The sequence below is a fragment of the Hypanus sabinus genome, chromosome 5 (genome assembly GCF_030144855.1).
Source record: "Hypanus sabinus isolate sHypSab1 chromosome 5, sHypSab1.hap1, whole genome shotgun sequence".
NCBI classification, from domain to species: Eukaryota; Metazoa; Chordata; class Chondrichthyes; order Myliobatiformes; family Dasyatidae; genus Hypanus; species Hypanus sabinus.
This window is the reverse complement of record NC_082710.1, coordinates 141,560,750-141,704,928: the sequence shown is the minus strand read 5'-3', so window position 1 is coordinate 141,704,928 and position 144,179 is coordinate 141,560,750. Positions and strand designations below refer to the sequence as shown.

The 144,179-nt window shown below is 41.6% G+C and overlaps 4 long non-coding RNA genes across 4 annotated transcripts; all 4 read left to right on the top strand.

Moving 5' to 3' along the window:
* The first annotated feature begins 368 nt into the window (after window positions 1-368).
* Window positions 369-45,821, top strand: LOC132394388 (uncharacterized). The gene is made up of 4 exons (XR_009512305.1): window positions 369-491; window positions 27,222-27,350; window positions 39,261-39,352; window positions 44,189-45,821. It is a non-coding gene; the product is annotated as an uncharacterized LOC132394388 (long non-coding RNA).
* Window positions 30,193-35,222, top strand: LOC132394390 (uncharacterized). The gene is made up of 3 exons (XR_009512307.1): window positions 30,193-30,537; window positions 30,624-30,683; window positions 33,783-35,222. It is a non-coding gene; the product is annotated as an uncharacterized LOC132394390 (long non-coding RNA).
* A 15,002-nt stretch (window positions 45,822-60,823) lies between the features above and the next one.
* On the top strand, window positions 60,824-76,204 carry LOC132394391 (uncharacterized). Its single transcript, XR_009512308.1, has 3 exons — window positions 60,824-61,288; window positions 75,516-75,706; window positions 75,948-76,204. It is a non-coding gene; the product is annotated as an uncharacterized LOC132394391 (long non-coding RNA).
* A 23,987-nt stretch (window positions 76,205-100,191) lies between these two features.
* LOC132394389 (uncharacterized) lies at window positions 100,192-119,752 on the top strand. The gene is made up of 3 exons (XR_009512306.1): window positions 100,192-100,790; window positions 102,115-102,261; window positions 116,691-119,752. It is a non-coding gene; the product is annotated as an uncharacterized LOC132394389 (long non-coding RNA).
* The last annotated feature ends 24,427 nt before the right edge of the window (window positions 119,753-144,179 follow it).

Sequence of the window (144,179 nt, the reverse complement as noted above, 5' to 3'; positions counted from 1 at the left end):
ACAATAACCATGTGGATGCAGAAAATCTGAAATTAGAAAAAACAAGAGATACGGAAAATGCTGAGCAGGTCAGGTAGCGTCTGATGAGAGAGAATGAGTTGAATATTCAGGTCAATGAGCATTCATCAGAGTTTATCATTGAAATTTGTCAGATATATGGTCAGCCGTACACTAGATTCCAAAGCATAAGTAAGTTGTGAGCTCTTCAATATGACAAAGAAGCTTTTCTCCAGGATATTTTTATCTAAGACTTTCACCCAGCTGACCTAAAAACCTTTTGGGTAGTGAGTATTAGATCTAAGCTGTAAGTTAACTGAGCTATAAGAGCTGCCTGTCAGATCAGATGTTAAACTGAGGCTCTATTCTAGCCTGTCAGTTGGATACAATCTTCTCTACGTCACCATATAAATTCCCAGCAACTCTGAAATCAAAGCTGAAAATGTTGGAAACACTCAGTGGGTCAGGCAACATCTGTTGAGAAAGAAACAGAGGTAATGTTTCAGATCAAAAGCCATTACTTAGAACGAGTATTCCAGCTTATGGTATTTGGCTTATTTCTCCTTCTCAGTAACTTTTCTTTAGCTTTTGTATCAGTCTAACCCTATTTATTCTGAGAGACTGCATCGAGCGTCTAATAATTACTTCTTTTATATTCCTGTGCAATTAAGCATTCAGAGAGATTAATGTGCTTTGACAAATGAAGGGCTTGCTTGCTCCTGCGAATCTAAGCTTTCTGCTGATCTTAATTATATTTGCCATTTTCCAATCAGCTTTTCAATTGACGCTGCCATGTAGTGGCTGTAAGAGGTTAAGGTCGTCATTTATGACATCTTCTGCTAGGTTGCTGTGACAAATGCTAAGATCTTATGACTGGTTGCCCTAATTCCAAACCATCAGCAAATTAAAAAGTAATGTATTACAAAACTGTATCTAATTGACTCCATGGCAATCTAGCGTAGTAAACAGTTTGTAGCTGACCATTGTTTCTCAATAACTGAAGGTCCAAGAATAGAATTTCATGGTATTTAACACTGAACTCTCCATGCATGCTAAAAATAGAAAACACTTTCTTCTGAAAATTAGATCAACTAAATGAAAACAGACAATGCTGGAAACATTCAGAATCTTTTACAGCCATGTAAGGGTTTGGTTTTAGCAGTTTCTTGGTCCAATCACAAAAGATCCATTTGTCACTGATTTTAAGAACATAGTACATACGAGGGGTGATTGATAAGTTTGTGGCCTAAGGTAGAAGGAATCAATTCTAGAAAACCTAGCACATTTATTTTTCAACGTCATCCCCTCCTACATTTACACACTTAGTCCAGCAGTTGAGGAGCATATGGATCTTGGACATCCAGAAAGTGCCCACAGCAGGGGTGATTGATAAGTTCGTGGCCTAAGGTAGAAGGAGATGAGTTATACAGATCTCATTGTATGCACATGCAGTTCAACTCTTTGAGTGATTATGCAGAAAGTTTGAAGTTAAAAGCTCATCAGTTAATAACTCATCGGGGTGATTGATAAGTTTGTGGTCTAAGGTAGAAGGAGATGAGTTATTAACTTCAAACTTTCTGCATAACCACTCAAAGAGTTGACCTGTATGTGCATGTAACGAGAGCTGTATAACTCATCTCCTTCTACCTTAGGCCACAAACTCATGAACTTATCAATCACTCCTGCTGTGGACAATTTCTGGATGTCCAAGATCCGTATGCTCCATGACCGCTGGACTAACTGTGTAAATGTAGGAGGGGACTATTGTTGAAAAATAAATGTGTTAAGTTTTCTAAAATTGACTTCTTCTACCTTAGGCCAAGAACCTATCAATCACCCCTCATAGAACAGTACAGGACCTTTGGCCCATAATGTTGTGCTGACATTTTAACTTACTGCAAGATTAATCTAACCCCTTGCCCCAAATACCTCTAAGTATGGTCCAACCAGAGTTTTACAGAGCTGCAGCATTACCTCATGGCTCTTGAACTCAATACCCCAACTAATGAATGGTGGCATACGATATGACATCGTAACAACCCTATGAACTTGCAGCGCATCTCTGAGGATGTGAACCCCAGGATCCCTCTGTTCCTCTACACTGTTAAGAATCTTGCCATTGACTCTGCACTCTGCTTTTAAGTTCAACTTTCCCATTTGAACTCTACCTGCCACTTCACAGCCCAGCTCGACATCCATTTCACTTTGACATCCTTCAAAGCCAAACTAGTTTGGCGAAATTTGAGCTGAGGTGGCAGGATCAGAAGATAGTGACTTTGGGATTTGCACTCTTTCTGGAACAGAGTTGCTACTCATCCAGTGTTGGGCAACGTTGGTATTAATATTGGTAGTGGTAGAGGCAGGTTCGGTATTGTCATTTAAAGTAACAGTGGATAGGTATATAGACTGGAAAGGAGTGGAGGGTTATGGGCTGAGTGCGGGTAAGTGGGACTGGGTGAGAGTAAGCATTCAGCATGGACTAGAGGGGCTGAGATGGCCTGTTTCCATGCTTTAATTGTTATATGGTTATATAATATTGGTGTATTATTGCCATATGCACCGATACAGTGAAAAGCTTCTCTTGCATACTGTTCATACAGATCAAATCATTCCACAGTGTATTGAGAAAAACAATAATATTGTTTTTCAAAGAAAATCAATACTGTATTGCAAAATAAAATGTAAAAGCTACAGAGAAAGTGCAGTGTAGGAAAACAATAGGATGCAAGATCATAATGAGATAGATTATGAGGTCAAAAGACCAAATTGATGCAAGTGCTACATTGTTATGTGGTATGGAAACTGCACTGCTGTGGATGGTCCTGGATTTGAAAAATATTCTGATTCAAATACAGATGCAGGCCTCTGTGTCATAGCTGAAGAAGTGAAATCTAAGATGTTCAAGAAGATCCACTGGTCTGCCAAATACCCAAGCTTCCATAGTCAATGGAGGCTTAGGTTAAGGAAGGATGTGCTGTATATTGTAGCTTGCATGGTTGAGTTTTAAGATTTCCTGTACTGCCTCACTCATCAATCACAGACCAGTGAAACAGTCAAGGTTGCGATAATTTTGCTACCGGCTTATCAATCCTTATCGATCATTTGATATCAAAGAAATATCTTAAGTTTTAGATGCTTTGCATGGTTGAATACCACAAGACTACATGCCACACAGGTTGAGTGGTCAGTGGTGCCAAATGGTTAGCTGAAAGCATCCACTGGTCTTGGAAATGGAACACCAAGAATGCGGCATCATGGGAAGGAAATGGAATGTTGGCCCTTTTGGAGAGAGTGGAAAAGTGCAGAAGTATGGTCTCTTCATTAATGGAGGGCCTCCCTTGCATTGCAAGCAACTTCATTGCAAGCAACTGGTCGATTTCTGGGAATGGAGGAGTACTGTTGTTTCATTGTTGGGAAGATGGAGCAGATTGGAGTGGGGTTCAGAAGGAAGAAGCAATATTATTGAAAGATATATGTGATAGGATAGATGTTGTGAGGACATCTCCCCTCATAGGTTAATATAGAAACATAGGGGATGTATTTGAACATTGAGTCAGAGAGTCATAGAAAAGTACAGCACAGAAACAAGCCCTTTGGCCCATCTAGTCCATGCCTAATCATATAAACGGACTTCTCCCGTTGACCTGCACTGGGACCATAGCCTCCACATCCCTACTATTCATGTACCTATCCAAACTTCTTTAAATGTTGAAATCAAGCTCGCATGCACCACTTGTGCGGGCAGTTCGTTCCAAACTCTTACTGCCCTCTGAGTGTAGAGGTTTCCCCTTATGCTTCCCTTAAACTTTCTCTTTCACCCTTAACCCATAACCTCTGGTTGTGGTTCCACTGTAGTCCCATCCAACCTCGATGGAAAACCTGGGTTTACCTAGTTAAAATAGACATGATGAGGAAACGAGAGAAAGTCAGCAGATGCTGGAAATCCAATAAACACATGTAAAATGCTGAAGGTCTCGGCCCAAAGCATCAACTTCCTCTTTTCCGTAGATGCTGCCTGGCATGCTGAGTTCCCCTAACGTTTTGTGTGTGTTGCTTGGACACGAGGATGGATTTCTTTTCTTGGAGAGTTGTGGTGCTTTGGAATTTCCTAACCAAGATGCTGCAGAGGAAGTGGAGTTACAGAACATTTTTGAAGGAGGGATAGATGGACTTTCGTACTATGAAGAAGCCAAGGGTATGGAGATTTGAGAATTGGAAGTAAAGTCATGATCAGATTCATCCAAGGGATCTTATTGAAAGGGTTAGCAGGCTCAAGGGGCTTAATGACCAACTCTTATTTCCAACTCTTACATGGTCATGTTATAGTAATGTAAGCCTGTATTAATCTGACAACTTTATTCTGCCATTTTACCAATTTGGTTCTTTCTAATGAAAGTTCATTGACTTGAAATGTTTACATGACCTGCTGAATAATTCCAGCATTTTCTGTAAATAACTTCAGTGAGGCAGCAAGAGACACATGCTGTTCATCAGTGTACAGACATATTTATTATTTTCTTGCATTTGATTCTCCCCGCTGCGTAACCTTGGTAGTCAGCGGTACAGCAACCTAAGGAAGATAATCAGACAAGTAAGCACTTCTCAGGCTTCCATCCGGGTACAGGTATCGATTTTAACTGACATTTTGATGACAAGCTCTGCCCTCTTCATCAGAGATGATGTCTGGGCAAATCTAGTCTGGTGGTATTTATACCCCCATCATGTGTCCTTCCCGATTGGTTAGGCCTCGTCCAATCAGGTTTCTGCAGTCCCACCTTGTTTACAATTGAATTCCAGTTCTTACTTAGAGCAAGGCCTTCATTTTAGTTTAAATTCTTTTCCTCTAGTTTTGTCTCAATGGCTTCCTTTACCAGGCGGTCCCAAAAGCCACTGGCGTGGAACAATAGTTTTGTGCCATTGAAGTCAATCCTATGGCCGTTGTGAATGCAGTGCTCTGCTACCACCAATTTCTCCAGGTAACCCAAACAGATATACATCTTGTGCCCCTTAATGCAGAATTTCACCAGTCTGATATACGGTGCACCGCATTCACAAGGAATCCTGTAAACGCCAGCTGTCCTGAGTTCCAGGTCATCTTTGACCCACGTAAACTGTGTTTTGAGTTTCTTTATGGGTTTGTGGGTGGTAGTAATCTGATATTTCTTCTGAATCTGGTGATCCTTCCAGAATCCATGGTAATATAGGGAAGACAAGCGGTAGTGAGAGGTTACTCCTCATTGTTATGTTTCCTGGTTTTTCCATTGACCCTTTTAAGGGCCCAATTGATTTCCTTCACCTTGTATCCATTCTGTAGGAAGAATGTTCGTAGTTATCTTCTTTCCATGGTAAATCAAAACAGAAAAAAAAACGCTATCTGTGAGGTCTGATGGTGGCTGTTTCATTGAGGTATAAGTCAGTGTGAGTGGATATCCAAGAACTGGAAGGCAACCATTCTTCTCCATCGCTATCATAAATTGAATGTTCATATGGTTGTGGAACTGTTGGGGTGCTTGGATACCATGACGCCACACATCAACGTATCTGAAGAAGCATTTGGGGTGTAAGGGTGATGAACTCAGATTGGCTTACCTGGAGAAATCGGCAGTAGCAGAACACTGCATTCACAATTGCCATAGCTTTGACTTTGATGGTAAAAAAACCACTGTGCCACACCAATGGCTTTTAATGAAAGAAGCCATTGAAATAAAGCTAGAGGAAAATTAATTTTAACAAAGATGAAGATCTTGCTCTAAGTAAGAACTGGAATTCGATTGTAAGCAAGGAGGGACAGTGGAATCCTGATTAAAACGTCAATTAAAATCGATACCTGTAACCCTCTAAAAGCCTGAGAATAGTTTATTCGTCATACACGCCGGGAAAGCATTACCTCTTTTTTTAGATAATCAGAGTTACACAACTCAGTGAAGGATAAACCTCTCACTCAGATTACCCAGAACACACCAGCTATCGCTCTCCTCAACCGAGAAAATGACAATGGACTGGTCAACCCCAGAACAAGCTCAGGGGATCAGTTGAAACACTCGCTGCCAAATGACGAAACATCATCAGATATGTCCAGTTTAAAGGGTCAAGTCTTTGAGACACATTGCATTGCTTCAAGGGTGTCTTTGTTCAGGAATACTGGAACTGATGGCCATAAATATGTGGAACAGATCCTGCTAGTGTCCTGTCCTGACCTTGCAGAACATCTACCAATAGTGTTGGCTATGAGAAGTGCAAAAAGAGAATGAATAATACTGAGGACATGAGTTGTAGAGTTCTTGAAACTGAGTCTGTAGGATATGGTATCACTTCAGAGTTGATGCAAGTGAAGTTATCCACTCTGGTTCATTGTTGTAAGATAACAATTGTTCTTGAACCTGATGGTGTAAGGCCTAAGGCGTCTATACTGCATTTCCTGCCTGATGATAGTAGCAAGAAAAGTGTGTGTGCTGGATGGTGGGGATCTTTGTGAATGGATGCTGCTGCTTGTGAATGTACTCAGTGATATGGAGGTCTTTGCCTTTTGATGGACTCGACTGTATCCATCACTTTATGTAGCCTTTTCTGCTCCTGGATATTGGTGTTTCCATACAAGGATGTGACCCACCCAGTTAGGATACTCTCCAATGTGCATAGAAGATAGAAGATGTGAATAGAAGATTTTGATGACAAAATATCTTTGCAAACTTTTAAGAAATTGGAAGCAGTGTTGTACCTTCTTTGTGTTGGCACTTAACATATCCTCTGATATGTTAACACCAAAGATCTCTACCTTGATCCCATGAAGAGGACTTCCCGATTCATTCCATTTCTATTTTTATTTTCAATTCTCCAAGTCAGAAGTCGCTACACAATAGGTTGGGATCTGATTCTGCACTTGTTCCTGGGCGGATGCAGTTTGTCCAATGGAATGATGAGTGATTCCAGCATACCTGGGCTTCACCATAGGGAGTCCAGCATGGGAGCAGAGTAACACCTATGGAAAGTCTGTAAGAATTTTTTTAATGTCAAGTTAGAAACTGTGTTTAAGATTGGTCGATATTGTTTGATTATTGAGCTTGAAGATTTAGTTGAATACCTTGGTTGGCAACTGGCTTGAGCTGACTTATTCAATTTTTGGATCTGATGTTGGGGTTAGACTTCCCTGATAGATTTTCTGTCTCCTCCAATCTTCCTATACTACAAGCCTTTTAATTTTCCTTGCTCCTCCACCTATTTTTTCTCTCCTTTACTTTGGATGCTCTACACTAGTGGTCATTGCTCTCCCTGGCAATGGCTTAAGCTTTGATATCCCCTCCTTTGTACCTTTCAAACTCTTTCTACTTTAAGAAGCTCCTTCATAACTCTGCTTTCAACAACCTATTTTAATATTTTCCTCAGTAGCTCATCTCCAAGAAAAGCTGAAACTTAACTCAAAACATCAGACCTGGAGCAATGCCTCTATGTAGCAGTCAGTTTACATCTCAACAAGATACCGTGGGGCACCATAGTAGCGTAGAGGTCAGCACGACACTGTTACAGTTCGGGGAGTTTAATTCTGGCACCATTCTGTAAGGAGTCTCTTTACATCCCCCACCATGGAATACATGGATCTTCTTTGTGCCCTCTGGTTTCCTCCCACAGTCCAAAGACATATCAGCTAGTTTAATTGGTCATTGTAAATTGCCCTGTGATTAGGTTAGGTTTTATCAGCGGTTGCTGGGGCAGCATGGCATGCAAGGCTGGAAGAGCCTAATCTGTGTTGTGTTGCTAAATAAATAAATATACCACACATATAGGGAAGCAACGTGGCACAGCTAGTGAAACTCTGACCTCATCGCTCCAGTGACATGGGTTCAATCCCGACACTGGCTGCCTTCTGTATGGAGTCTGTACACTCCCCAGTGACCATTCAGGTTTCCCTTGGACATGTTGGTTTCCTCCCACATCCCAAAGACACGCTTGTTGGTGAATTCATTAACTGTTATAAATTGCAGTAACTTATTCTTTTTTGTCGTTGAGTGGACAGAATATAATGCAGACTGAAATGAGATTAGTGTAGAATTACTTGTTGCATGAGCAAACCTAAAGGGCACATGGAGTCAGTGTTCAAAATACCAGTTGGTATAGTTAAACTGGTGGGCACTAGGAGACTAGTCAAAGATGATGTATTTGATACAGCTTTTACATTCTCAGTTGATGAAATTACACAGAAGCTGAGCACTTACCCTTGCAAGTGTGACAAGTGTTATGCCTGTCCCTCCTTCCTCACATCCATTCTTGGCCCCAAATAGTCCTTCCAGGTAAGGCGCTACTTCAGCTGTGAGTCTGTCAGGGTTAAATATTGTATCCAGTGATCCTTCCTCCACATCAGTAATCAGTAAGCTCTGACACAGATTGGTGGGGAGGTACCACTTCATCAAACATCTTTGCTCTGTTTGCCACAGAAGGTAGTATCTACTGGTGGCTATCAATTTCAATTCAACTTCCCATTCACATTCTGACGTATCTGTTCACGGCCTCCTCTCCAGCCATGGTGTGGCCAAAGTTAGGTTGGAAGAGTAACACCTCATATTTTATCTGGGTAAACTCTAACCTAATGGCAAGAACATCGATTTCTCTATTTTCCAGTAATAACTCCCACTTCCCCCTTCTCTCCTTTTCCAGTCCCCATCATGGTTATCCTCCCATCCCTTCTCTTCTCTTCACTTGCCCATCACCTCCCTTTGGTTCCACTTGACCTTTCTTTTCTTTCAAGGTTCTCTGTCCCTTCCTATTAGATTCCTTCTTCTTCACCTCTTCCACCAATCACTTTGCTGCTTCTTTAATCTCTCCTCCCTCCATCTTTTATTTATGAATGGAAAGCCCTCCTCCTTTCCATTCCTGATGAAGTTTCTCAGTCCAAAATGCTAAACATGAGAAATTCTGCAGATGCTGGAAATCCAACACACAAAATGCTGGAGGACCTCAGCAGGTCAAGCAGCATCAACAAACAAACAAACAGTCAATGATTCAGGCCAAGGCCCTTCTTAAGGACTGGAAAGGATGGGGTAAAATGTCAAAATAAAATTATGGGAAGGAGGATAGCTAGAAAGTGATAGCCAAAAATGTTGACTATTTATTTCATCACTTAGATGCTGCCTAACTTGCTGAGTTTGTCCAGTATTTTGTCTGTGCTGAGCAAGATTTCCAGCTGCTGCAAAATCTCTTGTATTTATTAACAGTAAAACTAGGTTTTCATAACAGAGTGGTGATTACAGAAAAGCTTAATTAAGTAACTGGCTAAATCTTCATTACAGATTAAAATAACTATCCACAAGTATAAACTGACTCAACGTTGTGGGCCAAATTGCCTGTCCAGTGCCATACTGTTCCATGTTACAAGTCTACTGTAGTTAACAGTAAATCTGATTTTCTATTACAATGATGGGAACACACTATAATATAATTAATGAAGCTTCTGATACTTGGGCATTGTCATTGCTGCATTCCATATGGCTATTTCTAGATTTGTCTGAGGTTCCCTGTTACTTCATTAGCACAACCCACATCCGTATTTTATAATTGTAGGCCCTTATTATTCTTTCTTCTCCAACAGTGTAGGGTATTGAATATTTCAGTAATTGAGCAATATTTTAAATATATTGCTTGATTAAGCATTCTTTGTTTATGTAATTCATTATGGGCTATATGTAAAAAGTATGTGAATGGCATACACCATTACAGCATCACATCATATGTATGCATCTCATAAAAAAGGAAAGAAAAGCTAAGTAGACGAGCATCCTGATTCAAGTGTTTTTCATTGGATTAGCTTCTGGTGTTACAATGCATAACAATTGGATACTTGAAATTCCATAGGGGCTGAATGGCTTCTTTCCATGCTTTATCTCCATCAGTGCTTGGAGTCCAGATAACAAAAAACTTAATTTGCAAAGCAGCTTTTGATTAAAAAAGTACTTTTTAATGAAGAATCTTCTGAAGCAATGTCATTGTTGCAATGTTGAAACATGGAAGTTAATTTACACAAGGCAATCTCCCACAAACGGTTACGTGACAGTGATCCATTTTGATGATGGTCTGATTTCATGATGCGAATTAAACACAGAATGCTGGAGGAGCTCAACAGGTCAGGCAGCATCTTTGGAAGGAAAGGAGCAGCTGATGTTTTGGGCCAAATCCCTTGACCAGGATCTTGCAATTCATGATGATAATTGGGGAGTAGGTATTAGCCACAACACAGGAGAGAACTCCTCAGCACACCTTTGAAAATGTACAATGGGAAGTTTAGTTTTAAATTAATATACGAAGATAGAAGGGGCCTCAGTTCAACATCTCATCTGAAAGGGCTGTGCTCCTTCCGCATCACATCTCTGAGACAGGCAGCTACTGTCATTCTGCGGGAAATTGAAGTCACAGCTTTCCGAGTCTTTCCCCATAGCCCTGGGAACGTTTCTTCTTTCTGTCCACCCAGTTCCCGTTTGAAGGCACTGATTAATTTCATTCCCACTGAGCTTTGTGCATTGTGCTGTTTTTATTATGGGATATGCATTTTTAAACACAGTTAATGTTGTGTCACTGGCCTGCTGTAAGATCAGATTTCCTCCCTTGCTGACTGGCCCAGTCAAGGAAATATCACGGTTATTTTGTAAACATAGAATATGGAACAGTACAGCACAGGTACAGGCCCTTTGGTCCATGATGTTATGCTGAATCAATAAAGCTAATGATGCCTAATTACACTTATTCCTTCAGCCTACACATGGTTCATAATGGTCTATATCCATGTGCCTATCTAAGAGCATCTGAAAACCTTTGTTGTATGTACTTGTATCCAACAGCACCCCTGGCAGCCTGTTCCAGGTACCTGACATTCTCTATCTAAAAATCTTCACATACATCTTCTTTAAAGTTAGATTAAATGCATGTCCTCTAGTATTAGACATTTTGACGCTGGGGAAAGGACACCAACTGTCTACTTCTTCTATCCCTCTCATGATTGTATAGACTTCTGTTTGGCCTCCCCTCAGAGCAAAGCATCCCAAGCTTGTTCAACATCTCCTTATAGCTGATGTCCTCATCTGCACCATTGCCATAGCCTCCACGTCCTTTCTTTAAGGGGATGACCAGGAGTGAATGCGGTTCTCTAGATACTGCTCTTTTATAAAGCTGCAACATCACCTCCTGACTCTTGAGCTCAATGAATAAAGGCAAATGGTGCTGTATGTCTTCCTCGCCACCCTCGCATCTTGCACATCCACTTTCAGGAAGTTATGGACTTGGGCCCATAATCCCTCTGTACCTCAAACATGATGAGAGCCCAAGTTTTCTCATCTCCTTCCTAATTCTTCCGCCTATTACTTTAACTCCATGCTCCTTGACTTTGGAAATAATTAAAAATCTTAAAATAATGTGAAATAAATACAACCACAAATGAATAAGCAAAAAGAAAGATCTGAAGTAAATATAAAATGTGTTAAAGCATTCAGCTGATCATGCAACACTTAATCAGAAAGAGAAACAAAATTCATGGTTTAATTCCTGACCATAATTTTATATTCCCCTCTTTGATCTGTTCTCTGTTTCTTCTTCTCAAATGGGAACAAAATGCCATTTCATAAATCTTTCCTCATAGGTTACATTCTCATGAATTCTCCTCTGTCCCTTTTCAAGAAGCTGCCACATCCACGTACCTGTAAATTTCAGGGATGATAGCTATGCCTACAGTGTCTTGATAGTATCAGAACTGTTAGAATGTGCACAGGGTAACAATTATTATGTTAGTGAAGGTTAATTAAATTCGGTGCTAAGCACCTGAAATCAAGACAGAAGATGAAGCAAGTGTTCCTTCCCATTAAGTAATAAGAAGCCATGCAGTTACAGTTTTTATACAGTTGGCAAAAGTGCAATTGTTTCACACTTTAATCCTTCAGGAGCTCTTAATAAAAGCAGGGAACAATGTTTGCATTAGCAATGAATAGGTACAGACATACTCCAGAGCAATGAAATGCTGTCAAAACTCTTTTGTTTGCACACAAGGCCAGAAGATTTTTTTCATTCATGCGGTTGACAGCAATCTGTCATGAAATGCCATTAGCTACTTACCACAGAGCACGACAAAAGAACATCTCCCACCTTTCTGTAGTTTCTGCATATTTTTTGTTCTTGGTTGACCTTTAGGTAAGCCCTAATAATGAGTGAGCTAGCTTTTACATGAGGGTTAATGCTCAGTGCTAGTGAGTGAAACTTAATCTGTTTGCTTAATTACAGCTAATGTCTGGGGGAAAGAATGGGCCAGTTTGTGCAGTAGTGGGGCATCTTGCAGTCAGTCCTGTTTGTAAGGCTTTTCCCTCAAACTCTACTGCTTGGGATCTTTTGGTTCTACTATAACTTGTTGAGACAACATCAGTGGCGTGGAGAAGGGAGACTCGCTGCATGGGCAACTGCCGATCTTCCATACAACCTTGCCCAGGCCTACGTCCTGGAGAGGGCGCAGACCTGCGGTCTCATGAGACTAACGGATGCCACACACATGTTGGAGGACAGTAGGTTGGTAATAGTGCAGCAGAGGGATTGGGGCAAGAAGGTGGCACTCATCATTAAGGACCCACACTATCTGGGACACGCCCTCTTCTCACCACTACCATCAGGGAGGAGTTCCAGGAGCATGACGACCCACAGTCACTGGTTCAAATTCCCCATAAACCCACGAATACTACCTCACTATTCCTACTTTTTGCTCTCTAAGTTTTGTAACAGTGAAATGTAATGGTTTTGCACTGCACTACAGCTGCAAAACAGCAAATCCTCACATCATGTAAGTCAGTGATTATAAATATGATTCTGATTCTGTTACTAGCCTTTGTTCCTTCATCTCTCCATTTAATCATCTTCTTGCCCTTTACAAGTCACCCTTTTGCCATTTAATTCCTCCTGAAAGATGCACTGTCCCCATTTTTTTTGCTCTGTTCTGGAATGGGATGTATCTTGTAGTACGCACGGAACGTTGATAAGCTCTGAACACAGTGACATCTATGGGATACCAGCAGATGGATATAGAGTTGCATGCATATAGAAACATTACCTTTCCCAAGATGGTAGTTTGTTGTTGTTTCGTGTTGCGTGGCCTGGGAGGGGAAGACGTGAGTCTATCCGTTCGGGAGCTTGGGTTGGATCGATCTTCATTTGGCATCTCGTACACAGCCACTCCAACATGGGTGGCCCTGTGTTGGCACTGCCCAATAGAGTCCTCGAAGCATGCAAGCCTCCACACGACATCAACGTGTTGATCCGTGTATGGAGGAAGATGGTGGTAAATTGCAGAGAGTTTGAAAGCAGTGCAGTACATTAAAAACCAGCATCCCCTCCGCAGACACTGTCTACATTTCTTGCAGCCTCAGGAAAGTAGCTAACACAATCAAAGACCCCCTCCCACCCTGGTCATTCTCTATTCTTCCCCTCTCATTAGTCCCCTTTTACAACAAAGACAAAGTCTTGACCTACTTTGACATGGCCCTTGCATCTTAATTGTCTGTATGCACCACATGTTACCTGTGACCTGTATTCGGTGACTGCTTTTCCTTTCGTGCTAGCACGATACAGTTTGTATGGAGTCATCTGTTTGTATGGCATATGGACAAGGTTTTCACTGTATCTGTATATGTGTCAATAGCTTTCCAATTAAACTACCTTTCAGACCAATATGACCTATTTACGTATTATATTGAAATATACCACACCTCATTGGAAACGACTGCCTACACTCTTCAGACAAATATGTAGTCAAATACAAATGATTGATTTCCTCATTTAGTCTTCCTCAACTGTGTGTTTGTCGCTGATGTTATATTGCTTCCTCAAACTCAAGAATGTAGAAACTCTTATATATAACCTGGGCTTATCTATGACACATCTTCACTATGACTCCTCAATAGTAGTTGCTTTGGTGTCAGCTTTGGGAATAGATGGGGTTTAACTCATCACTTGGACATCTTCAGGGAGCCCAGTGCATTGCAAAAACCAGCAGCCCCTCCATTGACCGTCTACACTTCCTCTTCATCTTCTCATCTCTTGTGGTGATCATCTGATCAACATGGACTCTTCTCACCATGTTTTCAATGTGTACCCAACAATATATTGGATTGCTCTAATCTGGACTACTTACCCAGTCTCACATACGTTCATCAGTCTTGTGATTGACTTTTTCATTTAATTGAAATTATTTACTTTGAGTCACTGGTTGTTTGCTCCAATTGCACCCTCTTTAAGAGTCATCATTTGGCCAGTTAACCAGGCTGGCCCACGCTCTCAGGGTTTGTCACTTGGCTTGTTTAAGGAACACATCACATGTGCAAGATGAACCCAACACTCATGACTGGAAATCTTCTGGGGACTGATGTGTCTACCATTGGTATCAGATGATTCATGTGGTAACCTAGACAGTGTGTCAGTAATAACATTTTACTTTGAATAAATAGTACTCAGCTGTGACATTAAACCTACCAACCTCTACATTCTGGAGACTCTTATTGCTGGGAATGGCTGCTTTATGATCCAGAGTCAATCATAAAAAATATTTGATCTGTACCAAGAACAAAGGTCTCTCCAGTTGGAAGTGATGGAAATTACATCACCCCAGGACATAAATGTGAGCACTTTCTTCTCAACTCTTGCATGATTAAGTTTACTTTTATTAAAAACAAAATGCATAAACAGATTCTGTAGGCAAATCTCGCTCTTTGCCCAACATCCAGATCTCTTCACAATGTAGAAGGAGGACATTTTAGTCCATCATGTATATGCTGGCTCACAGAACAATCTCATTCTACACTAATTATCCTGATAGCCTATCCCACTGCTCATCCACATAATAGAGCAGCTTGCAGTGAGAAATATACTTAGCAACCCTCAAATCTTTTGCCAGACAGGTGAAACTGGGCAGGAAGACCATGCTGTCTCCACATGGACATTGTCAAAGGTCAGGATAGAACCTGGATCTCTGGAATCGAGACGCTGCAAGCTGTGCCACTTGCAAGGCATGGCAGATGAGTGCACCTATGGTGTAACTTGATGTGACTTTTAGGATTCTCTCCAGGCCAAGTTTCACTACTCAAACCAGGTTTTCAGTGACAAATTCTTTCTGTTGAATGCCAGTCCAGTTCCATCTCTCATTCTTCTTAGGAAGTTAGTATCAGAGTATTAGATCCATTGCTGGACTCAGCACTCAGCAAGAGACTGGAGACACAAGCGACTATAGATGCTGAAACTGGAGCAACAACCTGCTGGAGGAACACAATGGGCAGGGGAAGAACTGTTGACACTTCAAGTCAAGATCCACATCAGTCTTGTGCAGGGTTTCTTTTCTCCTCATGGATGCTGCTCAACCCACTGATTTCCTCTTTTTGCTGAAAAATATTAAATTGATCTCAGAAAGGAGCCTGTCTCTGCGAGATTTGCAGAAAGCCTGGTTTTGTTGATATCAGCCTTGTACAAACAAATTCAGCTGTTAACATCAGCCAACAGAGACAGTATCACACCTCTGACTCTATGAAGGCACCCCTGGGTGTTTCACTTCTGTGTGGTTGTGAAATCACCTTAGTAATTCGATAAGAATTACTGATTACCCTCTGCTACAGTGGTGCGCATTGCCTGCAAAGGCAGCAGCTCGGCAGAATATTCTTCATGGTGAACTGTAGAGTTAGAGAGAGTTATAGAGCATGGATACAGGCTATTTGGCCCAAACAAACCATGCTGTCCACACAGCTAACCCCAATTTCTTACATTCAGCTCATAACCCTCCAAGCTCCACCTCTCCATGTACCTATTTACATGCTTCTTAAATGATACTGTTACATCTGCCTCAACCACTTCCTTTGGCATCTGGTTCCATATACTCACCATCTTCTGATTGAAAAAGTTGTCCCTTAAGGTCCCATTCAAATCTTTCCCCTTCCACCCAAAACCTATGTCACCTAGCTCTGGACTTCCTTACCCTGGGGAGAAAGCTGCTACTGTAGCGGTGTGCTACACGCAGCGCTAAAATAACGACACGGGAGTCAGTAAACTGCAGTCAGAGATAACTTTATTCGAACTAAACAGCCTTGCTTTAAAGCCTCCCTCAACCCGCCCCCCCCCCCCCCGTGGGCGTGGACGCTCCAAACGACTCGTACTCACAAACCCCCGTAGGTTATCTCCCTTATCCGGGACGCTGGCTAATTGTGCGCCAGTTCGGGTGTGCCAGGAAATGGGTCGCCACACAACCATCAACTTTATACATGCTCCTATTTCTGATAAGAATGCAACTCTGTGTGACAACTAATTAACTGGAATCCAATTGCAAATAAAGCGTGATAGCAGAAAGCTGATTGAAGGAGGACTGATGATGAGGATATAAATACCATTGGGCTAGACATGCCCAGACATCATCCCCATTGAAGATGGCAGAGCTTGTCAAAGAAACATTGGTTAAAATTGATACCTGTATGCGACTGGAAGACTGAGAAGAGTTTATTCATTATATCTGGTGGGAAAGCACTAGGTCCTTTTTCAAGTTTCATTGATATATCACAGTAAGCATCTTATATGGCTAGGTCACAGTTTGGCATGGCAACTACTCTGCCCATGACCTCAAGAAACTGAAGAGTCATACATCTAGCACAGTACACCACAGTAAGACTATTAAATAATTCCCTAGTATAATAAAATGGAGTCTTGACCTCACAATATACCTTGTTATGATATTGTACTTTAAGGCATACCTGCACTGCACTTTCTCTGTAGTTGTTGAGCTTTATTCTGCACTCTGCTACCTTGTACTACCCCAATGCGGAAAAGGGAGGTGCAGGAGCACATACAGAACTGCTTTGAGTCAGTGGCCTGGACAGCACTCGGGGATTATTCTCCAAGTCTGAATTAATACACCACAGTTGTCACTGACTGAATTAAAACACCTGAGGATGAGTGTTTGCCTGTGAGAATGTACCATACACACCTGAATCAAAAGCCTTGGATGAACCAGACTTGGAGTCTGCTTAGGGCGAGATCTGCGGCATTCAAGTCTGGTGATCCAGGACTATACACGAAGGCCAGGTATGACTTGCAGAGAGCTATCTCCAAACCACAATTCTTATCAAGGTTAGAGGTGGAATTGGATGCACATCTACTCTGGTAGGATTTGCAGGCTACCTACAAAGTAAAACCTCACATTATGAATGCAAGTGATGCTTCATTCCCAGATGAGCTTAATACTTCTTATGCACGCTTTGAAAGGGAGATGTTGTGAGGATCTTTACAGCAATCCGTGACCTTGTAAGCTCTGTCTGAGAGGCTGGCATCAGAACCTCTCTTAAGAGGGTTAACCCCTGCAAGGTGACAGGTTCCAATGATGTAGCTGGCAGGTCTCTGAAAACCTGTGCCAATCAACAGGTAGGTGTGCTCAAAGACATTTCAGTCTCTCATTGCCACAGTCAGAAGTTCCCACCTGCTTCAAAAAGGCAATAATTATACCAGTGCCCAAGAAGAGCAAGGTGAGCTGCCTTAATGACTATCGTCCAGTAGCACTCAGCTGTGATGATTAGGTGCTTTGAGAGATTGGTTATGGCTAGGACAAACTCCTGCTTAAGCAAGGACCTGGATCCACTGAAATTCGCCTATTGCCACATTGCGGATGCAATCTCATTGGCTGTTCACATGGCTTTGGATTACCTGGACAATACTCATGTCAGGATGCTGTTTATTGACAATGGCTCATTGTTTAAAGCAATCATTCCCACAGATCATCAAAAAGCTCCAAAACCTGGGAGTCTGTACCTCCCTTTACAACTGGAACCTTGGCTTTCTCACCTGAAGACCATAATCTGTGTGGATCAGAAATAACATTTCCACCTTGCTGATAATCAACACTGGAGCACCCCAAGAATGTGCGCTCAGCCCACTGTTCTACTCTCTCTGCACCCATGACTGTGTGGCTAGGCGTATCCCAAATGCCATCTAGAAATGTTCTGATGACACAATTACTGTTGAAGAAGTTCAGATTGTGATGGGTAGATGTCAGGAGTGAGATTGATCAGCTGATTAAGTGGTATTGCAGCAACAAACATGCACTCGAAGAATTGACCATAGACTTCAGAAAGGGAACACACACAAGTCCTCGTTGAGGGATCAGAAGTGGAAAAGTTGAGCAATTTCAAATTCCTGGTTGTCAACATATTGGAGCATCTGTCCTGTGCTCAACATATTGATGCAGTTACAGAGAAGACATGACAAGGGCTATATTTCATTAGGAGTTTGAGGAGATTTGGTATGTACCCAAGGACACTCTACAGATGTACCATGGACAGCATTCTAACTGACTGCATTACTGTCTAGTATGGTGGGGAGTAGGGCACTGTACAGGATTGAAATAAGCTGCAGGAAGTTGTAACCTCAGTCAGGTCCATCACAGGCAGCAGCCCCATAGTATCCAGGACAACTTCCAGGAGCAATGCTTGAAAAGGCGGCATCTATCATTAAGGAACCCCATTATCCAGGACGTGCCTTCTTCACATTGCTACCATCAGGGAGGAGATACAGGAGCCTGAAGACACACACTCAACAATTCATAAACAGCTTCATCCCCTCTGCCACCAGATTTCTTAATGTACATGATGGACGTTTGGACAATCAACCCATGGACACTACCTGACTACTTTTGTTTCTCTCTTTTTGCATTAATCATTTAATTTAACACACGCACACACACCCACACACCCACACACACACACACACATATATTTACTTCTTGTTGTAATTTACAGCTTTTGTTTTATTTATTGCAATGTACTGTTGCTGCGTGACAACAAATTTCACCTCGTATGTTATGTTAAACCTGATATTGATTCTGAACAATGCTCTGATCAGTTGCCCTGTATTTAGATTTGTAAGCTGTTGCCACATGTTATTTTTCTCTGATCAGTGTAGCACTTGGCGTCTTCCAAAGAACCATTGCATTGGGAACGAGGATGGATCCACTACAATGGAGAATTGTGCCGCTTGCTGCCACGTGAAATTTTTGGGTAATGTTTGGGAAAATGTCCTTTGATTACAGGCTATTCTCATACAGTGGCTGGTTAAACATAAAACTCCCTGGCATTTTGTGGCTGCTATTTCCACGAATGGCACAGCCAACAAGCATTGAGGATTCTTGTTTGTGTATTCCAGGTCCTTTTCTGTCATTGTGCCTGTTGCTCAATGCACAGTCCAAACATTTCCACTGTTGTATTTGAACAGGTATTTTGAAACGATAATGTAGTGCCTCAGTGTATCTTCAATTAAAAGGCATAGTTCAAGCGGATAGCCGAAGTCTTTTTTCCCAGGGCAGAAATGGTGAATAGAGGACTAATAGAGGACATGTGAACAGAGGACTAGTTTCAACGCTACAGTATTTCAAATGTAACTTTAAATCAAAGCAAAATACTCTTACAATTGTTGAAGAGCTCAAGTGGTCCCATGTTTACCTTTCATTGAACAACCAAATTAGAAAGCTTGATCATAGATTCACTGCTGTTTGTAGGATCTTATTATGATTATACTTGAATTTTTTTTACGCACTGTCAAGTGCTTTGGGATATCTTGCAATCATGAAAATTGCTTCAAAAATACATGGTATTTTTCCACTTTCTCACATTCCTAAATCTCAATAAACTCAGGCTTCACAATAATCTTCCTAAATAACTATATCACTAAGAAAATCAACACAGCAACATAAAGAAGATGGTTAGGATACGTTTTGCACGTACTCAGAGGAAGAAACAAAGAGCTCGCTTAAAGCCCCGTAAGACTTGGTTAAATCTCACAGCATTTGCATCTGTGGTGGTACGATCCCGATGTAATTCTTTCAAAGCTTCGTTGGAATTTCATTCAGTGTTTGTAATGAAAATGACAAGACTTCTTTTTTTAAACTTTAGCAAGTTTGCATAGATTTTTGAACTTAGAAGCAACTTTGGTTTAATGGCTTGTGTTATAAAGATGAAGGGTCATGGTTTGTGTTCTGCTCATTCCTGCAACTTAAACAGAATTTTGCTTCTCACTTTCCATGCAGATCGCTGTCACACGGCAATGAGAGGAAGTCTCCAGTGTATCTTCCATTAATGTTAATTTGCATGCACATATTTAAGTCATATCCTCATGTCTGAAGTTATCTTTGAAGATGCTACTATCATTTTTACCTCAAATGAAAGTATATTGTGACAAGGGCACAAGGTACCGCATCCAGAAGTTTCTGTGAGTTGGGTTGAAGTGGGGTTTTTTTACAACACAGTATGCCCAGCGGGGCATTTGAGGAAGCAGAATTGACCTCACTGATTGTTCTTAATTTGAGGGAGGGATGAACCTGATTTTGGGGTTGTGCTGGCACCCAAAGATGTGGTGAAAAACCCTCAACCCAAATTAATTCAGTCTATTTCCTTTTCATACTGAGTGGATTAGATTCAGAATCAGAATCAGGTTTGTTATCACGAAAATACACTCACTGGCCACTTCATTAGGTACACCTGCTCTCTGATGCAAATATCTGATCAGCCAATCAGGTGGCAGCAACTCAATGCATACAAACATAGGAGGTTTAGTTGTTGGTCAGACTGAACATCAGATTGGGGGAAGAAATGTGATCTCAGTGACTGACTAAGGAATAATTGCTGGTGCCATTTTGAGGTAGTTTGAGTATCTCAGAAACTGCTGACTTCCTGGAATTTTCACACACAACAGTCTCTAGAGTGTACAGAGGATGGTGCAAAAAAAAAACCCCAAAAAATCATCCAGTGAGCAGCAATTCTGTGGGCGAAAACACGTTAATGAGAGAGGTTGGAGGAGAATGGCCAGACTGTTTCAAACTGACAAAAAGGTGATAGTAGCTCAAATAACCACACTGGACAATAGTGGTGTGCTGAAGAGCATCTCAGAATGTAAAATGTATCGAACCTTGAAAAAGGTTAGGCTACAGCAGCAGAAGATCACGAACAGTCAATCAGTGGCCACTCTATTTGCATACAGGATGTACCGAATAAAGAAGCTGGAGAGTGTAAACATGGCGGGTATTGAATTCTGGTTTGTGTTCTGCTCGTTCCTCCAGTTATAACAAAAGTTTGCTTTTCACTTTCCACACTGATTGCTGTCACATGGCTATGAGAGGAAGCCCTGAGTACATCTTCCATTAATCTTAATCTGCATGAACACATCCTCATGTCTGAAGCCATCGCTGAAGATGCTGCTATAATTTTTACCTCAACATGTTGTTGACCTCAACATGACGTGTTGTGGCAAATGCATGACTTAATGCATTCGGAAGGTTTTGTGAATTTGGCAGAAGTGGTTTTGCACAACACAGTACGGCCAGCGGACATTTGAGGAAGCTGAGCTGACCCCATTGATTTCTCATTATTTTTAAGAAGAATGAGCCTGATTTTGGGGCTGTGCTGGTGCCCAAAGATACGCTGGAAGTCCCTCATCCCAAATTAGTCAAACTGGAAACACCGGAGGCCGTGGTAGAACAAAGGACCCTACGGAAAATCCTAGTAATTCTGGACAATGTTTCTCAGCCTCTGCATCCTCCCTTGTCTGAACAGAGGAGCACTTTTAGAAATAGACTAAGACAACTATGTTGCTCCAAAGAGCACTATATGAGGTCATTCTTGCTCTCAGCCGTTAGGCTCCATAATGAGTCAACCTATAGCCAGAGAAGTGATGACCCCCTCCTGTCAGACTGTTTGAGCTAACTTAATTTTGCTTTCTTGCTTCTGTTGTAATATTTGTACATTTGTATGTTTGTGCACGTGTAATGCTACAATGACACTGTAATTTCCTTTGGGATCAATTAAGCATGTACCTATCTATTAGGGCAGACCATTTCCATTTCATACTGAGTCTGAATCAGAATAAAATGAGGAAATTAAAATCTTGCACAAGAGGAATAGCAAGGTGCGTGCATGAGTTCATGGACCATTCGGAATGTGATGGCGGAGGGGAAGAAGGTGTTCCAAAATGTTGAGAGGGCATTTTCAGGCTCCTGTACCTCCACCGTAATGTTAGTAATGAGAAGAGGGCTTCTCCTGGGTGGTGAGGATCCTCCACAATGGATACTACCTTCTTGAGGCACTGATTTCTGAAGATGTCCTTAGTAGTGGGGAGAGTTGTGTCCACACTGCAGCTGGCTGTATCTAAAACCCACTGCAGCCGTAACTGATCTGAAGCAAATCTCCTCAAATTTTAATGTAGTACAGACACTGGCTTTCCGGAATCTGTAACAGTACCTATGATAGACATTTACAGGCATGGCATTAACAAGATTAGTGTTCATCAGTGATTACAATGATCATGTAGGCTCACCAGTAAATGCCAACATACTCTTAAAGACTTGACACAAGGTCAAGTTTACTTCCGCAGCAACAATTGAAGTACTATTGATTCTTGACTGCTCTTCACTTGGTCTGCTTGGGGAACTAACCACCATGATGCTTATATTCTTACAGTGTCTGGAAATGGTTCCTGCAAACTATGGATAAATGCTTCCATTTATGGAAGCAGAACCTCATCCAAGAGGCTAGGTCTTTTCTCCCTGGAGTGAAGGGGGTTACTCCTTCGTTATTGAGATATATAAACTGAAATGGGCTAGACTGTAGGAGACATTTCCTCAAATCAGACATACGTAGATAAAACTAAAGCACATAGATTCCAAAACATGAGAATGTATCCACCATGAGTGGAACTTCCAGATAGCCAAGCATTATAATTCTCATTCCCATTCTGACATGTCAGTCCATGGCCTCCTGTTGTTCCAAGATGAAGCCACCCTCAGGTGGAGGAGCAACACCTTATATTCAATCTGGGTAGCCTCCAAGCTGATGGCATGTGAATATTGATTTCTCGTTCCAATAAAAAAATTCTTCCCTCCCTCCTCCCCTCTTTCTCTGTTCCCCACTCTCAGCTTGACCTTTCTCACCTGCCTATCCTTTGTTCCCTCCTCCTTCCCTTTCTTCTATGGTCCACTCTCCTCACCTAGAAGATTCCTTCTTCTTCAACCCTTGACCTTTCTCACTCACTTGTCTTCACCTATCATCTTCTAGTTATCCTCCTTACCCTCCCCCCACCTTTTTATTCTGACGCCTTCCTCCTTCCTTTCCAGTCCTGAAGAAGTGTCTCGGCCCAAAATGCCGACTGTTTACTCTCTTCCATAGTTGCTGCCTGACTTGCTGAGTTCCTTCAGCATTCTGTGCATGTTGCATAGAATTATGTTAAAAGGGAAGAGATTTAGAAAGGATCTGGATGGGAATTTAACAGGAGATCTCTCAAAGTAACTTGCCATGACCCTGGCAATTATTTTACCTTGATTTATTTTAATTTAGAGACACAGCAGTGTAAGAGGTCCCTCCATTACAATGTGCCATGCTGCACAATTGCACCCATGTAACTGATTAACCTACTAACTGGTACATTTTCAGAATGTAGGAGGAAACCGGAGCATGTGGTCACAAGGAGAACATAAGAGACCCTTCACAGAGAGCAGCCATATACCTGCACTGCACTCTTTCTGTAGCTGCTATGTTATATTCTGCATTTTGTTTTAATTCTATTACCTTGATGTACAGATTAATGGTATGATCTGCCTGGATAGTATGTTAACAAAGATTTTTCACTGTATCTTGGTACATATGGCATTAATAAACTAATACCAATAACCCAATCAGGATCAGCAAACATCCTAGGAGGTGAGAAGCCTGGGCTGGTTCCCTGTCTCTATTGGACAATGGGCAGTGCATCCTGAGGAAGAATTGATCTTCCCTTCTGCTCTGGAATTGACCAGCTGAGCCAGAAGTTTGTAAAATTGGTAAGATATATAGGATAGATAGCGTTCTTCAGGGAGGAAAGGTCAGATATTCAAGGGCATGCATTTATGGTTATGTTTACAGGAGATGTGTGGGGAAAGATGTGCCTAGAACAGGCAGCCAGGTGTGTTTGTGGAAGCAGATATGATTTATTATTTTATTTATTTAGACACAGCACTGAATAGGCCCTTCCGGCCCTTTGAACCGCGTTGCCCAGCAACACCCCCCACCCCCCCACCCGATTTAATCCTGGCCTAATCGCAGGACAATTTAAAATGACCAATTAATCTACCAACTGGTACATCTTTGGACTGTGGGAGGGAACCGGAGCATCTGGAGGAAACCTATACAGTCACGGGGAGAATGTACAAACTCCTTACAGGCTGCAGCGAGAATATGATATTAGCATTTAAGAGGTTTTTTAGTAGATACACAAATAAGCAGGGAATGGACAAATATGGATCATGCACAGGCAGAAGAAATTAAGTTTAATTTTGCAATGTGTTTGTCATAGACATTGTGGGCCAAAAGGCCTGTTTCTATGCTGTACTGTTCCGTGCTTTTAGTTTGTCATCATATAGACAGTTTGCCATTTGTTGGAGCTTGTCTAACTTTATAATATTTCAAGGTGCCCTGAGGTCATGTAAGGTGGTATATTGTTTTTGTAAAATCCTTTCCTTTCACCTGAACCACTTTGTGTCAGATTTCTGCTGTTCGATGGTTGAATGGCTCCTCCTGTATTTCTTTTGATCCCCCAAGTGTTCTCAGCTCCGAGATTTGGGATCTCTGCCAAATATCCCTATGTCCCATCTGTCCCAGAAAGGTAACTGGGAACCAACTCAGATTATTCTTCCATTGTCCATTTTAGATATCCCATTTTACACTCACTGAACTTCACCCACATGGCCATTGCACCGATGAACATTATCGTTGTGGTTGTAAACAGTCCAATAAGATTCCTTCCTCATAGCAAAGGTCAGTGGGTAGGAATTAGATCTGGGAATGTTGTGCACTTTTCCGTGAAGGGAATTCTAAGATGAATGGAGTAATGTGTTCTATTCTGGTTGCCTCATTTTTGAAAGTGACGGAAGCTTTAGAGAGGGTGCGGAGGAGATTTTCCTGGATTAGACAACAGGTCCTATGAGGAAAGTTTGAGCAAGCCTGGGGTTTTCTTCTTTAGAGTGAAGGAGCATGAGAGGTGACTTGATTGAGGGATATAATATTTTGAGTGCATAAATAGAGTGGACAGCCAGCATCTTTTTCCCAGGTCAGCAATGGCAAATACCAGGGTACATTCTTTTATGGTGAGTGGAAGAACGTAGGGAAGAATAGAATAGAACTTCATTGTCATTGCTCGAGACAAGAGATTGTAATGCTACTCCAGTCTGTGCAAAACAGATATTTACATGCATGCAGTATGTGACTTAATTAAAAAAAGAGTCAACCTTATTTATGTGCAACAAGTGACTTCAGTCAATAACACTTAAAGGCCATTAGCAATCCAGGGTACAGCATTATTTGGCTGCACAACAGCCCCGGGGAAGAGGCTAAGATTAAGATGAGGGGAGGAGTCAGAGTTAGATTTTTTTTACACAGAGAGTGTAAAGTGCCTGGAATGCATTGCTGGGGGAGATGGTAGAGTCTGATACATTAGTGGCATCTAAGAGACTGATGGATGAAAGGAAAGTGAAGGATTTTGGCCTGGTGTTAGTTAGGTTGATCATGGAATAGGTTTAAAGGTCAGCATAGCATCGTGGGCTAAAGGGCCCTTTGTTTGCCGTCCTGTTCTACGAATTGCTCCAAGCCTTAGCACTCCCTTCATCACATCACCCTGCTCATGAAACAGCCCTTATTCAGACCACTTAACTCAGTGCAGGCTGAATCCTGAAAGACACTAAAACCTTCATTACTATTGATTCATACAAGGTTAAAGCAACTTTTGCCTTTCAGAATCTTACCCTACTACTTCATTCCAGATAATAATTACAGTCCTGGGATAACAATTTAATAAATAGCTTAATTTGAGGGCTTTATTGCAGAAGTCTTTGAGTAGTGAATTAATTGGCTATAAAAATATAGGACGAGTTACAGATTTTACCCAAGGTATTAATTTTCTGTCACAGAGTAAAGCAGGATTTTTATATTAGTTTTAGCTTCTTTCTCTTGGGCATGGGTCTGCCAATTGATTAGCAAGGACTTGTCGGCTATCAGATGCTACAGGATGATTAGCCTGGATACCATCAGCTAATTCTCTGTTACAAGGTGAAACTTAGAACAGATGCCTGTGTTCAATCAATGAGTATAATCTGCTCAGCAAAGTTATTTCTACAGGCGAGAGATAACAAGGGGAAAAGAATGTCTGGTCCGGACTTCCTCCAATAATAAAAATGAGGAGGGCAGTGATGTGAACAGCATAAAGCCACAAGCAGTAATTAAATAAATGCAGGGATGGAATATGGATGCTGCCTATTGATTTCACTGCCACATGGCCTGTTTTAATAAGCTTGTGCTTGTGAAGGCCAATATCATTCAATTAAATGATCAGCATACAGATGAATTAAATTCTGATGACTGCACATTGAAAGCCTTCCTGCAATATAAGATTGTTTTTCCAAATATTTGCTTCACAGTGCAGGAGCACCAGTGCTAAAGAAAAGTTCTACGGATTCCATAAGACCATAATATATCGGAGCAGAATTAGGAGAATTGAGTCCGCTCAACCATTTCATCATGACTGATCCATTTTTCCTCTCAGCCCCAATCTCCTGCCTTCTACCTGTATCCCTTCATGCCTTAATTATTCAAGAATCTATCAACCTCTGCCATAAATATACCCACTGATTTGGACTTCACAACCAGTTGTGGCAATAAATTCCACAGATTCACCACTCTCTGGCTAAATAAATTGCTCCCCGTCTCTGTGCCCTGTTAGACTCCCCTACCTTAGGAATATCCTCTCCACATCCACTCTATTGATTCACCAACCTTTGCAAACAAACAGTAAATCCTTTTACACAATTATTGCACAAGGCAGTCTTTGAGCTAAGCTTATATCACCTTGCAGGAGGAGCAGCCAGATAACGATTGGAGCTTGCGTTTATCTCTTCATAAACCTGACAGTAATTTTGGGATTTTCATGCTCGTGTCCTTGAGTGTCAGAATTCAAATGTTGCTATTGTCCATTCAGCTAATTGGAGACTCAAGTGATTATAGATGCTGGAATTGAAGCAAAGCATTAAAATAAAAGCTGAGGAACTCAATGGGTTAAGCTATATCTGTTGAGAGAAATGGGCAATTGACAAGTTGGGTCCTGATGACTGGCTATTTCCCTTCATAGAAGTTTTCTGAATCATTTGAATTCCTCCAGCACTTTTTGTGTTTCCCCAGTTCAGCTCTACATTTTGTGCATTGACATCTATTGCAAGATGGAGTTCAAGCAGCAACAGAGAACTTCATTTAATTGCCTGGTGCTTACAGAGTGAACTCATTGGAAGATCTTGCACCAGATATGATGAGGTAGGCTGACAGTTTTCTTTTTTTTTTGTAGAAGGAGAAACTTTATTTTGTTAATAAGTATTTCTCTTGCATCTGCATTCTGCAATAGTTCGTCAATTTAAAATCTTTTCTGCAACTATTTTAAAAAATCTCTTTCAAGGCATAAGAACTTCGATATTTTTTCCAAGTATTAAAAGTGTTCCAAAAACAAAATGTTTTTATTGTTAAAACTCTGAAATAAAGCCTGAAAATGCTAGAATTACTCAGCAGATTGGGCAAAATTTGTGGATTTTTGATTCTCCTCTGCCTTCTTAGAATTTTAAAGATGTTGAAAGCTACTCTAAAATTTTCTTGAAAGTGTTCAACATGAATAAATAGTTTTGAGTAGTTTTGAACCCTAGAGTACTTGTAAGAACTTAAATCCCAAGTAAATCAGCATTATGACTTGGATTTCTATCAGAATGTTTTCTGAAAGTATATGAAGAAACTGAAAGTTTCACAGTGCCAATGCATTGAACAGTTCTTGTTCCATAGAAAACTTTGCATTTCATTCCTGAACTATTTTCCAACATTCCAAGTTACCTTATGTTAAAAAGCAACATATGGTGATGGATAAGTCAGTGGTTTGGGAGGATTAGACTAGCATTTGTTGGAAGAGTAAGGTGTCCTGAATGAAACATAACATCTTGAGAGGAGTAGACTGGGTGGGAGTGGAGAGAATGTTTCCTCTTTGAGGGGGGAGACTAGAGCCAGGAATGACTGCTGTTGTGGACTCAGTTCAGCCCATTACAGTCTGTGGATATTTTTACAGGTCTGTCATGCGGAATGATTCTGAATCACAAGGTTCAACCACTACCATGGTCAGATACTTGCATCATTGTGGTTGATGTGCAAGTGTGAAGAACATTGATAAACTTGATAAAACAGCAACACACTTCCATAAAAGTGTGACTGGATGTTCTACTTATTATCGAGTGATGTGTGATGCATCTTTGAATAGGATTAATGCAATATGTGGCTTAGTAAATTGAAATTTTGCTCAATCTGGCTTTTTTTAAACTTTTAAATTTCTCTTCTTAGTTTTTACATTCTCCTGTATCTACACTCTCTTAAAATTCCACCAAGCTCCCAGATCTCTGTTCCTTTCATTCTCCTGATTTCCATGGGCTCAATACTGCTGTCTGTATCTTCACCTCCAGATACCCTGATCTCTAAGATTCCCTTGGTCATGTTCTACCTCTTTCCATCTGGGTTGACGTTTATAATACATTTTAAAACTTACTTCTTTAACAAAACTTTTAGTTTTCTCTGAAAGTCAACCAGTACAGAAACAGGTCCTTCAGCCCACCATCTTGGCTGATCTTCAAACACCTACTTACACTAATCTACACTGATCACATATTAGTCTCTCCACATTACTATCAACTCCATCCAGATTCAACCACTCACTTACACATCAAGGACAATGTACAGAGGCCATTTAAGCTACCAACCAGCACACCTTTTCGGATGGGGGAGGGAACGAGACCAGCAGGGGGAAACCCAGGTGATGACAGGGAAAATGTGCAAACTCCATGCAAACTGACAGCACCGAAGGTTGGGATCAAATCCAGGGAACTGGACCTGCAGGACAGCAGCTCTTCCATGTCATCCCAAGCTGGATTAATGCTCCTGTAAAATGGCTCTGGGCAGCAAAATACAAGCTTCTCATTCTTTACTCAACTTCCAAGTTAGTCAACAATGCAACAAGTTAGTCAACAAGTTAGTCAACATGTCTAATACAAAATAATTTCATTGAATCAGAGAGAGCCATGCAGCACAGAAAAGATCCCTTCTGTCCGCCATGTTCCTGCTGACTATTAGAACCCATCTGTGCTAATTCCATTCATGAATCACCAGTTTTTAGCCAGTAAGCTTCTATGGAGGCTTATTTCGTTGACAATTCCCATTGTTCCAGGTGGCCAGAGAAGAAATTTCTTCACTGTCTGTTTTCCACTACTGGCTGTGGGTATTGTTGATCCAGGTGTAGGGTAAACCTCAAAGTTGAGTTTATTGTCTTATACACAGATGCAATAAAAATTTACTTGCAGCAGTATCACAGGCATGTACTATCAGATACACCATTCACAAGGAAAAAGCATAAATGAAGCAATCTTATACTCAATTTTTACAAGGAAGAACACAGTTAGAGCATAACTAAATCCACTGTCGTGCAAAGTGGTGACAGTGTTGCTGTATTGAGGTTGAGATTAGGGTCACGCAGGTTGGTTCAAGAAACAGATACTGTAGCTGGAGGGGAGTAGCTAGTCTTGAACCTTGTGGTTTGGGCTTCTGCTTTCTGTACCTGATGTCAGCTGTGAGAAGACGATATAACCTAGATGGTGGAAATCTTTGATAATGGATGTTGCCTTCTTGATGTAGCACCTCCTGTCGATACTGGGGAGGGATGTACCTGTGAGGTACTGGGTAGAGTTCTCTACTCTCTGCAGCTTCTTATATTTCTGCAATTTTAAATTGCCACACCAGGCCGTATGACAACTAGTTAAGGCTATTTCCAACAGTTAATCTGTAGAGATTTGTTGGAGTGTTTAATGACAAGTCAAACCTCAACTTTTTATGAAAGTAATGATGTTGGAGTACCTTCTGTGTAATTGCATCTACGTACTGCATCCAGGATGGTTCATCCAGTATGTTAACACTCAGAAATTTAAAGGTGCTTAGTGCTGAGGTAGTAGTTGTTGTTGAAGGACACTCGTTCCTGGGGATTGTAGTTGAGAGGTTGGTTGGTATGTCCCAGCCCAGCCAGTTCTGTACACCAGGCTTTCAATGGAAACTGATTTGCAAGCAAAAGCCCTGGCCCATTACAGATGGATTTCTATTTAAAAACAAAATAATTTCCATAAATGACACAAAGAAGGTAAACAGAAGAGTTTTCACAAGAATTCATGCAATGTGACTATTGTTCCCAAGACAGCAATGAATATGCATAGCTGAATTTTTTTTCCCTTTGAAACAACTGACAAGATCAAACTATCAGTGAGAACAGGTTGCTCTTTGTACAAACATACCTGACGGATCACTGCACAAATCAGTGGCATCATTTTGTCTTACATAAAGAGCAGGCACAGAGTGGCTGCACGTTCCAACCAGCACATTTAGGTTTGAAACTAATCAAAGTATGTGGGTTGAGGACAGAAAATACTCTTGAGTAAGTAGTTATTTTTTTACTGGAGTTAACTCACCAAGGACAAAGTTGCAAAAATAATTAATATGGACTTTTTAATCTTTCTCAAGAACATGAAAAATAGAAGCAGGAGTAGGCCATTCGTCCCTTCTTGTCTGCTTCTTCATCCGGTATGTTCAAGGCAGATTTTAACAGAATCAGAGTAAAGTGCATTATCATTGTCTTGTTTTGTGGCAGCACTGCAGTGCAAATATGTAATTCTAAAATACAAAATAAATAAATATTGTGAAAATAAATGAATGATGGGTGGTGTTTATGGGTTAATGAACCATTCAGAAATCGGAGAGTAAAGGGGAACAAACTGTTTCTGAAATGTTGAGTCTGGGTCTTCAGATTCCTGCACCTCCCCCCTAACAGTGGCAATGAGAGGAGGGTACGTTCTGGATGTTGTGGATGGATACCATCTTCTTGAGGTGCCACCTCTTGAAGATGTCCTCAGTGGTGTGATGGGTGTGCCTGTGATGGAGTTAGCTGCGTCTACAACCTTCTGCAGCCTCTTGTGACCCTAAGCGTTGGAGCCTCTGTGCCAGGCTGTGATGCAGCCAGTCAGAATGCTCTCTACCATACTGTTGCCCTCTATCTTGAATAATCTCAGTTACTGAACCTCCGTGTCTTGGGGAATGAATTTCAAAGACTTGCCACTATTGAATGAAGAAATTCCTTCTCAGCTCAGACACTGATATTGAGATGATGACTGCTGGCTCTGGATAGCCATTAACTCTGCATTCACTGGGCCAAACCCCATGAGAAATATAAATTTTTTCAATGGCATCTCCTTTCATTTTTCTAAACTCTAGAGACTACAGACCCTTGATCATCCTCTTGCCTCTTGCACATGTGGCAGTTTATTCAAACCACCTCTGGGTCTGTTAGAACCTGGAATTCCCCCCCTGAACTTCCCCAGCTTTCTCTCTCTCTGTAGCATCCCCAGTGTGGCAGTGGACATATATGGTAAGAACAAATCAGCCAAACTTGGTTAAAGCATGGAGACACCAAGGTAGTCAGCATCCTAATGGCATGGACACTGAATTCTCCAGTTTCAAGCAACCTGCCCCTCCTCTATCCCTTTCTTGTTTCTCTCCTCCTCCCCCATGTAGCTTAATGCTCTTCATCACACACTCCTCCCACTGAGTCCCCTCCACCAACTGTCCTCCCCTTCTCCTGTTCCATGCTCCATCTTCCATCATCTGCAGCCTTCTGTTGCATCCACCTGTCACCTCCTCCCCTCTAGCACTACCTTCATCTTTCCTTCCCCCACTTGTCTCAATCTGCCAATCAACCTTCCTCACCTGGATCTATCTATCACCTGCTCTACCATTTCCCCTCACTCCTCTGAAATGGCCAGCAAACACCCTAGTATATTTTTAGTTGCAAAACCTAACCATATAGCAATTACAGCACGGAAACAGGTCATCTCGGCCCTTCTAGTCTGTGATTGTCAACTTCTTTCTATTCCACTCCCTTTCCCCAGCTGCTGCCTGACCTGTTCCCCTAGCAACTCACCTTTTCCTCTGGAATAAGCATTGACTGCACTGACAAAACTCAAACTCAGTCCAAAGCCTGGCTTGCAATAATAGCTGATCCCTCCCCACCATTGGTAATATCTACTGAAGGTGCTGCCTCAAGAATGCATCATTTATCATCAGAGATCTCTCACCAACTGGGCCATGTCATCTTCTTGCAGCAACCATTAAGCTAGGGGTGCAGAAACTTGAAGTCTCTCACCACCAGGTTCCAGAATAGCTACTACCCTTTAATCTATCATTTATTGAACCAAATCCTAGAGTTTAACAGCACTATGACCACTGATCACTTTGCAGTAAAATAGATTTCTTTATAATTCTAATAGTGCTCCTTCTTGTAAAAATTGTACATAATTTACATATATTTAATTATTCACAATTCATAACTTTCTTGTGAGTGCTTCTTATATGATGTACCTGTAATGTTGTTGCAAGTAAGTTTTTCATTGCACCTGTGCATAGATGTTTTGTGCATATAATTAACTCAACCTGATTGTCAACAGCCAGGCTCACCTGACGGTTTCTGCCTCCAACACATGTTCAGGCAGTGAATTCCAGACCTGTCTGCATGTTTACTGGAATAAAGCTGTTTGCAATTCCACCTCTAATTTTCCATCGTATCATTCAATACTCGGACTCCTGGTTGCTCATGTTTCTGCTAAGGGGAAAGATCCTTCCCAACAGCCTCTCAGAATTTAAACATATTCATAAATTGCCTCTTCAATCACTTCACTCTAAGGAAGATAATGACACATGTGTAAAACTTTGATGCATTTTACTGTATCAGAGTACAGGCATATCATGTAAGTCTAAAGAAATACACTGTAGAAGAGCATGGAGACATTAGAGACTTCGAATGCTGGAAGTCTGGAGCAACACAGAAGAATCTGAAGGATCTCAATGGGTCAAGTAGCATTTATGGAAGGAAATGGACAGTCAATGGTTTGGGTTGAGACCATTCAACTGGACACCCAATCTCAAACCAAAACATGAACCGTCCATTTCCCTCCATAGATGCCCCCTGATCTGCAGACTTCCTCCAGCATTGTTTTGATGGAAGATTGTAAGTTGCACAGTGCCTTACAACTTCAGCTCTCCAGAGACATGGGTATGGTGTTGGCCTTGATAACTCTCTTCATGGAGTTTGTATGTTCTCCCTTTGACTGTATAGGTTTCATCCAGCTACTCTGCTTTCAATCAGATGCTGATTGCTGGTAGGTCTGGCATCTTTGCCTTTCCTTCTCAGTCTTGAAGAAGCGTTTTGTCCCAAATTGCTGACTGTTTATTCATTTCCATAGCTGTTGACTGACCTGCTGAGTTCCTCCAGCACTTGTGTGTGTTTCTTTGGATGTCCAGGTCTGTAGACTTCATCGTGTTTCTGTTTGGTAGGATGACTGGCTGTTGTAAATTTTCCCCGGCTAGGTGGGTGTCAGAACAATCAATGGAAGGGAGGGGTTAATGGTTAATGAGCTTGCAAGGAGAAATCAGGGATTAATGCGGATGGGAACTTAACAGTTTGAGACAGACATTGATGGGCCAGAGGGCCTGGATTCATGTTGCATGACTGAACATTTCAGCTTTCAATACTCCTCTGAATGGGTATGATTGGGTATGCAGTTTGTCAATGGAACAAAATACACAAAAAAAGCTTTCCTTGTACTTATTCAACAATTTCTTCCTTCACAGATTGACAACTTTGCTCTCAGCTGCCACTATACAAAGTAATAAAGCTATTCCTCTGACCCTATGCTAATGCTGAGACCATTGATTCTGGGTAAAGCAGACACTGCATTAAGCCCCTGAACTGGTGTGGATATCTTCAATAACCACTGCACTGAAATGGTTCTACCATCGACAGACTCACTTTCAAGGAATCTTTACAACTTGTTCTCAGTATTTTTTTTAAACTTTGCAATTTGTTTTCATTTGCGCATCTCTGTACTTAGATAATAAATTTAGTTTGAACTTTGAACACTGAATGTGGAACAGTAAACAAAAGATTAGCCAGAATATTTAGTTCCTTGATGATATTGTATTACTTCTCATTATTACATTTTTACTCTAAATATTTATGTAATTTATGGTAAACTTTATGCCTTTGCACAGTACAGTACACAAAACAAAAAAAAAATCAGTGATAATAAATCTGATTTAGGACAGTGGGAGGTTAGGCAGCAATCAAGTCATTGATCCATGGATTGGAAGGAATGCCCAGAAGATGGCAGCAGTAGTATGAGCAAAAATGCCTGTGCAAACAGATTATCCTTTCAGCACATCCTTCAAGGATATCGGAAAACGTTGTGGAATAGATTTGTACGTAAACCATCAGAAAAAGGACTGAGATTGATCCACTCAGTCTCTCAAATGTTCAGCCAGACATTGAACTACCTTGAGTGACAAGGGATAGACATGAAACGGATCATTTGGCCCATTCACCTTCATCTTTCAGTATGGCTGTCTACTTTGCTTGTCTAACTACCCTTGAAATATATCTATACATTCTTTTATTATTATTATGGGAGTAGGCTCTATATTCCCCACTATTGGGGAATATGGTCATCCATACTCATCACTGATTTCTTTGTGTTTGCACTTCTAGGTATTTCTTCCTCAATGAGAAGCATCCTCTTTCCCATACTTTCTGAAAACCTTTCAGAGTTTCAAGGCCTGTTATTTCAACCCCCAGCTTTTTATTCTCAGGAAACCAATGAGTGATCTTTCACTTCATCCACTCTAACCGTGCATAGCAGAGGTCTGTTTCAATAAAGCAAGATATTTGACTGGAGTAAAATGAGGCAGATAGCTTGTGTGCTGATGGTCAGAATTTAAAGAAGGACATTTGGCTGGACACAGGGAGCCTCGTTGAAACAAGAAGCCTTATGTGGAGACCTAAAATGAGGAAAGTTCTTTGTCTCCTCAGAAAATATATTTTATGGCTGCGTATAACAAACTTTTGTGTTAGTCTCTGAATACAATGATATTTCAGATTAAATTGAATATAAGAGTATATTAAAGAATGTACTATTACTGGATGTAATAGTTTGCCTTTGTGTTATGTTAATTAATTCCTTTTGCAATGTAGTGCTCAGTGATTATGTGAATAAAGATGGATTTGAGTTTTTCTTAGATGTGACATTAATTTCAACACTGCAGAATGGGCTCCAAAGACAAATGATTGAGTACTGCACATTGCAAGAAGCCAACATAACCAAGGAGCCTCACCATCCTGGTCATATTCTGTTCACCCCTTTCCCATCAGGTAGAAGATTCGGTGCCGTGGTGCCGTGGTAGCACAGGGGTTAGCGCAACACTGTTACAGCTTGGAGGATCAGAGGAGGGTGTGTGTGTGTGTGTGTGTGTGTCCGTCCTCCAGGTGCTAAGGTCTCCAGCCACAGTCCAAAGACATACCAGTAAGTAGGTCGATTGGTCATTGTAAATTGTCTGTGATTGGGCTAGCGTTAAATAGATGAGCTGCTTGGTGACACAGCTCATTGGGCCAGAACGCCTTCATTCCGCACTGTATCTCCAAATAAAATAAAGATTCCAAAGTTTGAGAGCATGAACCACCAGGCTCAAAGACAGCTTCCACCCCACGGTCATAAGCCTCTTGAACTGAGTCTCAGACACTACAAGATGAACTCTTGATCTCCCAGTCTACCTCGTCATCACCCCAGCATTTCATTTGTCAACCTGCACTCTTCTTTCTCTGTAACTGCAACACTCTCTTCTGCATTCTGTTTCTCTTGTCACTATCATGATATGATTAGGCATGGCATGATCTACCTGGAAAACATCTGTGAGAGCAAAGTGTGAACTCACATACAGTTGTGAATCTTACATTCCATTAATATTTGCACTTTAACAGGGATAAAATATCCTGAGGGATTGAAATACGCTGCAGAGATTCATGTCTTTAATTTTCTCTTTACTTACCAGGAGTCTTTCAAAGCATATGTACATGCAACACTCTGATTTCCAATAGAGCATAGACTGGTGAACTTCCCTCCTGCAGCGCTGATGTATCACATGCCACCTATAAGAAAAACTCAAATCTATCTTTATTTACATAACCATACAGCATTTCATTGCAAGAGGCATCCAGTTCACTTAACATGAAAGCAAATTGTCGCAACCCCCGGTAAATTCCTTGAATTTCTTTTCCTTCGGCAAGCTTCAGAAGTTTTTGGATAATTTTTTGTTACTGCCTGGCAGTTTGATATTATAACCCACTGGTGTATAACGGATTTCAGTGTGACACTGTGGCTCAGTGATAATTTATGTTTGAGGCAGGGTAACTTCCATGGAATTCATTAAATTAAGGACCTGGGTGAAATTGTGATGGTTGTTCTGTACAGCAATAAGATAAATGTTTTTTAGGAGGTTTATCCCTGTCCATTCTTTGAAACAAAGCCTTTTACTTGATCAGTTCTCATGCTTTGGACTTGGTGCCTGCTCCTTGATATCCTGATCCAATAATATAACACAACACCATATACTGTACCATAATGGTGTATAAAGCATCAATAGATCTTGCTGCCCAATAGCCTCAACTACAAAGAGAGACAAGCATTGATTAGATTGGATTGATTGATTTATTTATCATACATATATTGAAACTTACAGTGAAATGTGTCATTTGCATTAACAACCAACACAATCTGATATGTGGGGGCAGCCCACAAGTGTTGTCACACATTCTGTCACCAATGTAGCATACCCACAGTGTTCAACAGAAAATGTGGAGCCGGCATGCAACAAACAACAACTGTAAAACAAACCCCTACACAGTCAGGTATCCAATTTCAGGTCAAGCCACTTCTGCCCTCCGACCACCGGCTCATCAACCTATAACCTTCAGCCTTTGGGCTTCGACCTCTATCTAGATTCATCCCAGCGCTCACCAAGTATAAGCAGGACCCACCAACTGACCTCAGGCCAACAATCTTGGGATCTGCTGTCCTCGGATGTCTGATACCAGGATTTTACAACCTTGGGGACAAAACGTCAGAAACATTAACAACCCCCGGTCTGTCTTGAAGGACTTCTGAACTTGGGTGTTCCTTTATCATAGGAACCTAGAAAGAATGAAAGGCAATGTGAAGTTTAACTTTCTGAATCTGCTTCGTTGCTCCATAGAGCCTTAACAGAAAAGTTACATGATTCCCGTGTCTCTGTTCTTGAAAACTCTATCAGTCTTAACTGGTCTAACTGTGAATTTGTAGAATGATGTAGCAACCAGGGAAATCTAAAGACTTTCTGAATCTGAATCTGGAAAGAGAGAGTAATTTCTCAATATCTCCGAGGACCTAACCTGGATGCAGCTATAAACAAGGCAAGATAGTGGCTATATTTCATTGGGAGTTTGAGAAGATTTGATGTGCCCCCTAAAGCACTCAGAAAATTTCTACAGATGTATCATGGAGAGCAATCTGACTGGCTGCACCACCGTCCGGAATTGGGGAAGGGCCATTGCACGGGACTGAAATAAGCTGCAGAAATAAGTTGTAAAATTAGTCAGCCCCATCATGGGCACTAGCCTCCATAGTATCCAGGACACCTTCAAGGAGCAAAGTTCAAAAAAGTGGCATTCATCATTAAGGACCCACATCACCTAGTTCATTCCTTGTTCTCACTGCTCCAACAGAAAGGAGGTACAGAAGCATGAAGGCACACTCTCAATGATTCAGGAGCTGCAGTTTTCCCTCTGCCATAATCATCACAAGCCTGGGTGGAAGGTATGGAAATCCTGAGATGCTCAGATATCAAGATCCCCCTCTCGGCCTTACCGGTGTAGTCCAAAAGAAAGCTTATAATGCAATACATTTAGCACCAGCTTGGCTCCAGGAAGGATGTTCAATGACCTTAGAGGCTCCACTCCAGATTTGCTATATGGGTTTCCTTCTGTAGGCTCCCTCGAGGCTGCCCACAAAGGGGTGGGGCTGTTTACCCATAGCTGGGGATCTGGTTCACAAGCACAGGATATGTCCATCGCTGGTGGGCCTGCGTCCTACGTATGCAGGGGTCAGACCCCCTCCCTGTCTTCTGTAGTTCAGCCTGAGTTCTGTGTGTTATCACCAAGGAGGCACTACATGAAGCTTCACGTACAAACACGCTGGAGGAACTCAGCAGGTCGGGTAGCATCCGTGGAAACAAGCAGTCAACGTTTTGGGTCGAGATCCTTCATCAGGACTGAAGAGAGAGGGGGCAGGGGCCCTATAAAGAAGGTGGGAAGAGGGAAGGAAAAGGCTGGTAGGTGCCAGGTGAAAAACCAGTAAGGGGAAAGATCAAGGAGTGGGGGAAGGGAAGCAGGGAGGGGATAGGTGGGAAAGATGAAGAAGGAATGTAAGGGGAAAGCACTATGGGTAGTAGAGAAGGTGGAATCATGACAGAGGCAATTGGAGGAGGATGCAGTGTGGAACTGGGCTGGGGGAAGGGAGGGGGAGGGAATTACCGGAAGTTGGGGAATTCAATGTTCATGCCAAGGGGCTGGAGACTGCCCAGACCGTATATGAGGTGTTGCTCCTCCAACTTGAGTTTGGCCTCATCATGGCAGTAAAGGAAGCCATCTATGGACATATCCGAATGGGAATGTGAAGCAGAGTTGAAGTGGGTGGCAACCGGGAGATACTGTCTGTTGTGGCGGACGGATCGGAAGTGCTCGACGATGCTTGCTGTTGGAGATACCATGTATCAGCAGGAAGAGACTTAACACACTCAGCTCTCCTTTTCGCAAGACTACTAGCCAGCGGTGGAAGCTTAAAATGAGAGCTACAAGCTCTACCCTCTACACTAACTCACTAGACTCATCACAATACCCATTTTGACAGCTGTAATTCACTGTTTTTTTCTTTATCATTACATATTACACTGTACTGCTGCAACAAAGTTAACAAGTTTCATGACATATGCTGGTGATATTAAACCTGATTGGGGTTCTGGTTCTGAGACTTCTTTCTCTTTATTGGACAATGAGATTATCAGCGAGAGTTCTTCATCAAGTTCAAGTTCATTGCCACAGACCTAAATCACAGGGTGTAAATGCTCTGAAACTTTGCAGGAGCTGCACAGTACAGTAGAAGCTAGATAAACATGAACTAACAACAAACATGACAAATGAACTCTATTAACTTTTGAATTGTTTCCTTTTTCCCCCTCTCTCTGCAGCTTCTGCCTGACATGCTGACTATTTGCTCTTTGGGACCTGTACAGATTGCAAGGGTTGCACCTGAACTCGAGGGGGAGCAAAATCCTTGCTGGTAGGTTTGCTAGCTTGGTTCGGGAGGGTTTAAACTAATTTGCAAGGGGGATGGGACCTGGAGTGAGAGCAGTGGAAGAAGTGCATGGAGTAAAGCCAGATCTAACATACAGAGAGACTTTGATGAAAGAGAAGCAGAATAAAGTGGGTAAAGGTAGTAAGGTAGAAGGGCTAAAGTATGTGTACTTCAATGCAAGAAGCATCAGGAACAAAGGTGATGAACTGAGAGCTTGGATACATACATGGAATTAAGATGTAATGGCCATTACGGAGACTTGGCTGGCACCTGGACAGGAATGGATTCTCAATGTTCCTGGATTTCAGTGTTTTAAAAGGGTTGGGGGGGGGGGAAGGGGAGGAGGGGTGGCATTAATGGTCAGGGATACAGTTACAGCTACAGAAAGGGTGGGTAATGTAGCAGGATACTCTTTTGAGTCAGTATGGGTGGGAGTCAGGAACAAGAAGGGAGCAGTTACTCTATTGGGAGTATTCTATAGGCCCCCTGGTAGGAGCAGGGATACCGAGGAGCAGATTGGGAGACAGATTTTCGAAAGGTACAAAAATAACAGGGTCGTCATCATGGGTGACTTTAAATTCCCTAATATTGATTGGCACTTGATTAGTTCCAATGGTTTAGACTGAGCAGAGTTCGTTAAGTGTGTCCAGGACAGATTCCTGTCACAGTATGTTGAGAGGCTGACTGGGGGAATGCCATATTTGGTCTAGTATTAGGCAACAAACTGGGTCAGGTCACAGATCTCTCAGTGGGTGAGAATCTGGGGGACAGTGACCACCGCTCCCTGGCCTTTAGCATTATCATGGAAAAGGATAGAATCAGGGAGGACAGGAAAATTTTTAATTGGGGAAGGGCAAATTATGAGGCTATAAGGCTAGAACTTGTGGGTGTGAATTGGGATGATGTTTTTGCAGGGAAATGTACTATGGACATGTGGTTGATGTTTAAGGAACTCTTGCAGCATGTTAGGGATAAATTTGTCCCGGTGAGGAAGATAAAGAATGGTACAGTGAAGGAACCATGGGTGACAAGTGAAGTGGAAGATCTAGTCAGGTGGAAGAAAATAGCATATGTGAGGTTTAGGAAGCAAGGATCAGATCAGTCTCTTGAGGAATATAGGGTAGCAAGAAGGGATCTTAAGAAGGGGCTGAGGAGAGCACAAAGGGGGCATGAGAAGGCCTTGGCGAGTAGGGTAAAGGAAGACCCCAAGGCATTCTTCAATTATGTGAAGAACAAAAGGATGACAGGAGTGAAGGTAGAACCGATTAGAGATAAAGGTGAGAAGATGTGCCTGGTGGCTGTGGAAGTGAGCGAGGTCCTCAATGAATACTTCTCTTCGGTATTCACCAATATGAGGGAACTTGATGACGGTGAAGACAATATGAGTGAGGTTGATGTTCTGGAGCATGTTGATATTAAGGGAGAGGGGGTGTTGCAGTTGTTAAAATACATTATGACAGATAAGTCCCTGGAGCCTGACATAATATTCCTCAGGCTGCTCCGCAAGGCCAGGGAAGAGATTGCTGAACCTCTGGCTAGGATCTTTATGTCCTCATTGTCCACAGGAATGGTACCGAAGGATTGGAGGGAGGCAAATGTTAATCCCTTGTTCAAAAAAGGTAGAAGGGATAGTCTGGGTAATTATAGACCAGTGAGCCTTACGTCTGTGGTGGGAACGCTGTTGGAAAAGATTCTTAGAGATAGGATCTATTGGCATTTAGAGAATCATGGTCTGTTCAGGGACAGTCAGCATGGCTTTGTGAAGGGCAGATCATGCTTAACAAGCCTGATAGAGTTCTTTGAGGAGGTGACCAGGCATATAGATGAGGGTAGTCCAGTGGATGTGATCTACAAGGATTTTAGTAAGGCATTTGACAAGGTTCCACATAGTATGCTTATTCAGAAAGTCAGAATGCAAGGGAAGTTTAGCCAGGTGGATTCCGAATTGGCTTGCCTGCAGAAAGCGGAGCATCATGGTGGAGGGAGTACATTCAGATTGGAGGGTTGTGACTAGTGGTGTCCCACAAGGATCTGTTCTGGGACCTCTACTTTTCATGATTTTTATTAACGACCTGGATGTGGGGGTAGAAGGGTGGGTTGGCAAGTTTGCAGATGACTCAAAGGTTGGTGGTAATGTGGATAGTGTACAGGATTATCGAAGATTGCAGAGAGACATTGCTTGGATACAGAAGTGGGCTGAGAAGAGGCAGTTGGAATTCAACCCAGAGAAGTATGAGGTGGTACACTTCGGAAGAACAAATTCCAAGGCAGAGTACAAAGTAAGTGGCAGGAAATTTGATAGTGTGGAGCAGAGGGATCTGGGGGTACATGTCCACAACTCCCTGAAAGTTGCCTCACAGGTACAGACAGACAGACAGAATTACTTTATTGACCCCGAGGGAAATTGGGTTTTGTTACAGCCGCACCAACCAAGAATAGTGTAGAAATATAGCAATATAAAACCATAAATAATTAAATAATAATAAGCTAATCATGCCAAGTGGAAATAAGTCCAGGACCAGCCTATTGGCTCAGGGTATCTGACAGTCTGAGGGAGGAGTTGTAAAGATTGATGGCCACAGGCAGGAATGACTTCCTATGACGCTCAGTGTTACATCTCCGTGGAATGAGCCTCTGGCTGAATGTACTCCTGTGCCTAACCAGTACATTATGGAGTAGATGGAGACAGGCTGGTTAAGAAAGCTTATGGGGTGTTAGCTTTCGTAAGTCAAGGGACAGAGTTTAAGAGTTGTGAGGTAATGCTGCAGCTCTATAAAACTCTGGTTAGGCCACACTTGGAGTACTGTGTCCAGTTCTGGTCCCCTCACTATAGGAAGGATGTGGAAGCATTGGAAAGGGTACAGAGGAGATTTACCAATGCAGCCTGGTTTAGAGAGTATGCATTATGATCAGAGATTAAGGGAGCTAGGGCTTTACTCTTTGGAGAGAAGGAGGATGAGAGGACACATGATAGAGGTATACAAGGTATTAAGATAGAGTGGACAGCCAGTGCCTCTTTCCCAGGGCATCACTGCTCAATACAAGAGGAAGTGGCTTTAAGGTAAGGGGAGGGAAGTTCAAGGGGGATATTAGAGAAAGATTTTTTACTCAGAGAGTGGTTGGTGCGTGGAATGCACGCTGAGTCAGTGGTGGAGGCAGATACACTAGTGAAATTTAAGAGACTACTAGACAGGTATATGGAGGAGCTTAAGGTGGGGGGTTATATGGGAGGCAGGGTTTAAGTGTCCGCACAACATTATGGGCCGAAAGGACTGTATTGTGCTGTTTTATTCTATGTTCTATGGTGTTAGATTTGAGCCAGGGTTGCAGAAAGGCTTTTTTTTACATTTAATAGAAGAGAATCTAATGATCTGTTTTTGATGTGATTCCATGCTCATAATGATACATACCTTCTCACTTAATTCAAGAGCAGTTAGAGATGAGCAATAACTTCTCGTCTTCTTAAGAATGAAAAAGCCTACAAAGCTTTTTTTTTAATTTAGTTCCTTGAGCTCACTGTCAAAAGGTAATGCTGAAATATAGATAGCTTTTGAAATCTGAAATCCATGCCTCAATGTTCCGAGGCTTTAGCCACCACCAAAATTCTTCTGCAGAAAACAATTAACCACTATTTTCTTCAAGGAATGCCATAGTTTGCAAACACCCTCCCCTCTGCACAACCCTCGAACACTTAAAATAGTCAGACTCAGCTCTATCTCTCTCTCTCTCTCTCTCTCTCTCTCTCTCTCTTCCTCTCTTTCTCCCTCTGTCCTCCGGGGCTCAAAAGCTTTATGAAAAGTCAACAAAGCTTGCTGTGGAGTGACTTGGAGCAGTTGAACAAGTTCCATTTTAAGAGTCAAATATTCTGAAAGCATTCATTAATAAAATATTTCCCATTTTCTTTCACTGAGGCGGCTTCCTTTGTGAGTATCTTGAGGTACACTTAGTCATTGCAGAACTCAAACAAGGAAGCTCCTTTAGAAGTAGTAAAGGTCAGAAGAAAAGCCAGCTTCTCTGGAGAAAACTTCCCCCAGAAAAGAGCTTTGGAAATAAAGAGTATTGACCATTAAAAATGACTGAGTACAGAAGCAAGACCTCTTTTTTTTTTCTTTCAAGATTATTAAGCTAATGTCATCTTAAGGCTAATGGAACCTTTCTATCTAACATCTGATTAAGTATTGACAGCTTCATTTAATTTGTGAATTTGACCTTCCGAGCACTTAACTGTCTCTTTCCCTTGAGGTGTTAGCTGAGCGTTTTATATAGTGCCAATCTCTAAATCCAGCTCGTTTTGAAGGTTATGTTTTTTTCATTATTGTGCCTGATACAAGTTGAATTTGAGGATTCTGCACCAAATAAATAGATAATGGGTAAGAAAAGAATAAAACAGCTGGAGTATTTATGTTAAAGGGTATCTAACTAAGTGGGGCCTGAGAAATCAAAGAATATATTAGCAGTGTGAAAAGAATTAAGGTTGAGGAATAGATCTTGTGGGATGCCAGCTTTGTGTTATTGTAATTCCCCACAATCAGGTTTATAATCAGTGTTTTATGATGTGAAATATTTTGTTTTGCTGCAGCAATACATCATAAAGGCATGAAATTACTAAAAATTATGTACTAAATAACTAGCATATAAAAGGAATGAGGTGATGAAAAATAAGTGTTCATGGAATCATGGTCTGTTCAGAAATTTGATAGTGGGGGAAAAGAAGCTGTTTCTCAATTGTTCAGTGTGGATCTTTGGGCTTTTTAAAACATTTTTCTCCAGTTCGGTTATTATCGATACAGTTTTCCTTTTTTGTGTTGTTTGGTATTATAGCGCTGGTAACCCGCTCAAGCAAGAGAAAATCTGCAGATGCTGGAAGTCCAGGCAGAATAGTTCCCTCACCCCACACCTTCTGTTTCTACCCCCTACCCAAGATCCACAAAACTGCCTGTCCTGATAGACTCATTGTTTCCACTTGTTCCAGCCTCACGGAGCTTATATCCCTGTACATCAACTCAGTCTTATTGCCCCCTGGCTCAGTCCCTTCCTAACTACATCCGTGGTACTTCACACATTCTTGAACTTTTCAATTTTTCAAGTTCCCTGGCCCCAATCATCTTATTGTCACTAGGAATATCCATTTTTACACACCTCCAACTCCATCGGGAAGGCCTCAAAGCTCTCTGTTCCTTTCTGGACACCAGTTCCCTTCCACCACAACTCTCCTCTGTCTGGCGGAACTGGTCCTCACTCTCAATAATTCCTCCTTCAGCTGCTGCCTCCTCCTTCAAACTTAAGCTGTAGTCAGAGGCACTCGCATGGGTACAGGCTATGCCTGCCTTTTCGTCAGCTACGTGGAACTGTCCACATTCCAAGCCTACACTGGTATCACTCCTCAGATCTTCCTACACTATTTCAACGACTTCAGTGGCGCTGCTTCCTGTGCTTATCAACTTCATCAACTTTTCTTTCAACTTCTACCCTGCCCTCAAATTTACCTGGTCCATTTCCAACACCTCCCTCCCCTTTCTTGATGTCTCTGTCTCTATTTCTGGAGACAGCTTATCTACTGATAACTTTTATCAGTCTACTGATTCTCACAAGAGGAATACACCTCTTCCCATCCTGTTACTTGTGAAAATACCATCCTCTTCTCTCAATTCCTCTGTCACCACCGCATTTGCTCTCAGGATGAAGTTTCTCATTCTAGAATTAAAGAGAGGTGTTTCCTTCCTCTACCATCACCACTGCCCTCAACCGCATCTCTTCCATTTTGTGCACGTCTGCCATCACCCCATCCTCCTGCCACTCCTTGAGGGTTGGGTTCCTTTTGTCCTCACCTACCACCCCACCAGCCTCCACATCCAGCACTTAACTCTAACTTCTGCCATCTCCAACAGGATACCACCACCAAACACATCTTTCCCTCCGTCCCACCTTCTGCTTTCCTCAGGGGTCATTCCCTACTGGGCTCCCTTGTCCATTCATTCCTCCCCACTGATTTCCCTTCTGGCACATATCCTTGCAAGCAGAACAAGTGCCACACCTGCCCCTTCACCTCTTCCCTCACTACAATTCAGGGCCCCAAACAGTTCTTCCAAGTGAGATGATACTTCACCTGTGAGTCCGTTGCAGTCATTTACCGTATCCGGTGCTCCCGGTGTGGCTTCCTATATCAGTGCGACCCAACGTAGACTGCAAGACGGCTTCACCGATCACATGTGCTCTGTCTGCTTGAAAATGCGGGATCTCCTAGTGGCCACCCATTTTAATTCTATGCCGCATTCCCATTCCAACATGTCAGTCCTTGGCCTTCTCTATCGATGTCCCTGTGCTGTGTTTCTAGTCTCTTGTTTTCCTTGTTTCAATGCTGTCTGTGGGAAGACAAATCCTGCAAGAAAGTCTGTGATGTGGGAAGGTTGTATACTGCATACATACTTTGATAATAAATGTACTTTGAATCTTTGACCACACAGCATTGCATCAGTGTTCTTATTTCATTCCTCATCCAAAAAGGTGCTTAAGTTGGTAGGTTAATTGGCCATTGTAAATGGCTCCCTGCAATGAGGAGCAGGATCTGGGGTTGCAGAATGAAGGGAGAACAAGTGTTAACGGGATTAGGCTAGGTTTAATATAAACAGGTGGCTGGTGGTCAGCCGGCACTGAACGACATTCATGCTTTCTCTCTTTATGCCTCAAAGACTCCAATATCTATCCATTAATCAATATCATCTAAAGCAAACCTTCTGATCATTCATTTCATAAGTGCTAATGAGGATTTGCTATATGCAAATTAGCTGCTCAGTTTTGTAAATGAACACAGTGACTGCACTTTGAAATTATTTCCCTGCTGTAAAGTATGGCATGTCCTCAGGTTGTAAAAGGAATTTAAGAAATCTAAGTATACCTTCAGTCTGTTCTCCCTCCCTTTCCTCCTCTCCTGTTCTTCCTTTCTCTCTTCCTTTCTTTCTCTCTTTTGTACTTAGTCTTTTCTTTCTCTTTCTCACTTTCTCTCTTCCTTTCTCCCTTTTCTAATGCTCTTTCTTTCTCTTCCATTTGGTCCCTTTCACTTTCTCTTCCCCCCTTCTCTCTTTCCTCCTTTCTTTCTCTTTTTCTCATTCCACCCACCACCTCCTCACCCTACCCTATCTGTTTCTCCCTTCCATTCCCTCTGAATATTAGATGTGAAGATTCAAGGTTTACGATTTAAGATTGTTTAACATACTTTTCAGTACACAAGTGTAGAGGAGAATGAAATAGTTGTTACTCTGAATCCAAAGCAGCACCAAAAAAAAGACTCCACAAATAAATATAAGTACATAGGATATCTCATATCCATAGCTGGATTGTATGTACATGCAGTGATGCTGGGCACAGGAATATCTGTACAAAATTTGATTCTGACAGGAAATGATAAAGTAGTGCTGATGGCGGGTGTGGAGAGGTGGGTTTGTGGATGAGAGTATTGATCAGCCTTACTGCTTGGGGAAAGTAACTGTATTTGAAACTGATGGTCCTAGTGCAGATGTGATGAAGCCTCCTCCCTGATGGCAGTGGGACAAACAGTCCATGAGCAGGGTGGGAGGGATCCTTCTTGATGTTACTGGCCCCTTCCCAGCACCATTATGTAGTTATGTCCTTAGTGACAGGTAGGCTGGTGCTGATGAATCGTTGAGCAGTTTTGACTGCCCCTTGTAGCATGCTCACATCTGCCGCAGTTCAGTTTCCGTACGAAGCAGTGATACAACTTGCTAGGATGCTCTCTACTGCACATCTGTAGGACATAAGCGGAGACGTGCAGAGTCCAGATCTCTTCAGAATGTGGAGGCATTGGAGAGCTTGTTTCCTGCTTGTTGGAATGTGTCCTGGGATCATGAGAGATTGTGAGATGTGCACTCTCAGGAATTTGAAACTGCTCACAGTTTCCACTGCAGGGTCACCGATCTGAAGAGGGATGTGAATGCTGCGAGTTCTCCTGAAGTTGATAATTGTCTCCTTTGTCTCGTTGACACTGAGAAAGAGGTTATTTGCCTTACACCAGGCCTCAAATTCTTCTGCATCCTCTGTAGGTTGCTTCATCGTTGTTGATGATGCTCCCCACCACTGCTGTGTCATTGGCAAACTTGACAATGCTGTAACTTGGGTATTTAACCATGCAGTAATGAGTGAACAGAGTGTAGAGAAATGGGCTCAGTGCACAGTCCTGTGGGTACCCATGCTGAGGATGATGGGGGAGAGAAACATTCTGTCTATCTGGTGTCTGTTGGATAGGAACTCCAACACCCAATGGCACAATGGTATATTTAGTCCAAGGGGGAGTTTGTTCACCAGGGTCTGCAGGACAATAGCATTGAATGCTGAAATAAAATCCAAAAGCAGTATTCTACAGACCAGCAAGGACACACAAGTGTCCTTGTTTTCTAGGTGTGTCAGGGCCAGGTGCATGACAGACGCTGTGGCATCTGTTGTAGAGCAGTTCGATCCATAAGCATATTGGTGAGTGTCCAGTGTGGCAGGAATGTAGGATTTGATAAGTGCCACTACCAGCCATTCAAAGCACCTCATAATGATTGGTGTCAGCGCCACCAGATGGTAGTTGTTTAGTTTTGAAGGTGTAGCGTTCTTTCATGCAGGGATGATGATGGCTGATTTGAAGCACAGAGTCAGCAGCTGGATGAGTGAAATGTTGAAGACGTACATGAAGACATCAGTGAGCTGGTGTGCACAGTCCCTGAGTACTTGGCCTGGGATGTTGTCTGGCCCGGCTGCCATATGGGGGTAACTCTCTGCAAGTCCTTCTCACATCTGCTGCTGTTACAGACAGTGGCTGCTCACCTGGAGGAGGTAGCTTTCATGGCTGATGCTGTATGGCATACATTGATGGGTGCATAAAAGTTGTTTAGAGCATCAGTGAAAGAGGCACCATTGATACAGTTGAACCAAAACTGTATCCCTCACTGGTGAAGCACAATGCTGGGATAAAGTGCTACAAACACAAAGAAAGGAAAGACTTGCATCTCCAATGTCCCTGTCCTGATGTCAGAACATCTCAGCCTATTCAATGAGAAAGTAAGTATCCGTATTCAGTTTCAAAGCCAAAAGTCTAATTTACTGTCATCTGCACAAGTACAGGTATGCACAGGTGCAATTAAAAGCTTACCTTCTGCAGTATCACTGGTATAGTACATCAGATAAGCAGCAAGTGCAGGTGAAACAGAAATTAGACACAGTTTCTATAAGGAAGAATGCAACTAAAGCAACAAAAAAGTTCTAGTGCAAGTGATCAACAGGTCGCTAGTCTGTAGTAATCAGAGTGGTAGCAGCTGGTTCAAGAACTGACTGGTTGAAGGGAAGTAGCATTTCTTGAACCTGGTGGTAACATAAGAACCTTGTGGATATTTAGACATTTGGTGTTAACCTCAATTGCAAGATTGTGCTAGATATATATATCTCTCTACGTCCTTGACCTTTATTTTGTGGCCAGCAATGAAGTCAGGGGAAAAAAAGCATCCATACTAAAACAATTACAGGTGGCACTTATTGCAGATTGTGCCTGCTTTGATGCTGCACTTTTGAAAGTCATACATTCAGTACAATTCACCCTGAATTGACTGATGATTATGAGTCACAGAACTAATCAGCGAAAGCTGATAAACACTTCTCTGACCTGCAGCACCAGATTATTTCTGCAAAGTAAATGGCCTCGTCAGGCAGAAGTGAGGAAACACAAGAAGGTGGTAAAATGGGGCGAAAAATCTCCACTAGGGATAAAGTTGAAGACTGTCATGTGTTCCTGGATTCCCAAAATAAAGCTAGTGGTTGGAAATTATTCAGAATATTCCCATAACAATCTCTACAAATAATCTGGATTATTCTGCATATTTTGTGATTTTAAACAGAATCACATAAAATGCTTGTATAATTATTTCAATACTCCTCAATTACTCCTTTGTATGCTCACAAATCAAGATTCAATAGCTAGCTCATAAACTGCTATGCCCTGAAAGATAAACACATCACTTCAATAGACGGATTGGGGAGAATTCTGACATTACCAGTTGACACTCTCTTCTCTGCAAAAATTACTGACTAGTCGCGAAATAGGCACAGAAGAATTTCAATTATAAACTTTAGAATTTAGCTTACAATGGCTTTTCTTGATGTGCTCAAATAAACATGAAAGTTCAACTTTCTTTGTATAAACTTGTTTACAAGTTGGGGAAAAAGTAAAGAGCCTACAATGTTGAGTCCCAATTCTATATAGAGTCATACCGCACAGCAATAGGCCTTTCAGCCCAACTCCTCTGTGTTGACAAGGGTGTCCAATTCCTGCAGAAAATAAACACAAGGGAGACTGCAGATGATGGAAATCTTAAGGAACCCAGCAGGTCATACAGCATTTATGAAGGGAAATGGAGAGTCAGTGCTTTGGTCCAAGACCCTTCCCAGTACCGGGAAGGAAGGAGAAGAGGCCAAAATAAGGTAGTGGGGGGAGTTGAGGAGTACAGGTTGGTAGGAGTTACGTGAGATCAGGTGAGGGGGGAGTGAAGGTGGGGGGGGGGTGTTAGAAAGGGGTTGTGTGTATTTAATATTTCAATAACATTTGGATAATCTTATATGTATATATACGAAGGGTGATTGATAAGTTCATGGTCTAAGGTAGAAGGAGTCAATTTTAGAAAAGCTTGCGTATTTATTTTTCCTACATTTACACACTTAGTTCAGAGGTCATGGAGCATCTGGATCCCTTCTTTATAGAAGTCAGCACCTTGGACCTCCAGAAGTGATCCGCAGCAGGGGTGATTGATAAGTTTGTGGCCTAAGGTAGAAGGAGATGAGTTATTAACTTCAAACTTTTTGCATAATCACTCAAAGAGTTGAACTGCATGTGCATGTAACGAGAGTTGTATAACTCATCTCCTTCTACCTTAGGCCATGAGCTTAACAATCACCCCTGCCGTGGACCACTTCTGGAGGTGCAAGACGCCGTCTTCCACAATGAAGGACCCACATGCTCCACGACCGCTGGACTAAGTGTGTAAATGTAGGAGGGGATGATGTTGAAAAGTACATGTGCTAGGTTTTCTAAAATTGACTCCTTCTACCTTAGGCCACAAACTTATCAATCAGTCCTTGTATATTTGATAAAGCTTTCTTGTTCATTCAAATAATTAATTCCTGTTAATATGTATGAATACATTAATTCCATACGTTGTCACACTGCCACATGATATGTGTACAGCTCACTTGAAGTAAACTTGAAGATTAGACCTGCATTTCGGACTTCTGTGTCTCCCTTTCAATTAGCTTAACGTTCTGAAGATACAAAGGTAACAGGGGTAAAGTAAGGATCTAGAAGGTGATGGTAGAAGAAAGAGAAGGGTTGAAGAAGAAGGAATCTAATAAGATAGGGCAATGGACCAAGGAGCCGCCCCAACCCTTGTGACCTACTCATCACTTCCTTCTGGTTCTCCTCCTTCTCTTTCTTCCATGGTCCATCATCACTCCTATTCCTTCTTCTTAGGCCCTTTACTTCTTCCATCTATCACTTCCCAACTTCTTACTTCATCCCACCTCCCCCACTCACCAGATCTTACCTATCACCTGTCAGCTTGTTCTCCTTCCCCCTTCCACCACCTTCTTATTCTGGATTTCCTTCCTTCCTTTCCAGTTCTCATGCAGGGTCTTGACCTGCAGGAAATGTAGCTATCTATATTAATGGCTAAAGTCCGAGTCAGAGCTTGTGATACTTGTGATAAGAAATGACAATAAAAAGTAGATCTCCTTCCCAGTGTGCGGGAGAGAGTCGTGCATTGTGAGAAATAGTGGTAAGGTCAAAAAGCTGGGCTGCTTTGGGTCTTGTGTATCCAGAGGACTTCCCTCGATAAGGAAGGCTTGGAGGTCTGGTCCCAGGAACTTTTGGAATATTGAAGCGAACTAGATTTTTCCAACAAAGGTAAAATTCCAAAGTTGTAATTGAGTCATAGAGAGAATCAGCCTGAAAACAGGCCTTTCAGTCCATCACAACCACTCACCATTCATTTACCTTAGTTCTACATTAATCTAATTTTTATTATCCTCAAATTTTCATCAACTTCCCCAAGTTGGCTCATTGGCACACTAGAGCTGATTTACAGTGGTCAATCAGCCCATCAGCTTGCATGACTTTGGTTTGTGGGAAAAAGAATGGAGCATGCAAACCACTGAGACATCTAAAGGTCTGAGTAAGGCACAAGACTGCAAAACGGTATCCTAAGCATGCACTCACTCTCGATCCATGATGAGATGAGGGTAATTTAATTCTCATGCACTGTAGATGCATTGTGAGATCTGACCAGTTGTGCTGAAAATGGGTTCACACTAATAGAATGCTTTTATGCTCTGTTCAATATTCTCACTCAGATTTTTCTAAATTGTCAACTTTACCCAAAAATCACACTTTCTTTGAGGCAGATGTTTAAGTATGCTTTGTCTTCTGTTTATTGAGTGTAAAATCTATCTGCCATTCATTATTATGATTGGCTAAATGAATTGTAAATATTATTTCTCTTCCTTTCATTGACATGGTCCCTCCCCACAGTCAGTAACATCTACAAAATGTAATGCTTCAAATTGGCAACATCCAGTAGCAAAGATCCTCATCATCCGGGCCAAGTCATCTTCTTATAACTATCATTGGGCAAGAGACACAGGAGCCCACACCACCAGGCTCAAGAACAGCTATCTCTCTTCAACCGTTATGTTCTTGAACCAACTAGCAAGCCCTAATCACTGCATTTTAGTAACACTAGGCTATTTTGATCGTGTTGCAGAGAAGCAAACAGGGCAGACATTTTCATCAAGGAGAGGGCCACATCAGTCATATCAAAGAGACCTAAATCCAATCTGCTGCAAACTGCCAAATCATGGGAGATGAGAGTCAATGTGTGGAGGAAGCTGCAATTCCCAGAGTTGATGCAACCCACACTTTGACCAGTCATCGGACAGCAGTCCACCGAAGACAAGAAAATCATCCTGGAGCTCACGGTACCATGAGAGGAAGAATGCGAGGGGGCTTACGAGAGGAAGGCCCTGAAGTACCTGTCCTTAGTCCAGGAATACAGGGACAAAGAATGGCAGATGTGTCTATTCCACATGGAGATTGGCTATAGAGGGTTCCTGTCAAAGTCAGCATGGAGGTTGTTGTCTGTGCTGGGCCTTGATGAAAAAAGCAAAACCGAAGCAGCTCACAGGATGGGAGAGGAGGTAGTAAAAGCCACTTGCTGGATATGGAGCAGGTGAGAGAAATTGAGTGGGAAGTCAGGAGCATATGGGCAGTGACTTGGTCAACATTGCTGACGCACCAACTGGAGATTGTAGTGGTTAAGGGTTGAGCCACTCGGTGAAGATTGGGCATCACCTGATGGCATCCACTCCTGGCCAAAGGTTATGGTCACTTCATCAGGTAACTGAGATAGCATCCCAGCGTATGGTGCAAGAGTACTGCAGTACCACCACAATAAATGGTGTCCATATCTGTGATGCCCACACCCAGAGAAATAAATAATGATCCTACTGGTATCTGAAACGTCAAGGGGTTAATGGACCATTGTAGAACTACAGTAGTTCACAGCAGTGGAGAGGGGTAAGGTGTGCTTCGATTTAAAAATATGGATGTGTATTTTAAAGCTGGGGCTTTGTGCAATTATGAGCTTATGCAACTCAAAGGAATGATGTGCATTGTTCTGTTGGTTGGGGACAGTAGAGCTTTCACTGAGTTAGAGCAAGTGAGGAATGTGTAGGAATAGCGACTTCCAGGGTAACAAGGAGTAGCTGAAGCAGATATGGAGTTAGAAGTCAGGTGATGGTAGAAGGGGTCTCATTTGGATCTCTTTCGGAGTTATTAGACACTCAGATCTCCCAGTGCTCATATTCCAGCTACAGAGTGCTGCACTATTCAAGTCTTTGGGAAGTGCTATAACCCTCAGTGCCCATACACATTAAGCGACAAATCCTCGAATGCCAAAGACACCATTCAAGGTACAAGTTGGTTAGGTTGCCCTTGAAGAAGTGATGAGAGGCTCCTTTTTAACATCAGACTGCACAAAGAATCACCCAGCAAGCACTTTAAACATTAGTCCAATAACATTATCAGTGTAAAGGCTTGCTTGTTTTGCTAATGTAGGTCTGAGTGAATGCACATTACCCAAATTCATTTAGTCAGCTTTCAATCTCTTTGTCAAAACCTCACTTCACACAAAGGCTTGAACTCTTCAGCAATTACTGCATTTGTTCCAGGAATAAAGTGGATTATTCTCACATCCCAAATCATGTCAGTAGCTTCAGCAACTTCTTGCCAATGCTGCTGACTCAGAGGCTGTAGTCCTTCAATTTCAATAGCACGTGTGGGCTGGCTTTCTCCACTACATGTCATGAACCCTGTGCTTTGCAAAGGAAGTGAAAGATTAGAGTTAGTTGAATAATTCTTCATTGCAAACAGATCCATGAATAATGCTTAAGATTACAATAATGATCGATAAATGTAATTGATGCATCTGGTCAATAATTTAACCATTGAAGCAACCGTGCACACAAGGAATTAAACTCAACAGGAACATGTTTCTGTTCAGAATCAGGTTTATTATCGATGACTATGTCATGATATTTGAAATTTTGTGGCTTGCAGTACAGTGCAAAAATATTATAATACATTACTGTGTCTAATAATAAATAGAGCAAAAGAGAAACAGCAAAATCGTGCTCATGGGGATATAGTTTGTTTAGGCATCTGATGGCAGAGGGAAGAAGCCGATCCTAAAACACTGAGTTTGTCTGCAGCCTTGTGGATTTAACAAAATAGAACCTGAAGAAAGAAAAATAAAATAACAAATTCATCCCCCTATGCCATAACATTCTATTCCTTTCCCCATTACACCATAGGAAGGATGTGGAAGCATTGGAAAGGGTACAGAGGAGATTTACCAGGATGCTGCCTGGTTTAGAGAGTATACATTATGATCAGAGATTAAGGGAGCTAGGGCTTTGCTCTTTGGAGAGGAGGATGAGAGGAGACATGATAGAGGTGTACAAGATATTAAGATAGTGAACAGCCACTCTATCCCCAGGGCACCACTGCTCAATACAAGAGGACGTGGCTTTAAGGTAAGGGGAGTGAAGTTCAAAGGGGATATTAGAGGAGGGTTTTACTCAGTGTGGTTGGTGCATGGAATGCACTGCCTGAGTCAGAGATAGAGGCAGATACACTAGTGAAATTTAAGAGGCTACTAGACAGGTATATGGAGGAATTTAAGGTGGGGGATTATGTGAGGCAGGTTTTAAGGGTCAGCACAACATTGTGGGCTGAAGGGCCTGTACTGTACTATGTTCTACATTAATTTCTTCCCTTTGCCTCACCATCAGCAAGAACATTCTGCATTCCCCTGTCTGAGCATATACGATTCTCCAGAAATCTCTCTGGAATTATTATGGGTTACCTTGCCCTGTCTAAGATTATAAAAGAAAGAGGAGTCAGTCCCTCACCCTTGATTAACAATTCATTAAGGTCACCGTAGCATTACACCAATTCGTTACGATCACTACACCTCAGTGCCAATTTCTTGCACTAGTCTCAACTCTTTTAAGACCCTCAGCATTTAGAAATGTAGCTATGTGAAGCTCAGCTGAGTTTATTTTCCTATGCACAAGTACTTGTATGAACAGATGCAATGAAAAGCTTACTTGCTAACAGAGTCACAAGCACACAACATCAGAAACACAATGTTCACAAGATAAAATAACAAACTTAAATTACACCAGAAAGAATACAAACAGACCAAAAAAAAATCAAAGTCCATTGTAATGCAAAGCAGCAGAAGTGATCAGTATTGCGATACTGAGGTAGCGATTATCTTCCCCATTTATTTTTCAAGTTTGTGTTGAATATGGTCAGAGACAGTGCTACTACAGACGTACTTGTGAAGGAACAAATGCACTGCTCACCTTGTGGTTGAAGAAACTTGTCAGTTTTTGTCCTGAATGCCTGGGGGCTGGGATGGACAGTCAATGTCTCCCTTGACACCCTTCATCCAGATTGTTTGATGGTGAGGTTGGGAATGAGGTCATCTGAGTGGAGAGATGTACATTCAGAGGGTGTGAGGTTGGAGTGGGAGAGGGGGCGTGGCAAAGTCAAGACAGTTAATGTCATGGTGAAAATTGGAAAAGAAAGGGCTGAGAGAGTGTAAAAGGAAGAAAGGGGTGTCCAAGAGGAAAGGGAGTGAAAACATAAGAAGGGGGTCATCACTGGAAAATAAGACCTCTCTACCAAAGAAAGAGGCAGAGGTTTTGCAGAGCTACTCAGCAACAGATGAAGGGAATCACCATATCAACTGTCTGTTTCCTGTTCAGATGATGCCTGACCCACTGAGTTTCTCCAGCATTTTGTTTCTTGCTGTTTGATTCTTGTCAATTCCAAGCAAATAAGTATGAAAATATTTCCATCGCTATGGAAATCTCTTCTCCACGACTATCTAATCAGAGGCCACAGTAACATTCCAGTTTTCCCTTTCCACATATAGCAATACACCATTTTGAAACACTCATGATAGTTTAGGATGGCAGTAAATATTGGTAGCTTGGATTGAGGCATTTGATGTTGAAAAGGGTACACACATGGACCGGGTATTGAACTACCATTACAACCACCCCAACTGCCACAAGAAAAGCTGGATTTGCACCTTACTTAAGGAGATCAAACACTCTGCAGCACCACTAAACTTCAGGCCAGGGAAGAGAAGCATTTATTCAAGGTGCTCCAGAACAATGGTTACCTAAGGAATCTCATCAGTAGGTGCTTAAAGATACAGTTGCATAGACGTTACTCAATGTGCACTGAAACACATGACTTTGTCATACATCAAGAATATAACAGAAATGACAGATCGAGTGCTCGAACCTCAATCGCTCACAAACCAACAGCAACTTTGAAGAAGCTTGTCCCAAGAACCAAGGTAGCATTAAAGACAACAAGCAAATGCAATGTGGTGTACAGGATCATCTGCGGACTGCAGCAAGCACTATGTTGGCCAGACTAGACATAAACTCTCAACTCATTTTCAAGAGCACAAACTGGCAGTATAACGATCCATTGTCACTGATCTCACCACATGAAGACCAAGAAGGACATCATTTTAACTGGGACTCTGTAAAGGTTCTGGAGCAGGGAAACATAGAGCTGGCACAGGGACTTTTCTCTTCTGATAACTGTATGAACAAACATATTAAGGTAGATAGCATCTTGAGCCTGTTGTGGGGACATGGAAGTGGACCAAACCCAAGCGCTGAACACAGATGCAGAGGCCAAGTCAGGAGGCATTACAGTCATAGCAAGCATGGAATTGGTGCGAAGGGAGTCTTTACCCAGAGTCTTGGTTTTAGTAGAGAATTCAGGAACAATGCTAGACTTAGAACCGATAATCCCAAGAGCCATGGAACAAGATTACTCAAACAACAAACAGGTCAACCAACAAACTGGCAACTCCTTGTTGTGGTCGCAGGATTTTTATACTGCTTTGCTGATGGCAAGCAGGTTTTTGTAGTTAGTGGAACCTGGGAATGATTGGGACTTAAATGAGGTGATTGAGGCCCAATTCCTGAGGAAAATAGCCAGGTGGGCAATTGCCAGAAGGGACTGTGACAAAGCCCATAAGAGCCAAAGAAAAGCAAGCCAATAAAATACAAAGGTCAACTGAAGGGGTAGACAATCAGGTATGAGGCAAGCGAAGGGAGGGACAATATAAACATGAGCTCCCACAGAGAAGCAGCACAACTGCTTACTGAAGATGTCACCTCAGTGATGGTGATGAAACATTTGCAAGCTAATTCCCAAGCTCAGTGAACACCACAACATCAAATTCACAATAGTTTCTTATTTTGACACATTTTCTTGTCATTTCATGCACTTCTGATTTCTAATATAAAGCAGTATTAAAATTTGGCATGGGATTGTTATAATGGAGCATCATGATTTCAAGACAATAAGATGATGAATGGGCACAAGAATAAGTCAATTTTCCAAGTACTTTCTCTAGGTCATATTCAGTTATAACCTTAAATAATTGGCCTTCAATAACTCAGCTGTTTATTATAATGTGACCCATGTTGTTAGAATTAATATCTCAGTTTTTAGCTTTGAGCAATGCATTGCTAGTTTTAATTTATTCTGGGTTTGCAGACTGATTTATAGACCAGGATATTCAAGGGTATTTTGAGTCCTAAATGTCTTTGTTGTTAAAGTTACATTCTACAATCAGAAAGAAAGACAAAACTGCATTTCTGTAGCAACCTACAGGATGTCCCAAAACACGTTATAGCTAATGAAGTACTTGGTGATATAATTAGTGTTACGGTGAGGGAGCTGTAGCAGTCAAGTTATTATTTATTTACTTGGAGGTACACTGTGGACCAAGCACTTCTGGCCCATCGAGATGTACCTTTGATTTATCCTTAGCCTACTCATAGGAATATTTACAATGAACAATTAACCTACTAACCGGTATGTCTTTGGACCGTGGGAGGAAACGAGAATACATAAGGGGAACCCACACAGTTCACGGGGAGAACATACAAGCTCATTACAGCCGGATCTGAAATTGAACTCCACAACACACTTAGCTGTAATGGTGTCACACTATCCACCACATTACTGTGGTGCCCCAAACAGCAAGTTCACACAAACTCAAAAGGCAATAAGGAACATGATTTTCTTGGAGTCAGATTCAACACAATTTTTCTATGTCATGTAAAAGAACAGATGGGACTTTGCCTTAAATTCTGGAAGTGCAGCATCACCTATAAGCTGGGAGCTGTCCAGAATCTACATCTTTGTACTTTGGGAGGAAACTAGAACACCTGGACGATACCCACGCAGTGGTAGGGAGAGTGTACAAACTGTTTACTGACAGCAGCAGGAGTTGTGCCCCGATCCCTGATCAGGGGCCCTGTAATATTGTTACGCTAACCATCATAGACAAGAGCCTGAAATTCTATCATTTTCACATTACAGAATATCACAAAGAACGATACAGAGCTGTTACTAGTCTAAATGTGACAACATGTGATACATTCAAACAGAAGAAGCTTAACTGAGGAGGTCCAATCACAACAAGAGAAAATTCGCAGATGCTGGAAATCCGAGTAACACACACAAAATGCCTGGAAGAACTCAGCAGGCCAGGCAGCATCGAGGAAAAGAGTACAGTCAATGTTCTGGGCCGAGACCCTTCGGTACGACTGGAGGACAAATGCTGAGGAGTAGATTTAAAAGGTGGGGGGAGGAGAGAGAGGTGATTGGTGAAACCTGAAGGGGAGGGATGAAGTAATGAGCTGGGAAGCAAATTGATAAAAGGCTATGGAAGAAGGAAAAGCTGGGAGGAGCACCAGAGGGAGGCCATGGGTGGGCAAGGAGATAAGGTGAGAGAGGGAAAAGTGGATGGGAAATGGTGAAGGAGAGGGAACATTATTAGAAGTTTGAGAACTCGATGTTTAAGCCATCAGGTTGGAGGCTACTCAAAAGGAATATATGGTGTTGTTACTCCAATCTAAGTGTGGCTTCATCACAACAGTGGAGGAGGCCATGGATGGACATAGCTGAATGGGAATGGGAAGTGGAATTAAAATGGGTGGCCACTAGACGATCCCACTTGTTCTGGCAGACAGAACGTAGGTGCTCAGTGAAGTGGTCCCCCAATCTACATTGGGTTTCACTGATATACCAGAGGCCACACCAGGAGCACCAGACACAGTATATGACCCCAACAGACACAGGTGAAGTGTCGCCTCACCTGGAGGGACTGTTTAGGGTAGTGAGGGAGGAGTTATAGGAGCAGGTGTGGCCCTTGTTCTGCTTGCAAGGGCAAGTGCTAGGAGGGAGATCAGTGGGGAGGGATGAATGCAGTGGGGTGGTAGGTGAGGACAAGAGGAACCCTATCCCTGGCAGGAAGATGGAGTAAACATTTTTACAAGTGACAGTGTGGGAAGCTGTATGGTCCAAGTAGCTGTGAGATTCCGTGGGTTTATAAAATAGGCATCAGTGGATAAGCAGTCTCCGGAGATAGAGACAGTGAGATTAAAAACCTCCCCTTTCTTGATCTCACTGTCTATCTCCAGAGACAGCTTATCCACTGATGTCAATTATAAACACACTGACTCTCACACCTACCTGGACTGTACCTCTTCCCACTCTATTTGTAAAAACACTATCCCCTACTTTCAATTCCTCCACCTCCACTGCATCTGCTCTCAGGATGAGGGTTTTCATTCCATCATGAGGGAGATGTCCTCCTTTTTCAAAGAAAGGGGATTCCCTTCCTCCTCCATCAATGCTGTCCTCTACTGCATCTCTTCCATTTCACGCTTGTCTGCTTTCACTCCATCCTCCTGCCACCTTACCAGGGATAGGGTTCCTCTCGTTCTCACCTACCACCCCACCAGCCACCGCATCCAGCGCATAATTCTCCGAAACTTCTGCATCTCCAATTGGACCCCACAACCAAGCACATCTTTCCCTCCCTCCCGCTTTCTGCTTACCACAGGGATCGCTTCCTATGCGACTTCCTTGTCTATTTGTCCCTCCCCACTGATCACCCTACTGGCACTCAGATTCAGATTCAGATTGGGTTTATTGTCATTTAGAAACCACAAATGCAATGCAGTTAAAAAATGAGACAACGTTCCTCCAGAATGATATCACAAAAGCACATGACAAAACAGACTACACCAGAAAATCCACATAACGTTTGGCAATCCCCAATCCAGAGTCCGGAGAGGCTGCTGCGTATTAATATCGCGCGACCATCTTAGCGCGTTCCTGGAAAGGAGCTCCAAAGCCACCAGACAAAACAAGACCAAAAACTAAAGCTACAAGACCTGCAGAAAACCACATAGTTACAACATTTAGTTACAACAGTGCAAACAATAGCATAATTGATAAAAAAAAACAGACCATGGGCACAGTAAAAATAGTCCAAAGATGTTAAAAGACTATAAGTTTGAAAGAAACCACCACACATTTTCCACAAGTCCTCAGGGTCCTGATAGATTCGTCATCCCACACAGGCGGCAGAAGGGAATACCCCCGCTATGGACTTCCATGGCACTGGACTCAGCCTCGCAGACTCAGCACACAGTAAAAGCTCCGTCAGACCCAGCTTCGCAGACACAATGAAAGCGCCCCGACCGCAGCAGACTCTGAGTCCATCGAACCTCCGAGCCTCCGACCAGCTTCTCCGAGCACCATCCTCTGCCGAGTGTATTAAGTCCTTCCAAGTGAGGTGACACTTCACCTATGAGTCCATTGGGATCATATACTGTGTCCGATGCTTCCGGTGTATAACAGTGAGACCTGACGTAGATGGGCAATCGCTTTGCCGAGCATCTATGCTCCATCCACCTGAAAAAGTGGGATCACCCCGTAACCACCCATTTTAATTCCACTTCCCATTCCCATTCAGATGTGTCATGATATCCCACTGTTGTGATGAGGACCAACACCTGATATTCCATTTGGCTAGCCTCGAATTTGATGGCATGAGCATCGATTTCTCAAACGGCCCCCTCCCCTTCACCAGTTCCCACCCCTTTTCCCTCTCTCACCTTATCTCCTGGCCTGTCCTTGACCTCTCTCTGCTGCTGCTCCCCCCTTTTGTTTCTTCCACGGCCTTCCGTCTTTTTTGCCAATTTACTTCCCAGCTCTTTATTTCATCCCCTCCCCCTTCAGATTTCACCTATCGCCTGGGTGTTTCTCTCTCCTCCCCTCTACCTTTCAAATCTTCTCCTCAGCTTTTTCTCTCCAGTCCTGCCGAACGGTTGCTGTCCGAAAAAACATAAATTGTGCTCTTTTCCATAGGTGCTGCCTGGCCTGCTGAGTTCCTCCAGCATTTTGTGCATGTGACTGAGGAGGTATGGGCTTTATGATAGTTTGTGAAAAAGGACAGGGAACTGGGAAGGATTTTGGGAAAGGTTTGAGAGGTTTAGTCCCTTGGCGTCTGAAGACAGTACCATTACTGGTGCAGCAATTACAGTCAGACTTACTAATGATGGGGTGTTTCAAAGAACTTTTTAGAAATAAATCTTATGAACTGGGCTTCATTAGTAAGGCCAGCATTTATGGCCCTTCCCTCAATACCCTTGCAAAGGTGGTGGTGAGTCACCTTCTTGAACTATGACAATAATTCTGATGAATGCTCTCTCACAGTGCTATTAGGCAGGGAGTACCTGAATTTAGACCCAATGACAGTGAAGGACTATCAACAAGATAGGAAGGTGTGTAACTTAGAGTCATAAAGTAATGCAGCAGAGAAATAGGTCCTTCTCCCAAACATTCCAGGCTGACCAAGATGCCCATCTAAGTTGAATCAAAGTGCATGCACAGGTGCAACAAAAACATCAGAGGCAGAGAGAATCAGACACATTACATTCACAACAAAAACATAAATATAAATTATACACAATCTTAACAAAAAGAACAATCAAAAAACAAGGCATAGCTTCACTGAGGTAGTGATCAGGGTTGGGTAGGTTTGCTCAAGAACCAGTGAAAGGGAAATAGCTGTTCCTGAACCTGGTGGTCTGGGACTAGTTCCATTTGCCTGCACTTCACCCAGATCACTTTAAATCTTTCACTATCATGATAATCTTAGTGAGGAATGTACAGGTGGTGGAGTTTCTTTGTGTCTGTGGATCTTGACCTTCTTGGAAATGGAGGACACAGATTTAATATTGCTGGTATAAATTGTGAAATTTGTTGTTTTTGCAGCAGTACCATAATGCAATACACAATTAAAAACTGTGAATTACAGTAAGTACATATATATTAAATAATTAAATTGAATTAGTATAAAGAAAGTAGTGAGGTAGTGTTCATGGGTTCATTGTTCATCCAGAAATCAGACGGTAGAGGGGAAGAGCTATTCCTGAACCACTGAGTGTGTGCCTTCAGGCTCCTTTACCTTCTTCCTGATGGTAGCTATGAAAAGAGGACATGTGCTGGATGATGGTGGTGTTCTTAGTGATGGATGCCGCACATTTTGGAGGCATTGCTCCTTAAAGATGTCCTAGGCGCTGGGGAGGCTAGTGCCCATGATGGAGCTGGCTGAGCTCACAACTCTCTGCAGCTTCTTTCGATCCGGCACAGTAGCCCACCCCTCCCACTCCCGTACCGGCTGTTGATGCAGCCAGTTAGATTGGCTACTCTAATCACTGCAGAGTGCAAGGACCTGAGACCCACTGAGCGTGGTTAAGCATAGAACAGCACACTACAGACACAGGCCCTTCAATCCAGGATGTTGTGCTGAATTAATTAATAACTGAACACCAAACAGAACAAATCCCTTCTGCCTACATATTGGTCCATATCGCTCCATTTTCTAAGTATTGATTCAAGAAGATGTTTCAGCAGGAACTATAGCAGCAGAATAGGACAGGGTCCCCATGGGTAATGTAGCATATACTGTAGATCATGCTGGAGGGCTGCTTAATATCCTAAAAAGGTGTTCCACAAAACAATTAAAATGAATGGAAAATGTTGTAAGCTCATTAATTAACTTCATTAATTAATCACTGTAAAAAGAGTTCAAGTGCTTGTAAAGTGAACATGGTGTGGTGGGAGACAGTAATAATCTTGCCTGATGAGTGCTTAATATTGAGGGATACAAAATCTTGATTAGAAAATGAATGACCGGCCATTGGAAGGCCTGGTATATAAGATTCACGTGAACTTCAGGGCTCAGTTGTTCTGGAACTGGTCTTTTATCTGCATTCACTGCCTATGGATTACATGAACAGAGGAATTTGGAGTAGGAACTGGCCACTCAGCCCATCAAGTCTGCTCCTCCATTCAATACCATTGTCAGATCTGATTGTTGAAGTCACTTTATAAATATAAGCTGTTACTGTCGTGATACCCAAGATTCAGCACCAGGTGGTATGTCTGATCCTGGCTGGTGGTCTATTTAAATGTTCGAGTTGGGCACTTTAAAAAGTTTTTCTATCTCCTAGTTTAGTCTATTAATTGAAGTCACACTGGGATATTCCTCCTCCTTGTCCTCCTCCTCCTCTTCTTGCTTTTCTTCAATAGCAAATACATTGCTGGTGAAGCTCAACAGGTCAGGCAGCATCTGTGGGAGGAAAGGAATTATCAATGATTTGGGTTGAATCCCTGTACCAGGGTGAACGTGAAGAGGCGAGATAGCTAATATGAGGAGGGGAAGGGGGAATGGTGAGAAAGGCTTCTGAAATGATCTGTGGGCTGAACGGTGTAAGCTGACAGGCTTCACCCCTCTATGCCAGCCATCTCCCCTCTCCATTGCCAGTCCTGATACAGGGTTTTAGAGTCACAGAACACTGCAGCACAGAAACAATTGCTTGAGTCAATATAGTTTGTGCCAAACCATTGATCTACACCTGGACCATAGCCCTCCATTCCCCTCCCATCTATGTACCTATCCAAACTTCCCTTGAGTGTTGAAATCTAACCTGCTTCCACCACTTGTTCGTTCCACATTCCCACCACCCTCTGAGTGAAGAAGTTCTCCCTCATGTTCCCCTTAAACATTTCACTTTTCACCCTTAACCCATGACCTCTAGTTGTGATCTTACCCAACTTTAGTGGAAAAAGCCTACTTGCATTTACCCTACCTATACCCTTCATAATTTTGTATGCCACTACCAAATCTCTCCTCTATCTTCTACATTCTAAAGTCCAAACCTGTTCAACCTTTCCTTACAACTCAAGTCCTTAAGTCCAGGCAACCTCCTGCTGAGTGGTCTCCAATATAATCTCATTAACGTGATGATAACTTTCTTATTCCTCAGTTCCACCCAAAAGCCTCACTAGATGAGCTTTCCAGTCTGTCCTGACTGAGCACTGTTGGAACATTTTTCCTTACTACTAGTGTTAATCTCCCCCTTAATTCGTCCTGCTCCATCAAGTCTAAAACAAGAGGACCCCAGGACACCAAGCTGCTGGTCCAGCCTCTTCTGCACCCAAGTTTTACTAATGGCTACAATGCTCTTCAACAATTCAACTCTCTGATCCATGCTCTAAACTCATCTGTGTTCCTACAATACTCCTTGCATAGAAATATATGCAGCTCAGAACATTAGTCCCACCGTGCTCAACCTTTTGATCTCAGTATGTGTATGTAGGTTTAACAACATCTTTCTCCAGAGAACGGTGAGAAAAACATGAAAAAAAGCACATCCAGTGAGCAGCAGTAATGTGTGTGCAAAATTACTTGTTAATGAAAGAGGTCAAAAGAAAATGGCCAGAGGAGACGGTAACTTAAATAAGCACACGTTTTTTTTATTTTATTTTATATATTTTTATTAATTTTTTAAGTCAATTACATAGAATGAATAGAATAATAGGGTAATAAAATTAATATTAGCTCTCCCCCTCCCCTTAACCTTTCCCCCCTTAACATCCCTGTCTAGAAAAAAAGAAAAAAGAAAAAAAAAAGAAAGAAAGAAGAAAGAAAGAAAGAAAGATTGCCTGGATATCAGAGGATCCCCACATGCTCTACGGAGTTCAAAATAGCTTTAGTATATATCTTTATTTTTTCCCCAAATAACTAATAATTTTATCTTCAAAGGACTTATATATTTAATCCTATCTTTTGTAGATAAGGGTGCCAAATTTTGAAAAATATATCATATTCATTTCTTAAATAATAAGTGATTTTTTCAAGTGGAATGCAGCTCTATATTTCATTATTCCAACGGTCCATAGTTAAGTATGAATCTGATTTCCAAGTAACTGCAATAGCTTTTTTGGCTACTGCCAATGCAATTTTCATAATTTTTTTCTGATATTTATTTAATTTAGGTTCCGGTATTATCCCTTCAATATCACCTAATAAAAATAATATTGGGCTATGTGGGAGTTGTATTCCAATAATTTGTTCCAGTAAATGTCTTAGATTTATCCAAAAAGGTTGAATTTTAAAACCAGACCAAGTTGAGTGTAAAAAAGTACTGATTTCTTGATTACATTGGAAACATTGGTCAGATAAATTTGGGTTTAATCTATTTATTTTTTGTGGAGTAATATATAATTGATGAAAAAAATTGTATTGTATTAATCTTAGTCAGACATTTATTGTATTTGTCATAATATCAAGACATAGTCTTGACCAATTTTTTAAATGTTAATATTCAAATCAGTTTCCTATTTTTGTCTTGACTTATGAATTCTGGTTTAATTGTCTGTTTTTGAATCAAATTATACATACAAGACGTAAATTTTTTAAATTTTTCCTTTTTGAATTAAAGTTTCTATTTCATTAGGTTTCGGCATTAACATTGTTCGACCCAGTTTATCTCATAAATAAAATAGGCCTTTAATTGAAAATAACAGAAAAGAGTGTTATTTGGAATTTTATATTTATTCTTTAATGGATCAAACAACATCAATATACCTCCTTCAAAACAGTCACCTATATATCTGATCCCTTTTTGAAACCAGTTATATAAAAGTTGATTATCCATTGTAAAAGGAATAAGTCTATTTTGAATTAGGGTTCTCCTTTCTAATAAATATTTCTTTATCTCATCATCCACATTTATCTTATTCCATAAATCGATCAAATGTTTTAATATAAGAGATTCTTTCTTTTCTCGTATCCGTTTGGATTCCCATTTATATATAAAATCTTCTGGTATATTTTTTCCTATCTTATCTAAATCTATTCTAATCCATGCCTGTTTTTCTTCATCAAAAAAAGATGCAATAAATCTAAGTTGATTTGCTTTATAATAATTCTTAAAATTTGGGAGTTCTAACTCTCCTAGGTCAAATTTACATGTCAATTTTTCCAACGATATTCTTGACATCTTACCTTTCCAAAGAAACTTCCTCACACATTTATTCAACTCTTGAAAAAATCTGGGGCAGTTGTATTGGTAATGTTTGGAATAAATATTGTAATCTAGGAAATATATTCATTTTTAAGCACATGTTATTTAAGTGGTGTGCAAAAGAGCATCTCTGAAGTGGACCAGAAAGACCGTGAATATACATTCAATGGCCACTTTATTAGGTACTGCAGGTATCTAATAAAGTCACCATTGAGTGTATATACTAATGAGTTGCTTCATCCATTGCATCAATTTACACAAATACTACTTATCAGCTCTGCATTCATAATCTTCTGAGCATTGGTAATTCAATAGCTCATCTCGACATTTAGAAGAGTACCATATAGGAACAGGCCCTTTGGCCCATAAAGTTGTGTCAATCTAATTAAACTAGTAACAATGTTAAACAAGCTTAATAATGTCCATATCGCCCCATTCTTTTTTTAAAATTTTTTTTATTGAATTTTCAAAATAAGTTACAGAAAGAAAAAAGAAAATTATCAGCCCTTCCCTCCTCCCCTTAACCCCTCCCCTCTAACATATCCCTATAGAGAAAAAAAGAAGAAAAAAGAAAGAAAGAAAGAATGTCTGGATTTCAGAAGATCCCCAGATGCTCCATGGAGTTCATAATAGCTTTAATATGTATATTTATTTCTTTCCCCAGATAACCAATAATTTGTCTTCAGAGCACCTATATATTTAATCCTATTTTTTGTAAATAAGGGTGCCAAATTTTCAGAAATATTTCATATTTATCTCTTAAATTATAAGTAATTTTTTCCAGTGGAATGCAGCTACAAATTTCATTCTTCCAATGATCTATACTTAAGTATGAATCCAATTTCCAAGTAACTGCAATAGCCTTTTTGGCTACTGCCAATGCAATTTTTATGAATTCTTTATGAATATTCATAATTCATAAATATTCTTTTATGAATTTATCGCCCCATTCTTGACACATCCATGTGCGTATCTAGGAGACTCTTAAATACTTCTGTCATGTTTGCCTCAGCATCAACCCTGGCAGCAAATTCCAGGCACCCACCATTGTGTAAATATTCTTGCCCCTCACATCCCCTTTGAACTTACCTTACATTCATGCCAGCATGTATTAAACTGTTGTGAGACTCTCCACCACTACCACCCCTTCACACAATGCATTTAAGATTCCAACTACCCTCTGGCTAGAAAGACGTTCTTCCACAAATTCTCAGTATTGGGAAAAACAACTCACATTATGAAGCATCTCTACACACATTAATTGGGACTATCTCAGCTGGGAACCTTGGTCAGTATGGATGAGTTGGGCAGAAGGGCCTGTTTACGTGCTCTATAGCTCAATGACATGATGACTGAAACATTTCATAATGGTTCACATGAGGACTAAGGAACAAAATTCCACATTGTGGGATGAAAGGTAATAGAGTCATAGAGTCGTAGGACACTACAGCACAGAAACAGGACCTTGGGCCCATCCAGCCCATGCTAAACCATTACCCTGCCTAGTGTTATCAACCTGAACCCAGACCATAATCTTCCATACCCCTTCCATCCATGTTTCTATCCAAATTTGTCTTAAATGTTGAAATTGAACCAGCAAACATCACTTACCCTGTTAGCTTGGTCCTCACTCTCACTACCATCTGAGTGAAGATGTTTCCCCTCATACTCTGTCTGTAAGCTTTGATAGTATTCTTTGCTGTCCACTACGCCCCCCCCCCGCCCCCCCAATCTTGGTGTCATTCACAAATATGCAGATCCATTATCATCCAGATCGCTGATGTGGGTGACATAAAAACAATGGACTCAGTTCCAATCCTTTCAGCACACCACCAGTCACAGGCCTCCAATCAGAGAGATGAGCATTTATAGCCACTCTCTGTATTCTTCTGTGAAGCCAATGTTTAATTCAATTTACTACCTTATAGTGAATGCCAAGTGGCTGAATCTTCTTGACCAACCTCTCATTTGGGACCTCGTCAAAGGCCTTTCTAAAGTTCATGTAGACAACATTCACCGCCTTGCCTTCATCAGCTTCCCAGTAAATTCCTCAAAAAACTCTATAAGATTGGTTAGATATGACTTACCATGCACAAAGCCATATTGACTATTCCTAATCAGTCCCAGTCTATCCAAATATTTATATATCTAGTCCCTTCGAATACATTCCAATAACTTTCCCATTACTGATGTCAGGCCCAATGACCTTTAATTTACAGGCTTATTCTTATAGTTTTTCTTAAACAACAGAACAACATTTGCTATCCTCCAGTCCTCTGGCACAAGAGCCGTGGCTAAGGATGTTTTAAATATCTCTGTTAGGACCCTGCCATTTCTACACTAGCCTCCTACAGGGTCCAAGGGAACACCTTGTTAGCCCCTGAGATTTATCCACTCTAGTTCAGCAAACACCTCATCATCTGTAATCTGTATAGGGTTCATGACCTCACTGCTTCATTACTTCACACATATAAGCACTGTGTCCATCTCCAGAGTAAATTCAGATGCAAAAAATTCCATTTAAGATCTCCCCCAAGTTATCCTTGCCTTTTATTCTGATGGGAACATGCAAACTCTCCACTCTCAAACTTTCACCTTTGTAAACCTCCCTCTTACCTTTTCCAGAAAACAACCTGTCACAGTTCACACTTTTTGATACCTTCAAAGTTAGCCTTTCTCCAATTTAGAATCTCACCCTGAGGACCAAATTTATCCTTCCCAACTATCTTGAAACTAATAGCATTATGATCACTAGATTCCACCTGTCCAGCTGCATTCCCCAATAGGGGATCTGGTATTGCACTCTCTCTAGTTGGGACTTCCATATACTGATTTCGGAAACTTTTCCTGAATATATTTGACATTCTTTCCTATTCAGTCCTTTTACAGTACGGGAGTCCCAGTTAACATGTGGAAAGTTAAAATCACCTACTATTGCAACAGTCTGCGACCTCTCTACAAATTTGCTCCACTAAATCCCACAGACTGTTGGGTAGTCTGTAATATAATCCCATTAACATTGTCTTAACATTCTTATTCCTCAGTTCTACCCATAAAGTCTCACTAGTTGAGCTGTCCAGACTATGCTATCTGTGGCCAGTCCTGACCCCCTTGCAATCATCTCAATAATGGCTACAGTGTCATAATTCCACATGCTGACCCATGCCCTAAACGCACTCATGTTTCCTACAATACCCTTTGCATTGAAATATATGCAGTACAGAATATTACTTCCACCATACTCAAAGTTTTTTGATTCCTGACTTGCAGACTTGACAGCTAATTTCTCCACAGCCCCTCCACTACCAGTTCCGGCAATCTGGTTTCCATTCCCTCTAGTTTAAGCCCATCCTCCCCCCAACACTCCATGCAGCAATAACAAATCCATTCCTTTTCCCGTATAGTTGCTGCTCTACTTGCCGTGTTTCTCCAGCAGATTGTTAGTAGTTGTGGATTTTAACATTTGCAATCTCTTGTTCCTTGTTCTTGTTCTTCTCCTCCATCTTCTTTGACAAAGGGAGATGGTAATGGCCTGAGTGCTAAGAGAGGGACACTGAAGTTAATCAACAGCTCACTGACTTTTAATAGGAACTGTGCAGCAATAAAGGAAAAAAACAATAAATGCTAAGCCAATAGAGTCGTTAACTAGAACTTTCAATCTAAAGCTAACTCCAACACGATGACTTGGCAGGTAGCTTCATACTAAATAAGCCCCTCTCCGTAACATCATCAATCTGAACAGTAATTTTCTTTTGCAGAACCAGTTCAATAGTATGCAGGGAATGTTGATATTTCTCTGCTTTTGCTCAAGTCTCAACAGGACTGAAACAAGAGGAAGCCAGTTAACTACCACACAATAAAATGCTAAATGGCCAGAATATCCTTAGTTGCGTGCGTAATGTCCAACCTGTTTTGCAGTGCGTTTGCAAAGGAGCACAGACCCCACAGCAGAGTCCATGGTTGTGACACTTCTTGTTCTTTCCCTTGAGATTGAGAACTGCCTCCACTCCAGTTTGGAGGTTGATCTCTTTTCAAATCCACATATCTGTGATAACTCGCAAGACTCCATCTAACCCTGCTCAAAAATATCCAACTACTTTGATTAAACCACTATCTGAGGAAGAACCAATAAGATGCAATAGGTTCTTTACACTGAGTAATCCTCTGTGTGCCCTGGGACACTGAGTCAAGACACCTCCCTGATGCCCTTTGACACTGTCAAATTTCTTAGAGCTGCTGTTGGAGATAACTGGAACTGCTCGTAACGTGGTAACAGGACAGTTAGAACATTCTAAATATTGGACAAGTTTGTTCAATGAAAGCAATCCAAAACAGTAGAAAATATTTATAAACAATAAAACAAAGTTTTAGTATAAAATAAGTGAACTTAGCCACTTACGTGGAGAGGAATAAACAATCGGCATATTGGGCTGAGACCCTTCATCAGCTCTATAAAACTCTGGTTAGGCCACCCTTGTAGTACCGTGTCCAGTTCTGGTTGCCTCACTACAGGAAGGATGTGGAATCACGGGAAAGGGTACAGAAGAGATTTACCAGGATGCTGCCTTGTTTAGAGAGTATGCATTATGATCAGAGATTAAGGGAGCTAGGGCTTTACTCTCTGGAGAGAAGGAGGATGAGAGGAGACATGATAGAGGTATGCAAGATATGAAGAGGAATAGATAGAGTGGACAGCCAGCGCCTCTTCCCCAGGGCACGACTGCTCAGTACAAGAGGACGTGGCTTTAAGGTAAGGGGTGGGAAGTTCAAGGGGGTATTAGAGGAAAGTTTTTTACTCAGAGAGTGGTTGGTGTGTGGAATGCACTGCCTGAAGCAGTGGTGGGGACAGATACACTAGTGAAATTTAAGAGACTACTAGATAGGTATATGGAGGAATTCAACGTGGGGGGATATATGGGAGGCAGGGTTTAAGGATTGGCACAATATTGTGGGCCGAAGGACCTATACTGTGCTGTACTATTCTATGTTCTATGCTCCATCAGGTCTCAGCCCAAGAAACATAAACTGTTCCTTCGTCTCTATAGATACTTAATAATGCACCCTTCATCAGTAAGGGCTCTCAACTACTGGCCTCTAGTTCACCTTAGAATTCCACATTTGACCATGTAGGGACATGAGACAAATGACTGCAGATGACCTGAGACTCCTTCACAGAACCATCTACAAGTAAGTCCAATCCAGGCCATTATTTCAACTTCTCCATCTCACAGCAGGAATATTATTTAATGGCTTGTAACCCAGATTTCATTCCAAGCTTCTGGTTAAAGGAGTGTAAAGTGTGAGGGTACTGGAATCCATGTACTAGGGATTCGCTGAAGTGTGTTACTCAGGGTGTGTGACATGCAGCAGAAAGTAGCAACATTCAATGGTTATAAAGAATGAAGAATGGTTGATCAAACAAATAATATTTAGGATGGGCAAGTTATAGTTCAGTGAAATATTTGACAAATTTATAAATATTAATGGCACAAAGCTCATCAAACAGATGCCTTTTGTCATTCCAAAATGTGGGGGAACACAGTGTGAAAGCATGCTGTAATTATATGGTCAGTGAGAAGTGAAAAGAATAAGTAATTATACTCCTTGGAAAGAAAAGAATATTATGAATGGTACAATCTATAGGATGACAGTGCTAAGAATGTTACACCAACAAGCATTCTATCATCTTTGTGAGCTCTACAACCCACTTTTTAAAAAAGTAAACTCACTTTCAAGTCTACAACTCTCTGCAGTCTCTTGCCATCCTGTGCATTGAAGCCTTCATAACAGGTCGTGATGCTATCAGCAGTATGCTTCCAATTGCACATCTGTAGAAATGTGTAAAAGTCCTTGGTGACGTAGCAAATCTCCATAAACTTCAAAAGAAGCACTGCCCACTGTCATGCCTTCAAGTCACGTTTGCTGAAAGTTTGAGATGCTAATAGCACGAGCATTAGGAATTTCCATTGAAATATACTCCATTGTTTTAACCAATAGATATAATGATTGAAAATGACCAAAAACTCAGTAAATGAAAAGAAATGCAGATACTGGAAATCTGCAATTTTAAAAAAACACCAGACAATCTAGACCATCCAGGTCATATGCACTTCTCCCATCACTGTTGCCATTGGTAAGAAGGCACAGGAGCCTCAGGACTCACACCACCAGGTTCAAGAGCAGTTATTAACCTTCAACCATCAAGCTCTTGAACCAGAGGGATAACTTCACCCACCCCATCACTGAACTGTTCTCACTTTGAAGGACTGTACAACTCAATTTCTTGACATTTATTGCTTATTTATCTATTATTATTATTTTGTATTTTATTACTCATTTTTGTATTTGCATAGTTCGTTGGCTTTTGCACATTGGTTGCTGTCCATCCTATTGAGGGCAGTCTTTCTTTGATTCTATTGAGTTTCTTATATTTACTGTGAATGACCACAAGAAAATTAATTGCAGTATGTACATGATGGCATATATGTACTTTCATAATAAATTTACTTTGAACTTTGAAACTTCATGGGTCAGGCAGTGTCTGTTAATTTTTCAAGTCATTGACTTTTCATCAGAATGAGTTAGAATCAGATTATTATAAAAAGTGAAATACAGTGAAAGGTAATTGCCTTTAGAAAAATTGAAATAAAGTGTAGCAAAGATTGTATTAAAAAAGCAAAGAGTGGAGTGACAGAAAAGAAAGGTAAAACAAAGCTGGAAAAAAGTTAAAAGTAAGTCACACTGCAGACATGCTCACTCCCTATTCTGAAGATACCCTGTTCACAGCTTATTTATTAATCCCTTGAACATTCAGTTTGATTTGCATATTCCTCATAATAGTGTGTCACCAGTATAAATTCAAGGATATGTTCAAAGCCTTCTTGAAAAAATACATCATCACTGACTCCTAGGTATCGTGACCATATGTCTTTTCAAAGTGGAAAAAAAGAAAGAAGTGTTCAGTATTTTGTTGAGAGCCTTGTGCCCAAGTATTAGAAGACTTGAAAGCCTAAGTGAAAAATTGCCTTACTAACTAAAGTCTGCTATTTCCTTCACCATCTGTGGAAGAGTCTGGACTTTTCACATTGATCTTAAGAGCAACTTTAAAAGCGGTAGTGCAAGGAAGTCATTCTAAGGTTGTGTTCTGTCAGCCAGCCTTCCTCAGTCCACATTCATCCAAGAACCTTTTTCACTTGTTCCACCCTACCCTCTTATACTACTCGTTCCACTCCACTCAGTCCTGATACCTAAATGTGGACAATTTCTTTTCTCTCGCGGATGGGTCTTGATCTGCTGAGTTTTTCCAAAAAAGATGAAGATGAAGGAGAAGGAGCAAAAGATGAAGGAGGAAGAGAAGGAGAATTAGATGGAGGAGGAAGAGGAAAAATAAATAGAGGAGGGGGAGATATAGATGGAGGGGGAAGAGAAATAGGTGGAGGCAGAGAAGAAGGAGGAGAAATAGATGGAGGAGGAGGATGACGAGGAGAATTAGATGGAGGAGGAGAAGGGAATTCTTCCAGTTTAAGATGGCAGTACTGAATTTGTGCAACAGCTTACTGGTAAATCATGAGGCAAGGGAATCACCTAAAACATTACTTATAACACTTTTCCAAAGCAAATAGTGGTGAACTAATGCCGCAGACAGTGAGGAGGCAGGCAGAGGTGAGGATGGCTTGGGGGATGAGCCATGCTGGGCATTGTGAGGAACAACATCTTCGAACCACTGGGGTCGCATACAGAGTTTGTATTGCTGCTGGAGATGTCGTGAGCAATTTGGAGAGGAGTCGATGCAAACAAGTTTCGATGCCCATCCACCGCACCCTGGTGTGAGGTCGGATTGCTTCAAGCGTCTAGTCAATTTCTTCAGATCAAAAATGGCTTTGGGTGTGTTGCTGCGCCTGGACTTGAGTCCTGGAGTGTGGACTACATTGTGCTTGGACAATTTAAGCATCGGACCAGATAGGCAGTAAGCCCAAATATTGGGGATAGAGGCAAGGATCGGGATGATTTTGCACACCCTCCCGCAAGAATTTATTTCTTTCTCTGCGGTGCTGAAGCTGTGAACTGATCCTGCTACTGTATGCTTCTGCCCCAGTGGTGTGATGAACTGGGGACCGAGGCTTGGCTTGGGCCTACTCCAGCTGCTTTAGAGGCAGATCTGGGACTCAGTCTAGTTCAGGATGCAGTTGCCTTGCTTCTATTGTTTGCATGATGTGTTGCTTTATTTCTCTCTCTTTCTCTAGTCTTTTTTTTTAATTTTGGTTATCTGGGTTTCTTGCTTTGTGACTGCCTGTTAGCAGATAAATTTCAAGGTGTCTAATGTATACATTCTTTGATAATAAATAAATGTGCTTTGAAAAGAAAAGGATGCTGATGATGATAATGATGACAATGATGATGATGATTGACTGCTAGTGATGGCAAAGCATCAAAAATATGCCCGATTCAAATACTTAGATGGATCAGGCAGAGTCAGTTGTACTGCTGATGCACATATGAGCACTAGTTTATATTTACAATCTTAGCACAGCAAAGTGTCCAAAGGTGCTAGGCAGGTGTATTCTCAAGTGAAGAATAATGCTTCGGAATGATTTTTTAAAGGCATAACATTAAAGATATAGATTAGTGGAGAGCTTGGGTGGAAATTTTAAAGGCATTGGACTTGGCATCTTGAGCCACAACTTCCAGTGGTAAGTCAATTAATTTTATCAATATGTAGAGGTGCAGAATTGAAAGAGAACAGTGGTTTTTGAGTGGTTTGGGTGAAGGGTAAGTTACTGAAACAGAGATGGACAAAGAAATGGAATACTTTAAAACAATATTGAGAATTTTACAACCAAGGTAGAGCTTAAGCAAGAGCCCCTGTTGTTCAAGGAACACAGCAAGTGGAACATTTTCTGAATTAGCACTCAGGCAGCAGGTTAACTATAGGGCAGAAATTCATCTCCTTTTGAGCTTAGGAATGTTGCAGTTCAGAGTGTGTGCATTTTGTGAATCTTGTCTAGGATTAGCCAGTGGAATGGATTATTAGGAGCAGAATCCGAAGGTCAGGTATTCTAACATTGTACACTGATGAGGATAAGAACAGACCAATTTCTGCAGCCTTTTGTCCCTTCCAGCTTCTTACATCACTCGCCCTCTCCCTCCCCACAACCTACCTATCACCCCCTCCTTACTGTCTGCCCTTGCTCCACCACTTCTCCCCCACTTTTTTATAGTGGCTAGCTTCCCCCCTTTCTTTGAAAAGTTGACTGTCCCTTTCCCTCCATAGATGCTGCCTGACCCGCAGAGTTCCTCCGGCACCTTTCATGTGTTGTTTCAGATTTGGACACCATGTGGTTAACGCGACACTTTACAGAACCGGTGACCCGGCATCAATTCCCACTGCTTTCTGTGAGGAGTTTGTACGTTCCTTCTGTGATTGCATGGGCTTCCTCTCACAGTCCAAAGATGTACCAGTTGGTAGGTTAATTAGTCATTATAAACTGCCCCTTGATTTGACTAGGGTTAAATCGGAATTTCCTGGTTTGAAGGTCTATTCTGTGCTGTATCTCAATAAATGAATATATAAACTTCTAGCACCTGCAGTCTCTTGTGGCTCCAGATTTCCATTTCAGTCTGTTTCATTATCTATTAATTAAGGTCACTATTTATTCAATTGAATTTCTATCCCTGATGGATTGCAACTTTCTTTTTCTGTCAGGATAACTCTGAGAAGCTCATAAAAGGTCCCTTGCAGTTCTTCAGAGACAAGAGTGGGAGAGTTGTCACTGAGGTGCTGGCCAGTGTTGACACTGATAGTTTAGTCGTTATCATGAAGAGTTTGCTGCGTGCAAATTTGTTTCCTCATTTCCAATTGCTGGAAGGACTCTGTTGGCTGTGAAGCACTAGTACAAGTCCTTTATATCTGAAACAATTACATATTTCATGATCTGACTCTACGCATTCATTGTAACCCTTTTCCTCCAATAAAAAGACATGTAATTTCCTTTAATTTTTAGTGTTTGTAGCATCATTGTGATGAAGAGTTATTAAGAAAGCTTAAAGAAAAATGTATTCTGTTATGTGTGCAACCTACTATTGTTAAGACGAGGCTCAGCAGACATTTCCAATGGGATTCACTGAAGTCTTTATAAAGGATTATCTGCAGCAATTTCAAATTATTTTATCACCTTTTTTTCTTGCTCTCAGGGTCAGTTAGCTAATGATATTTCATTGATTTTGGAGGTACTCAATCAGTTAGACAAAGCCATTCATGTAAAATACCACTGGGACTTCGCAGCAATGTATGGTGATGACTAAAAGTGCAAGTTAGCTGCATGCGTTGCCAATAGATTTTGTCAATTAGGATTCCGATTTCATAGTCAGTCCGGGTTGCCATGGTAACACACGGGTTAGCACAATGCGATTACAGCTCAAGGCATTCCGGAGCCTGGAGTTCAATTCCGGCACTATTCCAAATGGAGCCTCTGGATGTCTCCCCCGTGGGATGTGTGAGTTTTCTCCAGGTCCTTCAGTTTCTGTCCCACAGTCCAAAGAGGTAACCGAGTAGGTTAATTGGTCATTGTCCCGTGATTAGCTAGGGTTAATCAGGGTTGTGTGATTGCTAAGGTGTCGTTCCTGAAAGGGCAGGAAGAGCCAACTCAGCACTGTATCACAAAATAAATAAATTAAATAAATAGAGGTATGCACAAGAGCAGAATCCAGTGGACAGAGAGAATTTGGAGGGGTTGGGTATCGTGCAGAGCTTTTCCGAAGGTACTTATCTCTTTTCCCTCACATTCAGTTGCAAAGTGATCATTGTGCTCCAACTCAACGACATCTTCCATTTCTTTGAATCGATCAAGATGCCCCTTAGTGGTTTCTAGATGTCTTATCCAATTCAATTTGGCACCTAAACTCAAAAGGAGAAATGAGGGCAAATATTCAAGAACTTGTTTGAAGAAGTGGGTATTAAGAGAAAGAGTGGGTAAAGTGGTTATGAGAGGGAATTTCTGAAGTGGGTGACTTGATATAGGTAAAGGCATGGATGCCAATTGGGGATCAATTACAGTCAATGATTTTGGAGTGAGCAGCTTTGGATGAGAGCTGTTATTTAAGGACTGGTGGAAGCAACAGAGGTGTGAAGTAAGGTCTGACATCATGAAAGAATCGCAAAATATGGAGTTGCTTTGCAGGGAGCTAGTCCAGGTCAGCAGTCTCAGAGATCAGGCAAGTCATTGCTCAGTGGAAAGAAAAGGCCCCTTCCAGCCCCTTTCATCAACAGTAACTGTGATGTTCACCTTTGCTAATCCCATTTATCTGTATTAGGCCTGTTTGCCTCTACTCCTTCCCTTTCCAAATACCTGCCCAAATGCCTTTTAATCATTGTAATATAATCTGCCTCCACAATCTCCTCTTGCAGTTCATTCCAGATAATCACTACACTCTGTGTGGAAAAACTAGCCCATCAGAACTTTCATTTTCACTCCTCTCAGGTAAACCTGTGCCCTTTATTTCTGCTGGGAGAGAAGAAACGTTACTGCTCAGAACTGGAAAACATTTGAGATGAGACCAGGTTTAAGACGCAGTGCAAATGAAGAGAGGAGGAAATAGCATAGAGAAGAATGATGATGACTAACATTCATCCATATCAATCCATGTTGAGAGTCAAACAGCATGGAAACAGGCCATTTGGACCAACTGGTCCATGCTGGCCAAAATGCCCACCTAAGATGTCCCATTTGTCTGTGTTTGGTCATAGCCTTCTAAATCTTTTCTATCCATATCCTGTTCTTGTTAAATGTTGTTAATATACCTGACTCAAAAACTTCCTCTGTCAACTCCTTCCATATACTGACCACCCTCTGGGTGCAAAGTTGCTGCTCAGGTTCTAAATAAATCTCTCCCATTTCATCTTAAACATAGGACAGTACAGCACTGTCCAGACCCCGAAGACATGATGTTGTGATGGCCAAGGTCAATTTAAATCTTCCCTCTCATAATGCCCATTATGTGGGAAGATGCATATGTTCTCTAGTTCTTGCTTCTACAACCCTGGGAGAAATATTGGACATATTCACTCTCTGTAGGCACCTTGTAAACTTATACATCTCTATAAGGTCACCCCTTGTTCACCTACGCTCCGGTGAATAAAATCCCAACCTGCTCGATTTCTCTCTGTAACTCATTCCGCCTCCAGCACATTTCTTCGAGAATGTGCTGACGGTGGGAAGCATGTCACAGTACTGAGGGTCAATGCAAAGGATAATAGCAAGCAAACGCTCTTCAGGGCAGAAGAGAACAATAGACTTATCTAATAGGTTTCTTTGCTGAGCTTTTAGAGGACAGTAAAGATGACTCGAGCCAGGTCGAATTAGACATCCAGGCAACTTGCCAAGCTCTCTTCAGATGGACTAAGTCAATGTGGTGTGAGATCAATAAACTGAATTATCTCCCAGAGAGCTGTGGACCCAGACCAGTGCTATTTCGTCAGATTCACTTAAGTCATTTGCTGCAACTTATCCATACCTAGAATTGAAATGGGATTGGAATGGGAATTGGTTTATTATTGTCACATATACCAAAATACAGCAGAAAGCTTGCCTTGCATATTGTTCATAGAGATTACTCAGTGCATTGAGGTAGTGACAAGGTAAAACAAAAACAGAATGCAAAATAAAGTGTAAAAACTACCGAAAAGGTGCAAGTAGACACTATGTTGCAAGATCATAACAATGTAGATTGTGAGGTCGTGAGTCCAGTTTATTGAGGTTGAGAACCATTCAATAATAACAGCAGGGTGGAAGCTGTCCTTGAGCCTGGCTGCAGAGGTGTTCTGTTTATCCTTAATGACCATGGGCTGTTGATCAGGAGGTTGAGGATCGAGATACACAGTTGACTCCCATGTCTCAGAGTTGAATAATTAGTTTGCCTGGGATTGTAGTATTGAAGGCTGAGCTGCATGCAACATAAACAATACGTGATTTTACTGCCCAGATGCTCCAGAGTTGAGTGTAGGGCCAAAGTGATAGCTTCTGCCGTAGACCTGTTTTAATGGTAAGCAACTGACACTGGGTTGTGGTTGATTGGGAGTCCGGAGTTAATGTCAAGTCAAGCCAAGTCAAGTCACTTCTTATTGTCATTTCGACCATAACTGCTGGTACAGTACACAGTAAAAATGAGACAAAGTTTTTCAGGACCATGGTGCTACATGTACTCCATGACCAGCCTCTTAATAAACTTCATGATGGTGGAGAATGTCTGCGGTTTCTGGGGTCTCTGATTATGTTAACAGCTTTATTGAGGCACCAGGAAATGCAGACTTTGTCCCTGGAGATGAGGCTGAGCCATGATGGACTGAGCTGTGTCCACAACTTGTGATTCAGTAATTTTGGATGAAGGATAAGTATTGAGATATCTCTCTGTATGAGAGAGATGGCAAAGCCTTTGTTGAATGCCTCACATAGGAACTGTTTCCTCTGGCACATCAGCATGGAATTAAGAATTAATCTGGAATTACTTTGAGTGTTTCATCAAAATTACACTGGGGATTCCACTGGCCTGAGCATCGCTTTCACAATCATCCCTGAAAATGAGACTTGTTCTCATAATCTTTCAACTCAGCTAAACCACTGACCATAGTTAAAATGTGCAAGGTGGCTACACCCTGAGGAGTGACACTGGAGTGATTGCTGTCTCCTGAGTCTCTGATCTGCAACCTGCTAGTCTTGTGAGTTACTGAGGTAGTTTATTATATGAACTTGACACAGGGAGAAACAATACAATGAATGTCTAGAAACCTTATTATAAAAAAATGAATTATATATCATATATTTGGATAACTAACCCAGACCAATGTGGCAGACAGCACGACCTGTGTAGGATGTGTATGCATGAGTTGCCTGTCAAATGGATTATCATTATTTTCATTTAATGTCTACTAGTAAGGACACTTTTTGTAAGTTTTCACTACGTCAGCCATGGATACATTAGAGACTGCAGATTCTGAACAAACTCAGTAGGTCAGGCAACATCCGTAGAGGCAAACATGCATTTGACATTTTGGGACAAGACATTTCATCTGGACTGAAAGGGAAAGATACCTTCCATCATCTTCCCTCCCAGCTTCTGACACAACTTTTACCCTTTGCTTCCCATCTTCCCATCATCCTCACCTGGATTAATCTATTGTTTGCCAGCACATGCTTCACACCTTCCCCTTACCCTTTTTACATAGACCATCTTTTCTCTGCTCTTTCAGTCTAAATGAAGACCATAAGATCATAAGACATTGGAGGAAAATTAAGTTATTTTGGCCCATCGCGTCTGCTCTGCCATTTCATCATGGCTGATATATTATCGTTCTCAACTCCATTCTTCTGCCATAACCTTTGACTAATCAAGAAACTATCAAACTCTGCTTGAAATATACCCAATAACTTGACCTCTGTGGCAATCTTTGGCAATTAATCCACAGATTCACCACCATCTTGCTAAAGAAATGTCTCCTCATTTCTGTTCTAAATTGTTATCCCTCTTTTCTAAATGGATGCCCCACTATTCTGAGCCTGTGTCCTCTGAAGAATAAGAAGAAAGCCCTTAACTCTGAGTGGAGTCATCGGTACTTCATTGTGACAGTACTTTTTTTAAAACAGGCTTTCTTGTTTTTACGAGGCCGAGTTGCTAGCTCGATACTCAACCCAGATGGAAAGTGTGCAAGGGAGCCGGCTGGATTTGAACTTGGGAGCCTTCGCTCCAAAGTTTGGCACTGATGCCACTACGCCACCAGCCAGCTACTTCTGGTCCTATACTCCCCCAATATAGGACTCCACATGCACTTTGTCTAAGTTTTCCAAAATTCGAAAAGCTTCAATGAGATCCCCCTAATTCTTCTAAACTCCAGTGAGCTCAGGCTTAGAGCCATCACAAGCTGCTCGCACATTAACTCTTTTATTCCAGAGATCCTTCTTGTCAAACTTGTCTGGATCCTCTCATTTGATAAGGTTCCCCAGGCAAGGCTTATTGGGAAAGTAAAGAGGCCTTGGATCCAAGGGGACATTGCTTTGTGTATCCAGAATTGTCTTGCTTACAGAAGGCAAAGAGTTGTTGTAGACGGGTCATATTCTGCATGGAGGTTGGTGACCAGTGGTGTGTCTCAGGGATCTGTTTTGGAACCCCTGCACTTTGAGATTTTTATAAAAGACCTGGATGAGGAAGCGGAGGGATAGGTTAGTAAATTTGCTGATGTCACAAAGTTTGGAGGTGCTGTGGATAGTGTGGAAGGCTGTCAGAGATTACAGTGGGACATCGATAGGATGCAAGGCTGGGCTGAGAAGTGGCAGATGGAGTTCAACCCAGATAAGTGTGAAGTGGTTCATTTTGGTAGGTCAAATATGATGGCAGAATATAGTATTAATTGTGAGACTCTTGGCAGTGTGGAGGATCAGAGAGATCTTGAGTTCCATGTCCATAAGACACTCAAAGCTACTGCACAGGTTGAATCTGTGGTTAAGAAGGCATACGGTGCATTGGCCTTCATCAATCGAGGCATTGAGTTTAGGAGCTGAGAGGTAATGTTGCAGCTATATAGGGGCCTGGTTGGACCCCACTTGGAGAACTCAGTTCTGGTCGCCTCACTGCAGGAAGGATGTGGAAACTATAGAAAGGGTGCAGAGGAGTTTTACAAGGATGTTGCCTGAATTGGGGAACATGTCTTATCAGAATAGGTTGAGTGAACTTGGCCTTTTCTCCTTAGAGCGATGGAAGATGAGAGCTGACCTGATAGAGGTGTATAGGCTGATGACAGGCATTGATCGTGTGGATAGTCAGAGGCTTTTTCCCAGGGCTTAAATGGCTAGCAAGAGAGGGCACAGTTTTAAGGTGCTTGGAAGTAAGTACAGAGGAGATGTCAGGGGTATGTTTTTTATGCAGAGAGTGGTGAGTGTGTGTAATGGTCTGCCAGCAACAGTAGTGGAGATGGATACGATAGGGTCTTTTAAGAGACTCTGGATAGGTACATGGAGCTTAGTAAAATAGACTATGGCAACCCTAGGTAATTTCTAAGGTAAGGGCATGCTCGGCACAGCTTTGTGGGCCAAAGGGCCTGTATTGTGCTGTAGGTCTTCTGTTTCTAAGAACTGACGAGCTTTTAGGTGGCACTCATGATCAGCTTCTCAAGGGCACCTAGGGATGGGTAATAATTATTGACCTTTTTGGAGAGGCCCAGATCCACAAGTGAATGGCTAGGCACTTTAGACTAGGCAGTCAGTTTAGGGACAGAGAAAAAAAAAAGCCTGCTCCTAAGTAAATCTTGGCATATCGTTAAAGAAAGATTTGCATTTATAAATTGCCTGTCAGGATATCAGAACAGTCCCAAGTGTTTCTCAACCAATGAAGCTGCTGTTCCAATGTAGGTTAATGCTTAAATGCTCATTTGCCACTGCAAAATCTGTCACGGCTTAGAAAAGATTAAAAGATTAAAATGATTATTAATGCAAGTAAACCTTGCACAATGAAAAATCCATCTTATTTGCATTTTGGGTCAGTAACCCAAATTGTGCATTGAACTCATATCAGGCGAGGTGACGATAGCAGAGTGAAGAGCAGAGATGTGCTGAACTAACAATGCCCCGGAGACGGAGACTCTCCATGTCTTTTAAAAACTCTTCATTAAACAGATTTGTCAGTGGGTATTAGAACTTTGATCAAACAGAAGCTAGTTCGTGATGGATATATCAAAGTAGCAAAGAGTGTAAGTCAGCAAATGATCTGCTGTGAAAATCGGCAGCCTGATAATTAGCCGAGAGTTTCCAGTTGGGATACTTTGTTATGACACGAACTGCAAAAATGTGTAGGCTTGCAATCAGTAATTATAACCTGAAAATGACGAGTATTTGGAGCTCAGCTTGCTTTAAAACCTCAACTATATTACCAAACCATGACTACCTCACAATTTGTAAGAGCCCAGATATATTTATTGTTTAATGCATAAAGGAACCACATATGCCGTTTACAAGTAATTTTTTATTAACTAGGAGTCTGGTTTATAACTTTGAGGCTTAGTAGAGTTTTACAAGAAAGCATTTTTTTTCCACGGTTAATCAATATCAGGCAGAGACATCAGTTTCAAGGGATATTAGAACCAATCAATCAATCGATGAATGTTTACATCGATGTGATAAATAACAAAGGCTCTTCTCTGCAATAATAACTTTAAAAGTACCACACACAAAATGCTGGTAGAACACAGCAGGCTAGGCAGCATCTATAGGGAGAAGTGCTGTCGACGTTTCGGGCCGAGACCCTTCGTCAGGACTAACCGAAAGGAAAGATAGTAAGAGATTTGAAAGTAGTGGGGGGAGAGGAGGAAATGCGAAATGATAGGAGAAGACTGGAGGTGGTGGGATGAAGCTAAGAGCTGGAAAGGTGATTGGCGAAAGTGATACAGAGCTGGAGAAGGGAAAGGATCATGGGACAGGAGGCCTCAGGAGAAAGAAGGTGGGGGGAGCACCAGAGGGAGATGGAGAACAAGCAAACAACTAAATATGTCAGGGCTGGGGGTAAGAAGGGGAGGAGGGGCATTAACAGAAGTTAGAGAAGTCTTTAAAAGTACCAGTTCATTTTATATTGTCAGGTGAGGAAATTTACTCTCCTTACCTGGTCTGGTTTACATGTGACTCCAGACCTAATTATGTAGTCATTTTTTAGAGATATAGAACAGTACTCAGCCTTTCCAGCCCAATGAACCCACACTGCCCAATTACACCCATGTGACCAATTATCCTACTAACCTGTACATTCTTGGTTAGCTCTTAACTGCTTCCTCTGTGTGTGTGCAATTTGAAATAGAACATAGTACATAGAACAGTACAGCACATTACAGGCCCTTTGGCCCATAATGTTGTGCCGACCCTCAAACCTGCCTCCCATATAACCCCTCCCACCTTAAATTCCTCCATATACCTGTCTAGTAGTCTCTTAAACTTCATTAGTGTATCTGCCTCCACCATTGACCCAGGCAGTGCATTCCACGCACCAACCACTCTCTGAGTGAAAAACCTTCCTCTAATATCCCCCTTGAACTTCCCTCCCATTACCTTAAAGCCACGTCTTCTTGTACAGAGCAGTGGTGCCCTGGGGAAGAGGTGCTGGCTGTCCGCTCTATCTATTGCTCTTAATATCTTGTACATCTCTATCATGTCTCCTCTCATCCTCCTTCTCTCCAAAGAGTGAAGCCTAACTCTCTTAATCTCTGATCATAATCCATACTCTCTAAACCAGACAGCATCCTGGTAAATCTCCCCTGTACCCTTTCCAATGCTTCCACATCCTTCTTATAGTGAAGTGACCAGAAATGGAAACAGAAATAGAAAATAAATCATTGGCAGCATTGTCCTGTGACAAAGTAAATAAGCTTTCTGAGTTGTAATGGCTTCTAATCTTCAATTTTACATTGTCATCCGACTTTGCCCTGTCTACCATTATAACTATCTCTCTGGTCCTATAATCTTCCAGTATCTGTAGACCTCTAATTCTTCCTGCTCGTACCCCATGTTTTTCACTCCAGCACTAGCAGACATAGCTATAACTGCAAACTCCAAACTCTGGAATTCCTAAAGCTCTCTGTCTCCCTACCCTCCTTTAAATCTCTCTTTAAGATCTACTCCTTTGATCAATGTCCCAAGATCTTAAGAGCTCCAAGCCAATTCTTTATCAATATCCTTTATGCAAAGTGCCTCATTCCATTAAAGATGTTATATGAATTTACGTTATTGTTGTAGAAACTTGAATCAGAAAAGTTTAAGATCACTTGAATGTTTTTTGAAGATGTTCTGTTCAATGTTTATTGATGTTTCAAATTAGCTATTTAAATGCAAATGCTAAAAGCAACACTCATTTTCACAGAAGATACAAAAGTATGGCATGATTAATCAAATGATGTTAGTTGTTAATTCCTCCCATTGCATTTACATTAGTAAATTCTGATGACTATTCAGCACATTAGTTAATTAAAAAGTAACAGTAAGAAATGTAAAGCGATGTGAATTGTTGACCTTCTACATGAGTTGACTCATCCAATTGGATTCTATAAACTTTGAAACCATTTTCCTGGGTGCTTTCATTGAATGGTTTTGGGGAAAATTCCTTTTCTGATTATACAGTAACTGGGAAAGGATTACCTTTCAACAGAACTTTGCTGAAGCCTGATAGTAGGACCTGTCTTGATTCTGTTTATCTGGATTCAGAGGAATACCTTAGCTTTGCATTTTGTTGCCTCCTGGCGCCCAGCACCTTGTCACAATTGATGCAGTGGACATTTTGTGTGGAAGAGTGGTCCAGGAGCACCGACCAGATCTGGGATGGCAAAAAGTCCCAGGCACAGACATCATCACCTGCCTTCTGCAGTCTTTTCCATTGTTTCTGAGTGCCCGTAATGAACAAAGATACATGGTCAAAAGCTCTTGTATGGTAATGTTGATCTTGCGAGTGATATACACATCCTGTGAGTGAAGTCATAAGTTCAAAAGTTCAAAGTTCAAGGCAAGCTTATTATCAAAGTACATATAGATTCGAAGAAAAAGAATTTCAGGATATATATTGTTTACATTTCTCTGACATTGAAGGTGCTTATTGAAACCTATTGAAACACAGTAGAATCCATGAAAAACTGCACATGATGGTGATGGACAACCAACTAATGTGCAAAAGTCAGACTGAGCAAATAGAAAAAGAAAATAGCAATAATAATAACAATAAGGATAAATAAGCAATAAGCATTGAGAACTCAAGTTGGAGAAAAGGATGCTGCAAAAAAAAAATGGCATACTTACTGACTGTGGAGATAACTGGTTTAAATCTGTTTCACACCAGCAATGATTGCAATGAAGAGTGAAAATAAGCTCTTACAAAACAGCCAGGTTTGGCAAGTGTTATTTTAAATGTCAGGTATATCTGAAACTAGCCTTAATTTTATTATTCTTCCTTTGCCATTATATGGTATGGACACTGATGAAAAGTTAGATTTGAGTATGACTAACTATACTTTGGAATGTCTGAGATTATTCTAAATTTCCCGAGTTTAATAAAGGAGAAAAGCAGAACACCAGAAACTATGCACAGGCTATTGGAAGGACATATTTGCTATTATTTCCTCAATTTGGAATATTGATTTACAACCTCATTTTATTACTGCAATTTTTGGTATACCAAATGAGGATGGTAACCGGTTTTCCCCTTCAATTAGACGAATGATCGCCTTTGTAACATTAATGGCCAGAAGGTCTATATTACAAAATTGGAAAGAAGTAAACCCTCCTACCACGTTTCAGTGGTTCTCTCAAACTATTTCTTGTCTGAGCTTCGAAAAAATTAGAAGTACTATTTTCGATTCATCAATTAAATTTGAAGAAACTTGGGGACCGTTCATTCGACATTTTCATATGAATTAATTTGATCTCTTCCAGACCTTTTCTCTTTTTATTCTTGTTCTGGTATGGAGTTCCGGAGTTTTTGACACTATCATATACATATAAACTGTTATTATTGCCCATGTTAGTCTAGTTTAGGTTATATTTTTTTTCCAATATTTTAAAAAAAATTTTTTCTTCTTTTGATGATTATTCTTGTTCTTTTAAATGTATAATTAATATAGGTTAGATTGATTAATGTACTATTTTTTTCTGCTGATATTTTAATAAGATATTGTTATTCTATTACTACTTTAACTAAGTCTAATGTACTCATAACCTATTCAATATTACGATATGTTTTTTATATATGAAATTCAATAAAAAGATTGAAAAAGAAAGAAACTATGCACAGGCTGAGGATGTGATTGGATAGCTTCCCCACCTCTGAGAAACAGGCAACCATTTTAAGCACAGAGGGATCTTACAAACAGCAATGAAGTAAAGAGCTGATCATCTGTTTCATTGATATTGTTTAATAATAGTTTGCACCATTGATTGCACCATTTATTCTCTCATGAGGAAATGAATTTCAAGAAGAATTCTAAAAATTCCAGGAATCTCAAGTTTGCATATTGTCACTTGCAGTACAGAGTGTAAGGAGAACAGAATAATTGTACTCCAGATCCAATGCAAGTGTTAAAATAAAAACACAATAAGATAAAGAACCCAACAATACTTGAAAAGAGGATACATATAAATATGTAAAATAGGTTATACGCACAGATTGATTGAATGTCAATAAAGTGATGCTAGCCACAAGAGAGTTTGTGCATAAGGTGACAGCCAGCAAATGATAAAGTAATGGTAGTTGGGAGTGCAGAGGGGTGGGTTAGTGGGTGGAGGTGTTGATCATCCTTGCTGCTTGAGAAAAATAATTGTTTTTTGGGTCTGGTGGTCCTGCTGTGGATGCTATATAGCCTCCTCCCTAAAGGAAGTGGGACAAACAGCCCATGAGCAGGGAGGGTGGGATCTTCTATGATGTTACTGACACTTCCCTGGCACCATTCTGTATACATGTCCATGAGGACGGGTAGACTGGTGCCGGTGAGTCATTGGGCAGTTTTGACTACCCACTGTAGAGCTTTTGTGTCTACCACAGTGAAAATTCCATTCCATTAACCCTTTCATTTAGATTACCTGGACTGAGGAATTAGCAAACATTTCAAAAATGTCCACAGAGATCCAAAAGCATGGAAGAAGTCAGACAGAATTACCGGATGGAAATGACGTCGTTGTCAGAGTCCAGTTAATCAATGACAATGAATCATTTCAGCCTCAGTGGTGTCAGGTAATCTTCAGTTACTGTACTTCTCCTCTTTTAGTAACTCCAGATTTATTCAACCCCTGCTACTTCCATCTCCATCAGACAATTCTCTAGTTATTCCTCTGCTTTCACCAGTCTCTTTCCGAATACGCCAAAGTCTCCACCTATCACAAGCCCTTCCCTTTGATCTCTTTGCCCCTCATCCATTTCTATGCAACTTAAGCCATTGATACATCCAACGTCTCCTTGTTCTGATAAAAGTTCAGCAATCTGAAATGTTAATACTGTGGTTGAAATTTTGGTTTGAAACCCTGCATCAAGATCCTGTACCAAGGTTTCAGCTGGATTTAGAACCGAAATGTTGACAATTCCTTTCCTCTCACAGAAGCACAAACAACTGAGTTCCCCCAGTAGGTTGCAGCATCTGCTGCTTCTTGTGTCTCTGTTAATTCTGTTTCTCTGAAAATGCTTCAAGAAAAGATTAAAGATTTGCTTTATTTGTTAATAAGCATTGAAAGATTGAAACGTACAGTGAAATATATTGTCTGTGCCAACAACCATCACAGTCCAAGATTGTGCTGGGGGCAGCCTGCGAGTCTCGCCATGCTTCTGGTGCCAACAAAACACGTCCACAACTTACTAATCCTAACCCTGAACCTAAAACGTGTATTAGGCATGTGGGAGGAAGCCAGAACTCTTGGAGGAAACCTTTGTGGCCACAGAGAAAAAGTATAAACTCCTTACTGAAAAAGACAAGAATTGAAAACCAACTGGTACACACCGATTTTGTAAAATATTGTCCTGATTGCTATGCTGTTGTGCCACCCTATCTGTTGAGAATTTTCAGCCTTTATTTCACATTTCCTGCAGCTGCTTTGCCTTACTTTTGGCTTCAAAGTTCCAGAGAGAAGATGGAAGTCCTCAGGTGAGGTGCATCTCTCTCCCAACTTGATTTTCCTGCTGAAACTACTTCTGGTAGACATTTGACCTGCCACCATATGTAAGGATGGAATAAAGAGAGGTTACTAGTCCAGAGTGGGACTAACTAGAGTACGGCAAATTCTACGGAAAACAAGAATTCTGAAGCATTCCAATAAATGTCAGCCTTGAACCCTCAAATATTCTGAATGAAGTCAATCATAATCCTAACTTCCATTAGGGAGATAATCATGGTATGGGTGCCACAGTGGCAGCTAGCGCGACACTATTACATCTCTGTGTACTCCGGTCTTCAGAGTTCAATCCTGCCGCTGTTCTGTAAGGAGTTTGTATGCTCTCCCGGTGAAATGTGTGGGTTTTCCCCGGGTGCTCCAGTTTTCTCCCACGGTCCAAAGATGTACTGGTTAGGAGGTTAGTTGGATTACAATTAATCATTGCAAATTATCCCCTGATTAGGTTAACTGGGTTTATTGGGGATCGCTGGTGTGCCATGGCTTGAAGGGCTGCAAGGGCCTATTCCACGCTATATCACTAAATTTCAACATGGTATAATGTTATGTCCCATAGAGAGTGATTGAAACAGAGGAGGGATTATGTGGCATCACAATAGTATTGACTCTTGATGGTAAAGCTATCGTGGTCGAAGCATCAATAATGACACCAATCAATGCTTTCTATAATTAGAATGAAACTGACAGAGTTATACATTAAGAAGAACTAAAACATAGCACATTTGTCCACATAATTATTGAAATCTCTGATTCTGCACTAATTAGGGGGAAGTGTGGTCATCCCTCCAATTAATCAAACAGAAAGCATGACAATGTGCTATGCAGGGAAGCACTCCATCCATCTTTTGAAGTTGGATTTGATTTACCGCAGTATTTCCAGATGTTTCCATTTTACTTTTCTTCCCCCACAAAAAGCTAATTAATAACGAGGCTCATATATCTTCACTCCAATTCTGCAGGAGTACAATGACAAAGTTAAGTATCTTCAGTGAAATAATATCCAAAGTCATCAGCTCCTATAATTGCACTTAAAACCCCCCAATCAAGCTCAGTACAGATTTTGCCTATAAATAATTAAATCATTTTATTGGCCATTTGCTGATCAAATGGTTCAACAAAGTGAAAACCTAAAAGATCTCAAATAATAATAGCACCCTGAAGATTATACACTTAAGTTAAAAGTACACTCAGTGGCCATTTTATTAGATACACCTGTATGCCTGATTGTAAAAATGCAAATATCGAATCAGCTAATCAAGTGGCAGCAACTCAATGCATAGAAGCATGCAGACATGGTCAAGAGGTTCAATTGTTGTTCAGACCGAGCATCTTAATGGGGAAGAAATGATATCTAAGTGACCTAGACCGTGGAAGGATGGTTGGTGTCAAACGGGGTGGTTTGAGTATCTCAGAAACTGCTGATCTCCTGGGATTCTCACACACAGCAGAGAATTGTGAGAGGAGAAAACATCCAGTGAGCAGTAGTATTGTGGGTATTGTTAATGCGAGAGATAAAAAGGGAACAGCTAGACTGATTTAAGCTGACAGGGAGGTGACAGTAGCTCAAATAACCATGTGGTGTGCAGAAAAGCATCTCTGAACGCACATCACGTCAAACCTTAAAAAGGACGTGGTACAACCATAGAAGACTATGAACATACATTCAATGGCCACTTTCCTGGAGGTATCCAATAAAGTCACCGCTGAGTGTGTATACGAATGAGTTGCTTTATCCACAGCAACAATTGACACAAATTCTATTTATCTGCACTGGATTCACAATTTTCTGAGTGTTGGTAATTCAATAGCTCATCTCAATATTTAGAAGAGTACAACACAGGAACAGGCCTTTTGGCCCAGAATGTCTTGCCAATCTAGTTAAACTAATATTAATATTAAGCAAGAATATCACGGGACATATCACCTCATTCTTGACATATTCGTGTGCATATCTAGGAGTTTCTTCCATACTCTATGATGTTTGCTTCACCACCATACCTGGCAGTAAATTCCAGGCACTCTCAGTCTGTGTAAATGTTCTTGCTCCGCACATCTCCTTTGAATTTACCTTACATTCATCCCTGCATGTATTAAACACTTCCTAACTGTTGGGACAGTCTCTATCTCTACCACCTCTTCATGCCATATTCCATCTACCATTTGGCTAGAAAAAAGATTCTTCCTCAGACCCTCAGTAATGAGACAATAACACACATTATGAAGCATTTCTGCACACATAATTGGGACTAGCTCCATGGGCACCATGGTTAGCATGGATGAGTTGGGCAGAAGGGCCTGTTTTCATGCTATATAGCTCAATGACAAAATGATGAAAATATCTCATAATGGTTCACATGGAGGACTAAGAAACAAAATTCCACACTGTGGCACAAAATAAAATAGAGTCACAGAACACTACAGCACAGAGATAGGCTCCTGGGCCCATCTAGTCCATGCCGAGCTATAAATCTTCCTAGTCAAATCAACTGCACCTGGACCATAGCTCCCCACATCCCTCCCATCCATGCACCTACCCAAATTTCTCTTAAATGTTGAAAATGCACATGCATCTACCTCTTGCACGGGCAGCTTACTCATACTTTCACTACACTCTTAGTGAAGATCCTCCTCAAGTCATGTTAAGCCAAGTTTATTGTCATTTAACTATATACATGTATACTGTCAAATGAGACAACACTTCTCTGAACCATGGTGTAAAGCACTATAGTATACATAACACTTCAGACCTTATAAAATTAAGGATGAAATCTACAGATTGATCACACATAAATAAACAGACCAAAGTGTATAAGTTAAATATTGCAAGGTACAGAACAGATTAACCAGTTTCACTTTGAATGTGATGTGGCAGGGAGATCAGAAGCCTAATGGCCTGAGGGAAGAAACTGTCTTTCATCCTGACCATTTTTATATTTATGCATCAGAGTCTCCTGCCTGATGGTAGAAAGTCGAAGAGGATGTTGGATGGATGGTGGGGATCCTGATTAATACTGAGGGTCCTGCGTATGCAGCGCTCCTGATAAATGTCTCCGATGGTTGGTAGGGAGACTCCTATGGTCCTCTCAGCCATCCTTACAGTTCTTCGACGGGACCTCTGCTCCTATGCTGGCTGCTCCCATTCCAGATGGAGATGCAACTTGTCAGGATGCTCTCACTGGTGCTCTGTAAGTTAAGATGGTGTGGGGGGGGGGGTGCTCACTTTCCTCAAACTCCTTAGGAAGTGGAGACTCTGCTGTGCCTTCTTCTTCAGGGAGGTGATACTAAGGGACCAGGTGAGGTCATCCATGATGTGACCTCCCAGGAACCTCAGTAGAAAAAGCCTGCTCGCATTTACTCTATCTATACCCCTCATAATTTTGTACACCTCTATCAATTCTACCCCCATCCTTCCACATCCTAGTAAACAAAGTCCTAATCTATTCAACCTTTCCTTATAAATCAGGTCCTCAAGTTCTGGTAACATCATTGTAAATTTTCTCTCCATTCTTTCAACCTTATTTACATCTTTCCTGTAGGTCAGTGGCCAGAAATGCATACAATACTCCAAATTAGGCCCCACCAATGTCTTACACAACTTCAACATAACATCCCATCTCCTGCCCTCATTACATTCAAAAGCTTTCTTTACAAACCTGTCAACCTGTGATGCCATTTTCAAGGAATTATCTGTTTTCTCAGATTCCTCTGTTTAACTATTCTTCTCAGTACTCTATTGCTCACCATGTAAGACCTATCTTGGTCAGTCCTCTCAAAATACAACACCTCACACTTGTCTGCATTAAATTCCTCCTGCCATTTTCAGACCATTTTTCCAGCTGGTCCAGTTCCCGCTGGGAGCTTTGATGGTTTTCCTCACTGTCTACTAGGTCACCAATCTTGGTGCCTTCATTAAATTTGGTTAGTACATTATCATCCAGATCATTGACATAGATGGCAAACAACAACGGGTCCATCACCGATCCCTGTGGCACACCACTGGTCATGGACCTCCTGTTAGGGAGGTAACCATCCACAACCACTCTTTGCCTGCTCCCACAAAAACCAATATCTAATCCAATTTACTACCTCATCATGGACAGGAAGTGCATGAACCTTTCTGACAAGCCTACCATGTGGGGCCTTGTCAACGGCTTGCTAAAATCCATGTAGATAACAGCCACTTTCATCAACTCTCCTGGTGACTTCCTTGAAAAACTCTGTAAGATTGGTTAGACTTACCACACACAAAGTTATGTTGACTATCTCTAATCAGTCCCTGTCTATCCAAATGTTTATATATCTGGTCCCCTGGAATATCATTCAATAACTTTCCCACTTCTGATGTCCAGCTCACCAGCCAATAATTTTCTGGCTTATTCTTAGAGTCTTTCTTAAACAATGGAACAACATCCTTCTATCCACCAGCACCTCACCCTTAGCTAAGGATGTTTTAAATATCTCTGCTAGCCTCCCTGCAATTTCTGCACTCGTGTCCCAGGGGTCTGAAGGAATAACTTATCCGGCCCTAGCGATTTATCCACCCTGATTTGCAACACCTCCTCCTCTGCAATTTGTATGGGGTGCAAGACATCGTTGATGCTTTGCCTCACTTCTACATCTTCCCATCTTCCAATTAAATACAGATGCATAAAATCCATTTAAGATCTCTCTCATCTCTTTTGGCTTCACACATAGATTACCACTCTGATCTTCCAGAGGATCAATTTTGTCCATTGCTATCTTTTTGCTCTTAATATATCTGTGGAATAACTTAGGATTCTCCTTCACCTCGTCTGCTAGAACAATCTCACACCTTCTTTCAGCCCTGCGGGTTTCTTTCTGAAGTGTTCTCTTGCTTTCCTTAAACTCCATAAGTGCCTTGTTTATTCCTTCTTGCCTCAACCTGTTATCCCTGCCTTTTATTCTGACAGAAACATATAGTACAAACTCTGTACTCTCAAAGTACCATTCTTGAGGGCCTCCCATTTACTCAGTACACCTCTGCCAGCAAACAACCTGTCCCAATCCACACTTGCCACATTCTTTCTGATACCATCAAAATTGCTCAACCTTTTGAATCCTGACTTTGTATATAGGCTTAACAATATCTTTCTTCACAACTACTCAAGTGTCTGTTCCATCACTCTAATCCCCATCACCCTGAACCTCTAGTTTAAACCCTACTCCAGTACAGCACTTGCAAACATTCCCACTGGTATACTAGTCCAGTTTAGTGCAAACTCTCTCTTCTCACCTTCCCTTGAAGAGGGCTGAGTGAGTCAAAAATCTAACCCCCTCCCCCCGCACCATCTCAGCCATCTGTTAAACTGCATGATCTTCCTATTTCTGGCCTCACTAGCATGTGGCATGGGTAGAAATCCTGAGATCACAACCCTGGAGGTCCTGTCCTATAACTTAACATCGAACTCTCTGAACTTACTTTGCAGGTCCTCATCAACCCACCTACCCATGTCATCAGTACATTCATCCTCCTGCCTAAGTATGCTGGGGACTCCATCTGAGGTGTCCCTGACTCTGGCACCTAGGAAGCAGCATTATTTCCAGATATCTTGTTCTCATCCACAGAACCTCCTTTCTGTTCCCGTAACCAACAAATTCCCCAACAGTACAGCTTGCCTCTTCTCTCTTCTTTTCCTTTCTGAGCTACAGAGACATACTCTGTGTCAGAGAATTGACTGCTGCAGCTTTTGTCTGCTAGGTCATCCCCCTCCAGCAGTATCCCAAGTGGCTTCCTATCCCCTTTCTCCCTCCTGACAGTCACTCAGTTTCCTGCACTGTGAGTGTAACTACCTCCCTGAATATCCTGTCTATTAAACCCCTCCCCCCCCACTCCCCAGCCTCACGAATGATCAGGAGTTAATTCAGTTCCAGCACCAATTCCTTAAAATGGTCTGTTAGAAACTGTAACCAGATGCATTTCTTACAGATGTAGTTATTAGGGGCACCAAGCATTACCTGTCTTCCCACATTCTACAAGAGGAGAATTCCACTATCCTTTCTGGCATCCCCACTGCTCTAAACATGCAATAAATAAAAATGAAAGAAAAAAATAACAAAAAAAATCTAACTGCAGCCTACACATCTCCTTGCGGAAGCCTCGATGAGCCAAAGCCTATCTCTCCACTCTGACACTGGCCCACTCACACAATGGCCACTCTGCTTAAACCTAACTTCTTAATATTGGACCTTGCTAACTGCCTAACTATGCTTGATCTAATGTCTCCTCAGAAAGTGTGGCGCGCAGAATCTCCCAACTGTCCTGCTTGCTCCTTTTAAACTTTCTCTCCCTCTACACAACCCAATGTCTCTTTAGAAAATGTGAAGTGTGGAATGTGCCTACTGCCTTGCTTGCTTCTTTCAACCTCTTTCTCCCTCTACCCAATTCAATGCGTCCTTGGAGACTGTGGTGCACAAATGAGATACTTGTACAAATGTCCAAAAGTTTAGTCAGAGGGATGAATGGATCTTCATGGACGGCAGATAGTTAAGATCCATTGATGACATAGACTTGATAGGCTGAAGGGTCCATTTCTATGCTGGATAAATTTATCACTCAGTTTTATTGTCAGTCGGGATTGAAATAAAAATGCGGAAAAGGCTCAGCAGGTCAGGCAGCATCTGTAAAAGGAGACCAAAATCAACATTGCATGTCAGTGCTTTAAATTGCTGAGGTGAGGATGGATGCTCAGGAAAAGGAAAGAGTGGTATGCACATGAGCAGAGGCCAAGATCAATCAGGATGCATGAATGTTTTTGGTGCTTTCTAATATCGGGGGTGGACTTGCAAACCACAGCTGGTCAGTCAGCATAGGTGTCAATAGAGGAAAGTGAAAAAGAGGGGCAAGGAAAGAGTCAAGAAATCTTGGAACAAAGTGAAAAACTTCAGAAAATGAAGATAATGCCAGAAATACCCAACAGAACTGATAGTAACTGTGGAGAGACCAAAAATAGAGTGAATATTGCATAATTTACATCAGAACTCAGCAGAACTGTTGAATTTAACATTGAGTGCTGAGAGTTATATGTGCTCTGGATGCTAGATGCACTAGTGATTTTTCCATCTCCTGAAAAACTAAGCAAACATGATTCTCAGGAAGGCAGGTTCGACACCTTGAAGTGGAAGAATTTTGGCCATTGCCAGAAGAGAGAGTGCTGATTAGAGCGCCAAGCCAGATTAAAGCATTAAGGCCTGAGAGTGAATCAGTGTTCAGCCCATTAGCATCATGCCAGCCATGATTCCCACACCTGATCCTATCCTGTCTGCCTGTGTTCGACTCATCTCCTTCTCTTCCTGTTACTACCTCTGTGTGGGAGGTGCAGGAGCCTTGGGTCCCAGGCTGCCAGGTGCAGGAGCAGTTGATGCCCTGCAGCCACTGGACTTCTGGACTGGCTTTATTCACATCAGCACCAAATTGACTCCGCAGCTTTCTGATTCACTCTCCGGGACTCAGCAGTTCATGCTCTATGTTTAATTTATTTACGTTTTCTTACTATTTGCACAATTGGACCTCTTCTGCACACTGATTATTTGCCGGTCTTTGTTATGTGTGGTTCTGTGTGGATTCTATTGTATTTCTTTGTTTATGAGTGGATTCCTGCAAGAAAATGAATCTGAAGGTTGTATGTACTTTGATAACAAATTTACTTTGAATTTTGACCTCCTCACCTGAGCTTGCATTGGCCTTTACTGGAACAGTGTAGAAGGCCTGTGTGGGAATGGTCAGAATCAAAATCAGATTTATTTATTGGACAGAGGATACAAAAGCCTGAAAGCACATACCACCAAGCTCAAGGACAACTTCCACCCCGCTGTTATAAGACTTTTGAATGGTCCCCTCTTACAATGACATGACATCTGCCCTCTCAATGTACCTCATCATGGTCTTGCATCCTAGTGTCCACCTGTACAGCACTTCCTCTGTAATTTAACACTTTAAGATTAAGATTACATTTATTTGTCACAAATACTGTACTTTGAAACATATAGTAAATGCATTGTTTGTGTCAACAACCAAGATGGTCCAAACATGAGCAGAGACTTTTTACTGGAAGGAGCAATCAATATTTATGCCATCAGATTGGAGTATATCCAGACGGAATGTACAGCGTTGCTCCTCCAACTTGAAGGTGGACTAATTGTCGTACAAGAGGAAGACAGGACTGACACGTCAGAACAGGAGTGAGAATCGGTATTAAAATGCTTGTAGTTCCACTTGAGGTGGATGGAGCGGAAGTGCTCAACGTAGCAGTCCTCCATTTTACGACCAATCTCACCAATGTAGAGCAGGCTGCATCACGAGCACCAGATACAATAGATAACCCCAGCAGATTAGTAGGTGAAGTGTTGCCTCACCTGGAAGTTCTGTTTGAGGCCTGAATGGAGGTGAGGGGGAGGTGAAAGAGCACTATAGCACTTTGGTTGGTTTCAGGGAGATTAGTGGGGAGGGTGAACAGACAAGGGAATCATGGAAGGGGGTGATCTCAACAGAAAGCAGAAAGATGGAGGGAAGTATAGATATGTTTAGTGGTAGGATCCTTTTGGAGATGGTGGACATTGCAAAGAATGATGTGCCAGGTGCGGAGGCTCGTGAGATGGTAGGTAAGGACACAAGGAACTCAATAGACAATAGACAGTAGGTGCAGGAGGAGGCCATTTGGCCCTTCTAGCCAGCATTGCCATTCACTGTGATCATGGCTGATCATACACCATCAGTACCCCGTTCCTGCCCTCTCCCCATATCCCTTGACTCCGCTGTCTATAAGAGCTCTATCTAACTCTCTCTTGAATGCATTCAGAGACTTGGCCTCCACAGCCTTCTGGGGCAGAGCATTCCACATATCCACCACTCTCTGAGTGAAAAAGTTTCTCCGCATCTCTATTCTAAATGGCCTACCCCTTATTCTTAAACTGTGGCCTCTAGTTCTGGACTCACCCATCAGTGAGAACATGCTTCCTGCCTCCTGCATGTCCAATCCCTTAATAATCTTATGTTTCAATGAGATCCCCTCTCATCCTTCTATATTCCAGTGTATACAAGCCCAGTCGCTCCAATCTTTCAACATATGACAGTCCCGCCATTCCGCGAATTAACCTTGTGAACCTACGCTGCACTCCCTCAATAGCAAGAATGTCCTTCCTCAAATTTGGAGACCAAAACTGCACACAATACTCCAGGTGTGGTCTCACCAGGACCCTATACAGCTGCAGAAGGACCTCTTTACTCCTATACTTAATTCCTCTTGTTATAAAGGCCAGCGTGCCATTAGCTTTCTTCACTACCTGCTGTACCTGCATGCTTGCTTTCATTGACTGATGTACAAGAACACCTAGATCTCGTTGTACTTCCCCTTTTCCTAACTTGACTCCATTTAGATAGTAATCTGCCTTCCTATTCTTGCCACCAAAGTGGATAACCTCACATTTATCCACATTAAACTGCATCTGCATACATTTGCCCACTCACCCAACCTGTCCAAGTCACCCTGCATTCTCATAACATCTTCCTGAGATTTCACACTGCCACCCAGCTTTGTGTCATCAGCAAATTTGATAATGTTACTTTTAATCCCTTCATCTAAATCATTAATGTATATTGTAAACAGCTGCGGTCCCAGCACTGAACCTTGCGGTACCCCACTGGTCACAGCCTGACATTCTGAAAGGGACCCGTTAATCGCTACTCTTTGTTTCCTGTAAGCGAGCCAATTTTCAATCCATGTCAGTACTCTGCCCCCAATACAATGTGCCCTAACTTTGCCCACTAATCTCCTATGTGGGACTTTATCAAAAGCTTTCTGGAAGTCCAGGTACACTGGCTCTCCCTTGTCCATTTTCATAGTTACACCCTCAAAAAACTCCAGATTAGTCAAGCATGATTCTCCCTTCATAAATCCATGCTGACTTGGACTGATCCTTCTACTGCTATCCAAATGTGTCGTAATTTCCTCTTTTATGATTGACTCCAGCATCTTCCCCACCACTGACGTCAGGCTAACCGGTCTATAATTCCCTGTTTTCTCTCTCCCTTCTTTCTTGAAAAGTGGGACAACATTAGCCACCCTCCAATCAGCAGGAACTGTTCCTGAATCTATAGATCATTGGGCAATGATTACCAATGCGTGCACGATTTCTAGAGCCACCTCTTTAAGTACCCTGGGATGCAGACCATCAGGTCCCAGGGACTTATCAGCCTTTAGACTCAACAGTATATCCAACACCGTTTCTTGCCTAATATAAATTTCCTTCAGTTCATCCTTTACCCTAGTTCCTTTGACCACTTTTACATCTGGGAGATTGTTTGTGTCTTCCCTAGTGAAGACAGATCCAAAGTACCTGTTCAACTAATCTGCCATTTCCTCGTTCCCCATAATAAATTTACCCGTTTCTGTCTTCAATGGCCCAATTTTGGTCTTAACTACTTTTTTGCTATTCACATACTTAAAGTATTCTATCAGGGTTAAGGCGGTAGGGAGGTGGGGATGAGTGTGGGCGTTCAGGAAATGGAGGAGATGCGGGTGAGGGCAGCATCCATGATGTTGGTGGCAGCCCACAATAGACACCATGCTTCTCACGCCAACAATGTACACTTACAACTTACTAACCCTAACCCATATGTCTTTGGAGTGTGGAAGGAAACTGGAAACTCACACAGAGATGGAGGGAATGACCATGTTTTTGATAATCACTGATTCTATATAACTTTGCATTAAATGCTACATGACCGTGTCACCCTGTTCTGCACTCTATTGTTGTCTTACCCTGAACTTCCTCAATACAGCTGTTTTAATGAAACGGCCTATATGAACTGAATTGAAGACAAGTTTTTCATTGTAAATGTGACAACAACAAAACAATTTACTAATGTATCACTGGCTTAAATGATGTGAAATTTGTTATTTTGTAGCAGAGATGCAGAGCAAAAGCACACAATTACTGTAAATTACAAAAACAAATTAATAATACTAGTAAAGGAATAACAAGATAGGGTCCACTCAGAAATCTGGTAGCGGAGGGGAAGAAGCTGTTCCTGAGTTGTTGAGTGTGGGACATCAGGCTCCTGTATGTCCTCCCCAAAGTTAGTAATGAAAAGAAGAGGTCATGTCCTGATGGGGAAGGTCTTCAATGATGGTTGCTATCTTCATGAGGCTTCACCATTTGAAGATGTCCTCAATGATTAGGAGGACTGTCTCTATGAAGGAGCTGACAGAGTTCTTGCAATGCTGCGCATTGGAACCTCCATAGCGGGCGATCAGCCAGAGAGCTCTCCTCCGTACATCTATAGAAATTTGCAGGAGTCTCATGTGACAGTCTGAATGATGGAAAACAAAGAGGTAAAAGGGCAGATGTTGAACCTCTGGGCTCCTGGGTGGAGAGGGAAGAAATAAAGGGCAGGGATGTTACCTTGGACCTGACTTTGATGTGAGCTGAATGCCTACTGAGATGCAGAGTGAAGAGATTCCAGAAGGGTAAACACAGCATAGCCAACGAGACTGGTTTTAATGAATGACTTAGAGGCATAGTGAAGGAATGTCAGAGTGCAAACCTCAGATCGATAATAATGATGCTGTGAAGGTTTTGAATACAGGAACAGAGTGGAAGATCTTGTTGTGCAGAGCAGGCTTGGAGCTCCAGAAGATTACAAGTACACAGAAGCACAAAACAATGAAGGGAATTAGCATGTGGATGAAAACATTAAACTCAGATATTGAGGCCTGTGAGAGGCATGTAGATCCCAGCGGTGAGCAGGAGCTCGTGTGAGTCAAGCTTGTTGGACAAGTTAAGATTTGCGAATGGATTATGCCGGAGAGCTGGTCAGCAGAACAGTGGAAGTCAATTAATAGAACACAAAACACACAAAGAAGGTGAGCATCATCCATTCCTGCAAATACAGCTCTTTTCTGTAGTGATTGTCTTTATATAAATGTGAATAGAATGTAAGCCTTTAATTCGTGTGGGATACATTTCTTCAGTCAAATACCCCAACCACTATTATGTCTCATGCAAAATACACTGCCTCAGGAGAGAATCAGTTCTAAATCCTGCTAGAATGTAGAAGACAAGCCCGAAGCTTACAAAGGCCTATTTTAATAATGTGGGATTGAAGTCATTGAGAGAAAATAATGTAGACAAATCTACGGTAAAGACAGTACAGATCAAAATAAAGGAGACAGGCAGAGAATTCAGACCTGATTACTGTTTATGGCTCATTTTTTTTTCAAAACATTATTGGGTCTATCTGCATTCTGCAGGTAACACTAAATTTACACATGGACTAGTGATTCATTGTGAACTCCTGTGATCTTTTGTGTCACCTTTCGCCTCCTTGCCTCTCAAGGATATAGCAGCCTCTTTGAATAACCCCTCTGAGGTTGAACGTTCCAATGATTCATGACCTGCTGGGGAGAAAGCATAATCACATCTCTACTTTACAATAGTGGCCCTTTGTTTTAAAACTCTGGTCACTACTTCAAGGCTTTCTCACAAGAGGAAATGTCCCCTTTCACATTCACCTTGAGATGACCCCAGTTATTAATTGTATTTTGCTGAAGGAGGTTTTGGTTGGCTCTCCTGGACTTGGCCTGCCACCTGGAGTCACAGACTGGTGTTCCTGCCTTCCTTCATTCAACCTGCAGATGTCGAGGACTCACCTGGCTGGATCTTGAGATCTCGGAGCTACCTTTACAATCTCTCAATGACCTGAGACAGTGCCTGCTGAGGATCTACCCTAGCGGTAACCTGGATTCAGCTCTGACCTCAACTACTGTCTCTGTGAAGTGCGAATGCTCTTTCTTTGACCACCTAGATTTTCTTCACAGATGCTCCAGTTTCTTCCCACGTCCCACTGGTAGGTTAATTAGTCCCTATGAATTGCCCCTAGTGTGTAGCTGACTGGTAGGAGGAGTTGATGGGAAGGTGGAAAGAATAAAATGAATTGGAATAAGTTTAGCAGTTAGTGGTTGGCATGGGCACAGTGGGCTGAAGGATCTTATTTTTGCTTTATCCCTCTAAGAGTCTTCAACTCTAACTTAGATCTGGATAACCTTGGGAAAATATCTTAAGAGCTTATACTGGAATGATCATTTTATATTGAGCCTTACCTCCTAGGACAATGATATTACCTCAGTTGTATTTGGCATTATTTGGGACAATTGGAGCTTGACTCATGATCTTCATTCTTTCTTGCAGCTGTGCTGAAAACAAGAGATGGGAAACAAAAGTGTTTTTGGGCAGGGGTTTCCAACCAGTTCCTGATGAAGGACTCCAGTCTGAAATGTCAACTGTTTACTCTTTTCCATAGATGCTACCTGACCTGCTGAGTTCCTCCAGCATTTTGTGAGTGTTCCTTTCTCTGGCAGTTTGTTCCATATATGTACACATTCTGAGTGAAGACATTATCCCTCATGTCTCTATACCCACTCCCCTTAAATTTACGCTCTCTAATTTTTGGTTCCCTTGCCCTTGGAAAAAGGTTTTGTGCATTCACCCTGGTGATCTTCCACCGCTGCCCCTCATGAATTTGTATACTGTTTCCAATGATATAAAAATAGGATGAGGTGCATTGTACAGTGACCACATCTCTGAGGTACAGAATCGGCTTCATTATCTCCTGGGTGTTCTCAAGGAATCTGAAAGGCACACTATGATTGCAAGCTTTTTATTTTCTTTCTTTAATGCAGAAAAACCATTGTTAGGATCCTGAGTAACATAAACCACAAAAGGACCAGAGAGGCCTTGGGTATTGTTTCAGGTCGTGAGTTGTTGCTGACTGGAATATGACTGAAAAGGCGGAGGAACGGAGCATTTTACAAAAGGGAATTGAATAAATACTTAAGGAAGGAAAATGCATAGATTTTGGAAAACAACTGAAGAACTCAACTAAAGGGCCAGCATCTAGGCAATGGGCTGAAGAGCCTTTTAATGTGTGATTTCCTGATTATCAGTTATATATTTGTCCAACACCGAATGATGGTGCTTAATCGGGTAAAATCTTAATTGCTTTGTACAAACTGTGTTCAGTTCCATGATGCAGCTAGGTTTAACACCACAAGGACAGCAATTAGTACAATCTTCAATCCAGGACAGCCTCTAAAAAATCCTTATTGCTATCAGCCGCCTGCAGAGCCTGCGGAAAATTACCATGTCGTTCTAATATCCATTCTGCAATTCATGTGGGACTCAAACCTTTTTCTTGTCTGAACAGGCTCTGTCAATCAAAGACCTGATCCAATTAAACCTTTTTTTTCAGTTTGTACAAAATGTACTAAACTGCTTGCAAATGTCTAAGTAATGCAGTTAGGTAGATCAACAGTAAAAAATAGAATTTTAAGTTCAGTCTGGTTGGCATACGCAGCGTACCTTCAGGTAAATGACACTTGCATATTTCCTGTCGCCTATGTGGATTAGCAATAAGCTGCATAGACACTCAACCCTGCACTTTAAGTGATTCAAGATCAATTTTATAGTTGCCCTATTCTGTATATGTGCACCCAGAGTGCTTTTGCATTGAAGCTTGAGGATTTAAATTAAAGTAATTGAATAAATCTAGAATGAAATAAACCTGGTTTCAGAATAAATAACTCTGAAACTACAGGGTCCTCATTAAAATGCATATGGTTCAATGATACTCTTCAGGGAAGGAAATCTGCTATCCTCATGTTACCTGGTATATAAGAGTTCCCAGACACATCAACGTGGTTGACTTTTAATTGCCTTCACAGTTCAAGGGCAATTAGGGATGGACAATGAATACAAGCATTGACAGTAATGATCACTTATTGTGAGCAATTAAATATTTCAGAGCACTTGATTTAAAACTTTAAATTGTTAAGTATCTTTCACTGAGCTTTGGCTACCTGCATCTTGCTGTCATTATGAAGCTTTTGCTTCATAATGACTCCCATGAGTGATTTGTTATATTAAAAGTGATACACAAATTATTGTTACACTTAGAGCAGACTCATGATGAGATTTACAGCCATCTCCGTACATGGGTCTCATAGGGAACGTACGCCAGTCCATCAGATTTTTAGCCATATCAACCATAAGAAAGCTCTGTAAGCATGCATCCTTGGTTTCTTGGAATCTTTAATGCAATGTTAAGAACTTCAGGAGACAGTTCTGCATTTTGATTGAAGTATAAACAGGTAATTCTTGCTCATGTTTGTTATTTGTTGCTACCTGACTTGACAGACAACTTTCCCCAAAGCAATTCAAGTCTTCAACTTTCACAGCTGCCCTAAGTCAGTAGTGTAGCTTCGATAGGTACATGGAGGGGCAGGGCTTAGAGAGATATAGGCTGAATGCAGAAATTGGCAGACATGATAGTTAGCATGGACTGGCTGGTTGGCTGAAAGGCCTGTAGGCACACTGTGTTGTTCTCTGACCCTGTGAGTCTATGTTCACATTGTTTGTCAGTGGAAATTCTTTGATGAAGTCTCTGCAGTGAATTCATTGCAATATCTTTAATCAGTCCAACCTGGATGTGATTTTATGGCTTGGATTGATTTGTGCATTAAAAATTTTGCCTGTGATGATCTTGTTCATCCATTGCCTGCCCCTAGTACACAGTGACTTTCAGACCAAAGACTTGAGAAGTCCATTGGCGTCACAGCATGCTTATTGCAAAATAATTTGGAACCTATTACCAGACAATTACATGCCTGATGTGTGTCGAATATCCACATAATTAAAAGCTTTCCCTCTGCAATATGATGAGGCTGTAAAACTGCAAAACCAGCACACTGTTACTCATTGGCCTGTGCTAGCTCGTTGATGTTATTGATTATGTTAGTGGTATCAATCACTCAAGTCTTAAACCTCTGTTATCTCCATTCTCAGCTCCACAGTCTGCTCCAGAACTGACCATCCATTTTCCCAGCCTACTGTGATTTTTCACACTCCGCCCCCACTCTAACTCTCCCTGACAGCCAGTCAGTACATACTGTTGAAATTATCCCGACTGGTTTCACTTCATCCTTTTACTCTTTTTCTGCATTAGATTTCTTCCTTCTTTAGCTCTTTACTCTTCCACCTATCTGTTTTTGGCTTCTTATTTCACACCCTCCCCCCACCACTCACACACCTACCCCTCACTGGGTCTCACCTACCACCTGCCAACTTATCCTCCTTTCCTTCCTATTGTGGCTTCTGCTCCCTTCTTTTACAGCCCAGATGAAGGGTCTCTGCCCAAAAGGTCGACTGTTTATTCCTCTCCATAGATGCTGCCTGACTTACAGAGCTCCTCCAACATTTTGTGTGTGTTGCTCAAGGTTTTGGCATCTACAGAATCTCTTCTGTTCACGTTTGCAACATGGACCAGTACAGCAATTCGAATGCACAGGAGTTTAAGAGGGTAGTGGACTCTGCCCAGTATATCGTACGCACGTACGTTGAAAGCATATCGGTGAGGCTCTACCTACATCATCAAACATTCCCACTAACTGGTCTATGTCATGTTCTCACAGTTACCAGCAGACAGAAGGTACAGAAGCCTGAAGTGCCATTCTGCCAGGTTCAAAGACACCCACTTCCCTTCAATCATTTGGTTCTTGGGAAAAAAAAACTGAAACAACTCTAATCACCACCTTTGAACAGCAACACTTTGTGCTACAATAGGCTTTCTTATTTTTTGTTCTAAATGTATTCCTGTCTAACTTTGTGAAATTATGTTTAACTTGTGTCCCTGGTACTATGCGCCTATTATGTTGCTGCAAGTAATTTTACCTTTGCACCTGTGTGTACATGTATTTGTGTGTGTGTGTATATACAATTTCTGCATGCGACAATAAACATGGCTTTCTCACCCTCGTTATTTTAGTTCTCCATCCTAATATTTTCTTTACCCTCTCCCCCACTCCTTTCATTCTCTACTGTCCCTTTCCCCTTGGCACATCGAGGTGTGTTTATGTTGACATGTTATCTCTGAGTGACCTCATCAGTTGGAACTAACCTGGTATAAATTTTTGCAACTTATAAAACGCTGATAGTTTTCTTTAAAAATAGACATATCATGAAGTCAACTTGTATAGAAATGAACATGCATGATATGAACAAAGGAAAATCTGCAGGTGCTGGAAATCTGAACAACACACACAAAATGCTGGAGGAAATTAGCTGGCCAGGCAGCATCTATTGGAAAAAAGCACAGTCACCTGCCCCTACACCTCCTCCCTCACTTCCTTCCAGGGCCCTAAACAATCCTTCCAGGTGAGGTGAAACTTTACTTGTGAGTTTGTTGGGGTCATATTCTGTGTTCGGTACTCCCAGTGTGACTTCCTGTATATTGGTGAGACATGGCATAGATTGGGAGACCCCTTCACAAAGCATCTACATTCTGTCCACCAAAACAAATGGCTTCTCCCAATGGCCACCCATTTTAAATCCACTTCCCATTCCCATTCCAATATGTCCATCCGTGGCCACCAGCACTGTCATGATAAGGCTTAGGTTGGTGGAACACCACCATATATTCTGTTTGGGTAGTCTCTAACCTGATGGCATGAACATTGAATTCTCAAACTTCCAGAAATGCCTCCCCCCACCTCCCCCAATTCATCATTTCCCATTCCCTTTTCCCTCTCACATGTTATCTTCCTTGCCCACCCATTGTCTCCCCCTGCTGCTCCTTCCTTCATTTCTTCTTTCTTCCATGGCCGTCTGTCTTTTTCACCAGTCAACTTCCTAGCACTTTGCTTCATCCCTCCACCTCCAAGTTTCACTTTTCACCTGGTGTTTCTCTCTCCCCTCCCCCAACATTTCAAATCTACTCCTCAACATTTTTTTCTCCAGCCCTGCTGAGTTCTTCCAGCATTTTGTGTATGATGCATGATAGGAAAAATACTTTGGCTTCTCTGTTAGCTTCCTGACTGGGTTCTCTACAGTCTCTCGCTGAGCATACTGAATGGTTGCATCCCAATTTGGATTGGACATTCCAATGCCCAGGATTGGACGAGGCTGCAGAAGGTCATCTCCATCATTAACACAACTCTCCCCACCATCAAGGACATCTTCACAAGGCAGAGGCTCAGCAAGCAAGCAAGCATGCATCATTAAGAACCCTTCCCTTCCCAGACATACCCTCTTCTTGTTACTACTATCAGGAAGGGAGGAGGTAGAGGAGCTTTAGAGCCACACACAACATTATAGGAACATCTTTCCCTCTGCCATCAGATTTCTGACTGATAAAGGAACCCATGAACAACACCTCTCTATTCCTTATTTAATGCACCATCTATTTATTTTGCAATTTATTGTAATTTTTATGTCTTTATGCTGCAAAACAACAAATTTCATGTCATACAAATGGTGGTAATAAATCTGATTGTGTTCCTGAGCTCAGTTAACTGCAGAAGCAATGGCATAACATGAGCATTTTAGTCAATAAATCATAAATTTCCAATGACAAATTACCTTGAATGTATGATATTAGATTACCATGCCAAGGGGTTGGAGAAAATCTAAATTAAAGTGAAATAGAAGAAACTGGGTCAATTCAAATAATGTTCTTCCAAGAATTATTTTTTAAAATCATTCTTTAGGAGCTTAGTGGTCAGAGAAATAAAACTGTGAAACAGTGTAAATCAAACAATTTAATTTCACTTATGTATACAAAAAATGGTTCATTTGGACAATTTTGACTCTGATTTGGTTTAATGTGGTGTGATAGTGAAGGTCATTGCATTCAATTTATCTCTCTGTGTTGTGTATTTATTAGATAAAGTGTAGGATATATTTACTTGTACCAATTGACTGAATCCTGCATTGCATTGTGAAAGAAGACAATGCTGTAATATTAAGACATAAAATTCTGTAGATGCTGGACATCTCAAGTAACACAAAAAATGGTGGAAGAACTCAACAGGTCAGACAACATCTGTGGAGGGAAATGAACAGTCAATGTTTTTGGTCAAGGCTCTTATCAAGACTGGAAAGAAAATGTTAGAGTATTAAGTGGGTCAAAAGACTTCTCATTAATGAAAAGCAAATCTTACATTTTTTTCTGTCCATATCTACTGAATTCCTCACTATGTTCCTGTTTAATTATCAAGGGCAGTGTGTGAAGAGCTGTCCTTAAAGATCTTGAACTTTTCTTCTAAATTTGAGAGAGGAAAGTATGATAGGAAGAATTAACCCAGAGGAAGAACTAAACAAGCTTAAATGTGTATTTACCGCTTGAGTGTGGGGTATTGGTTGATCAAAATAGAAGTTCCAATTGTCACCATATTTTATCTTGGTGTTAATCTAGAATAAGTGATTTAATGATATTTGTGTTACATCTCTGTTTGTGGTAGTCAGTTGGAGCATTCTTTCATGCCAGTCCTGCACAACAGCACAATGAGAGTGTTGTAGTGTTGAAGGAACCATTGCTGTAACTATTAAAGTGAACCATGTAGAAACTGTAGCTGGGAAATATAAAAGATCTTTATTCAACACAGCATATTTATTGGAGAGAATCTTATTTTCCTCTCCTGATACAAAGTTTTATACTTGCTTAACAAGACAATAATAAATGATGAACTAGTTTCAATGGCTATTACTAACTACAGTACTTAACTTCGACAGTTTGAATGTAGACAAGCGACATTGCAATAATCCATATTTACAATGGGAGCACATCCCAAGCGACAGAAACTTTTTCAATATTCATATGGCTGGCCTGAGAATAAACACCTGACATTTCCCTAACTATGTAAAACAATAACCAGAATATTAAGACCATAAGACATAGAAGCAGAATTAGGCCATTTGGCCCATCAAATCTGCACCACCATTTAATCATGGCTGATCCAAGTCCACCTCAACCCTATTCTCCTGCCTTCTCTCCATAGCTATGAACACCCTGACTAATCAAGAATCTATCAGCCTCCACCATAAACACACCCAGTTACTTGGTTTCTAAGCTGCCTGTGACAACGACCATCATCTGGCTAAAGAAATTCCTCCACATCTCTGTTCTAAACCTCTATTCTGAGGTTGTACCCTCTGATCCTAGACTCCCCCACTATAGGGATCCATCCTATGTAGGTCTTTCAACATTTGATCCGTTTCAATGAGATCCCCCCTCATTATTCTAAATTTCAGTGACTACAGGCCCAGAGCAATCAAGTGCTTCTTACATAATAAGCCTTCCATTTCTGGAACCTTCTCCGATGTCAGCACATCCTTTCATAGATAGAGGGCCCAGATCTGCTAACAATTCTCTAAGTGATGCCTCACCGGTACTTGTAAACTCTCAGCATTACATCCTTGATCTTATATTCTAGTCTGCTTGAAAAGCATGCCATCATTGCATTTGCGTTCCTCACTATGGTCTCAACCTGCAAGTTTATGTTTTAGAGAATCCGGCATGAGGGTACTCCCCAGTGCCTTTGCACCTCTGATGTTTGACTTTTCTACCCGTTTAGAAAATAGTCTACATTTTTGCTGCTTCTACCAAAGTGCATGAGCACACACTTCTCTGCACTATATTCCATCTGCCACTTCTCTGCCCATTGTCACAATTTATTCTAGTCCTTCTGCAGACTCCCTGCTTCCTGAACAGTACCTGCCCCTCTGCCAATCTTTGTATCATCTACAACCTTGGCCACGAAACCATCAATTCTGTCATCCAAATTCTTGATATATATATAACATGAAAAGAAGCAGGCCCAATCCCAACCCCTGTGGAACACCACTAGCCACCAGCAGCCAACCAGAATAGGCTTCCTTTATTCCAACACTTTCCCTCCTGCCAGTCAGCCAATCTTCTATCTGTGCTAATATCTTTCCTACCATGTGCTCTTTTCTTGTTAAGCAGTCTCAGTTGCAGCACCTTTTCAAAGGCCTTCTGAAAATCCAAGTAAACAATAACCATTGGCTCTTTTTTGCCTATCCTGTCTGTTATTTCCTCAAAGAATTCCAACAGATTTGTCAGGCAGGATTTCCCCTGAAGGAAAGCATACTGACTTTGGCCTACTTTATTATTTGTCTCCAAGTACCCTGAAACCTCAACCTTAGTGAAATCTAACATCTTCCCAACCACTGAAGTCAGACTAATTGGCCTATAAAAACGTGGACTGCTTATTCCCTCCATAGCTTTTGCCTGGTCTATCGACTCAACCTGCAAGTTAGCCTTTAAGGTCCTCCCTAGTCCGAGGACTCACCAATCCCTTTGCATCTCAGATTTTTGAATTTTCTCCCCATTTATAAAACAGTCAATGCTTTTATTCCTTCTCCCAAAGTGTATGACCATACACTTGTATTCCATTTGCCACTTCTTTTGCCATTCTCCTAATCTGTCTAAGTCCTTCTGCAGACCTCCCTGATTCTTCAAAACTATCTGGCCCTCCACCTATCTTCATATCATCATTGAGCCCAAGCAGCTACGTCCTGAACTGTGTGTAAAATGGCAGTGGTATGTTTTTAACAATGGTTTAATACAGGAACTTGCCATTTCATTGCCAACTTGATCTCCTCCTGAAAATTTCAATGACCACCAGTTAAAATGAATATTCATCTGCAGCAACACACACAAAATACTGGAGGAACTCAAGCAGATCAGGCAGCATCTGCCTCCCCTGTGTGCTTTCACTGGGTCAGAATCAGAATGTCCCACACCCAATGACTGGTGAACAGGTTTTATTTTCAGAAGACTGGTTCTTATTTTAATTAGTAGCTGCATAACTCCGTAATAATCCCTAACACCATTTTATATATCGAGCAAGGCACATTCACCTATGCGGCTACGTTGAGGTAGACCTCATGTTTCTTTTCAAATGAAAGCTCAGATCCTCCAGAGTTCAAAAAGAGCTGATTATTTTATCTAAAAATAAATTTGTAATACTTCTCACTAACTGGTGCTTCTTTTCACCTGGATAATGCTGTTGAAATTCATTGACTGTGAAGCACATTGCTCATTAAATGGGGCTACTTTTTCTTCCTCTCTTCATTCTCATGATCTTTACATGGTGTTAGGTTCATGTTAGAGTGATCCAATGGCACAACCAGTAGACAATGCCTCACTGTGATGCTTAATTAGGAGTTTAAGGAGATTTGTTATGCCAGCAAAGACTCCAGCAAATTCCTGAAGATATGGAGAGCATTTTGAGTGTTCGCATCTCTATCTGGTATGGAGCCTCCAATGATTGAAGGAGGCTGCAGAGTGTTGTAAACTCAGCCAGTTCCATCATGGGCACCAGCTTTCCCACTATCGAGAATGTTTTCCAAAAGCAGTTTTTCAACAAGCCCTCACCATCCAGAACATGCCTTCTTCTTGTTACTACCTTCAGAAATTACATACAGCAATCTGAAATTACATTCAGCATTTTAGGAACAGCTTCTACTCTTCCACCATCAGATTTTTGAGCAGTCCATGATCCCTTGAACACCATCTCACTATTTTGCTCTCTTTTTGTCCTATTTATTTATCTTCTAAATATGTTTTTTATTGTCTCTTATAGTAGGTTTTTTATGTATCATGTTGTGCTGCTGCTGCTGAACAATACATGTCACAAAATGTGTCAGCAATAATAAGTTTGATTTTGATTCTGATTCTGGCCCAGGTTCAGTCCTGACCTTGGATGCTGTCTGAGTGGAGTTTATAAGTGTGATGATGTGACCATGTGTTCTTCCTCCAGATGCTCCCTTTTTTCCTCCCATACCCTAAAGATCTGCTGGTTGATAATTGGCAATTGGTATCTGGTTTAAATTTGTCACCTGTACTGAAATACCATGAAAAAAATCTTTGTTTAGCATGTCATCCGTACAGATCATTGCAAAACATAAGTACATTGAAGTAGTACAAAGGGAGAAGCAATAACTGAACATAGTGTTCCGATTGAAGAGAAGGAGTACTGCAGATGAATAATAAAGTACAAGGGTCAAGATGAGGTAGATGGTGAGGTCAAGCGTTCACCTTTATCATACAAGGTATCCATTCAAGAATCTGATATATAGTGGGACAGAATTTGTCCTTGTGTACCAGAAGTGGTACATGTTTTCGATATTTTTTATCTTCTGATAAAAGGAAAAGAGAGGACTCTGAGGTGAGAAGAGTCTTTGACTTATTGGTTGATATCCTGAGATATGTAGTCTGAATCTGAGGGGGAGAATAATTTATCATGAGACTTGCACTTGACAGTTAGTATGGGCTTGATGAGCAGAAGGGCGTTGCCATTCTGTATTGTTCCGTACAGTTAGGATATGTACGGATGTTTATGCTCTGCTTAAATTTGCTCCTATCACTTAATGACATTTTACTTTTATTGTCCACCCCTCTGCTCCATTCTCCCTCATCTCTTTATCCTTCCTTCCCTCTGCCTCTCTCCATATCCATTCTGCCTGCCAGGAAGCTTTGCTGAGGCATTTCCCGGGATTTCTTGTTGAACTCACTGGTGATCCTTACATTCATGACAAGAACAGAAAAAATCATAACAGGAGTAGGCCTTTGAGTCCCTGAAGTCCGCTCAAACACTCAATGAGATCATGGCTAATCATGAACTTCCCCTGAGCAAGTTCTAGACTTAAATCTGTCAGCCTTTGCCTTCAATGTGCACAGCCTTGCTAGTTCTGGGGAATAGGATTTTAATTATACATAATCCTGAGAGAGAAGGAATTTCTCAATGTATCCATTTCAAATTGTGGTCCCTTATCCTGAAGTCTTGGGTTCCCAGACCAGAGGAAACGTCTTAGCACCATCTACTCTGTGAAGGTCTCTGAGTAGGTTTCAACATGATTGATATTTATTCTTCCAAGTACCAGAGATCCATTCTTTTGGATTCCTTTTTGTAGGGAAGCTTTTATCACCACATCCCCTTTATTGAAGCATGTCACCATTTTGAAGACCTTTACCAGGCTGCCTGCAAAATTATCACAAGAGCTCGACAGCACTGAGATTCTGTGGTGTTTGTAGGTTTTAGGTGCAAGGTGAAAGGTATGAGAGGGACCTGAGGGTTGACTTGTTCACACAGATGGTGATCAGTGAATGGAACAAGGTACCAGAGGAAGAGGCCGAGGCAGGTGTCATAACAACATTTAAAAGGAACTTGAACATGGATGGAGAAACTATAGAAGAATATGAGCCAAAGGCAGACAAATGGGGATTGGCTTAGATCTTGGTCAGCATGGACCATTAGGCTAAAAGACCTGTTTTCATGCTGTATGCCTCTAGATGCAAGGCTGGCTGAAAAGTGAAACTATTTAAAGGTTGAGCTTTAAGCAGATGGGGCAGAGTAAATGTCTGTGTGTTTGATTGTTGTAAGCAGGCATACCACAAAACTCCACTATCCAACATGATCACAAGATGAATGCTCACATACAGATAGAGGAAACATCACCCTCACGTATTGAGGTGACTACAACCTCATCAGTCATCCTTTAGTAAGGACAAGGCTCACATTCTACGTTGCTTACCCCAGTGTGTGTACGTCAACATCTACTGATGCAGTAATTCTCCCATAACCAGTTCCTTTTCTCCTGGCGCCCTCATACACAGAGGTCTGATAGCTAGCAATGTTCCTTTTGTCTATCAACTGAGATCACCTATTAACAGAGAGTGATATACTTTGCTAATGCAATAGGAACATCACATTAGACCTTTTGCTTATTCTGTAACTGAATGTGAATTGAGCATAATGAACATTATATTCAAGGGAAAATATATTGAGAAATAATTTAGAACTTCATGAATTTCTATTTTACATTATAAGCACATTCCATTGATAGTTATTTATGTAACAAGTAAGTTGTTTGAAAGTGTTGCACAGAAAATAATAAACTAAGATAGCAGCAAGCCACTAAAAGGTGTAATAATTAATATGGAAACAATTATCTCCTCACCACACAGTTCGAGGAAATTTGATATGTCATAAAGGACACTCAAAGCTGCTGTGCAGATTGACTCTGTGGTTAAGAAGACATATGGTGCATTGGCTTTCATGAATTGAGTTTAAGAGCTGAGAGGTAATGTTACAGAGAGAGGACTCTAGTCAGACCCCACTTGGAGTACTGTGCTCAGTCCCAGTTACCTCACTGCAGGAAGGATGTGGAAACCATAGAGAAGATGCAGATGAGATTTACAAGGATGTTGCCTGGATTGGGGAGCACGCTTTATGAGAATAGGTTAAGTGAACTCAGCGTTTTTTCCTTGGAGCGTGGAAGATGAGAGGTGATCTGATAGAGGTGTATAAGATGATGAGAGGCATTGATTGTGTGGATAGTCAGAGGCTTTTTCCCAAGGCTGAAATGGCTAACATGAGAGGGCACAGTTTTAAGGTGCTTGGAAATAGGTACAGAGGAGGTGTTTTATACTTTTTTTAAATTTTGATTTATACTTGTGCGTATGGGCTATGCCATAGCCCTGATTTTCACTTCTGCGTTGCTCTACGCCATAGGTGTCAAACTCAAGGCCTGCGGGCCATATCCGGCCCGGCGTACAATTATATCCGCCCCACGAGATCATTTTAGATAGATCTATTATTTTAATTATTAATGGCCCGGCGATATGAAGCCTATGATTGTAAGTTAATACCAATCATAAAAATAAAGCTTGCTCAGCAGTCTTCTTCATAAGAAACGGAATTTGTGAAGTGAAACACTTTGTAGTTATAGCAGAGACTGAGACACATGAGAACAGGCTGAAAAAACAGAGGCAATGAAAGCTGCGTTCGCACGCACCTGACTGATCCGGCCCGTATGAAGCTGCATTTTGCCCAATCTGGCCCGTGACCTAAAATGAGTTTGACACCCCTGCTCTACGCCTTAGCGAGCATGCTTTGGTGTGCGCCAAAATGCTTGTTGGCGGTAGGGTTTCTATGCCACCGTGTTGACTTTCTTTGTGACAAACTTGGACAAGGAAATGCATTTCAAACATTTTCGCATGTCGACAGGTAGATTTGACGATTTGGTTCATCTATTTCACATCGGTGTACAGACATGACAGAGAAAAAGTAACCAGAAATGCGTAGGAGGAAATGCGATGCTACCAAGCGGACCAATCACAGTTGTTGTGGTCTGTGTCGCCACGATGCGTGAGTTACTTTTTTGGGGAGATGCAAGTCACCATACAGCGTAGGGTACGCAGTACCTACAGCATACATGCGACACAGAAGTATAAATCATGCTTTAGGGGTAAGTTTTTTATGCAGAGTGGTGAATGTGTGGAATAGGCTGCCGGCGGCGGTGCTGGAGGTGGATATGATAGACTCTTTTTAGAGACTCCTGGATAAGTACATAGAGTTTAGAAAAATAGAGGGCTATGGGTAAGTACATGTTCAGCACAGCATTGTGGGCCGAAGAGCCTGTATTGTGCTGTAGATTTCCTAGGTTTCTATGTTTCTATAAAGGCGATAGTAAATTTCTACATCTGTTGGAGAGCATTCTGAGAGGCTGCATCACCGCCTGGTATGGAGGTTCCAATGTGAAGGATCACAACAGCATTGAAGACTCAGTCACCTTCATCACATGTAGAGCCTTGTCCACTATCAAGGATATCTTCAAGAGGCAGTGTCACTCGAAGGTGTCATCATCAGGGACTGTCACCATCCAGGAGGTGCCCTCATCATTACAGTCAGGGAGGAGGTGCAGGAGCCTGAAGACCCACAAAGGGGAACAGCTTCTTCCCCTCTGCCATCAGATATATGAAGGGTCCATAAACACTTACTTGCTTTTTTTCTCTTGCTCTCTCTATTTATTTATTTTTGTAACTTAGAGTAGGTTTTATGTCTTGTGCTGCACTGCTGCTGCAAAGCAACCAATTCCATGACATATGTCAGAGATAATAAACTAGGTTCTGATTCTATCGAAACTTATAAGTCTCTGGTGACATACTGAATCTCCTCAAATGCCTAATGAAGTAGAACCGCTGGTGCAACATCTTCACAATCACATCAAAATGTCGGGCGCAGGATAGATCCTCTGAGATGTTCAAGCCCAGGAACTTTGACCCAAAAACTTCCAATGTTTATTCTTATTCATGGATACAGCCTGACTTGCTGAATTCCTCCTGCTCAAGATTTCAGCATGTGGAGAATCTCTCGTGGTTACAGTTTGTTGCTCACCCTTTCCCCATAGACATCTTAATAAAAAAAATACTAGGTGAGGGATTGAAAGAGAAATAACACAAATACAGACAGTTCCTTAATGGTATTAGGTTCATAAGTTTATGGAATGTATTAGAAATACACAATAGAGACATGCTGAACTGCAGTTGCTGCAATCTGGACCGACAAACAACTGGCTGGAGGAACTCTGCAAGCCAACAAGCATTTATGGGGGAGAAGGAAATGTCCTGATGCAGTATCAACCTAAAATGGTAACAATCCCTATCCTCTCATCAGCCTGCTGAGCCTGTGGCTCTGTGGGACCTACCAGCCTACAAACGTTGCATTAAACAGCGATGCCTTTACAACTGTTTGGTGTCATATATGCAAGTTAATACTTCAAAATGCAAACACAAACGTTTGGTTCTAATTTCTGCACTCATCCTTCACTGTACTTCTGCAACTCGGCTGGATTGTCATTTGCTCTTTGCAACGATCTATTCAGAATTCTGTCTCTATCACAATGACATTAGTTTCAGAGTCAGACAGCTCAGAAACAACATAGCCTTCGGCTGCCTGAGTCCTGGCTCACCATCCTGCACCCAGTTATATTTACTCTGCCCTGATCTAATTTTATTCTCCCTTCATTGCCCCAGAACAGTATCTCACAATTCCTCTTTCGGGCTATTTATTTATGTTATTTCTGTTGTAACACAGGAATTTTTAATGTCTTGCTTTGTCTTGCAGCTTCAGACCAACAAATGTAACCAACTATGTCATTGATAATAAATCTGATTCTGATTCTGTCATCTTTGGCACGTGGAAGGAAACTAGAGGAACCAAAGGAAATCCAGATGATCATAGAGAGAACATGCAAACTCCACACAGACAGGGACCAAACCTGCTTCTCTGGAACTGGAAGACAGCAGCTCTACCACATGCTGCGCTTCCCCCCGCCTCGAAAGTGACAGCTTCACATTGAACACAGGAAGAAGCAAGACTTCCATTCAGACTAGTTTAATGTCCTGTATAGCAGGGCACAAATAAAACTCCTTGCTTGCATGAAGCTCACAGGGTGAACAATGGTAACAACAAATACAACTATATCTACAATGGTGACTGCAAAATATCAGAATGATGCGAAGTGCAGTTGTACTTATATCCATTTGCAAGATTTGCTTGTTTTTTGCATTGGGGGAGAGGGGTAATGTTCTTGTTGCCATTGACACGTGGGGGTGTTGATCTTTATCTTTGAATGGCTTCCATGGTGTGGCTGTCTGGAGAAGATGCACTGTACAAAGGAGTTGCATACTGCATACACACTTTGGTAGTGAATGTACCTCTGAACCTTTGAGTAACGCAAGGAGAAAATTTATAACGATAATATCGGAAGAGGTAGAATTAGGGGTTCAAAGATATGTGAGAGAGGTGATTGATAGCCATGGGGAAGAAGCTGAACATCTGAGCTCTCAAGCTCCTGTATCTTCTCCCAGAAGGTATAAGACAGAAAAGGGGGATGGGCTGGATGACAGGCACCCTCGATGATACAAATTAGCCTCTCAGAGTCGACGCATGTTGAAGAAGGACTGGATTGGAGGAAGTGATGAGCATTACAATAAATCTAGGCAGCATGGAGTAAATGAGGTGCTTGAGGAATATAAAGAATGTAAGAAGAATCTTAAGAAAGAAATTAGAAAAGCTAAAAGAAGATACTAGGTTGCTTTGGCAAGTAAGGTGAGAATAAATCTGAAGGGTTTCTACGGTTATATTAATAGCAAAAGGATAGTGAGGGATAAAAGTGGTCCCTTAGAGAATCAGAGTGGACAGCTATGTGTGGAGCCAAAAGAGGTGGGGGAGGTTTTGAACAATTTCTTTTCTTCGATATTCACTAAGAAGAAGGATATTGAATTGTGTATGGTAAGGGAAACGAGTAGGGAAGTTATGGAAACTATGACAATTAAAGAGGAGGAAGTACTGATGCTTTTAAGGAATTTAAAAGAAGATAAATCTCTGGATCCTGACAGGATATTCCCCAGGACCTTGAGGGAGGTTAGTGTAAAAATAGCAGGTGCTCTGACAGAAATATTTCAAATGTCATTAGAAATGGGGATGGTGCCAGAGGATTGGTGTATTGCTCATGTGGTTCCATTGTTTAAAAAGGGTTCTAAGAGTAAACCTAGCAATTATAGGCCTGTCAGTTTGACGTCAGTGGTGGATAAATTAATGGAAAGTATTCTTAGAGATGGTATATATAATTATCTGGATAGACAGGGTCTGATTAGGAACAGTTAACATGGATTTGTGCGTGAAAGGTCATGTTTGACAAATCTTATTGAATTTTTTGAAGAGGTTACTAGGAAAGTCGACGAGGGTAAAGCAGTGGATGTTGTCTATATGGACTTCAGTAAGGCCTTTGATAAGGTTCTGCACGGAAGATTAGTTAGGAAGGTTCAATCGTTAGGTATTAATATTGAAGTAGCAAAATGGATTCAGCAGTGGCTGGATGGGAGATGCCAGAGAGTAGTGGTGGATAACTGTTTGTCAGGTTGGAGGCCAGTGACTAGTGATGTGCCTCAGGGATCTGTACTGGGTCCAATGTTGTTTGTCATATACATTAATGATCTGGATGATGGGGTGGTAAATTGGATTAGTAAGTATGCAGATGATACTAATGTAGGTGGTTTTGTGGAGAATGAAGTAGGTTTTTAAAGTTTGCAGAGAGATTTAAGCCAGTTAGAAGAGTGGGCTGAACGATGATAGATGGAGTTTAATGCTGATAAGTGTGAGGTGCTACATTTTGGTAGGAATAATCCAAATAGGACATACATGGTAAATGGTAGGGCATTGAAGAATGCAGTAGAACAGAGTGATTTAGGAATAATGGTGCATAGTTCCCTGAAGGTGGAATCTCATGTGGATAGGGTGGTGAAGAAAGCTTTTGGTATGTTGGCCTTTATAAATCAGAGCATTGAGTATGGGAGTTGGGATGTAATGTTAAAATTGTACAAGGCATTGGTAAGGCTGAATTTGGAGTATTGTGTACAGTTCTGGTCACCAAATTATAGGAAAGATGTCAACAAAATAGAGAGAGTACAGAGAAGATTTACTAGAATGTTACCTGCATTTCAGCACCTAAGTTACAAGGAAAGATTGAACAAGTTAGGCCTTTATTCTTTGAAGTGTAGAACGTTGAGGGGGGACTTGATAGAGGTACTTAAAATTATGAGGGGGATAGATAGAGTTGACGTGGATAGGCTTTTTCCATTGAGAGTAGGGGAGATTCAAACAAGAGGACATGAGTTGAGAGTTAGGAGGCAAAAGTTTAAGGGTAACACGAGGGAGAATTTCTTTACTCAGAGAATGGTAGCTGTGTGGAATGAGCTTCCAGTAGAAGTGGTAGAGGCAGGTTTGGTATTGTCATTTAAAGTAAAATTGGATAGGTATATGGACAGGCAAGGAATGGAGGGTTATGGGCTGAGTGCAGGTTAGTGGGACTAGGTGAGATTAAGTGTTCGGCACGGACTAGAAGTGCCGAGATGTCCTGTTTCCGTGCTGTAATTGTTGTATAGTTATATAGGGTCAAAGATCATCACAGAAATGAAGGCTATATTTGAGACATCAGGATACAGAAAACTGGAACAAGGAAGATCAAACCACAACACAAGAGGAAAAGGAGAAACAAATGAGAAGTTGGTCATAGTCCGAGCAAATTAAGTTGCAGCGATCAGTATAAGATTAAAGTATCAGGATGAATAATATTAGATTCCCCAGGTTTGCTCAAAGATAATAAGGAATGTGATCATGCAGAAACCCAATTAAAGTTTTTTTGATACAGCCTTGGAATGTATTCCACTTTTTCTATAATTGATTTGTTTTCTCAGGGTTGCTGATTGAGACTAATTTAAAGTAAGGCACATCTACTAACTGACCTTTAAAGCTGGCCTCCTCCAGTTCTGTGACCTTTCATGTGATAGTGGGAGTTCTCAACACTTGGTTCACTATTGAGAACTTGAAGAATTTGGATACCACTAAGGAGTCTGCAGTGGCTTGACCACTTTATCGCCTGGCTCAGACTGTTGTTAGTTTAAGTCACTTACTAGCAACCAGAGCACAAATGGTGGCATGGATCATGGAGTCATACAGCACACATACAGACCCTTCAGCCCATTGTGTTCACGCTGACCATCAAGCACTCGTCTAATTCACCAGCACTTCTAGAACCTTCAAGTTCTCTTTATGAACCTCATTATCTATCTATCTACCTATCAATCAATATATCCATCTGGGCCAGATGCTTTCCATAGATTCAACCTCAGAAAGGATGATCTCACGTCACCCTTAGAGCCTAAAATCAGAGTAGTTAGTACTGTGGAGATTCATGAATGTACCTCCATGTTCTGCAGGTCAGAGTGAGCATAAAAAAGCACTCAGCTCATCTGGGAGCAAAACCTTGCTGTCTTTAATGTTGCTTGGTTTTGCTTTGTAGGAGGTGATGGCATTGAAGCACTGCCAGAGCTGTCAAGCACCCTTCCGTGATTCAGGTTTAGTGCAGAATTGCCGCCTTGCATGTGGGGTGTCTTTCCAGACCTCTTGTAATTTATTTGGTCACCAGTCCTGAATGCCACTGGTCTAGCCCTCAGCAGATTGTGAACTCTTCAGTCATCCAAGGCTTCTGGTTGTGGAAAACTCAGAAGGGTTTTGTGGGGACACTCTCATCCCTGGGTGTTTTTATAAAATCTATAACAATCGTGGCATGTCCTCTGACGAGTCCTTGAATCTGGCCCAGAACACCGACTGGAAGCACCTCCGCCTCCTGTGACTGCTCTGTTTTCCTCTCCTCTTTCACTCCCTATGACTAGCTTTTGATCACTTTAGTATATTCTTTTGTGGCTTAAAAGGGGATTTTATTTGATTACTCTCTAGAGAAGTGGCTTGAGATTTTTTATTTTGATCAAAAGCTATGCAAATGCAGGTTGTTATTTTAAAGGGAGTCAATGCACACTGGCCCTCAGTACAAATGGTTCACACAGTCTTTGCATTATCATCATAATGCAAGGTGAATTGTATTCTGACCAATTTTGCTTCCATCTGTGTCTGGTTTATTAAGTCATTTACAAGAGCCATTGATTTTTTTTCTAACAAAAGATGCCTGTGGCAGAAATAATTAATGTGACATTCAAAAACTGTGCAAACAAGCCTCCTGTTTAATTCTCCTACAGTCCAGGTGCTGCTGGCTATAAAGGTATCAAAGGCAGACATCTCCTGAATGCACCTGACATCTATCAATTGAAAAAGACCAATTTCTTCAGCTAATTCCACACTCCAAACAAAACACTTAGAAATGTATTTCCATTCAGTATGCAAAAGTCAATATATTATACTAGGGCCTGAAGCTCATTGCAATGGTACCTATGGATCAGGACAAACTGGTATTAACACATTATACCTGTAACCCCCAGGCTTGGCCAGTGTTTGTCTAGGGGCAGACAGCCTCTGGCCCAGCCAAACTGAGAAATCTTGTTTGTGTGGATGCTGCGTGAAGTGTTGCCCGGTTACAAATCTATACCACAAAATATCAGGTGCAATTAAATGATTGAACTTTTTAAACCTTAATCTGACTATAGAGTTAGTAAAGAAAATAAAAAGAAAAAGGGCCCATTTTAATGAAACAATCTAATGTGCACATTGGAGCTCACGGTTCTGTCCGTCCATTCCCCTTTGACCTCCTCTGAGCATCGGTGACCCTCAGACCCTTGCTCCAAGACTCCAAGTCCACTCCGTCCGGTGGTCTAGCAACGAAACCCTACAGCATGTTGCAAACTCTCCTCACCAAATGTAGTCACGTCCTCATGATGTAGAGGACCCCTCCTGCAAAGCACAAAGTCCAACCCAGACATAAAAGGCAGTGAGTGACATAGCTCCTCAAAACGGCAGGGGTCACATTCTGTTCCCCTGGTGCTACGTAGGCCAGCCTATGCGGTGGTCTCCTAATTCTCTGAGACTTCTGTTCCCCCTCACCTAACTCTTCAGGTTCAGACACTACTGGGGTTACTTCGGGTCGACCTGGCAAGGCTGCCCCCAGCCTATCACTCATGCCTACCTGCCACTCGGATCCCTCTGTCCCATGGCCAAGCCCCGCTTCATCCCTTGCAGGGCCCCACTGCAACCCAGGCTATCCCCAGGTAGCACCCCCTCTCCTCACCTGACTCAGCGTGAGAAGGGCTGGAAGTCTCTTCCTCAATCAATGGGGAGTTAGCAACAGGCAGCATATACCACCCAAACAGGTCCTCATCCTCCGAATCAGTATCCCTGTTAGAGGTGGGGGCCGGCTTAACCTTTCATGCTATTGGCCCTGCAGTCGCCCCACATTTTTACAGTCCTCTTACTAGGTGTAGGCTCCAGGTTGGGCTTTGGGTTGATCTGCACGTCTTGTCCCAGGGCCAGTGGGGTATCCTCGGTCACTCAGATAATGTGATGAGTGCTCTTGGACCAACTCACATCAGACTCATCTGTGGAAAAACACCTTCTGGGTTCGACATCTTCTCTACCAACCTCCTCTTCCAACCCGCAGGAACCAGGGAGGCCCAGAAGTTGAATGGCTCAGCGGTCAACTATCCCCCTTTTTCCAATAGTTTCTCCCCGGTGTGTGTCACAGGGGCACTAGACATTACTGTCACTGTGAACAAGTGCACCAGGGGCATCCCCCGCTTGAAAGTGACCTCCATTTTCGTAGTGTTCCTGACGATCCCTGCCATCCTGCTTGCCTGTACAACCGAGGGCTTCTGCAGTTCGGGCCTCACCAGTACCTCAGCTGAAAGTCCCGACACCCCCTCGTGGTCTTCCGGAGCGTCCGCTAAGAGGGCCTAACCCTCAGGCACTCCGGGAAATCTGGGGGTCCCCATCACTCTCACTACTTCCCAGAGATGTACCACAGTGATTAGGTGAACCACACTGTTCCTCGTTTAAATTCGGTATCCAGCCCAATGCTGGCATGCACTTCCTCAAAAGCAGCTCGAAACACTGGGTGCACAGACAATGTTCCCACAAAGCTCTCACCTGCCTTTTCCTTGGAGGCCCCCATGAGCCTCCTCACAAGAGGGGTGTTGGTCCCACCAGAATTGAAATGCCGCCCTTCTCAATGGGGTCCGGACAAACCAGCACTAAAGGACCTCAGACACTCCCACATTGGCATCCGCGAACTCCAGTTTCACTGACAAATAACCGTCGTATGGATAATCACCAGCACTGAGACCCCAGATCACCAGTGCGCTGAATGGTGTCCAGGATTAATGCTTCAGATACCGGTTGTAAAATGAACGGTACAACACCGTGACCTGGAACCCAGTGTCAAATATGGCTTTAGTGTAAATACCCTCTATCTGTAGCGACACACTGGTGCGTGGTCCCACTAAGCCTTCGGGGAATCGGGTCTTTTGCTTTCGGAGATTCCTTGGCATATTGCTGGGAATGTGTTCCCCCAGAGACACCAGGCTATTCCCTCAATAGGTCTTCTCTAAGTTTCCTGACGCCTTTCCCTGCTTAGGTACCCCGGAACTCACTCTCCGAGGGGCTTCCCACTACTCACACTCCCGCCTGAAGTGTCCCTTTTCACGACAGTTATAACAGAAAATTCCAGCAGCCCCCTTCTCGTGTAACCCTGGCCTTCCACTGCGCTCTGCATAGTCCCTCCCTTTAGGGGTCTGCCTCTCTACCAGTCCTGTCATACGGGCTTCACACCCACTGTTAACCCAAGGCACCTCAGTTCTCAACTCTGCTACAATCTCCTTTACCATCCCACGTGCTGGGCTAGCCATGGTCACTTCACCACAAGGGGCTACTACTGAGGACTCTGAGCCCTCTTGTGCCTCCGACGCGTTCTCCTCCTCCTGTACCTCTCTGATCAGCTCAACAAAAGAGGGAGGATGAGAACGCACGGGAGGCAAAGGAGGGCAGACCCCAAGCAATCGGGTCCTGGGACCGGGCATCCTTGGCTATCTGGTCCATTCTCAACTGATCCATCTCAGCCACCTCAATGACCCCTCTGCACTGCAAGCAATTTAGCTGCCTCTCTAGCTGAAATGTGTAAGCAGAAAGCTTCTCCTCCTTCTCCTGCCACAGGTTTTGAAACCCCACCTTGAGCTCCAGTGGGCTACCTGTCATGCCAAAGGTGCTTGCAAATGCGCTCAGATAATCGGCAATGTTGGCTCAGGGTTTCCGCGTTTTCACAGCTCTCACCGCTTCAGCAGCCAACCCCCTTAAACATTCAACAGATTTCTGTCTCTTTACATCGTCAGAGCACTGCCACTCAACTGAGAGGTCTGCTTCACCCAAGTCCCATACTCCTCTTCCCTCTCGGGGGTGGGCATTATTTCAGAGTATTTCCTTAGCTTCCGGTGGGAACCCTCTGCCTGTGCACTGGGCCACTTATTCGCCAGAGAGGTAAGGGCTGATGCTAACTCAAAATTCTCACTCTTCACTGGGGGACGGGGACTAGTTAGAATTCCAAATCCAACCAGTCCTGCCCCTCACTCCTCAGAAACGATAGAATCCTGTCATTGAAGTCTCCATCCCCAGCTATGGGAAGCTCGTCTTGTGACTCAGCCTGCTTCGCTACACTCACCTCCTCCCTGACAGTATGGACAGGCCATGGTCCCGCACACATGGGGCACTAATAGAAATGGGCAGTTTCACTACCACTACATCAGTGCTACTCTGAACTAAGACTGGGTCTGAACCCAACATTTTATCAAATCTCTGCCCTATAACCTCAACTTTGCCAACAGCTTTAAGAGTACTCAAAAATCGAATTAACCGTTCATCAGGTGTACAAGTATCCACTCTATTCAACGCGCACACATTAGTTACCGGTTACCACATGGAGGCACACCATCACTCCACCCCGGCAGCATCCATATCAGCACAGACTTAAACATACAACCCACTAGTTGAATGCTCATGGCAATCACACAGAATCCAATTAAATCAATCCTGGATGAGCCCCCACAATTGTAGGCCTCAGGTTCGGCCAGCATGCATTTGTCTAGGGGAAGACAGCCTCTGGCCCAGCCAAACTGAGAAACCTCATTTGTGTGGACGATGTGTGAAGTGTTGCCTGGCAACAAATCTGTACCGCAAAATATCAGACTGTATACCATATGCAATTAAATGATTGAAATTTATAAATCTTAATCTGACTATAGGGTTGGTAAAGATAATAAAAAGAAAAAGAGCCCATTTTAATGAAACATTCTAATCTGCATGTTGGAGCTCATGCTTTCATCCATTCCTTCCCCATTGACCTCCTCTGAGCGTCACTGACCTTTCGACCCTCACTCCGGGTCCGCTCCATCCAGTGGTCTACCAACTCTCTCCAGTCCTGTCTGCTCTCTTTATCTTTTGCCAACAAAAGACCATGAAATCCCTTCTCTTAGACCTCAAATTGGATGGCTCACATTCCAAAACCTCCGTTATCTCTAGTCATAACCCAAACATTTCTGCTACAAAGAAATCATTACATTAGCAGTGAAACCTTACAGCGAGGCCTTTACATATCAGGGGTTGAGAGGGTAGACAGCTTCAAGTTCCTCGGCATCCACATTACCAAGGGCCTCATGTGGTCTGTACACACCAACTGTATGGTGAAAAAGTCACAACAGCACCTCTTTCAACTCAGACGGTTGAGGACGTTTTGTATGGGCCCCCAGTCCTAAGAACTTTCTACAGGAGCACAATTGAGAGCATCCTGACTGGCTGCATCACTACCTGGTATGGGAACTGTATTTTTCCCTTAATTGCAGGACTCTGCAGAGAGCAGTACGGGCATCCCAGCATACCTGTAGTTGTGAACTTCCCATGATTCAGGACATTTACAAGGATAGGTGTGTAAAAAGGGTCCATGGGATCATTGGGGACATGGGTCACCCCAACCACTATCTATTCCAGCTTCTACCATCTAGGAAGTGGTACCACAGCATTAAAGCCATGACCAACAGGCTCCTGGACAGCTTCTTCCACCAGGCCATCAGACTGATGAACTCACTCTGATTTGAGTGTACTCTATATTACATTGACTGCTCTATTTATTATAAATTATTATAAATTGCTATGATTGCAATGGCACATTTAGATGGAGGTATAACATAAAGATTTTTACTCCACATGCATGCGAAGGATGTAAGAAATAAAGTCAATTCAATTCAATTCAAACTGAGGTTTTAGCCATTAGGTCCTGTCAAGTGTTGATGGGTTCTCCATAGAAACATCACCTTTTCTTAGCCAGAGTGCGAGTGAGATTCAGAATTCCGAAGGACATGAACATCTCCAATAACAGAAAATAATGAAAATATTCAACAGGTCACTGTGAGGAGAGAAAGTAGAGTGAATAGTTCAGGTTGATGATCTTTAATCTCTTCAGATGCTGACTGACTTGTTGAGTATATCCACAATTTTCTGTTTTTATTGTAATTCATGCAGTCTTAGTATACACTATTTTGGTGACAATGATTAAATAGTTCAATTATTTAAACCATTTATTTTCAAATGAACATTGAACATTTGGAATAATACAAATTCAGTTTTAATTCCCAGCAGCCAATGTAAAATTAAACATTAGGCACAATTAAAAGTATTAATCATTCACTCTTGGTTATTTGTGAATAAGCAGAATTAACCACATCTTGAACTTGTATATCCCTTTCCTTTTGAAATTCTTGTCCTTGCTTGACATTATTGTCAGTCTTATGTTTCTTTCTCATTAGGATCTCCTCAGAACACTCCAAGGGATCCTCAGTCTTCCAGTTCTGTACTGTTGGTTAACTTTGAGTTTAGTCAGCCCTCTATTGGAAGCTGCAGCGTTCAATGCTCGGAACTGAGCTTCAGAATTCCCTTCCATCAAAGCTTGACAAGGCAACTTCTCTGACTGTGACGACACAGGATTGTAAAAGTTATGGACACAGCTCAGCTGATGATGGAAACCAAGGACTCTGTCTATATTACATGCCATCAGGCTCAAGGTCAGCTGCTATTCCCACTATTATAGAGAAGAGGTTATTGGTGAACTCTCAGCCCCTGGGAAGACAACGTCGATGAAGTGCATGAGCGAAAGTTAACCAAGTATGCAGAATTAAGATCAGAGTGCAGAGACAGAGGGTGGAAGGACTAATGCTATACATTTGAAGTAGGTTGCCATGGCTTTATTGTGTTCACTTTCCAGAAGTGGCTGCGTGACCTTGGCTTTACTAGAAGGGAGATCAAGTCAACCAGCAGGGCTGTAGGTGAGGCAGCAGAGGCAGGATCATCATGGGTGTGGATGTCCAGAGGGGCAAATAGTCAGACAGTTTATCCATCTTTTGCAAACCCTTCAGTAGTTGCATAGACACCTGAAGAGTATACTATCTGTTGGATGGAAGCGACCAACAACTCTGATAGAGGCAGATGCCAAGTTTTTAAGCTCATCAGAGGGAGGTGGTGCTTTAGCATTGCTGGCCCACCACCTCGAGGGAGTCTTGATCATAAACAGGCCGAAACTCCTGAAACAGGTGGCAGATCAACTGATGATCCCACTGGTGATAGCACAGGACAGTTAACATCTCAGTCCAAGTGTATTTTCAATTCTAAGACCAGTGAATAGACCCCTAGTATGAGATAGACTCTTGAACTCATAATCTACCTTGTCTGCCTGCATTGTATTTTCTCTGTAAATTTATTCTGCATATTGCTCTTGCTTTACCCTGTACTCATTGCACTGGTAAAAATAAATGATCTTTATGGGTGACATGCAAAGCAAAGTTTTTCACTGTACTTTAGTACATGTGAGCATAATAAACTAATTTACCAATTTACCGTCTCTTTATCCTTCTTTCTTTAAGATGTTTCTTAAAGACCTTCACATTAAACAAGTTTTTTTGTCATGTATTCAAGGGTATAGATAGGGAGGAGAGCGGCAAATGGATGTATTATGTGGAAATAATTCGACATTTTCCACTTATAGTGGAAAAAAATTAAAAGAAGCATATTATGTAAATTGTGAGAGGTTGCAGAGATTATATATTCAGGGGGTCTGGGTGCCCCAGCGAATGATTCACAAAAGACTATTAGCAGCTACAGGAGGTAATTTGGAAGCTAACAGAATGTTATTAATTGTTACTTGGGAAACTGAGTACAAAAGTACACTTCAGTTAAATTGTTGAAACCATTTCTGGAGCAGTGTGTACACAATATTGATCTTTTTTTTAGGAAAGATAACGTATGTTTTGGAATCAGTGTCAACAAGGCTTGCTGGACTGACACCTGCAAAGGACAGGTTGTCTTGTGAGGAAAGTTTGGACAGGCTGAACTTGGTCTGCTAAGCAAAAAAAAAGCGTGCGTTGAAAGGGAGAATTATGCTACATCTGTGCAAATCCCCACAGCATCTGGCGACCTTGTGATCTCTGTCTAGGAAGTTGATGTCAGAAAAGCCTTCAAGAGGGTGAGTTTCTGCAAGGTGTCAGGTCTTGATGGTGTACCTGGCAGGGTAATGAAAACCTTTGCCGACCAGCTGGCAGGACTGCTTAAAGACACATTCAGTCCCTCACTGCTGTAATCAAAGGATCCCAAGCGCTTCAAAAGAGCAGCAAGCATACCACTGCCCAAACACAGCAGGGTGAGCTGGCTCACCAACTACCACCCAGTAACTCTCACATCTACTGCGATGAAGGGCTTTGTGAGGTTGCTCGTGGTTAGAATTATCTGCTACCTGAACAAGGACCTGGGCCTTCTGCAATTTGTTTGCCGGCGCAACAGGCCTGTTGGTGTTGAATGCCAATTTGTAATTAATAAACAGAAGCCGGAAATATTTTATGTTTCTTTGTTGTCTTGGAGTACCAAGGCCATGTGGACAGCCAGTGATATTGCTTTGGTGCACCTAGACAACAAAGGAACATAAATACAGTTGTGTACAGTTCTGGTCACCAAATTATAGGAAAAATGTCAACAATGTAGAGAGAGTACAGAGAAGATTTACTAGAATGTTACCTGGGTTTCAGCACCTAAGTTACAGGGAAAGGATGAACAAGTTAGGTCTTTATTCTTTGGAGCGTAGAAGGTTGAGGGGGGACTTGATAGAGGTATTTAAAGTTATGAGGGGGATAGATAGAGTTGATGTGGATAGGCTTTTTGCATTGAGATTAGGGGAGATTCAAACAAGAGGACATGAGTTGAGACTTAAGAGGCAAAAGTTTAAGGATAACATGAGGGGGAATTTCTTTACTCAGAGAGTGGTAGTGGTGTGGAACGAGCTTCCAGTAGAAGTGGTAGAGGCAGGTTCGGTATTATCATTTAAAATAAAATTGGATAGGTATATGGACAGGAAAGGAATGGAGGGTTATGGGCTGAGTGCGGGTCAGTGGGACTACGTGAGAGCAAGCGTTTGGCATGGACTAGAAGGGCTGAGATGGCCTGTTTCCATGCTGTACTTGTTATATGGTTATATTTCCGGTTTCTGTTTATAGATTACAAATTGGCATTCAACACCATCATTCCCTCGGTACTAATCAACATGCTTCAAAACCAAGGCCTCTGGATCTCTGTATGCGACAGGATTCTTGACTTCTTCAAGGATCACAGTCAGTGGAGATTGGTAATAACATCTTCTCACTGACAATCAACACAGGCACACTTTAATGATCTGTACTTAGCTCAACCCATAAGGATCAACTATCTTCCAATCCTATGTCACATTATTCTATGGATTTGATGCCATTCTTTACCATGCCACGCCCACCCCTGCCTACCTGCCTATCCTGCCAATATAATGCGTAATCTTGGATATTTAGCTCCCAACTACAACCATCTTTCAGCCACGATTCACAACATCATACCTGACAATCTGTAATAGTGCAACAAGATCAGCCACCTTATTTCCTATACTCTGTACATTGAGATACGACACACTGAGTACTCTCATTGCTAACCTTTTTCATTCTGCGTCCCTAATGCACTGATTTTGACCCTGCTGGCTGCAATTTTGTCCTATCATCGGTCTGCCCTCCATGACAGTCTGAACGCATGCTATCTTTGCTTTTTTTTTTTTGCGGCAACGGTCCTGTCCTGAGTCCCTTCATTCCAATTCCCACCACTCAGCCAAGTTAGTTTAAACCCTCCCTAACAGCTCTAACAAACCTGCCTGTGAGAACATTGGTTGCCCTCAGGTTCAGGTGCAACCCGTCACTTTTGTACAGATCAGACCTTACCCCAGAAGAGACCATGATGATCCAGAAACCTGAAGTCCTGCCCCCTGCACTAGCTTCTCAGCCCCACACTAATCAGCCATATCACCCTGTTTCTACCCTCACTGGCGCGTGGCACAGGCAGAAATCCAGAAATTACTACTATTGAGGTCCTACGTCTCAGCTTTCTGCCTAGCTCTCTAAACTCTATTTTCAGAACCTTTTTGGTTTTTCTTCCATTGGTACTAATATGTACCAGGACATCTGGCTGCTCTCCCTCCCCCTCCAAAATGCTGTGGACAAAATGCTGTGGACCTGTCCCTGGTACCGGGGAGGCAACATGCCATTCGGGTGTCCTGTTCACATCCACAGCGTCTCCTGTCTGTTCCTCAGACTACTGAGTCCCCTATCCCCACTTCTCCCTCTTTTCCTTCTGCACCACAGAGTGCCAGTAACCAGGTGACTATGGCATTCCCTGGGTGGTCATCCCCCTCAACACTATCCAAATCGGTATATAATTTATTAATGGCTACAGACATGCTCTGCACTAACTGCATATTCATATTTCCATTTCCCTGACAGTCACCCAGCCACTCACCTCTTGCAATTTAGGGGTAACTGATCGATTATCTCCTCGCTCTCCTGTACAAACTGAAGATGATCATCAGTTGCTGTTGCTCCAAATCCCTGATGAGGTCTTCAAGGAGCTGCAGCTGGATGCACTTCATGCAGATATAGTTCCCTGGGAGTCTTTGGGTCTCACAGGACTCTAGCATCTGGTATGAAGAACACAGAACGGCCATTAACCACACTAGGTACAATAAGACAGCAAGAACAGGGAACCTTGATTCAAGCTTATCCAGAGCCAACACCTCCTTTGAGCAGAAGCCTCCTTTGAGCCAAAGTCTGGCACTCCTCCTGTAACCCCTAGCCTACTCCCAACAATGGCTGCCCCCACTTGCCCCTTTTCCACTTTTAAACAAGCATTGTTGGCCTGTGAGAAACCTCATCGCTGTGGCTTGCTCCTGCTGCTGATTGTGTTACTGGAATAAGTTCACCTTGAATCATAGAATATGACAATATAGAAACTCGTTTCTTCAGCCCAACTTATCCATGCTGATTGTGATGTCTGCTTGCACTGTTTATTATAGGTCTGTATCCCTATCAGTCAAATGCCTTTTAAATTCTTCCATTTCATCTTACTCTGGGAGCAGTTTCCAGATACCTTTCACCTTCTGTGTAAAAAATTACCCTTCGATTCCCCTTTAAGTTTCTGCCCTCTCACCTTAAATAGTTTGCAGAATCTGCCAAATTATCCACATCTGTAGCTGTGATCGATTTTGAGTGGAGTCCCTGTAAAGCCACTCAGAATGCTTTTCTCTGTTAAAAGGACTGCATTTCACATGCCTTGAAACTAAGCTTTAAGTCATTTTCATCTCCTCACCAGTGCCCAGGAGAGGATGAGACTTATATACTGCTGCTGCAAGACCAAATTTCTCTGCCAGCTTACCTCTTTTGGAACACAAATCATACCCTCTGACAACACAGGCTCATGGTGAGACACTAAAAGTTTAGACCACTTCCCATAATTGAAGAGGACTCCCATCCCGGTCATTCTCTCCTCTCCTCTTTCCCATTGGGTAGAAGACACAAAATCTTAAGAACATGTACTTCCATGCTTAAGGGCACTATTATCAGGCTCTGACGTGAATCTCTCCAGCACTAAAGGATGAACTTTGAACTCTTGATCTCCTTGTCTACCTTATTATGGTCCTTGCACTTTATTTGTCTGCCTGTCCTGCAGCTTCTCTGGAGTGTAACCCTATGTACTGTATTCTGTTTTTGTTTTAATTCCTTCATGTAATTAGGTATGGAATGATCTGCCTAGAGAGCATTCAAAACAAAAGATGTTTCAGTACATTTGATAATGTGACATGTATCTCATGACAATAATAAGCCAATATACTACAATCTAAGTGATCAGCTATTGGTAAAAGTAGGCATTGCTGGTAAAGTTCTTCATAGCCATTAATACTCTCATGCAGTTCTTGGTCATTGATGAGAAAGGTATTTTGACCTCGGTACCACACTCCTGAAATAGAAAGTCTAATTTGAACTTTGTGGGAAGGAATTTCCAGGAAGATTATTCAGGGATTTCTTCTTGCTCAAGAAATGCAACTTTCTCAATAACTCCTGGGGTTTCTGGTGATTAACTGCTGAAAGAAGCATTCAAGATTGTATTGAAAACCTGAGGTTCACGTGAAGAGCATACAGAAGTCCTGAGTAAGCAGTAGAAGGAACACACCAACTTATGAACTCCCCACATATGGCATGTTCAAGAGTACAAAGTAAATTTATTAACATTGTTCATATATGAGGGGTGATTGATAAGTTTGTGGCTGAAGGTAGAAGGAATCAAGTTTTGAAAACCTAGCGCATTTATTTTTCAACATAGCCCCTCCTACATTTACACACTTAGTCCAGCAGTCGTGGATCATACAGATCTTGGACCTCCAGAAAGTGTCCACAGCTGGGTGATTGATAAGTTCATGGCCAAAGGTAGAAGGAGATGAGTAATACAGCTCTTGTTACATGCACATGCAGGTCAACTCTTTGAGTTAACTCATCAGTTAATAATTCATCGGGGTGATTGATAAGTTCATGGCCTGAGGTAGAAGGCGATGAGTTATTAACTTCAAACTTTCTGCATAATCACTCAAAGAGCTGACTTGCATGTGCATGTAGCAAGAGCTGTATAACTCATCTCCTTCTACCTTAGGCCACAAACTCACAAACTTATCAATCACTCCTGCTGTGGACACTTTCTGGAGGTCCAAGATCCGTATGTTCCATGGCCGCTAGACTGTGTGTAAGTGTAGGAGGGGAGTATGTTGAAAAATAAATGTGCTAGGTTTTCTAAAATTGACTCCTTCTACCTTAGGCCATGAAGTTATTAATCACCCCTCGTATTTTCTTGTGAGCATAATCAATAAATCCAATCACCATAGTAGAAACAATGAAAGACTGCTCCAACAGGGTGGACAATCAATGTGGAAATAACAACAAACTGTACAAATACAAAAGAGAGCAAACAAAAGAAACAACAATAATAATAAATAAGCAATAAATATTGAGAACATGAGATGAAGAGTCTTTGAAATAGAGTCCATGGGCTGAACAGGTCAGTGATGGGGCAAGTAAAGTTTAATGAAGTAATTCCCTTTGTGTGAAGAGGTTGAGGAGTAATAACTGTTCCTGAACCTGGTGCTGTGAGCCCTGAGGCTCCATCCTTCTTGATGGCAGCAATAAGAAGAGAGCATAACCTGAGTAGTGCTGTCTCCTCTAATGATGGAAGCTGTTTTCCGGCGACAGTGCTCCATGTAGATGTGATCGATGGCGGGGAGAACTTTTCCTGTGATGGACTGGGTCATAGGATTTTCATTCAATGGCATTTGTGTTTCCATACCAGGCTGTGATGCAACCAGATCCTATGTTCACTACCACACATCTACAGTTTAGAAGTTTGTTAAAGTTTTAAATGTCATGTGGAATCTTTGCAAACTCCTAGAGCACTGTTATGCTTTTCTTATGCCTGCACTTACATGCTGAGCCCAGGACAGGTTCTTTGAAAAGTTAACACTGAGGAATCTAAAGTTGCTGACCGTCTCTTGTCAACCATCTGCTGCCCAGTCTGTGGAAGAGTCTAGAATTGGAATCCATAAACATGAGAGATTCTGCAGATACTGGAATTCCACAGCAACACACACAAAATGTTGGAGAAACTCACCAGGTGAGGCAGTATCTATGGAGAGTGATAAGCAGTCAGCATTTTGAGCAGTAATCATTTATCAGTAATTATGAAGAGCCTCGGTACAAAATGTTGAATGTTTATTCCCGCTTCCAAAATGTAGCCTGACTTGCTGAGTTCATCCAGCATTTTAAGTTGCTCTGGAATTGGAATTGGTTTATTATATTCATAAGTATCGAGATACAGTGAAAAGATTGTCTTGCGTACAATTCATGCAGATCAGATCATTATACAATGTATTGAGGTAGAGGAGGGTGGAACAACAACAATGCAGAATAAAGAGTAACAGCTATAGAGAAGGTACATTTAAGGTGCAAAATCATAATGAGGTAGACTGTGAGTCAAGGATCCATCTTATCATACTAAAAGCTATTTAATAGTCTTGTAACAGTGGGGTGGAAGCTGTCGTTGGCCTCGTGGTATGTGGTTCCAGGCTTTTGTATCTGCTGCCCATTGGAAGGGGGAAGAAGAGAGAGTGGGTAGGGTCTTTAATTATGCTAGCTTCTTTACCAAACCAGTGAGAAGACTAGACATAGAAGATCACATGAGGTTCCCATATTGGTTTTATCAGCCTCCTCAGAACCTACAAAACTGGAAGTGGAAGCAATTTATCCTTCATCTCAAGGGACTGCGTAAAGAGGGATATAAATGTAACGTACTGACAACCTTTCAAATTACTTAATTGACTTATGGGCTGGATAGGATGAGCTGCAATGTTGAAAGGCAATGTAAGAATGCAATCTTTCTTTGTTTATAAAATATTATACAAGATTTAGGAAAATCTGTGGCTCGAAAGAGAAGGAATTTACATTTTAAAAAGTACTTTTCACATCCTTTCAAGGTGTCTGAATTTGCTTCACAGTCGATGAATTACCTTTTGAAGAGGAGTCACTTTTGTTATAGAGACAAATGTTTTTGTAAATGCGCACATGGCAAAGCGACACAAGAAACAAGATAAATGACAGTTCAACCTCAGAAAAAAAGCCCATTCAGCCAGTGTGTCTGTGCCAGCTCTTCACAAGAGAAATGAAAGGTTTACAATCCTGAGCATTAATTCTGTTCCTAGTAACTCCATAAAATCAGAGACAAGAAATGGATTAACTCTTTTTCTCTGCTTTCACATCCATATTATCGTTTTGCACTGAGGGAAGTGAATGCTCATTGATTACTCTCCAACTATAGAATAGATTTGCTATCACTTTAGTTGTTGATGTGTCATCTTAAAGCTATCAAATTGCATGAACTACTTTTGCTGGATAAATGGTACCTTCTTTTGTGTCCAATTTTAAACTTGGCATTGGTACTTATAAAATTAGGATAAAATCATCTGTTCAAATTCTATTTATACTAATGGTTTATCAATATTTTTGAGAGTATTTTAACCTTCCTTGTTCACCTAATTTCATTAATTATTTTCACTTTCTTGTCAAGCTGGTGATTTGTAGTTTGTTTATTATTGCCACTGGTACTGAGGTACACTGAAAGATTTTCTTTTATAGACTGTCTATACAGACTATTTCATAATTCATACAAACACGAGAGACTACAGATGATAGATTCTGGAGTAACAAATATACACTAGAGGAACAGCTGGTCCATGAGGTAGGATTTTGACCCAAGATGTCAACAATTCCTTTCCCCCCACAGATGCTGCTCAACCTTCTAGGTTCTCCTGAATCAGATTTATTATCATCGATATATGTCATGATATTTGTTCTGTGCAGCAGTACAGTGCAATACATTCAGTTAACAATGCTGAATTACAATAATAAATAAATAAACCATGCAAACAAAGAAGAGCCAGGTGGTCTTTATGTATTCAGGACCATCAGATGTGAAGAAATTGTTCCTGAGTTGTTAAGTGTGGGTCATCAGGCTCCTCCTGATGGTGGTAATGTGAAGAAGGTTTCTCCTGGATGTTGAAGGCCTTTAATACCTTCTTTTGAAGATGTCCTCAGTGTAGAGAAGCTTGTCCCCATGATATAGTTGATTGAGTCTACAACACTTTGCAGCCACTTTCAACCCTATGCATTGGAGCCTCCATACCAGGTGGAAATGCAACCAGTCAGAATTCTCTCCAATGTTCATGTGTAGACATTTCCTGGAGTCTTTGTTAACGTATCAAATATCCTCAACCTCCTAACAATGTACAGCTGCTAGCATGCCTTTTTCATGATTCTGTCAATGTCAAAGGAATAGATCTTCTGAAATGTTGATGCCCAGAACTTTGAGGATGGTCACTCTTTCCACCATTGACCCGTCAATGAAGAGGTCAATCCAACATATTGTTTGTTTTTCAATTTTTGATGTGTTTATTTTTACATGCTCATTTTAAGATAAATTTTATCTTTCCCTTTCTTAACCAAATCTAAGCAGTTGCACAGTGGTGAGAAGATTAGCGAGAATTCCAGATTTTTGGAATCAACCTGGTAGATTTATTTTCTTTAGTAGCATGTAACCAGTTATTGCCAAACCAGGCTGTGTCAAAAATACTTTTGCTCCTGAGCATAAATCTCAAATCTGAGCAATGATTTAATTAAAGGTACACATTTTATGCAAGACTTTTTTCTTTGGTTTTCTATGTTAAAAGCTTGCTAGTGTAACAAGTCTTCTTCATATTTCTTCTTCTGTATATTTAAGACCATAAGACCATTAAATATAGGAGCAGAAGTGGGCCATTCGGCCCATCGAATCTGCTTTGTTGTTCCATCATGGGCTGATCCAATTCTTCCAGTTATCCTCACTCCCCTGCCTTCTCCCCATACTCGTTGATGCCCTAACTAATCAAGAACCTATCTATCTCTACCTTAAATGCACCCAATGACTTGACCTCCACAGCTGTTTATGGCAACTAACTCCACAGAGTTACCACCTTCTGACTAAAGTAATTTCTCTGCATCTCTGTTCTAAATGGACATCCTTCAATCCTGAAGTCATGCCCTCTTGTCCTAGACTCCTCCACCATGGGAAATAACTTCATCATATCTAATTTGTTCAGGTCTTTTAACATTTGGAATGTTTCTATGAGATCCTCCCTCATTCTCCTGAACTCCAGGGAATATAGCCCAAGAGCAGCCTGACGTTCCTCATATGGTAGCCCTTTCATTCCCGGAATCATTCTTGTAAATTTTCTCTGAACCGTCTCCAATGTCAGTATATCCTTTCTAAAATAAGGAGCCCAAAACTGCACACAATACTCCAAGCGTGGTCTCACGTGTGCCTTATAGAGCCTCAACATTACATCCCTGCTCTTATACTCTATAACCCTAGAAATGAATGCCAACATTGCCTTCGCTTTCTTCACCACCGACTCAACCTGGAGGTCAACCTTTATGACATCCTGCACATGGACTCCCAAGTCCCTTTGCATCTCTGTAGTTTGAATTCTCTCCACATCTAAATAATAGTCTGCCCATTTATTTCTTCCACCAAAGTGCATGACCATACACTTTCCAACATTGTATTTCATTTGCCACTCCTTTGCCCGTTTCCCTAACTATCTAAGTCTCTCTGCAGGCTCTCTGTTTCCTCAACACTACCCACTCTTCCACCTATCTTCATATTATCAGCAAATTTATCCATTAATCCATTAATACTGTAGTCCAAATCATCGACATACATTGTAAAATGCAGCGGTCCCAACACTGATCCATGTGGAACTCCACTAGTAACCAGCAGCCAGTCAGAATAGGATCCCTTTATTCCCACTCTGTTTTCTGCCAATCAGCCAATGCTCCACCCATGCTAGTAACTCCCCTGTAATTCCATGGGCTCTTATCTTGCTAAGAAACCTTATGTACGACACTTTGTCAACTGCCTTCTGAAAATCCAAGTACAGCACATCTACTACATCTCCTTTGTCTAGCCTACTTGTAATTTCCTCAAAAAATTGCAGTATGTTAGTCAGGCAGGATTTTCCTTTCAGGAAACCATGCTGGCTTTGGCCTATCCTGTCACGTGCCTCCAGGTATTCCGTAATCTCATCCCTAACAATTGATTCCAACAACTTCCCAACCACTAATGTAAGGCTAACAAGTCTATAGTTCCCTTTCTGCTGCCTTCCACCCTTCTTAAATAGCGGAGTAACATTTGTAATTTTCCAGTCATCTGGTACAATGCCAGAGACTATCGATTCTAGAAAGATCATCGTTAATGCTTCCGCAGTCTCTCCAGCTACTTCCTTCAGAACTCAAGGGTGCATTCCATCAGGTCCAGGAGATCTATCCACCCTCAGACCATTAAACTTCCTGAGTGCCTTCTCAGTTGTAATTTTCACTGAACATACTTCACTTCCCTGACACTCTTGAATGTCTGGTATACTGCAGATGTCTTCCACTGTGAAGACTGGTGCAAAATTCACATTCAGTTCCCCTGCCATCTCTGCATCTCTCATTACAATATCTCCAGTATCATTTTCTATTGGTCCTATATCTACCCTACCCTCAATTCTCTTTTACCTTTATATACTTAAAAATTCTTATAGCATCTTCTCTGATATTAGTCACCAGCTTCCTTCCATAATTCATCTTTTCCTTCCGAATGACCTTCTTAGTTTCCTTCTGTAAGTTTTTAAAAGCTTCCCAATCCTCTGTCTTCCTATTAGCTTTGGCTTCCTTGTATGTTCTCACTTTTGCTTTTACTTTGGTGCTGACTTCACTTGTCAACCCTGGTAGTCTCCTTCTTACATTCAAAGATTTTGTCTTATTTGGAATATACCTGGCTTGCACTTCCCTCTTTTTTTTCAGGAATTCCAGCCATTGCTGCTCTGCTGTCCTTCCTGCAAATGTCTCTTTCCAGTCAACCTTGGCAGTCCCCTCTCTTGCCATTGTTATTTCCTTTATTCCACTGAAATACTGACACATTGGAATTTAGTTTCTCCTTCTTGAATTTCAAAGTGAACTTGACTATATTGTGATCATTGTTCCTAAGGGTTCCTTCACCTTGGGCTTTCTTATCACCTCTCCATATTGTTGTACAATACCCAGTCCAACACAAATGATCCCCTAGTGGGCTCAACAACAAGCAGTTCTAAAAAGCCATCCTTTAGATATTCTACAAATTCTCTCTCTTGAGGTCCAGTATTGGCTTGGATTTCCCAATTGACTTCCATGTTAAAATCCCCAATGATTATCATGACATTGCCCTTCTGACACACCTTTTCTATCTCCTCCTGTAATTTGTAATCGACATCTCAGCTGCCGTTTGGAGGCCTGTATACAACGGCCATTAAGGTCCTTTTACCCTTGCCATTTCTTAGCTCAACTCACAGAGATTCTAACCTTCCGCTCCTATGTCATTCCTTTCTAGTGATTTAATATTGTTTCTTATACACAGGGCCACACCACCCCCTCTGCCTACTAACCTATCTTTCTGATATATTCTTGGACATTCAGCTCCCAATGGCAGCCATCCTTCAGCCAAGTTCCAGTGATGTTCACAACATCATACTTGCCAATCTGTAGCTGAATTTCAAGATCGTCCATTTTATTTCTTATGCTGCGTGCATTCAAATATAACACTTTCAGTCCAGTATTTGTTGCTTTCTGTTTTAACTGCAACACATCCCTATTGCCCTGTAGCTCATCCCACTGGCTGTGACTATGCCTTATCTCCTGTCTGTCCTTTCTATCATCTCTGTTGCACGTTATCTCTGATTTATTTCTGTTTTCCCCTTCCTCAGCCCTATCACTCTGTTTCCCATCCCCCTGTCAAATTAGTTTCAACCCTCCCTAACAGATCTATTAAACCTGCCTGCTAGGAAATTGGACCCTTTTGGGTTCAGGTGTAACCTATCCTTTTTGTACAGGTCGTACCTCCACCAGAAGATGCCCCAATTATCCAGGTACCTGAAGCCCTTCCCCCTGCACCAGTTTGTCAGGCATTAATATCAATTAATTTGCAAGGGTGGAGTCCTATAGATGGAAATGCACATGAAAGCTTAAATTATTAATTAATTATTCATTATAAGGAGATTAAGGATGTTTGGCATGTCACCAAATATTCAAGTTAACTTCTGGAGACTTGCCGTTGAAAGGAACCTGACTGATTTCAGCATGGTCTATAACAGCACTTCCAATGCACCAGAATGCAGGCATTTTGGGTGTACTCAGGCCCGCTAGGGCAACAGCCTCCCCACCACTGTCAGCATCTACAGAAGGTGCTGCCTCGAGAAGACAGCATCCGGTATCAAGCATCACCATCATTGGGTCATGCCCTCTGTCACTGCTACCGAAGCCTGAGGTCCTTTCTTACAACCATTCCATGATTGAACCTACCTGCACAACTCTAACCTGACATCAACTATGGACGACTTATTGTGCTAGTGTGGGCTTTGCTGGTCTAAGCGGTAGTCTGCACAGTGCTCTTGATTATTCATTCTTTGTTTCATTTTTGCACTAACAGTCTTCCTTTTCGCAAAACCTTTTTTGCACTGTGGTGTAATTTTTAAGCATAACTTATATCCTGCATTATTTATGTTCTGTGCACTGTCTGTACCTATGTGCCTATGATGTTGCTGCAAGCAAGTTCTCCATTGCTCTGCAGCTCACCGTGCCTGTGTGCATGACAATAAGACTTGACTGCCAAGCAAAGATGAATTTCTCCCCTTTTCTATTCAGTTTGAAGGTGAAAAGATAAGATATTTTAAATATGTTTCAATATTGAGAAAGTAGTTCATCATTAACTTCTTAAGGGCAATTAGCTATGTGTGATAAGTTCTGCCCTTGTCCCTGACACAGGAGTCCTCTGAATGAGTGAAAATAATATATTAAAATGTAAGTCAATCTGAATTATAGAAGAGTTCTGAATTTGTTATCGCAAATTGAATTCTGTTACCAATGCATCTTCTTAGAACAGCCAGGAAGGAAAATTTCCAGCATTCACAGTACTTTCTTATTCTTTTTTTCAAACATTTCTTTACTGGCAAAACACAATAAAATAAGCAGGGCCTCATAAACTATTTACAATTTCAAATTAACTATGATTATTTCTATCTGCAACGCATTTGAGCCCCAGAGGGGCAATGCTTTCTTGTTGCTTTGTTTACTGAAATTGCAGTGGAAATAGTTAAGATATAAGATGGGTTGTCAAAGTTAGCATTCTTTGTAAGCTTGCTTTGCTGAGGAATTGGATTGAACTCATCGAGGTGTGTTAAGAGATTAGGTAGCTCTGGTGCCTCCCGATCAGTTACAACATCGTAAGGGTTGTCAAACCTTTGCTGCCACCCTCATTAGGGTATAGGCTTTGTAAAACACTTTGCCTGAGGAGGGTGGCAGGTCTCTGTTGCCCTGTACATAAGAAAGGTTACTGGAACAAAAAGGACTCATCCTCAAGGTGGTCTCAGGGCAGCTGCATAGGAAGCCACAGAGGGAGTGACATCACAGGGCTTTTCAGTGGGTGTGCTTACTCCAAACACGAGAAAACCTGTAGATGCTGGAAATCCAAAGCAACACACACAAAATGCTGGAGGAGCTCAGCAGGCCGGGCATCATCAGTCCTGGTGAAGGGTCTCAGCCCAAAATGTTGGCTGCTTACTCTTTTCTATAGATGCTGCTTGGCCTGCTGAGTTCCTCCAGCACCCTGTGTGTGTTGCTGTGTGATTGTCCATTAGGTGATCGTACAGCTTGGTGAAGGTCCTGTGCTGTGAGTGGCCCCACATTGTTAATGATTAATGCCAAAGGAATCACAACAAGGCAATGAGAACTTAGATGTGTGGATAATGTAAAAGAAAAAAATAACTAGGCTGATCTTTTGACTATTGGAATATAAGGCCATCAGATTAGTGATTGAAAACGCCAATGTCAAATTGCAGATATTTTGATCTGTAACTTCTTCTTACTTTTCTTTCTTACAACTGCTACTTTCCTGGATCACCATCGGAAGTATCTGGTCCACTTCTACAGCATTTTGAAACCTAACCGGGAGCTAACCTGAGTAGCACAGCTGATAGATCCGCTGATTTACAGCTCCAGTGATCCAGGTTCGATCTTGACCTCGGGTGCTGCCGGTATGGGTCGTAGGCATTTCACCCTGTGGGTTTCTTCTCTCAACCCAAAGATTTGTATATTAGTAGGTTAATTAACTGATGTAAACTACCCCTAGTAGGTTGAATTTTGGCAAATAAAATGCTATTTTCTCTGTTAATGGTCAGCTTGGACTCAGGAGGTTAAAGGTACTGTTTTATGTTATAAGTCTCCAGCACTCTAAAAATGCTCCAGAAGAGAATCAATTTTGGATCACCCAGTTTGAGTAAGCAAACAAGCAATGCCCAACCCAATTGTGGGCAGAATCGGCAGAGTATACTTAAACATATTTCAGATATATGATATATGCTAAGTCTTATGAAATCCAGTGTTGTAAGATTTTAAGTCTATTTAAAAACACCTTTACTTTGGTGACAATAAGATATATTAGTACCTGGATTGCTCAATATAAATATTCCCAAAATTATTTGTTTTCCTACTAGACGAGAGGAGCAATCTTTCAAAGTGGAAGAAATAAATTGTTTGTTTTAGTTAATAGTGTCAAGTAGAGCACACTGAGTCTTCTAACTGAAGAAATTGTTGTTTGATTTTACGTGGGATTGAGGTCAGCGTGGTTTACTATTGAAGATATTTTTTTAATTTGAAATTCTTAAGGAAGCAAAGCATTCAGTGAGATTTTACTGATAGTTACCCACATACAAGTTTATCGTCTTTACCCGTCAATTTCAAAATGCTTCTCCTCAGATCTTTTATTGTGTTCATAATGGAACTTAAAATCTCATGGCATTAGAAAGTAATTATATTAAAACTTACAGGATCCCATGTTTTAATGCTTTTTGTGGTGGATAGAATCAAAGAGCAGAGGGCATTAATTTAGACTAAAGTGTTGCTCATTTAAGATCAGGGTGAGGAAGGGTTCTTCTCTCAGAGGTGTGGAGTTCTGTATCTCAGACTGTAAGACAATAAAACCATATTATAGGAGCAGAATTAGACCATTCGGGCCATTGAGTGTGCCTTGTCTTTCCATTATGTCTGATTCATTATTCCTCTCAATCCTATTCTTTTGTACTCTTGTCGTAACCTTCGGCTCCCTTACTAATCAAAAACATAACAACCTCTGTTTTAAATATACCCTATGACTTAGACTCCACGGCCATCTGAGGCAATGGGTTCCACAGATTCACCACTCTTTAGCTAAATCAATTCTTCCTCATTTCTTTTTTAAAGGATGTCCTTCAATTCTGACGCTGTGCCTTCTAGTCTTAGTCTCCCCCAATCAAATAACTGGGGAGAGTGAGTCATTATTTGATTCAGACAAATGTGTTTTATTTCCTGGCGCACTGGATGCTGAGTGGAGACCTGATATTGGTATATAAAATTACAAGAGGCTTACGTAGATAGGGTAGATAGATTCTATCTTCAAGGGTGGAAATATCGAATACTAGTGGGCACACAGTGAGAGCAGGAAAGGAGATGTAGGAGGCAAGATTTTTTTTTACACAGTGAGGGGTAGGTGCTTGGAACGCATTGACAGTGGAGGTGGTGGAAGTAGTTACAATAGCAATGTCAAAGAGGTATTTAGACAGACATAATAATGGCAGGGAATGGAGGGGTATAGAGCATGTGCAGGCAGGTGAGATTAGTCTAATTGGTATTGTGTACAGCATAAGTATCGTGTTCTGGTCTGTACTATTCCATATTCTTGATTGGTGAGTGGGATGGGTAGATTTTTAGACTTCACTGGAATTGTCAGTTATGGAAACAAAAGGATAGTCAGCTTAGTTCTGGTGGAGCTCAGAAAGACAGGCGGCATCAATGTAGGGAAATGAACAGTCGATGTTTTGAGCTGAGACCCTTCACGTAGACTGCATCTGCAGAATATCTTGTGTCTCAATTAGGATCAGATGATTCTATTGAGTGAGAGATCAGGCCTAAGAGGCTGAATGGCTGCTTTTTTCTCCTACATTATTTTGTAACAATGTTAAAACTGCTCAGGTTCTCCTGACTGGATGGTGTCTCTGAGGAGAAAAGAGTGTTACATTAATTCCACAAAACCTCATTGATGACAGGAGTACTCCAAAGCCAATATTTTAAGGAATTATATGAAATCAGGAGACACTGAAGCATTCAGCAGGTCAGCAGAGTTACCATATCAGGTCAAACAAATAAAAAAGAAATGGTTTTGTGTTTCATGTTTAAAGAATAATGTTCATTTTGGCTGTTCAGAAACTTCTGATTTTAA